General features: G+C 34.4%; 7 protein-coding genes, 2 long non-coding RNA genes and 1 other non-coding gene across 15 annotated transcripts; 4 read left to right on the top strand and 6 right to left on the bottom strand.

Moving 5' to 3' along the window:
• Positions 1 to 6,598: 6,598 nt before the first annotated feature.
• LOC133868041 (transcription factor TCP2) lies at positions 6,599 to 22,833 on the bottom strand. 4 transcript variants are annotated; one of them, XM_062304841.1, is made up of 6 exons: positions 22,626 to 22,833; positions 22,340 to 22,537; positions 22,081 to 22,225; positions 21,863 to 21,926; positions 19,728 to 21,547; positions 6,599 to 6,826 (listed from the first exon to the last, which is right to left on the bottom strand). In XM_062304841.1, the coding sequence occupies exon 5, from the start codon at positions 21,154 to 21,156 to the stop codon at positions 19,771 to 19,773; it is 1,386 nt and encodes a 461-aa protein (XP_062160825.1). In that variant the 5' UTR covers positions 21,157 to 21,547; positions 21,863 to 21,926; positions 22,081 to 22,225; positions 22,340 to 22,537; positions 22,626 to 22,833; the 3' UTR covers positions 6,599 to 6,826; positions 19,728 to 19,770. The 4 variants fall into 4 exon arrangements, with proteins under 4 accessions (XP_062160825.1, XP_062160827.1, XP_062160823.1 ...); XM_062304843.1 differs by having other exon boundaries at positions 22,350 to 22,537; XM_062304839.1 differs by having other exon boundaries at positions 22,081 to 22,278; positions 22,420 to 22,537.
• On the bottom strand, positions 10,554 to 15,046 carry LOC133867994 (uncharacterized). The gene is made up of 2 exons (XR_009900263.1): positions 11,590 to 15,046; positions 10,554 to 11,518 (listed from the first exon to the last, which is right to left on the bottom strand). It is a non-coding gene; the product is annotated as an uncharacterized LOC133867994 (long non-coding RNA).
• A 16,092-nt stretch (positions 22,834 to 38,925) lies between the features above and the next one.
• On the top strand, positions 38,926 to 43,713 carry LOC133867708 (large ribosomal subunit protein uL14mz). Of its 2 annotated transcripts, none has more exons than XM_062304472.1 (4): positions 38,926 to 39,048; positions 39,472 to 39,527; positions 40,781 to 40,872; positions 42,900 to 43,713. In XM_062304472.1, exons 2-4 carry the CDS (start codon positions 39,494 to 39,496, stop codon positions 43,269 to 43,271), a joined length of 498 nt encoding a protein of 165 aa, XP_062160456.1. In that variant the 5' UTR covers positions 38,926 to 39,048; positions 39,472 to 39,493; the 3' UTR covers positions 43,272 to 43,713. The 2 variants fall into 2 exon arrangements, with proteins under 2 accessions (XP_062160456.1, XP_062160455.1); XM_062304471.1 differs by having other exon boundaries at positions 42,897 to 43,713.
• Positions 43,714 to 48,202: 4,489 nt separating this feature from the next.
• On the bottom strand, positions 48,203 to 49,477 carry LOC133867865 (uncharacterized). Its single transcript, XR_009900221.1, has 4 exons — positions 49,350 to 49,477; positions 48,932 to 49,219; positions 48,608 to 48,705; positions 48,203 to 48,460 (listed from the first exon to the last, which is right to left on the bottom strand). It is a non-coding gene; the product is annotated as an uncharacterized LOC133867865 (long non-coding RNA).
• A 2,038-nt stretch (positions 49,478 to 51,515) lies between these two features.
• Positions 51,516 to 54,990, bottom strand: LOC133867852 (pentatricopeptide repeat-containing protein At3g16610). Of its 2 annotated transcripts, XM_062304615.1 has the most exons (3): positions 54,755 to 54,990; positions 53,018 to 54,218; positions 51,516 to 52,891 (listed from the first exon to the last, which is right to left on the bottom strand). In XM_062304615.1, the coding sequence occupies exons 2-3, from the start codon at positions 54,170 to 54,172 to the stop codon at positions 51,704 to 51,706; spliced, it is 2,343 nt and encodes a 780-aa protein (XP_062160599.1). In that variant the 5' UTR covers positions 54,173 to 54,218; positions 54,755 to 54,990; the 3' UTR covers positions 51,516 to 51,703. The 2 variants fall into 2 exon arrangements, with proteins under 2 accessions (XP_062160599.1, XP_062160598.1); XM_062304614.1 differs by having other exon boundaries at positions 51,516 to 54,218.
• Positions 54,991 to 56,229: 1,239 nt separating this feature from the next.
• Positions 56,230 to 61,912, bottom strand: LOC133868537 (probable inositol transporter 2). Its single transcript, XM_062305456.1, has 6 exons — positions 61,629 to 61,912; positions 61,451 to 61,521; positions 58,613 to 58,948; positions 57,955 to 58,062; positions 57,265 to 57,867; positions 56,230 to 56,926 (listed from the first exon to the last, which is right to left on the bottom strand). The coding sequence occupies exons 1-6, from the start codon at positions 61,759 to 61,761 to the stop codon at positions 56,453 to 56,455; spliced, it is 1,725 nt and encodes a 574-aa protein (XP_062161440.1). The 5' UTR covers positions 61,762 to 61,912; the 3' UTR covers positions 56,230 to 56,452.
• A 15,991-nt stretch (positions 61,913 to 77,903) lies between these two features.
• TRNAL-UAG (transfer RNA leucine (anticodon UAG)) lies at positions 77,904 to 77,983 on the bottom strand. The gene has a single exon. It is a non-coding gene; the product is annotated as a tRNA-Leu (tRNA).
• Positions 77,984 to 84,565: 6,582 nt separating this feature from the next.
• On the top strand, positions 84,566 to 85,393 carry LOC133869877 (uncharacterized). The gene has a single exon (XM_062306972.1). It carries the CDS (start codon positions 84,651 to 84,653, stop codon positions 85,071 to 85,073), a length of 423 nt encoding a protein of 140 aa, XP_062162956.1. The 5' UTR covers positions 84,566 to 84,650; the 3' UTR covers positions 85,074 to 85,393.
• A 2,517-nt stretch (positions 85,394 to 87,910) lies between these two features.
• Positions 87,911 to 88,741, top strand: LOC133869387 (uncharacterized). The gene is made up of 2 exons (XM_062306363.1): positions 87,911 to 88,366; positions 88,503 to 88,741. The coding sequence occupies exons 1-2, from the start codon at positions 87,973 to 87,975 to the stop codon at positions 88,556 to 88,558; spliced, it is 450 nt and encodes a 149-aa protein (XP_062162347.1). The 5' UTR covers positions 87,911 to 87,972; the 3' UTR covers positions 88,559 to 88,741.
• Positions 88,742 to 122,820: 34,079 nt separating this feature from the next.
• LOC133868733 (uncharacterized) lies at positions 122,821 to 125,074 on the top strand. Its single transcript, XM_062305719.1, has 2 exons — positions 122,821 to 123,261; positions 124,794 to 125,074. The coding sequence occupies exons 1-2, from the start codon at positions 122,868 to 122,870 to the stop codon at positions 124,847 to 124,849; spliced, it is 450 nt and encodes a 149-aa protein (XP_062161703.1). The 5' UTR covers positions 122,821 to 122,867; the 3' UTR covers positions 124,850 to 125,074.
• Positions 125,075 to 144,179: the final 19,105 nt, after the last annotated feature.

Here is a 144,179-nt window from a genome sequence, read left to right as displayed (position 1 = left end):
CTGGTTCTGCCTCTGCCTTTGCCCCTTGCTCTTGTTCACATGAGGTATCCACGTGAAATAAAGTCTTTTGACTCAAAATGGAGCTCACACACTCCATCAATCAGATAGTGCTGCAAATACCCATCTCTTTTTCTTTTATTTTTATTCCGATTGGTTCCAAAAAATAATTGAAAATCAAGTCTTTTTTGTCATTGAATATGCAGATAAATCCAAGTGGGGGGAATCACATGAGAAATAGAAAGTTTCAACAAGCCCCACAGGTTTGCCTATTTTCCGGCAATGGTTGTGATTGTGTGAGCAGAGATAAAGTGGTGGAAATATAATTCCAATAAATAAATAAGAAGTAATCAAGGCATTTGTCCTTCTCTTTAGCAAGCAGCAGAGTAATTGGTAAGTTTAGGGAATATGAACATAATGGTCAGAGCCTTGATGATTACATTCTCATGCTTCTCCTGCATGTTTTTTCAAACATTTCAAGTGGGTGTTTCTGACTTTTTGAGCCCTCTTACAAATCTCAAGGTGGGGGGTGGGGACTTTAGATTAAAATGGCCAAAATTCTTGGTCCTGATTTTAGCATATATATATATATATATATATATATGCTGGTTTTGTATGAATTGGGATCAATGCACTTGTCCTCTTTTGTTCATTAGAATTCTTGGTCTTGATTAAAGGTTGGGAAAGGTATCAAATAGAAAGGCAACTGGCCTATATTCACTCTTACCACTTTCAAGAGCTTTCCTAAATCCTCTCTAAAGCATTCTTAGTGAGCTTTTTATGGTTTAGCCAAATTTTAGTTAAAAAATTTACTTTTACCATTTTAACTAGCCACTTTTTAAGAGCACCACTAACCAAACTCTCTAAATATTTCTTTACTTCACTAAATTTAGAAGAAAAAAAAAACCCAAAAACCTTCCGACTTCGCTACATCTTCCATAAACTACCGTTCAGCCAGAGGCGGAGCTAGCACTGCTGTTGGGGGTCCTCAGCAACCCCAAACGTTTTTAAAATGCTTACAAAAATATTATTTTTATACTTTGGCCCCGATCCCATCTGATATAAATTGTTTTAGATTATAATATTGAAAGCAATGTTTAGTGGCTCCGTGGTTGAACCTCATTTTTACTGAAATTGGGGGAGACCCCTTATCCACATAATTTTTTACTCTTAAGGTCTTTGCATTTAGTAATATTTTAATTACAAAATTGCGGTTACCATAGGGTCAACCACACAAATTAGATGAGAATATAACATAGAAAATTAGCTATCTTTTTGCTTCTAATCCTTCTTGTTTCTCACATACATAACTATTTCTACTCTTACATTCTACATCAAATTAATCGATTTATAACTTATGATATGTAATTTTTGTGTACATCTAGGACTTATAAGTTAGTATGAAATTAAATTTAAGACTTTTCTGTTTTTGTGTACATTTCATTATTTATCAAAAAAAAAAAAAAAAACACTTGTGCGCGCGCGCACGCGCACACACACATATATAGTGAGACTATATTTATTTATGTAAGCTCGGACCTCTCACACAAGAAATCCTAGTTTTGCCCCTGCATTCAGCTACAGTGCCACCCGATATATACATCTTCCCTAAACTACCATTCAGCTACAGTGTCGCCTAATATATCAGGTGACACTGTAGCTCACCCTATCATTATTTTAATCATGAAAAAACGCTTCTATCTCTTCTGCCTTTCTGATTCACGCCTTTCCCTCTTTGCTGCAGTTGCTGCTAAAAAAAACCAAACCAACAAATATAGTTTGATTATGCTTCAGTTTCCTGCATGGTTTTAATTACTTGATTGGGTGCCGAGCCATCTTTGCTTTGAACTGCCACTGAAACACCAGTCCTTGGTTATTACTATTCACACATGCACGATGCTAATCTCTCGCCCGTGGTACTTGAGATGATGATGGAACTGCATCTCTGCTGGTTGTTTGAATTTAATGCATATGCTTGTAAGAGTTCAGACATGCAACTAAATGATGTTGTTGAGTTCTTTCAATTTGTAGTCCATTTACTTTCTTTAATATCGTCTCTCTGTATGTGAATATTAATGTAGGTACAAATATGTTATGCTTCTGTTATACTTATATAGAGCACTGTACTCGTTCTGCTTTATGCTTCAAATGATTTTAGGGATAAATCACTGACGTAGCGGAAGACTTGGTAACTACAATCAGAAACGTCTACGTCTTCTGACCAAAAGATAAAACGAGTCCGCAGAGTTAAAAGAATAATAAACTCCGCAGAGGTATAAACTCAATGGTCGTTGTTAATTACATGCTACTACCTTCTATATTAACACTAAAACAACGCTTGAAGATCAAATAAACCTACTCCTGGTAAAAGAAGTAAACTTAATTCTAGTAAAAGACATAAACCAAATCCTAGTAAAGAAAGGACATAAAATCCTAATTAAAGTCAAATAAAAGATTTTCAGCTTGGTGGTCACGGATTCTCCTTCTAGAATATTTGCCATTAATGCATGCGTCAGTTGTTCACGATCTATCCGCACTTTCCTTCTTGATCACGATCGCCTTTCGGGATCGCTACTTGGAAGCGTCCTACATCAATCACTCATAACAGTGGTAAAATGGCATATTTATTTCTGTGTTCTTCATCCCTCTTATGTGCCTATAGATGACTTAATTGGAATACATGGAGTTTGGGCGGGGTTGGGAGAGTAAAGCAGGTCTAGTGCAGTAGCATGTGTTGTGATATGAGGTTCCTAACTATGGTGTGTACGGTTTTCTGCTCTTCTTTAAAAATTTCTTTGGATTATTGAAGGCATAGTGAAGTCTGGAAGCTTCCAAACTATGGTGTGTTTGGAACCCAAGAAAGCTCTTACCAAATCATAACCTCCATCTGCTTCTAGGTAAAAAAAATGAGTTGTTTCTGTGAGATGATTGGTCATTGTGTTTCTGGTTTTCTGCTGTATTCTTTGAATAAAATTGCCATTAATTGTCTCATCTTTTGCTCCAGCGCTCTTTAGCTGCCCACGTTACACCTGACATCTCATCCAACGCATTGATGGTGGGTTTTCATAGAATTCACTGAAGCATAAGGAATCCAGCATTCAATTAATGCACCCCAAACAGGCATATCTGCCATATTCTGAAGCCTTTGCTCCAGCTACACTTGAGAAACACCCATCACATGATTCACATCCACATGCCAAAGTCAACCCTGCTTTCAAAATGGGTGGTTGCATGCTATAACTTCTGAAGCTATTTGGGCCACCAATGGTCAAGGCCGGCCGGTGAAATCATACTACTTTTTCTGCCATCTAAACCGGAGTTTTTTGAACCACGTACTCCCAGTGGATCATGCATTTCTTCTTTTTAGCTAAAATGACTAAGCAAATCCTTAATTAGTGTCATGTGGCGTGATGCTGCATGTACACCAACGCATAGTTTATTTATTCATTTCTCTCTCCCTCTCTCTTTCTTTGAACACTATTCATTTCTGTCTTTCCCTCCAAGGCTTCCAAACTCATTGACCAACTTACTGAATAATAAAGATATATAGACATAAACCTATTACAGATCCTCGTAGGAATGAATTCTTGGTTCAGTTCAAACAATATTGTCTCAAGTCAATGCAATCCTGATGATGGCTTTCATCATAACCTTGAAGTTATCTCTAGTTCTTGTTTGGTTGTGAAAGATAAGGAAACCGGCCAAGACAATATGAATTAAGATTAATATATGCTGGGAAACTTTTCCTATGTCTAAATTACTACATTGTTTATAATAGTGGGTGGGGTTCATGATGTTTGTTTGTCTTCTTCGTGGCATGCAAAACTAGTCCTTTGCCTAATATTCCTTGATGTTGAGATTTTAAAAAATATTTTTACAAATTCGGAGCCATTTTAGTGTATTCCTCTTTTTTTAATGCTGTCTTCAAATCTAATAAGTTGGAAGCGTGAAATAAGAGCATCTTGAGTAATAATAGCCAAAGTAAATATTGAAAAAGTACAATTATCTAATTTAGCTAGTACTGCTTTTTCTTTATCCTCGATCTCCAACAGATTTTATATTCTACTCTTTACTTGCATTTAAATATTATTTTTCATTCTTTTTTTATTATATTTTTGCCAACACTCAATGAAAGATAAAATATTAAATTTCTACACATTTTTTTAGCTACACCGTATGAATGTTGCACCAGTTCAATATTCTAGCAAAATTACACAATTAAAGCAAAGTAACCAAAAACAAAGCAATTGATTATTATTTAAAAACAAAAAAAACAAAAAACAACAATGCAAAAGAAAAACAAAGCAACTAGAAGCATACAATAAAACTAATAATTCTTAAGATTGACCATGCAACTACCACATGTGCTTGATAAGTTCGGATTGCAGCTAAAAATGAGTTTGATCGTATCTAATGTTCACATTCCTTTTAATGAACTCCAGAAATCTAAGGGTATGCTCGTGAGAAATTTGTACATAAGGAATTTCATCGATTTGTTCATATTCAATGTCACTAGTATCGTCAATATTTCGTTCGTCTTCAATAATTATATTATGCATTATTATGCACGCTTTTATAATAAAAAGTGGGTGGGAAAGAGAGTGGGATACATGAAGATCATATTGTTTTACTTTTACGTTTTCTCAATATTTAATTAGTAATTGAATGAAGCCTATTCACTATTCATTCTATAAGGAAAATAGCCGCTTGGCCTCTGAATTGGAAAAAAAAACTTGATAATAGTCAAATTTAACTATTTTGAGGCATTTGACTAGCCCTAGAGATGCTCAAGGATTAATTTATTTTCTTCATTTTTTTTTTAAAAAAAAGGTTCTATTTTTCTCATTGTTTCAGGAAATATATTAATACAAAACTCGATCTAAGGAAGGAACTCACAATAAGGTTAAAAAAAAAAGATGCATTTAATCATAGATGTTTCCGTCATATAAAAATAATCGGACAAGAACTCACATCTATAAATAAATGAGAATAACTTCTATTCGGTGGTGGCAAAAGCCAATGCCTTTCTGCCCACTAATAAGAGGTTGACATATCAGCATGGAACAAAAAAAAACACAAAAAAGGTAAATGTTGGCAAAACACCGGATCATCCCTCCTTTCACCTTAAACAAAAACCAAAATTCCTCACAGCCACAGAGCCACTGCCCCACGCGGCCACGCCGGACACCGAGATCGGCAACTCCACGGCCACGCCGGACACCCGAGATCGGCAACTGCACGGACGAAGTGACGGAACCGAACCAGGTGGGTAGTCCCGTCCGCTCTTCTTGGACCCAAAGTTGGCTGGGGGTGGCCGCGCGGCTACCCCCGATCCATGGGGCGGCCGCGCGGCCATCCTCGGGGTCTAGGGGTGGCCCGATGGCCATCCCAGGCCCTGCGCGGCCACCCCCGGCCACTGGGAGGTGGCCATGCGGCCACCCCCGGTCCATGGGGCAGCCGCACGGCCATCCCCGGGGTCTAGGGGTGGCCTTCGAGCCAACCCTAGATGGATCTAGGGCTAGCCTGATGGCCACCCTAGGCTCTGCGCGGCCACCCCCGGCCACTGGGGGGTGTCCGCGCGGCTACCCCTGGTCCATGGGGCAACCGTGCGGCCACCTCCGGGGTCTGGGGTTGGCCCGAACCTAGGGTGGCCTTCAGGCTAACCCTTCAGTCCGGGTCGACTCCGACTCCGCCGGCAAGCCCATTGGTGGCGACTCCGGTTGTGGTGGCAGTGGTGGCGGGTTGGGTTGGGTAGGCGGTGATGCAGAACGAGGATGGGTTTCAGCGGGTGTGATTGGGTGTTTTCAAACTATGGTGCTTTGGTGTGCTAAGCTGACATGTCGACTGATTATTGGTGGATAAAAAACCCATGTTTTTTGCCAAGATCGGACAGAAGGGGCTCTCTAAATAAATATATCCAGGTATATAAGATATTGGAGGAAAACCCAATTTATTTGCATTACAATATTCATGTACCAGTTCACAACAAATGAGTATTATAAAAGATAAATGTTTTTTTTTGTATTTTCTCATCCTTCTTCTATTCTCTTATTTTGCTGTTTGCAATCTACGGATCGAATTGTTGATTTTCAAAATGGTCGGATGTGATCTATTAATATACAACTCATCAAATTTATTTAAATATTAAGCTTTTTAGGAGAATGGATGATTGATTTAATATGACATCAAAACAGAATTTTTGAGTTTGAACATAACGATAACAGTTTATCTTCCATTTCAGTCAAATATTTCACATGCCAAGAGGTACATAAGCACAGCGGTTGTCATTACTTCAAAAGCTGAAGCACAGTAGCACCAATACATGCAACAGCCCATTTTCAGGCACAAAGGCTAAAGATGATACTCCAGAGCACTAATGGATGCAAATAACAAGTAAAAATCCAAAGCCATATACCAGTTTTCTAGCAAGAAATGCACCACTGAAAAGTGGAACAACCAAAAGTGTAGGACAATTGGATTTGATGTCAGAGAAAATGTCATGGAAATGAGTACAGTTACAGAAACTGGAGATTCATCACAAGACCTTCTTGCTGATCAACTAATAGTATAGTACAGACATATCCAGAGTAGATATTGAAGAAGAAGATAAAGAATTACTTCAATTGAATTGTAAGTAATATTTCTTCAAAACACACAAATGCAGCGCAGGAGTAGATAAATATATGTATCCAAATATGTGAATGCAAGCCGAATGACTTGAAATTTGCTTAAACAGACAAAACAACATCAGAAGCACAACAATAAGGTATCAACCGATGAAGGGAAGGCCATGCATTTGCTCACGTCTTGCCGCTGCTTCTTCACTTTCCTGCATTAGAAGTTGCCAAACCATAAGCAATCGGAAAAGATGAAATGTATTAGGTATTTGTTAGCCTGTTTAAATTGAGTAATAACAGGGTTTTTGTTATTGAAATTAGCCCACAACAACTTCAGAGAGGTGAAAACATGTGGATTTAAACAAACTAAGCAATCAAGCTTACTCACACAAACAGACCCCCAGCATGCAAACATTTTATCCCATGCATAGCTGAATTAATGATAAGCTTGAAGAATATACATGCAACCAAGTAAGCATACAAATCCAAGATAACAAGATAATCCACACCATTGGTATTTCTTAAGTAATCGTCATTGAAAAGCAAAGGCGCAACTCAAGTACATAGGAAATATATAAGAGAAAGCATTGTTAGAATATAATTAAAAGACTAAATTCATTACTTCCTATCAGTTTAAACTTTTAAGATTAGTGGTGATTTAACATAGTATCAGAGCTAAAGATCTTAAATTCACACTTTGTCTCCTTCATTCACTCCCATTTCAATTAAATATTTCATGTGTTGGGCATCACTTATTAAAGAAAAATTTGAGTCAACAAGTGAGGAAATGTTGGAATATAATTAAATGGTTAAATTCATCATTTCCTATCAGTTTAAGCTTTGAGATAAGTAATGATTTAACAAACATCTAACTAGAAGGAAAACAAAACAAAACAAAAAAATCATGAAAACATTGGTATTTCTTAATGAATGAAGAAAAGATTCTGAATAAATCTTAATTTGCTCTTAATTCAAACTGGAATGGAAATTTTTCTAATTATTTCTATAATTTTACTTTTGCAAGAAAGAAAGAATCATATAATTTATTTTGATGAATAAGAACGAATCATAAAATAAAAGTAAATGAGATAAGTAAATTCATTGATAACTAAATTATAAATGTGAATCATCTGTCAAGAAATTGTTACATGATAGTAATAATCTTCTGATATTCATATCTACACGATAGTTACATATGTCAGTACTAATTGCGTATTAAATTTATAAGAAAGATTGTGATGAAAAATAACTAAATTAAATAGCTAAGAAGACAATCCTCTGAGTTCTTTGTTTGGGTCGGTAACAGTACCTCAGAGTTGCATACACAACAAGAATATGCAGTGTCATGTCACTCAATTAATTTCACTTGCTGAGTATTAGGTTAGGCCAAGTAGGTAGGGAGAAGGTTCTTTATGAAGGGGAAGAAAGCAAGGGTGAAGGGGGAGGAACAAGCAAGACTCACCAATTAAGAAGATTGAGAGTTTTTGTTACTTTTGATATTCATTCAAAGGAAGATAGAGGCTTTCTTTCTGGCCAATTACTAGGAGATAGGCTGGTTCTTTATGAACTTTTCATGCCATCAAATAGAAGTCTGATTATATATCCATTAAAATCTACCAAAAGTTTTGAGAACCTATTCGAACAACTCACCAAGATGAAGAAAACCCCCCCTTTTTTCACAATTTACCCAAAAGTTCAAGGAAAAATAGTGAATTTAATAATTTAATTAATATTTTAATACTTCTTCATGTGAAATATTTAATTAAAATAAGAGATAGAATTACAAAGACAAGGTTCGAACTCGAGACCTCTACTCTGATACTATATATGTTAAATCACTACTTATCCCAAAAACTTAAGCTAATAGAAAATGACGAGTTTAATCAATATTGATCATCTTGAAAACATCTGTTACACTTTTTGATAGTGTTAATTACTCCCATCTAATGAGTAATTCTAGAGAAGGAACTTAAACCTTCCGTTAGAAACCCTAATAGCAAGATAAACAAAAAATGATGCTATATATAGATCAAATAAACCAAATCATAAAGTAAAAGTTACTACTTATTGTATCTCGGATTTTTTGGTGTTATTGCACAGACATGTAAAACTTGGCACTTGTGCGCATAACACCCTCATACCGCAGTATTATAACCACTAAGCAGTCATTTTTTTGAACAATATCCAATGACATCTAAAAGGTAAGGCCAGGATACTCATATTCTTCAAGTGTTCTAATAAAAAAGATTTACTGCTTACTCATTATTTGAGTGCCAAAAACGGCTCACCTCTATGGGTTTTGGAGTTGAGGCTTCCGCCCTGAGACCTAGCTTAAACTTCTAGAAACTAAGAAAAAAACTTACGTTGAAAATATCAAGAACAAGATTATGAAGGATGCTGGGTCATGATGACTTCTTCAGATTCAAAAGAAAAATAGGTATAAGTAATACATAAATTTCATGGACATTGCAATAGCTAGTATAATAGTTTTAACTGTTCAATTTGAATACAATCAAATATCATCACCTCTATGGGTTTTGATGCTGTGTTTTCCACTCAAGTTTGACATATTTAGGCTAATCAACCTTTTCTTGCAAAAGACAAAAGTGTATTTGAGTTTTGATGCTATGCATGAAACATATATATGCAACGATATCCTATATATATATATATCCCCCAACCCTTCCCCCAAAAAAAAAAGAAAAAACCAAAAAGACCCAAACACCTTGCACATTTGTTGTGCGCCAACATGCAAAAGTTGAGGGAAAGCCGAGTTCAGGTATATATATTCCATGGAAATCCATCTTTCTAAATCCAGAAACAATGAGGCATGTTTTAGAATAAAACCTACCTTCTTTTTCATGATTCTGTAAAGGATTTTCTTTTTTCTTTTTTTAATCTCCATGGAAATTCTCCGTCAATGCAGGACTTTATATGAAAAATCCAACCAGCAGCCTCTTTTTGCCTCCCAGTTCAGCCAAAATCTAAAGCTACTTGACATCAGGAATTGGCGTATGAGGAATCTATGTGGTTGGGACTGCTCTACATACTATAAATCAAAGGTGTTTCCGTTTCAGAACTTAGCATGAAGAGTGTTACTCGACCTGAGAAATTAAAACATGCCAACACTTTGGGAAACTTTCTTCCCAAGATTGTTAGGGTACTACCACAACACATACTTCTCATTTTTCAGATAGGCAGCAAACTGAAGAAGGGTATTATGAATTGGGGTTGTGGTACAACCAGAACAAACTATGATCAAAAAGGAAACCTGTTTCAGGCAAAGATTTAAAATCACATGCAGTGATTAACTCCTTAACGGAGGTACTCTAGGTCATTCTAGTTTGACTGCTATAGGTCAGCCTCACAAAGATCAGTCGTTTCATCTAAAGACAATCACAGAATTCAGATTGTTTTATTTCTTCATGTTCATGATTTATGAAAATTCCCCGATCATATAGTGTTTTGATGCTGGTCAAATCCTTAATTATCTCAAAAGTTTGAACTGATAAAAAATGATAAATTTAATTATTTAATAAATATTTTCCTCAATCCCCTCACGGGTGGGCTCAAACCTCTTAATAAGTGACATCTAACACATAAAATATTTAATTGAAATGTGAGAATTAAAGTGTGGGGCTCAAATTCCTCAACAAGTGAGGCTTACCGCATGAAATATTTAATTAAAATGAACTTAAAGTATGGAGTCAAGGTTCAAACTTGGATCTCTGTTCCGATACTATATTAAATCATTATTATCCTAAAAGCTTAAATTGATAAGAAACGATAAATTTAATTATTTAATCCTTAGGGTTTCTAGCCAATTCTCTTTGTCCTTGTCATCATTTCATTTTTGAAGCCTAATTAATTAAGCTCCTTATCAAATTGATTTATAAAAAACAATCCATAATCTCAAAGGAGTCAGTCCTGTGATAAATGTTTAACGTAGTTTATTTGCAATTCTTGCAAACCAAGCTTGAAATGATATATTCCCTCCGTCCTAAATTGAAGAGTTTACATATGGAATGTGTTCTAATAAAATGAAATAAGCATGTATATAAGAATTTTCCAAAAAAAAAATGTCCTTCGATGCACTTCAAAGAAAAGGTAGGTTCAAATTTAAAATTAATAAATTAACAAATATTTTCATTTTTCAAGTGTCCATAGATTCCCATGTATTATGAGACAACCCAAAAAGGAAGCCATCTCATCTATAAGTATCATCATTCTTCAAACCCAACTTATTCTCTGTGTATAGGTTATATATCTTGGCATCTTGATACCACCCCATCGAATTGTTGTGCCCCATTACTATATATATGCATATACACATAAACAAATACATTCATACATACGTATATAAATGGGCTCAAGTCACATGGAAAACCTCTAGTAATGGTATATCACTTAATAACTAATATTCTCTCAAGCCTACTAGCTATTATATCAAAAATGTTCTTTACACACTTATCAAGCATATCGAATTTTCATGTCAAGCAAATGTCATTTATTATTTAATCGAAAAGTCAAGTGTTTAACAGATGTTGAAAATACAAGAGAATTTTACTTTTGAATGTTTTATGGATAAGATAGTTTTTAATTTCTAATCATGTTGGTGTTTCGAGAGCATGACAAACATATATATGAAGATCATGTAATCTAAAAGTAGATGTGAAAAAACATTGATTAGTGAAAAGCTATCGGGTGTTGAATGTAATATTATGTTATACAAGAAAAAAAAGTAGTCTAACAATTTTAATAGTAAATGGTAAGAAACAGAAAAGGATATTAGTCGAATGAGAGAATAGAATTCAATGAGTGGAGACAAGTATTAGGAGCAAAGCTTCACCTTCAGAACACCAACACGGTGAGAAATGTAAGAGCCTGTTCCATGAGTACATAAACTAAGTGGGTATTAATGATGATGACTCTTAAAAGTTGGATTTAAAAATCCAAGGAAATTCAAGAAGCGTACAATGGGGTATCCATGCTGGATGTCACCACGCCAAACGAGGAAACGTTGAGAAACCAAATTCTCTAGCTAACCAATAATGCAATGACAGACCATCCACATTCTCCATTACTTTGGCACATTCGAACACCAGTTCACTAAGATTTTCAGCTCTTTGTCAAATCATGAATGGTTAACAATGGAGTATCTGGACCAAGCAAGAAAGGCGACCTCAAATGGAACTTTGTTCCCCTTACAAAGGATGAATTGACTAAAAATTCTTACCAAAAGCTAGTGATCTGTATCTCGGTTTGAAAAATTCGTTTTAGACCTTAAGTTATAATAATTTAGAAAAATCTCAATTTAATGACACAGTTCATGTTAACAAAGTTATCAACTTTAAACTCAAAGTTACCAAAATCAAAGCAAGCATAAAAGAAAATTCAAACAGAAATTTTGGTAACAAAGTACAAATCTTTTGAAGAACTCTTCGAAAGTAAAACCATTCCAAGGGTGAGCAAACCCCAAAGGTATTCACTATAAGAGACTTGTATTACAGATTGATCTTACTTACAAAACTTTTGTAAGACTCAACTTTAAAGTTACTCACAAGACTCGATTTGCAACCCCGGCAAACGACCTATTCACCCCCCACCATAGTAGTTCCATAATTTTCTAACATTGTTCTACACGAACCACTTTTACAAACAAACCTTGTTTGCTACAACCTACAACTCTGGTGGTTGAAGGTTTTTCTGTGATTTTGTTGATGAAAAACAAGGAGGGGAATCTGTTTAGGCTCAAAATGTGTTTAGGAACTTCTCCCAAAACAATGAAAATAACCTCTAAGACTTATGAAAGTTGTAGACCGTTAGGCTTGTATAGATGGGGGAGAAAGAAGAGTTTTTAAAAGCAAAGTTGGCTAACAATCAAACTTTCAACGGCCGCCTCGTTCGAACGCGAGCTAGGATTTTATTAATTCATCTTTGACTCCATCTCTTTGGTCAACCAAAGTTCGATTGAGCCTTCGACCAAACGTCTCAGTTTTTACTTTTTAGTACCAAGACTTGACACACTAGTTCGATCGAATGAGCCTCGACTGAGATATTGACAACCCATTTTGACCGAATAAACATTCAAATTGGAAAATGTTAGTAAAATACAAAGTGGTATCCCTTTTAATCAACTTTTTTTTATTTAATAAGTAATAATCAGTTTTATTAAAAGTGTAAGACACCCCTAAGTACCCAGAAGTATACAAAAGGAAGCACCTAACTAGAAAGAGAAAAAAGAACAAGAAAATCAACAAAACTAAGCGACGGTGGGGACACAAAAGCCACTGTCCAAAGATACAAAGCATGAAAAAACGAAGCTAAAATATCCTACAAGGACCTCTTCAAATCTTCGAAACACCTATTATTTTTTTCCTTCCATAAATACCAAAAAAGGCAAATCGGCACCATCTTCCAAATCGCAACACTCCTCAACCTTCCAGACTGAGGGCAACTTTTCAACACCACCAAACTTGCTTTCATCAGATGTTGGAATTAGAAGATATAGTTGTTTTACTCTAACTAGGTCTTTGTTGGACAACATTCTTAAACTTGAATTTTTGGACCAACTTTTACGCCAACTTAATCCTTAAGTCAAACCTAAATATTACAACCCAGAAACCATGTTTTAACACATGAATTTGTCAACATAAAAATCAAACGTAACACGATTCACCATCACCTACTTTTCAGACTTCCAAAATTTCAACCACTCAATTCCCTCTCTTCAAGCAACCCATATAACTAGCTATTTCTGCATTACAAACCTCAACTGATTATCCCCCTAATGTGATTGGCTACTACTGAATTATCCTTTCTATAATGTCCTTATCCCCATGCCAGTGCCCCCCTTTCCCTATAGGAGTATTTGTAGAAGGTTCCTTTGAAAGTGGTTTTCTTCGCCTGGTCAGCCGCTTTAGTGAAGAGCCTCATTGTGTATAACTTAAAAAAGTGGAATCTCATAGTGATAGATTGGTGTTACATGTGTAAGAAGAGTGAAAAAATTGCAGAATTCATCTTCGATCTTTGTGCCTTGACGGGTGGTGGATCTCTATGCAAGTTGGAGAGGGAAATTCTGTACATAGTGTGGAAGATAATTTTGTCATGCTTAATGTGGTGCATCTAGAGAGAAAAATTATCTAAGTTTTTATGATTGCGAGAAGATGATGGTGGAGCTAAAGGCCTTCTTCTCCTTCAAAACTTTTTACCAATGGACAACTTCCTATGGTTGTTTGCCTATTTCTAATTTTCTTGATTTTCTAGATCTTTTGTCTTTTTCTAGTAAGATGTTTCTCTTGTATACATCTTGTGTTCTTGGGTAGACGCCTTTTTGTTTTTAATAAATTTTGTTTACTTAATGAAAAAAGAAAAAAACCCTAATAATATTTGCAATTTTCTTTTTCACAATTGTTAGGACATCTTTATGGAACAAATAGCTGTTAAGTAACATCATTATGACCAAACTAGTTTATTTTGTTCATACCTTCGACTTCATCAAATATTGACCGTAAAATCTATTATCTTCTTAACCCAGGAATTTGTATACTTACCAACTAAGCACAAAATTGTCTATTTTTATTTCCAAGACTATATCGTTAGTCTAATTCAAGACTCTATAAAGTTCCAAACTGGGTACGAAAGCAGCTAGCTTAGTTCCTAGCTAGGTACCAAAATGAAAATTGAAGTATAAAAAATTCTTCTCAAATGGTTGCAATGCTATACTGAAACTGTGACAGGATGATCAGATGTACGTTTAACTTTAACAAATTTATGTATTATAAGTCATTTTTAAAGAGTTTAGTAAGCCCTTATCTCACGTGATATTACAAACAAAAATGCTGGAACTCATAAAGCAGTTAAGTTGTCGGAGATGATGGTGGAGAAAAGTGGAAGCCCAATGTAGCTTGTAGGGGGTCTTTTTATGCTTGATGTGGTGCATTTGGAATGTGAGATATGCCAGAGCATTTTGCGGAGTGGAGATTTCTAGGGGGGCCTTCTGTTCATCCGAAATTTGAATTTTTTTTCTTTGTGGTTCTTGGTTTTTTTAGATTTCCTTATCTTCAAGTTTCAATTTGTAACTGCATATATATTATCCATCGTCTAAATGGGAATTTCCCTCTCTAGTATGTTTTAATACAACCTTAACTTGAAGATCAGAAAAGATTTGCTAAACATGAAAACGTTTGAATTTTTCTGTCAATCAATTATTTGATATCCATTATAGTTACAAGCTGCCACATGCAGCCTCAGATCGATTCCAATAGAAAAACAAATCTCCTAAATGCATGGCATATGTATTTGCATGACCAAAGCTATTGGTCACTGCCAAGCTGCAATACCTGAGTAAGAGTGTGGAAATACTATAAATGTGACACTTTAGAAAGTTAGTCTTATATTGGTTCCTTATTAGGTGGAGTTTTAATAGTGATTCTAAGAAATTTCAATTGCAACTTGACTAGTCATTTTGGAGTGATAACACAGAAATATGGCTAGCGCACCCTCAATCGTTACAGATGATATCAAAGCAATCTAGTAACATAATGTAGCGCGGAAACACTGCATGACGGGGGCTCTAACAACCTCAAAAATTTGAATGGGGGAGATTGTGACCCCAAAATATTAGTCCCACATTGGGCAAATAAATTGCCGACAAGAAGTAAGTGGATTATAAAAGAGCTCATAGGTGATAAGTCTCATGTTGATTGCTTACTAGGAGAGTCAAGATTTTTTTTTTATTTTTTTTATTTTTTTTTTATTTTTTTTGAGCTTGTCCCAACTCCGACTTTTTAATCAAATCTTACTCTAACATATCGGAATTAAAGTCCAGTCAGTTTTTCACCTTTGTCGGAAGTGGGGTAGAAGGTTTTCTGATGCTTCCGACTCTGGCAAAGGTGGAGGCCAAAAGAGGCATTTCCAACTCTATTGGAATCAATGCACTACATGCATGAAAGATGGACATAACTACAAAATTTATTTTGTCTAACCTACTTTTTCGTCAAAGGGCGAATAATAACTCATTATAGTGAGCACATTCTTTGGTGAAGTGTTGACTCGTAAGAGCTTGAACTTAGTCAATACCTACTCAATGACTAATAGCTAACAACTTAGTACCTAGCATCGTGCACATGGGAGACAGTTTTTCTTCAGACTAGATAGAAAATTCATCCAATCAAGTCTATAAAATTATCATGTATCTCTTGAGCATTGAAAGAATCACATGATTTTTTAATAACATTAAAAGAGTTCTATTAAAAAAAACGTATTTCTCACATATGCAAGTGACACATAACAATTTTATAGATTGGGTTGGAGAAAGAGAAATTTTTCTCCATCCCATTTTGGAGGAAAACTCTATCGACACGCAGGCACAACCCTATATTTATAGCTTTACCACTAGCTTATGAAATTGAATGTCCCATTTATCTTTGACTCATGCGGGTTAAAGAATATGATTTTGTAAGAGCAGTTTGAACTTTGCATAAAGTCAAGATCGTTATTTGAATACAATTGCATTCACGTTAAGAGCAAAGCTACATAATATTGTGTGCAGAGCTTTTCTGGAGGGCTGGCATGGGAGATTTGAATATAAGACAGATGTCTGGTGTGGAAACAGTTTTTTGTGCGTAATGTGTAGTGTTTAGAACAAAGGGATAGACATGCATTTGATGGCAGTGAGGCACCAATATGATTGAGTTCAAATCTTTCTTAATTATGAATTTTTTTTATTGGGCTGATGACATTTTCTGTAATATTTTCCTTTCTTTTTGTAATCTTTCAGATTCTTTATCTTATACATTTTCTATGTACAGAGCTATTGCCCTTTCTAGCCTTTTGTTTTTCAGTGATTGTTTTATTTACCAAAAGATTGCTGCAACAAACTATTCTGCCTTTATCAGTGAACAAACTAAACTGACAGTACTAATCAAGCATGAATCCACCATAATAATGATGGTTGACAAAAATTAAGCACTCCAAAAATCAAAATTACTATAAAAATCAAAAAATAAAGGAAAAAATGGATGGTAAAGAAAGATTAAGCTACCATAAAAGAGAAAAATACTTCTTGGGAGCTTGTATTGTTCTCATAGTAGATTGTTTTCCTTTAGAAAATTGATATTTTGAAAATTTTCGTAGCATATATTACTAGGGACATAAATGACTGATTTACTCGATCGATATATAAGTAATCCTTTACAATCAAGGTCTGGTGAAATCTCAAAGTATTAACCCTTTTCTCTTTAATTAGAAACTAACCTTTCTTAAATTAAAAAACATTATATACTGTACTAGTCACCTTTAAGGCACTAACGCCATTAAACGAATTAATAGATCTTTTGCTGACCTAAAAATACTAATTATAAATTCATAAAAAGTGTAAGGACCATTGATTTATACTAAGTAACTGTTATACTAATCATTGGTGGAATAAATTATTTAAGGGAGCCTGCTCCCAACCAATTGGCCTATTCTAATGTATTTCTTCACAAATTTATTGTTCCCTATTCAATTTTGAAGTTAGGGTAATTTTTTATATTTTTTGTTAAAGTGAAATTCATATTTTTCAAAGCATTTTGCTTCTTGTGAGGGAACAAAAATTTCAAAATTATGATAGAAAAGCTGAAAAACTAGAAATTAACAGTCCATAACAATTTTTTATTTTTTTTTTTTATAGAAAGGGCTTTTCAACTTGGTTTTTTTATGTTTAAATTAAGAGTAGTGCTATACATGCGTCAAGAGTCCGGCAAGTGTCCAGTTCTTGACCCACGTGGCACATCTTTTTTCTTTTTTTATTAAAAAAAAAAAATCAAAAAGAAACGTTGAAAACGCGGGTGGAAGGAAATCTCTCTCTCTCTCTCTCTCTCTCTCTCTCTCTCCCAGCAGACCAGTACCCACCGATCGACCGGCGGCCAATGACCGACCGACCGGCCCTCACCCAGCTCTCTCTCTCTCTCTCTCTCGCGGACCCAGCAAATCCAGCCGACCCCCACCGATCGACCGGCGGCCAACGACCGACCGACCTTGCTCTCTCTCTCTCTCTCTCTCGGACCCAGCAAATCCAGTCGACCCCCACCGATCGACCGGAGGCCAACGACCGACCGACCCTCGCCCAGCTCTCTCTCTCTCTCTCGGACCCAGCAAATCCAGGAGCTCGTCGTTCTATCTCTGCAAATCACGCGCAAGCAGGGAAAAAAAAAATTTCAACGGGAAAAAAGACATGCCACGTGGGTCAAGAGCCGGACACCAGCCGGACTCTTGACGCACGTATAGCATTACTCTTAAATTAATACAATAATTTTGAAAACATTAGGTTTTAGTATAGGATGACTAGTGTATAGTATTTTCTTTTTTTAAAAAAAAAAAAGAGTTCATATATAATTGAAAACGACGGAAAATGCAATCCAATTAAACTAAATGTTAAGAGCCCTAGCAACAGACTCTTTAAATCTCATTTTTATTTTCTTAAATGTAGGGAAAAAAAAAAAAAAAAAAAACTCTTAAAAAGCCACATGTAACAGACTTCCTTGGTTTAGGGAAACCTAAGTGAACAAAAGTGCTACCCTGGATCTAGGGTAGCACTTTTGCTTCCCTTAATTACCATTATTTTACTAAAAAAAAAAAAACTCTCTTTTTCGTATCATTTATTTAAAAGAATATTTAAATGACTTTCTTTTTTCTCTCTTTTCCCTAACAATTATTTGAAAAATATTTGGGGTAATTACCTTTTTCCCCCATGAACTACCAAAAAATGCGCAATGCCCCCATGAACTACCAACTCAACCAAAATAGAGCATTCAACTACCAAAGACAACCATTTTCCCCCCTTCCGTCAGTCAAAGAGGTTAAAATAAACGGTCAACGGGTCATGTGCCGTTTTATATGGGGGCATGTTGGAAGATGATGGTAGTTCATAGGGGGAAAAGAGGAAGATGGTGGTAGTTCATAGGGGGAAAAGAGGAAGAAAATGAGGGTAAAACGGCGTGTGACTGACGGAAGGGGGGAAAATGGTTATCTTTGGTAGTTGAATGCTCTATTTTGGTCGAGTTGGTAGTTCATGGGGGCATCGCGCATTTTTGGTAGTTCATGGGGGAAAAAGATAATTACCCCAAAATATTTAAATGGTATAAGGAAAGGATAATGGAAGCTATTGTACAGTTTATTCGAATAAGGAATCACCAACTTAGTTCTTTAAATTTTTAAAAAATCTAAAAAAAAAAAAAAAACTGCTGCTATTACGGTAAGAATGCTAAATCAAATTTTCCCTCTGTCCAGAAAGTTGATTCATTCACCCCATATAACCTTCCTCATGTAATTTAAAGAAAGTATTTAGATTATATATAACCTCGTATTTCTTCTTCTTCTTCTTCTTCGCAGTTCTCTGACACAACAGGCTCATACATTTCCTTCATTTTTTGTCTGAAATGAAACTACTTCACTGTATCAGCACTTTTCTTTCAAGTTTGAAAAGGGGCACTGCCTACGTGCATGGCTTTACCAAAGGGAATAGCTTTGCCTCCTCGTGTGATTCAACGGACCCGACAGAGCGCCGGGCCACTGCCATGTGGAACTGCTTGGGACGCAGAAAAAAAAAAAGGGTACGGATCGGATTCTAAAGCTTTCACAGTGCCTCATTTTTGTAAAAGTGGAGCTTGCTCCGCTCCACTCATGAATCCAAACACATGGCCAAGCCAACGCAGAAGCTAACACCTGGCGTGGACTTGCAGATGCTAGAGATAAGGAAACCAAGAGGAGAACAGAAGAGGAGACAAGGAGCCGATCCTTATTCACGGCAATTCATGCAGGAATCAAATAAAGACAATTTAATAGGTGACACCCATATAAATATATGCCCAATGGCTGAGTTATTTATGATTACCAAGAAAGCAAAACAGTTCGTGGTGTTGCACACAACACGTAAATCCAAAACACAAACAGGAGAAAAAAATAATAATAAATACGTACAAGCATAAGAGAGGGAAAAGTAAATAAAACATTTCAATAATGAGGCAAAGAACCAAACAAGCACAGGAACAGAGAAGCAATATTGTACTAAGACGCTAATAAAAAAATATATCAATAAAAATGAGGATTAGAATGATCACTGTAACTCACCAGGAAGAAGATGGGCAAAGAGGAATGCTGCTCTTACAGGAACTCAGTTCTTGCCTTTTCCCTTCTGGTCTGAGTGTCGGCTATTGTCGCCGTAGCAGAGCTGCAAGCGGCCGTCGAATTCAGGTGAGAACTGGTGGTGGTGTTGGTGGTGGTGATTCTCCATGGGCGGAGGCCCTGAAGCTGCCGCCGAAGCCATGAAGAAGGGCAAGTGTGGTCCGTCTATAGCAGAAAACCTCTGGAGGTGAGGCAGAAGAGACGGTGAATTGGACTGAAGGGTCCCCCTGTTGTAGCCAGCAAGGCCGGAAGAGATGGTGAAGTTGAGATTGTAGTCAACGGTGGGCTGGGATGACGCCGCGGCCACCGGGATGAGATGGTCCGGGATTAAGGAGAAATGTTGCAGCTCCAAATGGTTGTTATCCCCCGAGACATTGAACGACGAAGGATTAACAGACATTGTCATTGTCTGTGGAAGGGAATTTCCCATATGGATTTGTCCGGAGAATCCCGATGAGTGATGGGCGGCTCGGGACGACGGCCCCAGGAGCCCCGAGTCGAAGTACTCCATCGGGGCGCCCGTCGAACAACTCCACTGTCTCGCCGCCTTGTGGAACAAATTAGGCTGATCACCGCTTTGGTTTTGAGCGGGACTAGTAGCAGCGTTGTTGTTAACGCTGCTGATTCCACCGGTGAGAAGCTCAGTAAAAGAAGAGTTTTGCTGAATGTGGTTCACATTTTGATCGTTTTCCTTCTCTTTCTCCTTGGCTCTCTCCCTGGCCCGCTCTCGCGCCTTGACGCGGATTTCGGACCGGGAGAGGGACAAGCCGGAGCCTTTGCTGGTCTCCGAGGTGCTGCTACAAGCAGACTTGGAGAGAGAAAGGTGCTGGCTTTGATTTTGCTGAAAATTGGGGTCACCATCACGCTCCACCTCAGCTGAATCGAACCCACCTTCAGTACCCGCACTCGCTCGCTTCTCATCGCTCAGTTGCTTCGGGGTGTCGGGGAAAGAGCTGCTCAGCGAGGGAAGCTCGTTGATAGAGTCGGCGGCGGCCTTGATCAGCCACTCCACAGCTTTGCTCGGCTGGTCGTAACCGAGCCGATCCTGAAGATCGTAGAACTGAATAGCCGTGGTGACAGACAGCCTAACCCTCCGGTCCCTCAACCCCTTGGACGTCCAGACCTTGCTGTGGCGATCCTTTCCACCGGAGGCCCGTGAAACCCTAATGATACGCGACGAGTGGTGCCAGCCGCGAAGCCTGTTGGCAGTGCAAACGGCGTCGCTACTTGGCCCACCGCTGTTAACCCTTTTGAGCTCTCCATCTTCATCCTCATCTGCGTATCTCGAGCCTATCTTGCTAGACTCAATATTTCTGTCATTTACAACCCTTGGGAACTTACAAGCTTGTCCCTGCTGAATCTCCTCCACCTCCATACCGCTTTCATGCCTTTCTCAAACAGAAACTCTTCACAAATTACACAAACCCTTTTGCTTGTGAGGTTTTGTACGGCTTCTAGAGAGAGAAAGAGAGGTAGAGAGAGAGAGATTGGGTTTTTTTCTTTTCCTTTCTTTTTAGATCGAGAAAGAGATGTGATTAGAGTAGTGTAGGTGGGGTTGCAGTGTCCTGTTCATATTGATGACGATAATTCAGAGACTACTTTGGCTGTGTAGTGATAAAAAGGCCTTCTTTTACGCTGCGCCGATATATCACGGTCCAAGTCAGTGAAGGCTCGCTCTCTCGTTTAAGCTTTTTGCAGTCGCAGACATCCACCAGAACCGCCTTTCAAAAGCAAAGGCCTCTGAAATTGTTCTCAGACCCTCAGCCCTGCAAGCAAACCCCAAAAGCAAAATTTTCCCATTCAACCAAAAAAGAAATAGTTAAAAAAAAAAAAAAAAAAAAAAAGAGCATCAGATGCTCAATGAGAGAGAGAGAGAGAGAGAGAGAGAGAGAGATCTGACTTTGTTTTCTTTCGTACACACAGCTACAAGGTTTAGCCCACCCTTGAGGCTTAAAGGCTAAATATATACGATAAGCTTTAACAAAAGTAGAAACAAAAAAGGAAGAGAGAGCCTAAAAACCTTGATCTGAGCCTTTTTCCGGCTCAGATTCAAGCTAAAGCAGGCGCAGTAAATTGCGTACCATTCGCCGATCTGAGCACAACCAATTTTTTGCTTCCTCTCCGCATTTAAAGCTTTCGCTGAGCCTAAAAATGCCAGACATTATTACATTACTAGCTACCAAGCTTAAGCCAACAACATTAATAATTAAATAAAATAAAACCCATTAATAAAAACACTGTCCCGAAATCACCAACCGAAAGAAAACAGAGAGAGAGAAAGATAATCAATTTAGCTTACTTTGAACATTGGTTGGAGTCCTGACAGGTGTTATCCGCTTTGTTTTGTTATAATTACTTGTTTCTTTTTTCTTTCTTTTTTTGTCTTAATCAGACAATTTGGATAAGCACCCAAAGCTCACAGATCTGCGCTCTTAAATCACAACCTGCAAATTTAGCTCATTTTGCGAAACACACCCAGTTCTCAGATCATCAGCTTCTGAACAACCCAACACCCAGAAAATCAAACCCATGAGAGAAAAATTCCAAACAGTTCATACCAAAACTTACTCTTTCCACTTGGGAAACTGAGAGAAGAAAAACAACCAAAAAACAAATCAAAGAGATCGAAGCGCGAGACCTTCTGGGGTGCTCGGTGTCGCCGGAATTCCCGTCAAGAGCGCGGATTTCGTGCACTTGGAGTTTCCCAACTCTTCTTTCTCTCTTTCCTTCCCTTACTTTCTCTCCGTCACGCTTTGCTATCCTCAGCCAAACGAAAACCAACAAAATTCAGTTAAACTAGGAAACTCAAAAACTTTTAGAGTGAGAAAAAAAGAAAGCACTCACATATAGCATACAAGTAGTGGGAGTGGATTAGGGTTGGTTGTTGGTTGGGTGGTCTGTTTGGTCGGTGAGAAAGTGGGAAGGAAAATCCGGGATGTACGGGAATTGGAGGTTCAAAAGTGCCCTAACGAGAGAGAAGTGAGAAAGGGTTGTTCCCCATTGGAGCTAATCACCGGGCTTATCGTGAAGACTGAAGGGACAGAGACACTGCGCCGTTCCACACTTTAAATCTCCTTCCTCTCCTATTTGCCCCTCCTTCTTTCCCTTTCTACTCATTTTGTCCTTCTCTTAATTATTACTATAAACAAATTTGTTTTTGGATTTGGCTTGCTATTTCCTACCGCAATAAAACAAAAGGAAACAACAATAAAAAGATACTTTGCTAATTTTTATGGTCAAAGATTGAGAAGCTACCATTTTCAGAAAAATAAAAATGGGCTCTTTTTATTAATTCATGTGTTTGTAGGGAGTGTTTTTTTGTTTTTGTTTTCAATTTTTTTTTTTTTTAATATATGCCGTAAAGGTTAAAATACAATTAACCCCCCAAAGTTTCACACGTGCTTCAAACGATAAAGATCAAATTTTTGTAACACAATCGCTATGCGATGCGTTGGACTTGTCGAAGAAATCGAACATGTTGATTCGTTCAAAAAGTTGCTATCTTTGGGCTGGTCGAAGAACACGAAGATGGGTAGTTATCTGAAGCCCTATTAAACATCAGTCTAAAATTTGTCTAAAACACACGTGAAATATTTGAAGGTCAATTCAGTAATTGACCACGTCTAACTGACGGTAAAATGGAGAAGCTCGCAGGGAAAAAATCACATGCAGAGCACGTGAAGCACTTTCCGTCAGAGCAAACGAAAATCACTAATGGATTAATTGGCTGCATTGACCAGTTTAGAAACTTCGTTGAGGCTCATTACAAAGTTTTAAACATTTGAGGCAAAACTAAAAAAGTGGTCAAACTTTGAGGGGGTTAATTGTATTTTCTCCACAAAAAAAAATTAACATTTACGTCATATCAAAAAAAAAAAAAAAAAAAAAAGACTCCCTACAAAACACATTAATTAACAAAAAGAGCCCGTATTACTTCTAGTTGTTTGTCATTATTTTTTTATTTGAGAAGAGAAAACAATAAATCACATAAACTTGGTTAGTTTGTTAATGAATTTTAGATTGTGCTTTTGTTTTTTTGTTAATTTTTTTTTTAATGTAATATAAAAGTATAAGTAATATCGAGTGTCTTGTGTTTTAGATTGTTTGTTAATATTTTTTTTTTTGAAAATATTACGCAAAAGAAATAATGAAAAAATGTTATCAAACAAAATTAATTTTAACAAACGTAATCAATTTTATTTTTTTTTATTTTTTATTTTTTTGTCAAGAAACGAGGTTAGTAAAAAAAACACTAAAGGGGAAAGTAAACTTAAGCAAATCATGAATGAAAATGCTTTGCCCCCTCTTACAATTTCTCTTGCACGAGTATGTAATAAATGGAACCCCTCAACAGCAATTTAAAAGCTCATGTTTAGTAGGGTTAGAACATTTAATATTCTTTTTTTTTTTCTTTTTTTTAGGGTTATTACATATCTTAATTGTTTTACGGTTTCTTATTCTCTATCCATAATAAAGAGGTATGTAATATTGTTTAATATAATTCAATATAGTAAAGATATAGCCCACATGCCTCTCTTCGCTTTCTCTTTTATCTCTTCTCTTTTTCTCCCTACTAAAAGTTCTTTCTTGAGCTTATTCATTGTCCATATTATAAGGAAAAATTACATTTTGGCTATTTTATTAGAGAGGAAAAAAAAACTAATAATCGTTAAATTTGACTATTACAAGGGATTTGTCTACTCTACTGTAGGGCTGTACAAATCGTTATTGGCTAAAATCGTTAACTACAACCGCCTAAGGCAGTTATTGCATTTTAACAGCCGCAACCGCTAATCACTATAACCGGTGGTTAGTAGTTATTAAAACCTATAACCAGTAGTTTGAAAACCCTTTTTTATATGTGAGCTTTTAGACTTTTTGGCCGGTTTTGAGCATTTTTTTATTTTTTATTTTTTAAAATAATAATAATAATAATAATAATGGCTTATCATATAAGGGCTTTTCGACTTTTTGAGCCGATTTTTAGACGTTTTAGGCCCCTTTTTCCCGATTCTAATGGCAAGAAGCCAAATCCAAATAAACACCAACAAATCTAAATACAAATAAAAAATAATTCAAATCCAAAACACCAAATTTCAAATCACAAATCCAACTAATCCAAATAAACACCGACATTAAGAAATCCAAAACATTAGAAATCTAAAATTAATCCAAAAAACACTAACATTTCAAATCTAAAACATACAAAAACATAAAAATCAGTCTGACACATTCATAAGTGAAAGTTGATAACTTGATGACAACGGATTTACAGCACAACACGAAGCCAAATCAGCACCCTTACAAATACAAATCATGAAGTCAAATAATATGTAAAATATAATGATAATTGTATTGTAAATTTATTAGTAAAATATGACGATAATTCAAAAAATAATAACTCAAGAAGAATTTAAGGAAATACAAAAAATCATGCATGAAGAGTAAACAAGGTCATTGTTAATTTGTGAGTACATATAGGACCAAAATCTATACAATTTTGGCAAAACCCAAAATCAATTCGGTTTCTCAGCAACCAAGCAGCAAAGTTATGGTAAAACCCCGATCTCAACCCCGGCCTACCAACACTAAAATCAACCCAACATTTCTATAGAAAAGTAACACCCACTCGGTTGGAGTTCAAATACACAGAAAAATGAAACACTAAAACTGAACCCCCAATCAATACTCCACAACCGACACCCTAAAAAGAAAAACCCTAAAACAAACAATTCAAAATCACATAAACCAAAATTGCGCAAACCCTAAAGCTATTTGCGAAATCAAAAGCAAATATAAACATAGATGAACTCCATGTGTTAACATGGTGAAATGATTCAAAGAGATTGAGAAATTCCAAATGGGTCTATACCTCCTAGCTGCTAAAGGCTAAAGCTACTCAATCAACGACAAAGACACCACCAGAAGGGAGAGATTGAAGGAGGGACAAGAGAGACGAGAACTAAAAGACGAGATTTGAGAGCGGGAGACGAAGCCTGAGAGAGGGAAAGTGTTGGTGTGAATTTGATGTGAGATTTTGAGTAACAAAGTGACTTTGAGAGAGTGAATCATCAAGTCGTGTAAAATGTAAACCTAGATGATTTTGGTGATAAAACTGTCATTTTGATGTTTTGTTTTTATATTAAATATATAATATAAATATTTATATTATTTATATATAAAGGTAAGCGGTTATTAACCACCTACCCCTACCCTACCCTTAAAACGGTTAACTGCATCGCCTTAGATGATTAGCGATTACGGGGCGATTATAACAACCCCGTTTGTACAGGCCTATTCTACTAGTGAGAGCGAATCGCCCTGTTTGTACGAGCCTACTCTGTTGGAGACACTCTCACCATATTCGGCATACAAAATGCTCCAAAATGCTCCAATTCCTACCTGATTCAACCATCTCACATAACAGGATTGGAAGAATCTTTAGAGGCTGAAAATCCACCAACTCCTCCTTGGTCCCCCCTCACCATTAGGAATCATCGAATTGAACTTCGATGTTGGGATTAGGGATAATTTCTCTATTATTGTTGTTGTAGGCTTAGATTTCGATGGTTCTCTTATTTTTCCGAAAACAAATGTCTACCCCTTTGTGATCAGGATATGGGAGAAGCTTCAATAGCCATGCTTGCAAGGTCCTCAGCCATTGATCTCAAGGTTAACACTTACTAATGTGGCATTTAAGTATAGTTATTGTTTTCTGTTATTTCATTTTGGAACATCCCAAAGTATTGTTTTCTTTGAAAATTCAAATTGTCAAAGGTGACTCATTGGCCGTCACAGGCTCTAACTAGATTTTGTTAGAATATATGATCGAATTTGGTTGAATTCAAATCAAATTCAATTGTAATTGATTTCAATATTTGATTGTAATTATCTCCCACCTTTTGTCGAATCTTCCTTTAGATATTGGAGATAAAATTAGAATATACAATCAGATTTGATTGTATAATCAAATCTGATTGTAATTGATTTCAATATTTGATTGTAATTATCTCATACCTTTTGTCGAATCCCCCCACCCCTCTTAAATTAATGCTACATCCTATATATTCATTCTGAAGAATAGCAAATTCCTTTAGAATGTATGGAGTGAGGACCACTGCATCCCCCAATTTTTCCTAAAGAAAACTTTCATTCATCCCAATGAAATCCAAATGAATAGATGGGATCTCATATATAAAAGAAAAAGACACCAAAAACTAGTAACAAAGCATAACATGCAAATCACCTAAAGTACAATCCTGCACATAATAAGATCATTTTTAAATATCCAAGCTAGCTTAGTTTTTGTCAAATTTATGCAAGACTTTAACTCGTGTGTGCTCTCATAATTAGGAAGCTCAGAATTTCTCGAATTATCCTACAAAAATTCATCATTCTTGTTGATTTTCTATCCCTTGTTACGGAGACCCGTAACATGCACCCATTTGGTTGATATTATTAACTACACCAAGAATTCATTATATTATCATTTACAATGGTTTCTGCATTCTGAATTTTTATGTAAAATGGTTAGCTAAACTTCTAAAACACATTTCAATCCGATTCTTTAAAACCAAATGTATTTTGCATTTCATCTACAAGCACCCAAATGTAAGGAAGGATGGGAAGCAATGTAGATGAATGCATAATTTTATTTATTTTTTTAATGATTTTTTATTTCCATCTTTCTCTTTATTTATTTATTTTGTTATCCCTCTTCTTCTTCTTCTTCTTTTTTTTCTCCTTTCTCTTTCTCATTGGAAAATGAAATAAAAGAAATAATATTTAAGATAGAAAGAAAGAATAGTATTTAAAAAGTCATTTGCTATAAAGTAGGAAAAGTAACTTTTAATTAACTATTTAAGATAGAAATATAGAAAGTTCATTTATAAATGATCTTAGTACCTTTTTTATAATTGAATGCATGCCGCCACATATTGACATATCACAAAGTACACACCTTAATTAATTGTACTTAATTATAAATCAACCTTCCTTTGTACAAGTACACGTTTTCAAGTTAATGTACTTTAGTGTTAGTAATTGCACTTAGGAAATTAAGAAACTTATTTTGTTCGTTTAATAAACATTAATTGCAAATGTAGGCAATTACATCAAATATTTTTGTACATCTGAAAAAAAAAAAAAAAAAAGGTATTTTATTTGAGGTGGAGAAAAAAATATATATATATATATATATAATCCCGATGCACAAGCAAAAAAACTAGGAACTGCTTTTTAGATGAACGTTTTGAAGCCAAGAAAATTCAAATTTTAATATAATTGATATTTAAAGCATTTAATTATGTTCATCAAATTTCATGATTTATATTAGAAGCACTTGGCTCAAGAAAGCATATAAATGTAGGATAGGCAGACTACTTTATTCATTGATAAACGGAAGGCAAAACCAAGACTTTTTGGGAGTTCTATACAAGCATGACTCATTGGACGACAAACCTTGAGAAGAAGAAGGTTTTATGTTTACTTTTATATATATATATATATATATTCTCCCTTTAATGTTTCAAATTTATTTAAGATATTATTTGCAATGATTTCATTACTTTTCAATTTCATTTTTGGCCATATATATATAAAGTCGTGTGATAAAAGTAAATATTTATTAAGCACAAATTTTGTGATCAATATTAAACAAGCTAGAAGTTATGAAACTTACAAAGAAGTGCTACAAAAGACATAAAATCAAGTCATTAACAAACTTTTTTATTTTTTCTTTTATTTTTTCAATGTGGTTTAGGGATTTTTTTTTTTTTTTTTTTTTTTTTTTTTTTGGAACTTTGCTTACCCCCTAATGTATAAGGGGTTCGGCAATGTTGATGTCGAATCATCAAAAGTTGCAAAATATGGATATTCAATTTTTCAGTCCCTTTTAATTTTACTCATTTGATAGGATGTTTTGAGTGTCAAAATACCATTTTCTTTTTCTTTTTTCGTTTAAAAAATAAATAAATAAATAAAGTGTACATGTGCTGGATCAGGTTTATTTTATTATTTTTCTGTTGTTTTACTTTTTTGAGGTTTTTTTTTAATTAAAGGTAAATTTGTATTTTTATAAATTTTACGGGGATATAAAAGACATTTCACCCGTTAGCCGTTTGGGTTAACACAAAACCCTAACGGTAAGAATGAAATTAAAATGAGCTGAAAAGTGAAATACTCACATTACAACTTATGATAATTCGAGGTCGACATTACAAAAACCGTGCTAAATCGAACCGTAAATGCCTTTAATTGACTTGAGAACACATTATTCTTCGTAAAACTACAACATTAACAAACCAAAACACAAAAACAATTACCGCCTTTATCTCACGTCACAACACTTTTATAATACCAATAACCAAAAAAAAAAAAAAAATACTCTTCAAAACACGTTAACAAATATAGGTTATGCTAAACAACCTGGCCTACTTTCAAGTGCCCTTCAAAACTGTACTTAATAACCCTAGTCTCTAGTGAAGGCATGCAGCATGGAAATTAAATGTTTTTAGAGGCCAGGGGTCAGGCCAGGCAATTGGTTGGAGCTGTAACTATCCAAGCAATTAAGTATATACCAAGGCATATTTATGCCTTGCATGAGAAGAAGGGCTCTTTCGATGGGTCGAAGTCAGAGCTATCACACAAGTCTTGGTTTAAATGGTTCGTAGCTGACAAATAAACCAACATTGGATTTGGACCTACATCATTTCCTGCATCAATTACATGTACTTTATTAGGTACGTAACATGCACACATATAATATCATTTATTATTACAGACCAATAATATTCCAGGCCCCCTGCCCTCCCCCACCCTCGAGAGATTTAAGAATAAGATCCACACACACACACATATATATATATATAAACAATGTTTAACATTAATAATATTCTCTCTCTATGTATATATAATTAAATAATTTCAGTAAATTATTGATTCTCTATAGCAATTTCAAATTTGGCGAGCTCTAATTAGGTCATTTTCTTTTATTTTAAGGATTTGGTTTAGGTACTGTAAAAAAATATTACAGGAGATCCTTGGTAGTTTTTTTTTTTGACGGTATAGATTTAATTTCAAATTTTTTTATGAGAAAGAGTGATAAATTAAATCTGGACCGTTGCAAACACCGCAAGAGATCTCTTGTAGATCTATTCCGGCCTTTTTCATTTTTTGTTTTTGTTTTTCGCCATCAATCTTTTGGGGTTTGATTCTTCATCTGCTCACACCTCCTTTCTCTTAAGAATATCATACCTAACTTAATGTTGTATGCACAATAGAATATGTCTAAGATTCTAAACTTTCCTCATATTTAGCTTTATTAAATCTAAATGCCTTATTAGGTTAGGATCATGATGATTCATACAAGTGGACTAATAACTAATAACTACTATATTTCACTTTAAGAGCTTGTGAATTCCTTTTGCAAATGCCCATAAACTTGAACAATTTGGGATGTCAAAATTTAAAGATGAATTAAAAAAACATAAATTTACTTCAAACATCACATATTATCTAATAATTTTGAATTATGAAAATTATGAACTTCAAATTTCACATTCTACAAAAGGGTTATCAAACTTAAGCATAAAAGTCCATAAAATATGACGTCTACCATAACTCTAAATTCGTCATATTTTCCATAAATTTGAAATGCCTCGTTGGGCCTAGCGACCTGAATACCTAACCTGCTCATCCGAGCATTGAAGCCTCATTATATATATATATATATATATATATATATGACATTTTCTCTAAAAGACAAGGCAAAAACCCTCAATTACGTTTTCTTTCTCTCTCACACACAAACAGTTAGATCGACTTAACTATCAAAGTGTTTTCAGTCCCTTAAAAGATCGACAGACTCTTTTTCTATTTTGCAGGAGTTTCATTGCCGGTGCGACCGATTGAAAACTATAAATATATTCTAACATAGGTCATGGTATTTTTTTGGAGAAAGTCCCATATATATATATATATATATATATATAGGAAACAAAAACTAAACCCTTATAACAATTATAATTAGTTGGCAGGATTTGTAATTGTTATTGATATGAAGGTTAGTTTCAAGGGCAGTGAAAAGGAACGAAGTAAACCCCTCCAATTAATAAGGTTTTGGGTGATGGCCGCCACCCAAATGTCGAGTTTAGAACTCTCATCAGCCTCTCCCAACTAATCACAAACTTTTAACAAATGAATTAAAGGTGCTTTTCGGTTGTTATTTTAATTTGATTGATTTGTTTAAAGCAAAGATTTGAAGATTTGAGGGCATTTAGTATTTAAATAATTTGACATGACTTATTGGTCCGTACGATCAATGATGTGTCTCTTTGCTTCCCATCCTTAGTTTATTAGTATATCTTTAATTAGTTAATGTGGAAAGTAGGATGCATCTCTGATGGGGCCATGGAGCCACCATCAACCCAACTGTGATCCCTCTTGCTGCCAAACAGGGGAGATCACTTCTTAACTGAGCACTCCCTCCTTTTCCTACATGGAGCACCACTTTCAATTTTTTTTTTTATTTTTTTTTTGAATTTTGTGTACAATTAGTGGGTTACGATCATACAGGAGAAAATACACGTAGAGGGTTTTCTCTTTTAGTTATCAACTTTCATTATTTTATTTAAATATTATTTTTTAATAATTTTTTTATTCTTTATTGAGAGAATCGAGAGTGCATGTTAGAGATTAAAAAAATGTTTTGTTATTATATTTTGGTGGGTGATCAACAGTGCTAGATACGGCTCATTTTGCTCTCATTTTCAGCATTCCGGCCGAACGAGAATGTTGTCCCTTAAAATTACACATTTATGATGAAAATGTACGTCTCATTTAAAAGGCGGTCGAACGACTCCTCACTCACGAGCGAGTGATCGATATTCAATTCAAAAATAGCTTTCAAGAACTTTGTAATATAATTATTATAAAAATAAAAAATTTGTGTTTAGGTTGTTTGTTAATGTTTTTGGTTTGAAAATGAAAAATAAAAGGTTAAAAAACAAAAACCTTATCAATTGGAGCCTTATATCTCATTTTTTGTAGTTTAGAAGTTCCATTCAAGCAGATAAAATACATAAATTAATGATCTTATTATATGAAAATAAGTGAAATTTGTTGATGTTGATGAAACGTTCCTTATCCTAAATTATCCTATTTTTTCTTCACTTGATTCAAATATTATATTCTATGATTTTGATATTATATATATAACAAGCCGAGTTGCCTAACTCATTCTGAGATGGTCCAAATTTAATTCCTCATAAGAGCATAAGAAAACAAATATTTGACTTTGACTTCTGGGTCTCATCCAAATTAAAGATCTAGGTTGTTTTGAGGAGATTTGTGGACTAGCTACTCAAGTCAAAAGTGTCAATTCATCTAAATTAGTGACTTACTTTTAGTATCATACAACTTTTGACTAAATTTAACAAGATTGTAGGATGTATGTATAGAGCTTTTTTTAAGTCAAAAGGAGTTTTACCAAAATTTTATTTTGAAGATTCTTTTAAAGGTGTGTTTTGACAATTTTTAGGGTAAAAATAAAGAAAAAAAATGTACTTTTAGATTTTATTTTTTATCAAACATATTAGTTTTTTGTATGGCATAACTGGTTAAGTATTAAAAATACATTTTAAGCTCTCTGACGAAATCTCAAACATGCTCTAAATAAATGATACTACAAACTACAGTGGCTCTTGTGTGCCACACGAATCAGTGAAAAAAAATTTAAGTAACAAAATTTGATAGGTAAAATTAATCGTTTAGTGGCTGACGTAATAAGTTTTATGTACACTGTTACGTTAGTTTGTAAGAAACTTATAGTAAAAATTATAGTAAATCTAATAACACTCACTAATATATTATATAAGGGAAGAAAATCTGTGCATAGAGTAAAAGCAAGAGTGTCATTCACTCATCTACTGCAATCAATTGAGAAATGAAACTCCAGCCAGGAACTACTGAGCTTGCGAAGAATAAACACAATTTAGAATAAACACAGTTAATACGCACTATGTCTCCCAATTTTCTTGTATAAATACCCTATCATGGAGTCAATCAATCATTAAGAAAATATACGGTTTGTATAAAGTTTTGAGTAATGCTATCTATTACAATCTCATCCTACTTTTATCCCACTGCTGATATGGTTATGCCTATTAACCCATATTAAAAAATAAATAAATAATTAAAAGTTAATAGACACGGCCACATCAACTCAATGAGATAGAATATAATAGAAATATAGAATATAACATTTATTTACAAAATTTCTTTCTTTATTTACCTTTCTGGTTTTCTATCTTTGATTTATAGCTAATATGTTATCTTTGTTTGTTTTATAGAGTGTACGCTAATATATATGAAATATATAGGGTTGAACCCTAAATAATATTGAAATTAATCTTCTACTTGCATGGTACATGCATAAAGGTAGAACACTAGAACATATAAATAGGCTAAAATTGGGTACCTTATTATGGGTCTTTCATGACTTTTAGCATCTAGGCTTTACCAAAAGGATATATAATGGGGCTCCTCGAGAGGCACAGAAATCAAACCACTAAAGTTTCAATTAATTTCACTATATTATCCTATAAACATATGAATTGCTCAAATTTCTTCTAAAATTGACACTTGTAAAGTTTTGAACCAGCATTAATTGATCTGCAGTGTAAGCAATTGGAGTGGTCATTCTATGGTTAGTAAATGGGATAAGGATCATCTACAATTATTTGTTTGAATTTGAGAAAATTCAGACTGGTAATTGTGAGAGATTACTTGTGGAACCCACCTGATTGGATAAGTGGTTAGGCAGCTTAATTTTTATTTGGTCAGGTGGGTTCCATAAGTGGTCTTTCACAATCACCTGCTCGAATTCTCTCAAATTCAGACAAATAATTGTAGAGAATCCTAATCCTAATAAATGTTAACCCATGTCATCAAAAAAGCTTTCAGAACTGGGTATGTACATATGCTAATGTATTTTTTATATGAAAAAAAAAAAAAAATTATTTAGTAGATTGTTATATATTATATAAGTGTCATACAACTTATTGATATGATAATAAAAATCAGTCATTAGATCAACTTTTGTAAAAAAAGGGAGGGGGGAGAAACTTCACTTAACCCCCCAAAACTTTTATGATCACTTTTGAAATTATTTTCAAAATTCAAAAACTCTCAATTTGGTGTATCGAATTGTAACGCTACACTTTTTATAAAAAAATGTAAGTGAAAATTTCGATTTTCACGTGACATTACGACATCGCTAGAGGACTTTGAGACGAGCGTTCTGGCTTTTGAATTGACAAAAACGGAGTTTGTTTAACCTTATTTTCGTTATTTCAAAGTTTAAGGTCCGTTTGAACTTTTATTAAATTGAAACTATAAACGCTTTTTAATCAATTTATTTTCATAAATATTCACATCTATTATTTTGCCTTATTATTAGGTTTTAAATTATATTTTAAGATACTTTATTAAATATCTTAAAATACGGGGTATTACACGAATTTTCATTTTCATTTTTTTTTACAATCTTGTTAGGGTTTGGGGTTAAATCGGACAGTTGAAGGGTAAAATGACACTTGTACCCCTATAATATTTATAAAATTACAAAATTACCTTTAAATTACAACTACTTTTTTAAAGAAAGGTATTTTAGGCATTTCAATAACCTCCGTTAGGATTTTCTTTTAAATCATAACAAAGGGGTGAAATTGGTTTTTTTTTTTTAAATTCGATACACTAAATTGAGAACTTTGAGAGTAATTGCAAAAGTGACGGAAGTTCAACTATTCAAGTGGGTTAAGTGATTTTTTTTTAAAAAAAAAAACATATAATGCTGATTTTCACTGTCACGCAATCCTAGTTGTATAACAGTCGTATATCAGTCTACTAAATAGTATTACTCTTTAAAAAAATGTTTAGGTATAACATAAGCGTGAAAATTGTTTTTGTATTATTAAAATAAGTAATGTTAGCAACCGTACTTTTATCTCATAATGTAAACGTGACGGTCTCAACTAAGTTCGGTAGCAAGTTCTTGTACTAGAATGGAGTAGAGCCGAATCATAGGATAATGGTCCCCCAATATGAGCCAGATTGAGGGACATGGAAGGGGCACAGAAGATGTGGATTATAAAATAGTAAAATAAAAAGAATAGAAAGAAAATGTGAAGAACAAGGAAAATGGTGGTTGTACTATGATTCTCATCCAAATCATAGTAATGTCTCCCACCACCCCAATTACCAACATAGGTTATGAGTCACCAAGAGCCATGAGGCGTGTGCTCGCAATCCCATGCTCCATCACTTGCCGGTTAAAAAGAAGCCATCATTAAATTAATCCCCCCCATAAAAACCACTTTCTTTAATCTCTTTAATCATCCATCATAACATTAAATAAATTAATAATTAATTAAAGGAAAATTTCTCTAAACCCCTTCACTTCCATTACATTTGCATTTACTCCTCTAAACTTAAAAGATTCTCAGTTTGGTGTATTTATTTCTCAATTTTTTTTTTTTTTTTTTTTTTAATTTCACACGTCCATTAAGACTTATTTTTTTTTTTTAGGAAAATGATTTAGACGTTGGCTAAGATTTAACGGAATTTATAAAAATACTTACGCCTGAATCTTTGAAACTTTTGTGAGTATTTTTACAAATTCTGTTAAATCCTGACTAACACCTAAATCCTTACAATTTTTTATTTATTTATTTTTTATTTATTTTTATTTTTTCTCCCTAAAAAAAGTATTTTAGAAATTTTGATACATCTCTCTTAGAATTTAATAGAAAATTCTAATGGAGTGGTAAAGTTGAAAAAAATTTGAAAGATTGATACACGATGAGTGGTAAGTGAAGTTTTATCAAAAATAAAAATTAAGGGTTAAATATAATTTAGCCCCTTCAACTAATAACTATTTTTTATAAAGCAACATAAACTGATCGATAAGTGTCATATTTAAGCCTTTCAAACTGCCAATTTGTTGTAACTTAGCCCATTCCGTCTCTTGGCCGTTATCTTGGATGGAGAATCAAATTTGACAAAAATATTCCGAAAATACACATCCAACATAACAGTTAAGACTGACTGAGGGGGTTAAATAATAACAGATTGGTAGTTTAAAGTGTCAAATCATGACACTTGTCAATTTGTGGTGCTTCATAAAAAATAAGTTGTTAGCTTAGGAGGCTAAAGATGCGTTTGAGATTGTGATTTCGTAGACAAGAAGTGCGATTTTAAACTAAATCTTAGAAAATAAATCGTTTGAGAGTTGCGTTTTTAAAAAAACTGCGATTTAAAAATGTAAAAATCTATTTTTTCAAATCGTAGGCAATATGGTGCTTTTTAGAAAACAACGATTTTGCCAAACGCTTAACTGTGTTTTGAATAATCACTTTTCAAAATCGTTATTTTGAAATCGCACTTTTTGAAATCGTAAACTCAAACGAACCCTAAATAATATTTAAAAAAAGAAGTAAAATACCCCCAAAGCCCCTATAAACGTAGCTAATAATTCTATATAATACATACAATCAACCATGATGTGGTGTGGGGGCATATGAGAAAAGAGAAAAGAAAAGGTAAAGATGGGGGGAGGGAAAGTGGGGGGTTGTGTTGAGTTGAGTTGTTCGATGCAATGGAGAAAGAGAGATGGAGAAGGCTTTTTGACAGTTTTGTGACACGCTCGAGAGAAAGGTGTTGGGGAGGCAGAGGCACGTGTCGTGGTCTCTGAAGGGGAAGGGTGGGGGAGGCAGAGGCACGTGTCCTGGTCTATCATGAGAAATGCTCGAGTGCACAGGAGTGTACAGTACCCCATCACCCAATACATTCTTTGATGGATGGAATATGGATTACTAATTTATCTTCTCAACGACCTTGTCGTACAGTGATGCTTCATTTTATTACAAATTACACATAATATATATAATTAAATTCTTCATTTGTTAATTAAGGCCGATGAGGAGGTACTAACAGGGGTTGGCCGTTGCTAAACAACGTTATAGATTAGGACTATTACAACTTATGGGTGACAATTCATGTTCGGATCGTAATTTTAACTCGATTCATTTAATTAAACAAGTAAAACTCTTCAATCGATCATAACCTGTTAATTTTCTGTTGAGTTCGTGGGTCGTGTTGAAAATTATTAGCTCTTTTGTATTGTTATGTGTCGAGTTAATATCATGTCGTGGCATGGATATAACCTTAACTCGACCAATTTAATTAATTAAACGGGTCAAATCCATCAACTCTATTCAACTAATTTCGTATTGGGTTCACATTAGATTTGCACAGTTCTAATTGTACCTACGGAGAGGTAAATACAAAGTAGTAAGGAGCCATTGGACTTAAGTTTGAATGGTGGGTTGGGAGTTTACTAAATCAATGACAACATGATGAGAGAGAGAGAGTGTTTGAAATATCTTGATCAAGAAGGTGGTACCACTGTACATCCTTTGACGTTACCAGATTAAGCAGCAGTACCAACTTCTTGTTAGAAAATGGATGGAGTTCAACTGTTCAAGAGTTGTCTTAATTCTCTGCCGGGGTGTACGTGCTTGAACCTCAAACCAGCGGTTTGCTAGTGATGGATCCAATAACAGAGCACTATTTTTCACATCTCTTTCTGAAAAGACCTTTGCCATGCCAGTTGCCATATACAAACCAACTTTCTCAGGTTGCCATGTTCACTGCTAGCTAGCAATGCATATGTTAAAAAAAGTTAGAACTAAATATCTAATAATAATTCTCAGGTTTTTGCTTTTGTTGTCGAAAGTGCGATACGCTGATGTTTCAAAAAACATCACAACATGATATTGTTGGTTGGCGTAAACCCATTACAAAGTGCATGCCACTGATGGCGTGAAGGCTTAAAATATTGGTTGAGGGTCTAGATTGAGTTAACTAGTCAAGCAGGGGTTTGATTAGCTTGCTTGACCAACGCTGATTGGAGGAGAACATTTAGCTAGCATGGAATATATATATATATTTATACATACTTCCACGTTGTGCTGTGTATGTTATGGAGGAGATCATTGTGCTGGTAAGATTTCTCTCTAGCTAGTTGGTACCATCAATTTTTCTGGCCTAATTGAGTTGGTAGGTCTAGCTCCTACAATTCTTCTTTGGTTTTCTTTGAATAGAGGGAAATAAACTATTTTTTTAATGATAGCCAGAAACTCTTTCAAAGTATGATTATTTTATGTACCCACTTTTGTCGGATACACTTGGGATGCATGCCTCGCACCCCGCTCAGCATGGACTGGTTGAGTCGGGGGCTTCGCTTGAGATGCTGGCCCCAAGAGGCAGTTTGTACTAATACTCCGTCTGTTTCGGGGTAAAATGTTTTCGGCATTTTTTGGTGTTTGGTGGGGACGAAAATAATGGTTAACGGAAATCATTTTCAATATGACTGTAAAATCTTATTTAATTTTTGGAAAACGATTTACGATTTTGAAAACCGTAAACCATTTTATGGACTTAAATTCTTTATTCTTGCACACATGTTTGTGGGAATTCGCTACCGCCGGGCATTGGAGTTTGTTGGTAGCTCGACTCTTTTGCCGAAAATCCTTGATTTTGGGATCCGATTGTCAGAATCCAGCGGCACTGGCCGAATTATTCCAAGGAACGAAGCCAATTGCATGATTTTTTATGAGTTTTTCCATAAATTTAGGGAAATAAATGAGATTTAAGGAAGCTATTGCTAATGCTTTAATGTTAAAAACTATACCCCTCATACTACCTCTATCTTATTGGGCTGACGTAACAGTGCCCATTAATCAATCATTGTTAAAAAAACACAAGTCCAAAAACTTATGTATATCACTACATCAATACAAAGAAATGGGGCGAGATAGAGGTGTGGTTTTTAACATTTCCCTTTATCAAATAAATGTATCCAAAACATATAAAATAAATGCATATTACCCCTCATGTCCTAGCGGATAAGTGCTATTATGGTCGTCGGCGTGTTGCTCCCTCCTACCCTTTTTTTGAATTAAAAATAAAAAGTAAAATACGTATCCAAATCTCCAAAGTGTGGGCTCTTGGACTGGATCAAGAATATTCCAAGCCCAGTTCATGAGAATTGGGCCAAAGTGGATTCAGACCATTTTCTTTTCGGCCTTTACCAGCTTGAGACTAAAACCTCCCAAAATAGCGCTGACTGCTCCGCCACCGTCAAGGGTTTCTCTCCCATTTCGAGCTCACTCTGCTGCCACCACCCTCCGCAGAGTCATACTCTCAGGTCAGCTCTCTCTCTCTCTCTCTCTCTCAAGAAGCTTGTAATAGACTTGATATTTTTGGGATTTCTGTAGGTAATTCTGTATGCTTGTAAATTGTAATCCATGCGACCTTATCACCTGACGCCCACATTTCCCAAAACTGCCAACTTACCGTTAGTTCTAAGGCCTACATCTCCACCGTTCAATAATGTTTTACCCTAGCAAACGATATACTTTGCCCATCCTCGAATCTTCTTCAGCCGCCCAGCCCTTTGCAGCTCTAATGGCCACCAACTCTCACTAGCTCGCCGCTTTTTTATTTTTTGAAAAGCGAAGGCTCAGTTGTGTATTGGGTCGTTCTTTACCTCTCTGTTTGGGAAATCCTTAATGGGCAAGCGTCATAATCGGATACTTGAGTTTTGATAAAAATCTAATTGTGTTGGCAGGGGAAAGAAGATCAATTCAGAGATGGCTGCTGGTCTGGCTTCCAAATGGTCTCGTGGTATGTGATTTCTGGGGTTTTCTTCAAGTGCTCTAATGGGTTTTTCTTTCTCAAATTGGTTTGATCCGCGTAGTTATTATTATTAATATTATTTTATTCATGTCCACTTTTGCTGGTTTGCTAAATTTTGCTTGCCCATAACTTGCTCATTGGGAAACCTTTTGATGATTCTGTTTGTTGTAATTCGATACTTCATATCAGTTTTTCTTTGAGTTGATATGATGTGATATGATGCTTGTAATTAAGTAAATGCTCATTCACTAGACGTTAGCCCCTTTTGTATGTCATACTAGTCCTTAGTCCTTAGTCCTTAATCCTTAATTTAATTATTGGGAGTTAATAACTAGTTGTGGTTGGAACTTATGCAAAAAGTGATTTTGGGTGCCAGAGAGTGATTCTAGTTGTAGTGTCAAATTTTCACCGTTGCAGAAAGTGATTTTCCTCCAATAAATGGTTCAAAAAAATCACTCTTACTCATTTTCAATTTCAGTTGGTAGGCCTTCACCCATAAATCACTTTTTGGATGTCATGTGTAGTTCCCATCAGACTGATTGGATTGTAATGACATTAGTATTACAGTTTATTTAAGGTTTTTGTTTGTTGGTTTAGTATGATGCTTGTAATTAAGTCGATGTTTATTTAAGGGTGTGAACCGAATTTTTCCTTTTCTCAGTTCTAGTGCTGGATTTGATTTTTGGGAAGAAGTAATAAGAACTGGTTATCGAGGTATTATTTTGTGTGGACTGAAACTTGAGCTGAGGTTTTTTTTTTTTTTTTTTTTAAATGAGCTTGGGTTGGGTAATGGAATTCTGATTCTTGACGTTGTTAAATTGACTCTATCAAGTTGTTCTACTCGAGCTGGTTTGCCTCATTCAAGCTCGGTTTGAATGGATTGGAAAAACTTGAGTTTATTCTTGGGACTAAAATGACTGCTTCTGAACCTAATCGTGCTAAATTGAACTTGCTTCCCTTATTCTACCTAAATTGCTAATTGTAAGCTAATTGTTTTTGTTTTTTTGATAAGTAATTGTAAGCTAATTGTAACAAGCTTCAAGGACTCAACAGTTCTTAATCTTCCTTGTTGACTTTACTTATCAAAAATAAAAACAAACCTCATTGACTACATATAAAGTAGAAATGCCCCTTTGTGAGGACCTTGGTTAAACTTTTCTTGATGACTACATTGTATATTCTTAGCTCACTGACTCACTGCATCTTATTCATTTTGTTGGGGAAAATAAACAAACTGCTAGTTGGCCGTTCATTGTTGGGGGGACTTGGAAACAACTTGTCTAATTTACTGAACACGTCACTTGAGATGGCATGCAACAATTCCTTATCTCAGGTCAGTATTTTTCTGTCCTTATTTTTATTGTTGTTATTTTTGAAGATTGTAAATGTCACTTGGTGTCTATAAATTTAAAGCAATGTTCTCGTAATCTTGCAAAAGTATTGTGCATAGAATAGATCTAAATATGCTGCCATAAACAGCTTCTTCTTATGGGCTACAATGTGTAGCCTTTCAGCTGTTGCTAACCTTAATGGTTTGGAAGAGGCAATGTTATTTGCTTGGTTTCAATTTATGCTTAATTTTGACCAGTATCTTCTGAAAATATCTGTCAGATATATGAAGAATCAAACTTTTTGACAATTAAAAAACTTCTCTTAGAGGTAGTAATCGGCCATACAAGTTACTCCTTTGCAGATATATTCACCTTTAAAACTAGAATGGGAAACTTGCCTGGATTCCCTAAATTGAAGGCAAGATTCCAAGGGGGTGACCACATGTGTCTAACTAAACCTGTGGCAGTTAACACCCCCCCGGTAAGGCTGCTCATAGTGTAGCCAAAGACCTGCCTGGATGTCTTCTCTCTCTCTCTCTCTCTCTCTCTCTCTCTCTCTCATTATCCCTGTTAAGTCTACCATATGGAATTTTATTTTCAAGAGAATAAAGGTCGGTTGGTTGGCAAATATTCTTTTCCAGAGACCAATTAGCATAAACGTATGCCTTGAAAGGAAGAATCATTTTAATTATTTCTCTTAAAAGGCTGAAAAGAAAGTATAGTATATTGGGGTAGTTACATAGCAAACCCTAGAGTTTTATCTCGTATTCAAATGAAAACCCTGAAATTTCAATGCATCAATCACCTTATAGTGTTAAAATCATTGCAATCTGGACCCTCAAAGAGTCTCTCTCAACTAAAAAGTAAAGGAAGTCTATGTAAGTTTGCGTTGAGAATTGTGTGGGCACTAAAAAGCCTTTCACATAAATTCCAAATGATATTTTAGTATAACAAAACCTACAAAATGACATCTTCATCTTCATTTTCATACTATATTTATTTATTAGTGTTTCTTTATGCATGGGTAACCCATTTATAATTTTTTTCAAAGTCAAAATATCACCTATGATTCACATGAATGATTTTTAGTAGACTTATGAAGCGTTCAAGTTGTAACATGAAACTATAAGATGAACACTGAAGCAATTGAAATTAAAGGTAAACTTATAATTAAGGTCAAGCTCTAATGTTTTTTTTTTTATTGGTAATTGATACAAGCACCCAGTGGGGCTTGAACCCACGGCCTCACTCTAAGGTTTATTATGATTACCCTTCATACATTTTGGTTGGAAAAAAAAGCTCATGATATACCTTAATTTAGAGTAGTCATGGTTTTAGAAATTGAATCATTGAAAGAATAAAAAAAGTAGAAGTTCAAGTTTAAGTCCGATTCGGGGGTCAACTGGGGTTAGATTGTGACATCATAAACATTTAAAAAACATATGTTCTTATATAAAATTAATTATTTTGTTAAAGTGATGAAATTAATATTAGGAGACAGTTTGGTTAATGGTTAAGCATGTTAGTAAGACGCTTAGCTTAAGTTCAGGTTGTAGCATTTATAAAGTTTTATATTTTTGTGTCAATTTGCAAAGAAACTTGAATATGTATAATATTAGTATAATGTTATTACCTTTCACAAATTTTTAGGTGGCCTAGTAGTAAAGCCTCTATGTATCCATTTTTTGTTTGAGGTTGGAATAGTGACATATTAAACAATTTTTTAATCATTTAAGCTGATAACAATAAACTGGCAGGTTCAATGGTCATTTCAACTAATGTTTGATTGGTTCGACCTGGCTGTTCAACAGTCCAATTCTTTCTTCTTTTTTTCCCAAGTGGTTAAGAGGATCATTGACCATAGTTGAACTGGTCTGAGTGGCTGGTCTGCTTTTAATAGAGTGGGAGTAGTGCATGTTATCTTAACTGAGGGCGATAAGTCCATTTTGCCAAATCAATCTTTTAAGGTCCATTGTTGTCATCTCTTCTAAACATTGACTTAATTTTTTCCTATGCAACTTTGCAGCAGCAAAGGACTTTCATTCAGATGAGGACGGTTCTCAAAGTTGTGGACAACTCTGGGGCAAAAAAGGTGATGTGCATACAGGCCTTGAAGGGGAAGAAAGGTGCAAGGTTGGGAGACACAATAGTTGCATCTGTCAAGGAAGCCCATCCAAATGGAAAAGTCAAGAAAGGAAAGGTTGTGTATGGTGTGGTTGTCCGTGCAGCCATGCAACGCGGCCGTTGTGATGGCAGTGAAGTCAAGTTTGATGACAATGCTGTGGTACTTGTTGACAAGCAAGGGCAGCCAATTGGGACGAGAGTTTTTGGGCCCGTCCCTCACGAGCTAAGGAAGAAAAAGCATGTCAAGATTCTTACTTTGGCGGGGCATATTGCGTAGAGTGTGGGAGTCTTTGGAGTCCAGATGCAGGAGTGATAGCATAGGCATTGTTTGGATAAATCTAGCATATGCTTGGTTAGACTCTTGAATTTTGCCTGAATTTGTCTGCATTGAAAAAAGAAAGAAAAAGAATGTTTTTTAGTCCCATCAATTTTCAAGCAGTGAGATGATAGCCAAGTGACCTGTAACTTTTAACTAATTGAATGCCTATATTGCTTGTCATTAGTTTAACACTAATCTTGTGTAAGGTGTCATAAACAAATGACAGAGAATGTGGTTTTCAACTAATTACCATTAGCAGGTCCCTAGCTTTGAGATAATTAAGGGACTGTTTGGTATATCATAGAATCTGGTGTGCTATGACTTGTATAACTGGTTTTAATCCTCTGCAGTTTGGTAAATTTTTTTTGGTACAGAAAACTGGACTTTTCAACCTCGTAAATGCTCACTCTCCCTCTGTTCCTCCCATCCCCCTCCCCCGTGACAAAGTCACACAATCTCTATATCCCTTTACTCAAGTGAAATTAGTTATAACATTTTGCAGGCACATTTGGAATCTCTTCACCAAGGTGGGATCCTTGTGGGTAGCATGGGCGAAAGATAATCTTTTAAGGATTATAGTTTGGAAAATCTCTTTGAAGGTTCTGTAGTGCTATTTTGTTTGTAAGAGGGTAGTTTTTCTGCATTGTTTTGTTTGTAAAGATGGGTTTGGTGTAGTTGGGCTGGCCGTAGCCTGATTGCTAGAGGTTTAGAGAGTGAGTTGGGCTGCTGCTTGCAGCAGAGTTCCAGTTTTTCTGGAGTTTGTTTGTATTCCGATTTGCTGTGTAATACATTACAAAAAAAAAAAAAAAAAAAAGAAAAGAAAAGAAAAGAAAAGAAAAGAAAAGAAAGATTGCTTCGAATATTAGATTTAATTTTAGATGTGACAGAAATAGATAATATATTTTGTTATATACAGTGTGGGTGTGATTGTGTGTGTGAGTGTTTTTTTTTTTTAGGTCTTTTGTTTTTCTTCCGTTTTGGTATGGAGCCTACCAACTTATGTCTTTAATAAATAAATAAATAAAAAGTTAATTATGACATATAGCTTATTAATTCAAATTAGTTAAAATTCATAAGATTCTATTTTAGGCTTAGTTAGATTATAACCGAGCCAGTATTGTGATTTGTATACATCTCCTGAGGGATTGAAGTTATGGCCCAAAGTGAAAGAAAGAGGAAGGAAGATCCCCATAACTGGCTTGAAGACTTGAAGCAATCATATATATATATATATATATAAAAGCGGAGTTCTTTCTTATAATGGCATAAAATAGTGACACGTGGCATGAACTCATACTTTTTAGTGACTAAACCGGTCATTTAAGTACTGAACCCATCTTTTAAATAAAATTGAACCGGTCTATTTAATCTCTCTCTCTCTCTTTATTAATGATACAAGTAACTTCTCTCTCTCAATTAATGATATAAGTATGACTCTTTGGTATTTTTATATTTTTGGTTGAAATCTAAATATGTTTCCATTTTGTTTGTAAAATTTGTGGTTGACAATTCTTCATTTGAATGTTTATGTGATTTTTTTTTTTTTTTTTTTTTGTTCATTTGCTTTTTCGAATGTTCAGAATTATATATGATTGAAATATAATAGGTATCACATCGACATTAAAAAAAAATTCCTACTAATTTTATATTTTGATAATCAAAATCGTGGTTTTCTTTTTGCTATTTTTCTTCTTCGTACTTATTTTCATTTTAAACTATACTTATGAGAACAAAGATTTTAACATGTTTTAATTTATATGAATTAAACTAAAAATAAGGGTGATAATCAAAATCGTGGTTTTCTTCTTGCTATTTTTCTTCTTCATACTTATTTTCATTTTAAACTATACTTATGAGAACAAAGATTTTAACATGTTTTAATTTATATGAATTAAACTAAAAATAAGGGTCTTATGTTTTAATTCATTTGAATATTTTATGAGATATTTGTTTTTCTTTTATGTGATTTTCACGATTTTCACTTATTTTTTGTAAGTGTTATTATGCTTTTGAAGGCCAAAAGAGGCAAAATTTTATTTGATTATTGTGCACAAAAGGAATATAAATGCATTTAAAACACTAAATAGTTAATTAAGCATTAAATTTGAAATGCTTTTTTTTTTTTTTTTTTTTTTTTTTTTTTTTTTTTAAATGTTCAAAATTATATGGATTTTATTTTTATTGAAACATATCATATATATATATAAAAGCTGAGTTCCAACTTAGAGTTGGCCTAGAATTAAGACACGTGGCATGAATCCATACTTTTTAAATATTGAACCGGTCATTTGAGTAAAAAATCGGTAATTTAAGTAAAACTAAACAGGTGTATTTTAATAAATAATGACTAATTAACTCTCTTATATTGAATAAATAATGAATAGAAATGTCAATTTTTTATTTGTCATTAAATTCTCACTAATTTCTACATCTTTCTCTTCCTTTAAGTAAAAAAATAAAAATAAAAAAAGAAAAAAAAGAAAAGAAAGAAGAAGTAAAATTGAACTGCTTCATGTATTTCATGTGAAATAAACGGTGTTTTTAATATTCCTAATCAAATCTCTTCCATTGAATAGAAAATGAATAGAAATATCTAATTCTGTTGTCATTAAATTCTCACTAATTTCTACCTCTCTCTCTCTCTCTCTTCCTTTAAGTAAAATCTTTTACTCAAGAAACATATAATTTTATTATCATTAAATTCTCACTAATTTCTACATTTCTCCCTTCCTTTAAGTAAAATCTTTTACTCAAATACCGCTTCCCTTCCCACTAAATGTCTGTTATAAACTAAACTTCAAAGAGTCACACGTCGGTTTTTTTTCTTTGAAAAATGTCAAAAGTCACTCAAATATCTCTCGTTTTCTCAAATAAATATATGGAGAAGTAATGGTTTGTAGCTATGCAAAACTTCAATGTTGTTTACATTACCAGAGAGTGGTGCTCAAAGCAAAGAGAGCAAAGTTTTTGCCATTGTTGGAACCTTTTTGTTTGTAATACTAATATAGCCTTTGTTTTCTTAGTTTTCCTTTTAAGTTTGTCGGGGTTGTGTTCAATAGAATTGTAAATAAAATGTTTGTATTATTTTATGTGCTTCTGTTTTTCTGATTTGATTTTCTATCCTTATTTTTGCATTGATAATTTATATTATTTTTTTATTTCTGTTGAAAAAGTAGCGCTATATATAAGAATGATGGTCGGATTAAAAAATATCTATTTGACCGCAGTTTCTTTCTATACCTATAAATTTCATTGGATTTGGAAAAAGTATATAAAAAATAGTTATTTTTCTATTATGTTAGTGGTTATCATTTTACATTTTTTTTTTTTACTTCATTTTCTATGATTTTGTTCTTTCTTTACATTTTTTTGTCCCTATTTCCTAATTTATATATTTTTTTGTTCAAATTGCTTTTTTTTTTTTTTTTTTTTTCCTTTCCTTTTCTAAATTTTACATTGAATTTAAGGAAACCATGGAGAGAGAGAGAGTTTACATTAATTGTTGTTTTGGGTACGAGGTATGACGATTTTTTAATTTGCATTGGTCACTGAATTTTTTTCACTGTATAATGCACATTGTTAACGTGCTTAATTGATAGACAATATTGATTTTCAATGTTTCATATGAACTGGAAAAGTATACTGAAAAGAAAACTCTATTCTATTCTATTAGTGTTTTTTATTTTTCATTTTTTGTCTATATTTTCTTTGGTTCTCTTATTTCGTTTCCTCTTTTTTTTTCTTTCTTTCTTTTTTTTTTTTTTTTTTTTTTTTTTTTTTTTTTCCTTATTTTTGATGTAATTAATATATTATTTTTCATTCAAATTGCTTATTTTATATTTTGTAAATTTTACACTAAATTCAAGAAAATGATGGTGAGAGAGTAGTAGGTTGTTAGTTTTTGAAATTAGTAAAAAGTGATGATGTGATATAAAATAAAAAGAATTTGTATAAAAAAGTGAAAAGTTTTGTATTGTAGTGAATTTTTTTATTTGAATAGTAATAAAAAATTATTGATGTGATATAAAAAAGTGAAAAAGTGGAAATTTTTTATGTTGATTAGTAGTAAAAAATAAAAAAAAATGAGGAAAAAAGTACATGAACTGTACTGTAATGCATTGTTCCTTGACAAACAAGCCCGATATTCTTTAGTTTATTATGTTTATTGACTAGTTTTTTATTACTTTGTGTAATACAGAAAAGATAACACTATTATATTATATTAGTATTTTTCAATTTTCATTTTTTATCTATATTTTCTATTCTTCTCTTCTTCCTTTTTTTATTTTTTTTTTTAATTTCCTGAAACTAAATTATAAGAAAAAATCCCGCGCATAGCACGGGTTACGAGCTAGTTAGGATAATGCATGTGTTCATTTCGATTCAACATCCTTGTACAATGTTTTGATGGTGAATCAAAAGAATATTCACTTATCCCTCGAACTTCCACGCGATTTTCAATCTCTTCCTAAACTTTAAAATTTAGTTTGGAAAAACGTACGGTTTGCCCGAGCGAATTTGTGACCGCCAAGTAGTTATTTCTTAGTTTCATCAATAAGAAACTCTTGAGAGTTTTTCCCATCTTCCCTTTTGTTCGTAGAGGTTTTTTAGGATTTATAGAAGAGTAATATAGTCTTGTATTTACATTGTTATCTTTTATATGGAGCCATTGAATAGTTTAAATGGTCATAAAAAGTTGTTATTATATGTAAAAATAGTTGATGCTGCATCATTATTGATACAAAAGATTGTTATATCTAAAGAAGTTGTTTTAAAATGTAATATGTAATTCTTGGCCTACTCTACAAGCAAAGAACATCTTCCTAAATGTTTATTGGCATAAAGATAAAACAAACTATATTTGTATTTTTATACTTTTAGGTATAATTTGATGCAATAACTTGATATTTTGGTCCAAATGGCATACATGTGCAATAGCTAATATGTTTATAAAAACATTACTAATGTCATATTTTTATGACCAAAAAGCTCTGATCTCCAAGAGAGAAGAATATGATGTAAAATGCCAGGGCAACAAGTGCAAGCCATCCAATTTTGCTTGGACAGCCCCTGGTGTACCATTGCCTGCCTTCTCCATGGCACAATCCTTCAGTTTCATCTGAGATCAAACACTCCCCTGGCCATACCTGCAACACAATAAAAATCATGACAGTGAGAACAACATTGTCAAATGATGTTTCCCAAGAAGAAAACCTCAACCACATGGAGCTAGCTAGGTAGAATTCTAATGCACTATAATTACTGGAAATTTAAGTAAGAAAATCTTCATTTACCATGTTAGTACCCAAAGCACAGAACCCACATGGGGGAGATGAAGCCTTCAAACAGTTCTTACAGTTCCAGCCATTGGCATTTACAGCCCAAGTATAATCTGGGCAGGTATAATTTTTAAACTGAGATGTTACAGTTGGGGTAACCCATGGTGAATGATTCCAAGTATAAAAAACAAATATCTCTGACAAAAGCCCAAGTGAAAGTATAACCCCAAGTAAACTGATAATTAGAAGTTTCCTCCTCCCAATCCTATCAATAAAAAAGATGCTGACTATGGAGCCAAAAGCATTGAGGCCAGAAGTAATGAGTGAGAGAAGCAGTACTCTGTACTCCACTTTCATCAGATGCAATCCCAGCCAATTGAACTATGGTGGGGCTGTAGAATAACTGTGTTAATGCCCCCAAACTGCTGGAAAACCTGAAGGCCAACTCCAGCAATTAGCCCTCTTCTTACAGCTTTGGTTTTCCATAGTTCAGCATAGGAAATCTTGCCAGAAGACCCTTTTGCCTCGATCTCAGCTTCGACCGATTCCTTTAGATCACGGATCTCTTCTTCTACCTCTGTCTGAGTATATTTTCCTTAGTATGGTTTTCTCTTCTTCTTTCCTTACCTGTCATTTCAAAAAATGGTCTTAAGGAACATATACAAATATATTAATGTAATGACTTACCCCTAACGACACAATATTATCCGCTTCTGAATCCCCTAAACTAGACTAGAAAAAAAAATGAGGGAAGAACCTTGCGGTAGAGCCAACGGGGCGACTTTGGAAGAAGCAACATTAACACAAACTGAATCAGAGCAGGAAGTCCTGCAACTCCAAGCATCCACCGCCATGTCCCAGGTGCCTAAACAGGAAATTGCACAACTTAACACCCTTTATTCATTTACGGCACAAAAGTTACAAGTCAATAAAAATTGAAAAAACTTTAGTTACCACCCCCTGATCTTTTATCATTTTTGCAATTATACCCTTGAATTTTAAAATGTGTTAATTTAATGTATTAATCTTTCAATTTTTTTCAATTTCATCTCTCCATTAGAATTTTCCATTAAATGATACTATAAATAAATTAAATAATTGAAATTAATATTATGACTTTAGGAGACATTTTGGTTAATGGTTAAAGAGCGTTAGAAAGATGCTTAGCTTAAGTTCAGGTTGTAGCATTTATAAAGTTTTATATTTTTGTGTTAATTTGCAAAAAATATGTATAATTTTAGTATGATGTTATTACCTACACAAATCTTTTAGTTGCCTGGTAGTAAAGCCTCTGCGTATCCATTTTTTGTTTGAGTTGGAATAGTGACATAATAAACAATTTTTTAATCATTTAAGAGGATAATAATGAACTGGCAGGTTCAATAGCCATTTCAACTCATGTTCGATCGCTTCAATGCAAAAACAGACCAGAAATATGAAATTAGGACGAAAAAGTAGGAAACACCTGATCAACTCTGGCAATGGTCAAAGTCAACTATGATATAAGGTCAACGATCAACGGTGACCAATCAAATTGTGAGTGGACGCTGACGTGGCATTATGATGGCGTGGCAATAGGGATGGCATGGAAGTAGAACGTTCCAGAGGTGCGTCCGAGCTCCAATGGCGGCGTTCTTGGCAGTTTTTGACTTTGCGGCATTGGATCTGTCGATTGGCGCTACTATCGAGGTGATTAGACCTTTGTGTCGGCGCATGGCATAACGAGCTGATTCTTTGGGCGACTCGTGAGGGAGCATGGTAACTCCAATGACGGCATTCTTGGCGGCTCTGAATAGATCGGCTTCCAAGGATTCGATTGATGCAGTCACTAGCTCGAAATGATGATTGGAACAGGCTCCTAGCTGTTAATACCTATCTTCTCATTCTCGTTGTGTTCGCACATGAGAAGAGAAGTGTTAGAATATATTAGGAAATTTTATTTGAGTACAAAGCTCTATTTATAAAGCTTTACATGTGATTTGAATAATTTAAAATACAAACATATCTTTTAAATTAGGGTTAACAAATCCCTAAATCTATGGTAATCAAATCCCAAAATTTAAATTCAGCTAACTTGAAATGCACAAGCTTTCCTATACACTCCTCTTTATTTTGCAGTAGAAACTTGAGCAAATATAAGTAATGAAAGGAACCTGAAGAAGTGGAACAAGCTTGGGTTTCAATTCTTACTTATGATTAAAAACCACAAATTGCCTTTCACTCTGGGAATCTGAATACTAAGATCAACCAGAGGGAAATAAATTATAAACTTAAAGATGAAGTATGAAGATTTTCAAGAAAGCGTCAGCCTTCAAAAGCCGGCGCTGCAAGCTTCATCGGTACCCTAAATCTTCTGAGTAACTTCTCACTCCTCAAAGCAGCTCTTAAAAACAAACGGAACAAATGGCTTCTGTTTTTCTTTTTGGTCCCTGACGACGTCGTTAGGTTACAAGTGGTATGGTTAAATCTTGACCGTCCAAGTCTTTTACAAACAGATGTGCTGTTAGTTTTATAACGGCATGGAAGCTCGATCCTAAATAATGTAATATCACTAATATGACTATGAGGTGATACATGACACAAACATTGATGTGCTCATCAAGTGTGCCAAGAAAAACAAACTAAGGCATACAATTATCCGAGAGTTCCATATTGGGTAACATGTTCAATAAAAATGCCATATAAATCTATATGGCCATGGAGGGCGACTTCCTTGGGTCTTCACCAACATAGAGGTTATGGAGAGAATGAGCCACGTCCATAGCCATGTGGCATCCATGAAAATCCCTTTCCGGGGCCACAGGAGCCGCCATGGAGGGAACGTGATGGCTGTGGTGTTTCCATGGAAGTCCCTTCATGGTCATGGAGGCATGGGCAACCTCCATGGCCATGGATGGAGGTATGTGGGTGTTGAGAGTTTCGTTTCCTTTTTTTTTTTTTTTTCAGAGAGAGAGAGACCTTGCCGGAGCAGCAGGTGACGGCATCGACCCAGAACCACCAGCCGTAGAAACTGAGGAATGTTGAATAGGTTCGCTATTGATAAAACTAAGACTTATGATTCCACATTTATATCATCTTCCTTTACTTATCAAAACATGTATATCCTCTACCTCACCAGTAATCCTCACAGTTGCACACTCCATCTCTAAAATGATGAAATCGACTTGCATCTCTAACAGTTATCTCTCTCTTTGTTATGAGAGTCATGTATTTTATGGCAGTATGGCAGTCTACACAAACCCGCAAATTCTTAGTAATTAGAATGGGTTTGCCGGGGCTCAGACAAATAATTCCAAAAGCAATGGCCAGTTTCTCACTGTGATAAAGGAGAATCTTTTCCTTCTCCTCCTCTTCAACATCTTGGAGAACGAAACTAGATTCAGCACGATATCCCAATCTTTTCATTTCCACTAGCAATTCCCCTAACTTCTTGTTTATCCATGCTGATTGTGGGTGAGATCGATCTCCACCAACAAATGCATGAATAACCCCATTTATCTCAATCCAACTACATCCTGGGCTTTTTTTAAAGCCTTTGTCCCTCTGCATGATTCTTACATCTGCTGCGTCATCCCATCTTCCAGCGGCACTGTATATATTAGATAAAAGGACAAAATTTCCAGTACCTTCAGGTCCTATGCCTTGGATCTTCTTTGATACTTCTTCCCCAAGTTCAACATTTTTGTGGATTCTACATCCAGCAAGCAGGGTACCCCATACATGAACATTAGGCTTCAATGGCATTGTTTGAATGAAATTGTGTGCCTCATCCAACAGTCCAGCGCGACAGAGAAGATCAGTCATGCATACGTAATGGTCAATCCTTGGTATAATGTTGAAATCTGAACTCATAGCATTAAACCAGTGTTTCCCTTCTGTGACATGTCCTGAATGGCTGCAAGCAGATAAGAGACCAATGAAAGTCACATCGTCTGGCTTTAAACCCGTTTCTAGAAAGTTCTTGAACAATCCAAGTGCTTCTGCACCTAGCCCATGGATACCATAACCAACTATCATTGCATTCCATGAAATAATATCCCGCGAATCCATCCTATCAAAAACTCGCCTAGCAATACTGATCTTCCCACATTTTGAGTACATATCTATAAGCGCATTGCAAACAGAGGTCTCAGTCACAAAGCCATGAACCAGCGAGTAACTATGGCCGCAGGCCCCGTGTTGGAGAGCAGCCAAATGTGAACAAGCTGGCAGGACGCATAACATGGTCGCCACATCTGGCTGGACCGCAGACAATTGCATCCGGTGAAAAACAAGCAAAACCTCTTCTGCATAACCATTCTGCATGCAACCGGACATTATTGCACTATAAGAAACTGTATCTTTGAAAACCATTTGATCAAAGAACCTAAGTGCATCATCTATAACCCCACACTTTGCATACATTGAAAGTAAGGTATTACCTACAATTGTGTCTAACTCTAACCTTGATTTGATTGCATAACAATGTAAACGTCTCCCTCTGCTGAAATCAATTAGCCTAGCGCAAGCTCGAAGTATGACTGCAAGAGTTACTGGGGTTGTATTTATTGTAGTTTTGAGCACCATCTCATCATATAATGCCAACGCCTCTATCATATAATCACATACATCATACGCTCCAATCATAGCACTCCAACAAACCTCATTCCTGACACCCATCATGTCAAATACTCTTCTTGCATAAGATATGCAGAGACATTTACCATACATATCCAAAAGCCCAGTTCCAAGCACCACATCGTTACAAAAACTTCTCCTTACAGAGTAGGCATGCATAGCTTTCCCTTGGCTCAAAGCATTTGCTTGCCCAACCGTGGGAAGAACAGCTACTATTGTTGAAGAGTTTGGAGTTGTTCCTGCTTTCTGCATTTCAACTACCAACCGTATTGTGTCATCATAAAGTCCATGAAGTGAGAACCCAGCAATCATTGCATTCCATGCTACAACATCTCTATGCGGCATACTATAGAACACTTTTTGTGCCTCACCTAAATCTCCAGACTTTGCATACACGTCAATCAATGCGGTACAAACAAAAACGTCAGAGTCAAGCCCAAGTCCTTTGGCAAGATCATGTACCTCTCTACCAACTTCTATAGCTTGCAAACCAGAACACGCTTTAAGAACAAACGGGAATGTGAATTTGGTTGGTCTAACACCTACTTCAAGCATCCGATAGTATAAACAGATAGCTTCTTCAAACGGTCCATGCCACGCATAAGCTCTTATCATAAGGTTCCATAGTATAACAGTTGGAGTAGGAATTTTATCGAACACGCGGCGTGCAGCTTTGACTTCATCACATGCAATATACAGAAGGGCAAGTTTTTCGAGCACAACAAAACCTGTGATATGGGTGTTGTTCTTGAGAAGATGTTGATGGATTTTCTTGCCCTGGGAGAGTGATTTCGATCGAATACAAGCTTCGAGAAGGCCTCTATAGTACTCAGTTGTGGTTTGAAAGATTTCTTGAGTAATGTTGTTAGGGACATATTTGAGAGTATTGTGTTGGGCATGGCAATTGGTCGATAATCCTCGACTATTGCTAAATCTGCAGAGACGTCTTGCTCCCCATATCATCTCTTTTTGGGTGCACCAAGGCTCCTAGGAATCGAAATTCTGAGAACTGCATGAGGATCAAATATGAAGTGATTTTGATCAAACATCGTAAGAGAGAAGAACTGAAAGCATGGGAAAGTCCCTTTCAAATAGTGTATTTGATATTAAAAGCAAGATAATACATTCACACAATTTTTATTTCCACAATGCTCACTCATAATGATACATAGAAGTTGAACCGAGCAAATTCAGGTTCGAATTTTCCCAGTTTGGAATCCTATTAGCAACAACAAATCTCTCTTTCTGGTGGATAATTATATCGCAGAAAATGCACAGATGTTTGTCAAATATGCATCAACAACAAACCCAAAAAAAAAAAAAAAACACATACTTATCTTGCTGGGTAGCAAGAAATCATAATGGCAATTCTCATATCCCAATCTCGGCTTTTCCAACAAGCAAAAATTAAATCACTACAAGCAAGAACATCGAAACACTATCAAACTCGAATACTACAAACAAATAGACCGACAATCAAACTCCCATCAAATAGAACCCGATCTCTTGTGGATTTCTGTGTCGGAGAGAGAGAGTGAGGCATACTATAATGGAATCCGCAGTGAAAGGCTGAATTTTCCAGGCTTGAAGCGCACAATACCCTGTCAAGCTCAAGTGACAGGATCTCCAAACTATCTCCAGATATTCCCGATTTTCTTTTGCTTGGGTCACGCTCATTTCCTTTTACAGACCTGCATGTTACACTTATTTCCATATTAAGCTTTATTTTGCTTTAAATAAGGTTGAATACTATATTGGAACTTGAGTTTTAAGTTTTTTATTTTTGCTGTCAGGCATGCATTTGAATTATTTTCGGTTCAAATGAATAGGAGAGGAGCCGGTTAGTTTAAGTAAAAAGGTGAGGGAGGGGGGGGGGGGGGGGGGGCTTTCATTCACCAATGCACGTCCGGCTCCGCGCACCTGCTAACGCCTTTCGAATTATAAGGGCAAAATTGTCCCAAAAAATATGAAAGGACAATTTTGCCCTTATTTTTATACAAATTGGATGAACCGAGGAGGATTCTTGTCTGCCACGCACCGAATAAGAATCTCTTAGAATTTTTTTTAAAAAATTGTAGATTTTAAAATTACGAAATACAGATCATTCTTTACATTAAACAACTTAGAAGGTGTTTTCATAATGAGTAAGTGCATCATAACTCCATGAGTCGGAGCGCGATTTGAAAATGGTCCCACTTTTTAAAAATGAGTTTTAACTCCTTCAGTTTTTTGCGAATTTGAAACAAGTCCTTTTGTCACTTTTCCGTCCATTTTCGCAACTTCTGTTAGTGCCACGTTAGCATTTTCGCCACATTACCTTAAAATATTATTTTTTAAATAATTTTATTTAAAAAGAAAAAAAAAATGAGGAAAGGTTGGGACTGCCGGTGGCAGCCACCCCCCTTGGGGAGAAGGTGGCTCGTGGCCACCCCCGGCTAGGGCTTGGGGGGTGGCACGCGACCACCCCCGGCCAGGGCCTGGGGGGTGGCGCGTGACCACCCGCATGGGCCACCCCTAGATCCCTTTTAGGTTTTTTTCTTTTTTTAAAGGTGTAATATGTAATTCTTGGCCCACTCTACAAGCAAAGAACATCCTCCTAAATGTTTTATTGACAAGAAGATATACTAAACTCTATTTGTATTTTTCTGCTTTAGGTATTTGATGCAATAACTTGTTATTTTGGTCCAATTGGCATATATGTGCAATATGTTACAAGGACTTTAAACAGGACTCTCTCAACACCAAGACCTAAAATTGGACCAAGGGCCATTGGTTCTCATGGAACTACATAAAAATATTACTTATGTCATTAAGTACATGAATATTATTTATGAGCATAAAGATTGTTGAACTCCAACTTAAGCTCGTATGCCCACTATCTATAATTATTGTTGGTCATGCATATCACATGAAGATTAGGATCATAATGATCATTACATAAGATTTTAAAATGTTTCATCTCACTTCAAGATATCAACTAGTCCTAATCATTTTTACATTTTAAAAACAAAAGAAGTAAATAGTAAAAAGAGATTTCAACCATTCTAACTCTTTTAAGTCAATACACATGTAAATTTATAGATTTCCTTCTTCCCTCAAACCCCAGTTTTTCAAGGTCTGTTTGGACAAGGTAATGCAATCATACACGCTGATCTCAATATATATAGACCTTGAATGTATTATTAGAAACTCAGTTATGCAATATCCAGGACTCCCTATTCAAATCTCAACATATAGAACTTCCTACTTATTTTCAACTGTCTGAGGGCTTTTCTCCCAGAACCTGAAGTGCAAAGCTCTCAGTTCCAGCATCTTCTCCACCTCCTCGATCGGGAGCCCCTTCGTTTCAGGGACGCATATCAAGACGAAGAACAGGGCCACAACAGAAACGACCCCGAATAGTAGGAATGTCCAGGAAGTCCCAATTGCAGTCGTTAAAGTCAGGAAGGACTGTGCAACAATGAGGTTTGAGACCCAGTTTGCAGTGGCAGCAATTCCTCCACAGATGCCTCGATACCTTAAAGGATAGATCTCAGAGTTGACAATCCATGGGACGGTTCCCATTCCAGGAGAGAAGAATATGATGTAAAGTCCCAAGCCAACAAGTGCAAGCCATCCAGTTTTGCTTGGACAGCCTCTGGTGTACCATAGCCTGTCTTGTCCATGGCACATATCCTTCACAGTGTCAATTGAGATCAAACACTCCCCTGGCCATAGCTGCATTACCATAAAAATGATGACAGTGAGAACGACAGTGATGAAATGAATAACGATAAGAACTTATGCAACTAATCCACAACTACTCCAAGTTGTATGGCGGTTGTATAACATGCTACTAAATAGCCTGTCTTCTTATTAGTTGGTGGAATCTAAGAGGTATAAATTTAGGGAAAGGACCAAAGCAGTGATGGTTTTGTGAAGGTTTGCATACCGTCATTTGAACACATTCCAAGAAGAAAAACTCAACCACATGAGCTAGAATTCTAATACACTATTACTGGAAATTTAAGTAAGATATGCATTTTAGAGAGATACATAAGAAAATCTACATGTACCTTATTAGTACTCGAGGCACAGAACCCACATGATGGAGATGAAGCCTTCAAACACTTCATACAGCTCCAACGATTGGCATTTACAGCCGAACTGTAATCCGGGCAGGTGTAGTTTTTGAACTGAGATGTTACTGTTGGCGCAACCAATGGTGAATGAGTCGAAGTATCATGAAATATCCCTGATAAAAGCCCAAGTGAAAGTATAACGCCACATAAACTGATAATTAGAAGTTTCTTCCTCCCAGTCCTATCAATAAAATAGATGCTGATGATGGAGCCGAAAGCGTTGAGGCCAGAAGTAATGAGTGAGAGAAGGAGTGCAGTTTCATTAGATGCAATTCCAGCCAATTGAACTATGGTGGGGCTGTAGTACATAACTGTGTTAATGCCCACAAACTGCTGGAACACCTGAAGGCCAACTCCAGCAATTAGTCCTCTTCTTACTGTTTTGGTTTTCCAGAGTTCAGCATAGGAAATCTTGCCAGAAGACCCTGTTGCCTCGATCTCAGCATCGACCGATTCCTTTAGAGCATGGATCTCTTCTTCTACCTCATTTTCTGAGTATATTTTCCTTAGTATGGTTTTTGCTTCTTCTTCCCGTCCCTGTCATTTCAAGAAATGGTCTTAAAGAACATATACAAATATATTAGACTAGAAAAGCACTAGCTTACAAGAGAATGAGTGAAGAACCTTGCGGTATAGCCAACGGGGCGACTCTGGAAGAAGCAGCATTAACACAAATTGAATCAGAGCAGGAAGTCCTGCAACTCCAAGCATCCACCGCCACGTCCCAGGTGCCTAAACAGAAAACTACACAAGTTAACATCTTTTATTCATTTACAGTACAAAAGTTACAAGTCAATAAAAATTCCAATTAAACTTCGGCATAGACATTGAATAAGCCTAGAGACTATCACATGCATAGCATCTAATAGAAATTGAATGACTCTACTGCTTGTTCGTGTTTTGCATCATTGAGCTTTCCATATTTGCAATACGATTTCAATCATTTGCACAATTGATTATCATATATGAAACAGAGGTTGACCCTCTATGACTAGAATCCCTGACGTGATGCCTAGCTCTGATACCAAATGATACAAACTTTAGGTAGAACTCACCTTTAGAAATCGGTTTGCAAGGGAAGGGTGCTTAAGAGTTTATATATACAGGGTTAAGATTGAACTTAAACTATGTGGGACACTTATGATCGTAATATTGTGTGTGTCTCCAATATAACTCCTACTAGTGTTTTGATATACTACACAAAACTCAATGGATTGGTAAAATCTTCAAGAATATATATGCACTCCTGACTTTAAAGTCACAACTACAGTAGCTTAATTACCTTGGTGAAGGCCAAGTTGATAAGGTAGGAAAGGAACTGGCCTCCAGTTATAAGAAATCCATTGGTACTAACAAGGGCACCGCGGATTTTTGCAGGGGAAGCTTCAGAAATGTACAGAGGGGAAGTCATTGATGCCATTCCAACCCCAAATCCCACAAAAATACGTCCAACAATGAGAACAGGTGAGCTGTTGGCAGCAGCCATGATCACAGCTCCTACAAAGAAGAGGAAGTCTGCTATTAAGATTGTGCTTCTCCTTCCAAAGCGGTCGTTCAACCATCCACCAATAGCAGCTCCAACTATTGCTCCTGCAACTGCCATGCTCACTATCATCTCCTATATATGTATTGTCACCAAGCACAGTTAATATACATTCTAGTTTTACGATACAATAATTCATTAACAAATAACAACTAGATATTACTACACAATTGGAAAATGATGCCTACTTTTTGAAATTTTTCTGAAAATGAAGTTGAAAGGCTATGTTTGGAAAGTGTTTTGAAAAGTTTTTTATTTTTTGTTTTGAAAAGAGTTTTTTATGTGATGTAAGTTGAGAAGTGTTTTTGGTGGATCACATTTAAAAAGTGTTGTCAATAGGTCCACATAACAAAATTGTTTTGTTAGCTTTTTAGTGTCCATTGTTTTCACATAAACAAGCAATGAACATGCTTGTTTTGAGAAAAGACATGTTTTATTTTTTCCGGTGTGGAGGCTGACTTTTTATTTATAAATATTAAAAACAAAAACACAAAAATAAAAATAGAGGTGGTCGCATGGCAGCTCCTAAGGTAATGTGCAGCTCATATATATATATATATATATATATATATATATATATTTTTTTTAAGAAGTGTTTTGTTTGGTAATTATTTTCTGAAAAGAATGTTTTTTTATTTGAAAAGAGAATAATAAAAAAAAGTGATGTTACAATTGATATTTAACAATATGATTTTAGATTAATATTTTTGGTCCAAACAAATAAAGATCAATAACTTTGGAGTTGTTAAAATCATTTTAATAAACACTCATCACTCAAGTACTTGAATGACTTTTAATCATTTTATCTAAAAAAAAAAAATGGGTACTTGAATGACTTCATGACATCAACCTACAACCCTTTTTTAAAGCAAAACGAAGATGCCATTTAGACCAAACTCATCGAGTGAAAATTTAAATTTACAAAATGAATATAAATCTTTTACAAATTTTTAAAAGTGTCGTGTGTTCATTGAGTATGCAAAAAGCACAAAGCACAAGTTATTAAAAAACACATGATTTTCATATGTTAAGAAAGATATGACACTTTTAGATGAATTTTTTTACGACTCAATTGGTAGGAAATTTATGTCCACAAGTAAAATTAAGGGATAACTTTATTTAATGGTACTGAACTTTTACACTTTTTAACAAAAGGTACTTGAACTTCAAAACGTCTTAATTTAGGATATTCATTTTTTGGAAAGGCTCAATTAGGGATCCTCCGTTAGGATTTTTCGTTAAATCCTATCAAAATTTCAAAAATACCCATGTGTTTTTTTTTTTTTTTTTAAAAAAAAAAATTATAAAAATTTGCAAAGATTCATGCATGGGTATTTTTGCAAATTTCGTTAAATTCTAACCAATACTTAAATTTTAACAATTTTTTTTTTAAAATAAAATGAGGGGTATTTTGAAAATTTTGATAAGATTTAACGAAAAATCTTAACGGAGGACTCTTAATTGAAATTTTTCGAAAAAATTGATACCTTAAATTGAAACGTTTTAAAGTTTAGGTACCTTTTATAAAAAATTAAAAAAAAAAAAAAAATACAAGTTGAAAGTTCGGTACCCTTAAATAAAGTTATTCCTAAAATTAATTAGTGTGCTTGGTTAAAAAGATTAGATTTATGTTAAAAAAAAAAAAAAAAAAAAAAAAACTTAATTTTATATTTGGAATTTGACCCGAAATCTTGTGTAAAGCAAGCTGAGCTCCATCCATGGAATCTGGCATTGTTTTATTCGAAAGCGTAATAAGAGGTGAGTTGCCTTATTGGAAAAAGTGAAAGGCCAAAGACCACATGTGAGATTCTGAACCACGTTTTCGACACGTGTCCACGTAGTGACCCAAAAACTAAAGGACACTTTCCAAATTATGTGGGATTAGTTGACTCTTATCCATAATCAAGTCATGCTTTGAACCTTTTGCTTTTGTCTTGTCCCGAGACTTTATTTATTAATATATGATGGCATATATTATTATTTTTTTTATTTTTTTATTTTAAAAAAAAGGTCATGCTTTGAAAAACAAAATCCTAGTCAAGACCAAAACTCTAAATAAAAAATAAATAAATAAATAAACCAGAAGGCCATCCAATTTAATTTAAAGGAAAATTAGAGATCTCCTGGGTCATGCTGATTTCTGTTAAATATATAATTTATTAATTTTTACGAAATTATTTAATTTTTATCAAAGGGTGTTTTGGACAATTACATAAGTGAACAATTATAGGTCCAAACTAGACTGCAGCCAATATGCAGCAGATATTACCGAGGATAAGGATCACAAAAATTATCCGTTCAGCAATTTGAACAACGGATAACGTGAAAGACTTTATTCCAATAATTACTAGCAATTTAGATAAATAATTTAAGAAAAATATGAAGATAAAAACGAGGAGAGAGATCGGGATGATCTCAAATTATTAGCCGTGTTTGAAGATTCACCTGACCGAATAAATTGTTGTAATTTGAGAGATTCTAATAGGAGAGAGATGGATTTGAGACAGTAAATTGGAGTGGATGGAGGGGGCATTATAGTAAGAAGATGAAAAATTGGCAGCCATAGATTAATGTTACCTGTAAGTAAGTCTCTCTATCAACATCCTTGAAGTCATCTCTGATATAAAGAAGAGCCCCTGATATCACTCCTGCACATGATCACCACCGTCCACCCAACAAAAAAAGGCTTAGAAATCCATAAACACAGACAGAGAGAGAGAGAGAGAGAGAGAGAGAGGAAAAGAAAGGAACGTACCTGTGTCGTAGCCAAAGAGAAGGCCACCAATCCCAGCGGAGAAAGCGAGGCGAAGAACATAAGGATTTTTCCATGCCAGAGAGAAGCAGTCTCTGAAAGCTGATGTATCAGTCACGGGGATGCCTCCCTCCATTACTGCTCCTTTTCACTCTCCAAACAGAGAGAGCTCTCCTGTTTGGCTGTTTGGGATGTTTTCCGAGAAAATAGAAGAGAAACAGAGCGGGGGAGTTTACTGTTTAGAACGTGGGTAGAGCCGTAGAGGGAGTGTTTCCGGGGGACTGCGTCATATATATATAGACATAATGATGGTGATTATATAATGATGTTTTAATTAAGGTAGGATAAACCAAATAAGAGATTATGATGGTGATGATGACGACAAAATTAAAAAAATAGGAAAGTTTTATTTAAGGGAGTTTATTATTATACTGATTTACTAAATAGTATTGGTTTAGACTATATAGTACTAGTACACTAGTTTTATTTTTATTTTTTATTTTTAAATTTAAAGAATAAAATTAATTTTTGTTTCTCTATTTAAATACACTTCACAATAATTTTCATTATCTTTTCATATATTATTAAAATAATATTTTTTTACGAAATATAAGTTCTCTACCTGCCTTTACATTTTTTATAAAATTAGAAAAATATACATAATCCTTTAAACTATCATCATATTGTTAATGTCTCCCAAAACTACCAATTGTGTCAATGCCCTCTCTTAAATTACAAAAAAATAAAAAATAAAAAAAAATTGTCAATGTCCCCACAAAAATACATTTCATAAAATTATTTAGAAACTATAAAAAACTAAAATAACAAAAAGTTATTAAAAAAAAAAATTAATTTAAAATTTAAAATTTAAAATTAAAAAAAAACTGGTTTTCCTTTTCTTTCATTTTTTTTTTAAAAAAAAACAGAAATTATGATTTTCAGTTGTTTTTTTGTTTTTTTAATTTTTTTTTCGTTTTCCTTTAGTTATTTTTTTTTTTTAATTTTGTTTTTAAAAAGATTGTTTTTTTAGGTTTTTTTTTAGGTTTTTTTTTTTTTTTTTTTTTTTTTTTTTTTTTTTTAAATTTATAAGGATATTTTTGTTTTATTTTAGGGTATTTTTTTTTGTCTTAAGATGAATATTGATATTTTTTTGGTAGTTTGAAGAGAGACGACATTAACAATTGAGTAGTAGTTTGAGAAAGATATGTGTACTTTTCCCAAGTAAAAAGGATAACAAAAAAAAGTGCAACATATTTCTTGTCTTCAATGACAAAACATTTCTTACAAACTTAGCGGTAACAAATTTCTTACAGACCAGCATTTAAAAGTAAGTCTTATTTAAGTATCTGAGAAACACGTATTTTCATATTAATGCTATTAAAAAGGTGCGTGAGAAGCACTTGCTAATAAAAAAAACATGTGTTTCTTACATACTGAATACTAAATAATACATGTCACTTTTAAAAACTAGTTTGTAAAAAATTACTCAGTTTATAAGAAATTTTTGTCATTCCCTGAATATGTGAGAAATACATCGTTAAGAGACACATAACATTAAAAACTAAGTTGGAAGAATTTTTGTACAACCCAACTTCTAAGAAATTTATTGCCTTATTGAATAAGGGTAAAATAAATGAGAGATTAGTCTATTAAGTAATAAAAACATGGTGGACTATCCGGCAAAGTTCAAGAGTCCTTAATGCTTAATCAAACATAATCAATTAGTGTAATTCAAATCCAATTATCCAGCACGTGAAAAAGACTTTCCAATTCCAAATTCCAATTCATAAGCTTGCATATAATCCAATTATAACTTTGACGGTAAAGTGATAAAGAGACTAATTTAAAACTTGAGTAAAACTTAAGGACTTTATTTTTAAAATTGAAAACCTAAAAACTAAATTCAAATAAGATGAAAACTTAGGGGTTAAATATGATTTTTCCCTCAAATTTATTTTATACCGGTTGACTAGCCACTTAAAATCTGTTACGTCATCCTATTTGAAATGATTATGATAAATAAGTGTGAAAAGTAACATTTAGTATAAATTAAGACATTGAATGATAAAAAAAAATAAAAAAAAAAGGGAAAAAATTCACTTAAACCTTTGAACTTTTATCGCTTTTGAAATTATCACCATAAAGTTCAAAAACTTTCAAAGTATGTATCAAATATTAAAAAAATTTCATTGTCACCCATATGTATCTATCTGTTAAGATATACTGTTAAATCATAACATAAGTATTGAAAATTCTCAAAATACCTTTTTTTTTTTTAAAAAAATTATTCTCAAAACACCTTTTTCTTTTTTTAAAAAAATTTTAAAACCTTTACAGAGGTATAAATGTTATTTTATCCATTTTACATTTGATTTAACCTGAAATCCTAATAGAAGGTATGACATTGCAAACTTTTAAAGTTTGAGAGTCTTTAACTTTAGAGTGGTAATTGCAAAAACGATGAAAAAATGAAGTTTAAAAAAAGAAAAGAAAAAAAAAAAGAAGATTAATTTTCATATGCCTAGTGAACCAATTATCTGACAAATTAGGATACTAAATAGTAACAAGTTAACATACCATATATCTTTGTGCAATTTGATGAGTTATGTTAGGTAGATGGACTAGACTTAACAATTAAGTTTGGTTCAAACTTTTAATAATTTGATATGAAAAAGTTTTGAGATTCCCTGAATAGTCTCGGTGTGAGCTAAAATTTCATTAAAATAATACGGATCAGGATTCTCTCAAATTATTTGTCTGAATTTGAAAAAATTTAGACAAATAATTATGAAAGACAATTTATGAGATTTATGTGACTAAATAAAAATTGAGTTGTCCAATTACTTATCCGTGAATTTCATAAGTTGTTTTTCACAATCATTTGCTCGAATTCTCTCAAATTCAAACAAATAATTTGAGGCTGTTGATTAATCATGATGTTCTTCTTGAGAAATGATAGAGGGGGGACCTTTAACCGCCCCCTTCTCCCTTTACAATAAAAAAAATACAATTGTATTGAAAAAGGAAAAACAAAACAATTAAAAAGTACAATTTTTTGAATAATTTTATATTTTTTATTGTAAAGGGAGGAGAGGCCGGTTAAAGATCCCCCTCTATCATTTCTCGTTCTTCTTAACCCTATAATCATAGAAAAACTGATGTATTTATAGCCCGTTTGTACTTCAAAAGATTCCTCCATTAATTAGTTCAAACAACTCTTACCAATGGTGGCCAAGGGGGTGGCTCAGCCACCCCTCTTCTTTTTTCTTTTTTTAATTTTTTTTTAAAATTTTATTATTTTTAATCATTTTCTAAATATTTTAATTTTTAATTTTTAATTTTTTTTTATGTAGTGCCACGTGTCAACCTCAGCGGTTGACACGTGGCGAGGCGTTAAAATTTGGACGGAAAATCTAACAGAGGTACCAAATGGGTTTTTACCCTTAATTCAGGTACCACCTATGATACTAAACAAAACTGAGGTACTAAATTTAAAAACACGTAAAACTCAGGTACCAATGAGGTATTTATCCCTAAAAGAAAAGAAATACAATTGTCACAACCAGAATGTGACAATTGCTGAGTCCTGCAATACATTTCTAGGCAAAATTGCCGAAGAAATTGACCATTTTGGGGCACAATAGTGAAAAGAAGTACGACAACCCCCAAAGTGGATAAGCTTTGTCTGGGAGGACTTAATTGAGTTTTACTTACTTATTTATTTATTTTATTTTTTTAAGTCACATAATAAATAGAGACACAAAGAGCATTGATGAAATTCCTGTCAAGGCTTGCTTGAAAGCTTGTAAGGATTTGTGTCCTTTGAAGGATTAACCGTTCTTGATGCAATATGTTTTAAAGTTATGCTTAATTGCTATGAACCTATCAAAATTATGCAATTAAGCATGCTTTTGCAATAGTAGTATCAGGATTAGTGACCTCTTGAGAAGTCTGGTTCAAAAAAGTTAAAAGTAGACAATATTGTAAGTGGGTCGTTTTGCCCTCTATCCAGTTTGAAGGTGACTTCTTTTAACCATTATAACAATCAACAAAAGTTACATTTTCATATATTGTTCGTGTGCCTCTATCATCTCCGACATTTACTAGTATATACTTTTATTTTAAAAGTGGATTAATTTGAAGATTTCAAGCTGTGCCAACTCTCGTGCACACCTAGTTGCGAAATTGGTCGCTTTCCATCGTGCATGTGTTTTGATGCATCATCACACATTCTCATTTTCTTTCTAATATTAGGATTAAGAGTGAAAATGACCTCCCCGGCCTTTTAAATCCTTGCTCCCTTTTTCTAATTTAGATTTTTTTTTTTTAAAAAATAAAAATAAAAACATCGATGGAATTCATGCAAACAGTATCTTTTTCTATAAGAAATTTATGAACTCTTCAAATATTTTAAAATGGCATAATTTAAAAAGGTAGATTTTTAGATTAGATAATCAAAAAAATTTAGGTTCAAGTTCTATGAAAAAGAAAGGAAATATTGTATAAAACTTTAATCTCATGGCTTATTTGTCCCATTAATCATCAAAAGAATCATGACATGAAAATATTGATCCGTATAGTAGGAAAGACACGTTGAGACACTTTGCTAATTGCTATGTGATAATGCAAATTTAAAAAAATAAAAATAAAATATGGTGCAATGAAGAAGATAATGATGATTGTAGCCTCTGTAATCATGCTTAATGGTATATAACTATAAATGAGCGACGTGTAATCATGCTACCATCAAGGAATAAAGCTTAATTCCAACTAAAAATTTATTAACTGTGTCCTTATTAGAATAAATTACTAAACACCTTTTGTTGGGAAAATTATCATCCCTTAGGCAAATGGGGATATACCCGAACCAGGGTCCAGTTGATTTTGCTGGTCCAACTTGACCCGCTCAGTCACTAGGGTTTAACAGAGTCCTATAACACCTTGAAGACTATATTTGGAACACATGGGATAAGATTCAAATATTTCCCACTCTCCCACTCAACTTCTACCTCATCCCACTAAGAGTCTCACTCAACCATGACATGAAGGTGGAACAATGCGATTGAGAACTATGTGCTTATAAATAGGTGGCTACCCCATGTACAAAATATACTTTGGGTATATACTCAAAAATTCCAACTCTCAATACTCTTCAAAATTGTTCATTGACTTAGGCATCGGAGATGGGTTGTCGGGAGACCCCCCTCTGACGTATTGTTTGTTCTTCCTTGCAGATTATGAAGAACATGGCGAATCAAAGATCTACACGTCACCAGATTGAAAACTGTTCTAACACCTTTAATTTGTTTTTAATTAAACCACACTAATTAAACTAAATCACACGTGGCATATGGACATCATTTAAAATGTTAGAGAATATCTTATTAGAATATGAGATATGATACGTTTATAATGTTTATATAACTCTTGTCAACATTTTTTTAACTTGTGACCTAGCCACCTACAGTTCAAGTTTATCACATAGTCAGAGTTGAAGATTATCACCTAGTTATAGTTAAAGCTTATTTATATTATCTAATTCTCTTATAAATAGAAGCATGTTATATTGTAAATATTACTCAAAGAAACAACAGCAAAATGTAGTTCATTAAGCTTTATCCTCTAAATATGCATAGATTATAAACCGAATCACGTAATTCGTTGTGTCTATTTTTATATTCTGCATTATATTAAGGATCATTACTAATTGTTGCTGTCAAAGGCAACTTGAAAGTCGTCTAATTAATTGATTCTTGATTTTTTTTTTTTATAAATAACCTAGAGGAGATTAAAAAAATTTAAATAGAAACTACAAATAGCAAGACTAAGTACTGATTTAGATAGTGGATCAATTGTTAGAATCTCTACTCAACTATATTGGACAACAACTGCAATTAAATTAATTGTGACTAATTAATAATTAATATCTTAATATGGAATTAACTTTGTTTCTTTTATCCTAAATTGAATAAAGCTGAGTTGTTTTTAATTGTTCGAACCTATCCTCAAAAGTCAATTGTATCCTTATAGTCACATCACAACTTAAATCAGCACTTCATTTTGAAAATTAAGATTAGGGATAAAGATGATTTGTTATTTTCATCAAGAAAGAAAGAAATAAAGAAGTCTTGTAACTTGCATATAAAAAGATTTCTTTTCCGATTTACTTTGCAAAAGTGCAAGTAGGATGGACCCTCTTATATTGCTTTGATAATCCTAATGGCAGGTCCAGACAGAACCATGCATGTGAGCTTGATGGGTAGATAAAGACCACTCTCATTTTGCTAGTTAAAATATTTTGAATGTCATGCTCTCCGTTTGTTTCGATGTAAAATATTTTTAACGAAATCATTTTTTAATTTTTGAAAATATTTTTTAGCGTTCGACTCTTACGAAAAAATCACCAACTGCGAAAAACCACCGATGATGAGATTTCGTCACTAGCCGGCATAATTTCGGCTACTGTTATCGAATTTTGGTGACAGTGACCGGACGTTGTCGGATTCTAGCAGAAATAATTTCTGTTGACTATCATTTTCGGTTGCATAAAACACTGAAAAATACATATTAAAATAGGATTAAAACGAACTATGTCCGGTTTAGCAAAATGCTAAAATATTTGGTGAGCTGCTATAGTCGCTCATCAAATTTGCAAAAAAAAAAAAAAAAAAAAATTCAACATCATCTTAAACAATTTTTTCAACAATTTTCAGTTAAACTGAAAAATAAATATGATGAGGTGAATGTGAATGTGAATGCTCAAAAGGTTGGTTCTCCATGTTACGATTCACATGCTTCAAGGTCGGCTCAGTGTAATTAAGCGGATAGATTAAACTCTTTTAAATGGCATTAGAGACATGTCCTAATTAGATAAAACCAGATTAAATCTTAATTGAGTTGGACTGAATCAGTTCAGTTTGTCAAGATGCAATTTCCTTATGTAATACTCAACTCTTTTCTTGGGTAATGCCGTAATGGTCAACTTTGTCGGTGCTGAACAGTCTTTAATAGTAATCAAGTAGGAAACTACCGTTTACTATAACCTTGAAAAATTGTTCTTGTCTTGTTCTTAAAGCTAGGGAAGATGAGGTCACGGGCAAAGTGGTCGGAATCCGGTCAATATTGTTGAAATTAGCCTCAATGCTAGATTTCAATGATACCGACCGAAATTCGGCCGGTGTAGCCAGATTTAGGTAATTGGATCTCGAAATTTGAGGACCTTCAACAACAATTTTGAACTATTAACAAATTCTAATGACTGACAGTGATAAATTCTTATAAATATACGTGTCAGAATGAAAAGTTTAAATCCGAACTAAAAAGTAAAGATGCTCTTGTTTGGTAACCAAAAGATGGTCAAAATGGGAGTCTATATTATTTGAGGGTCCGACCATTTCTTGACAACATGTTGGAAAGTGAATATTATTTGAGCAAAGCTCTCACCCTCTCACATAGATTCCCTGGAAAGTTGTAGCTTCAAGGAGTGACCCTTTATACTGTCCAATTATAACTCTGACTTTTTATAAGATAAGAGACAACAACATAACGATGGATCCTTTTTCTCGTCAAAGAATGGATCTAGTAATTCTGTGAATTTTGGAGGCCGACGAATGTTAAGAGTTTTACATTGTCAACGTATATTTGGGTTGTAAGCTTTATATATATCGAATAAACGTCTTTTTTTAAGGTGTATTTTGTGAAAAAGTAAGGCTCAATAAACTTTATCGTGGTATCAGAACTTTAGGGCTTTAGATAATGTTGGGCGTTCATTCTCATTGTATAGTGTACATGTATTTGGACAATAGTGCCATATGTAAGGGGGAGTGTTAAGAATCCCACATTGTCAAGATATATCTGGGTTGTGAGCTTTGAAGTCTTGAGCAAATTTCTTTTCTTAAAGTGCCTTTTATGGATGAGTAAAACTCAATGAATTTTATCAATCAACTCTAAAAAGAGGCAAGTGCTTTGAAGATACCTGAAACTAATGGTGCAGTTATCCGATCGGATGTTGGCGAACTAAGCTTTATGTGCCTTTGCATATGACAAAACGGTCATATTTATAGTAATTTTAAACAAATCTAACCGTCCAAAATCATTTTATTTAACGGTTTCAAATTGTAACCACCAAATTCAAACTTAATGAACACCTTAAATAACAAATTAATCATTCCCAACGGCTAGAAAACATTTGATAAACGACGAGGGCACCAAAGAGGGTAAAGGTTTGAGTTCCAAGCCTCTAGTGCCTCCAAAACGGGTTGACTGGCTGAGTAGTCAATATTATGTAATTGGTTAATTAAGAAATAATTTTCTCATCCACTTTTTTTTTTTTTTTTTTTTATCAATTTTATTTAACACTTTAGAACCTTTTCCCAAAGCAATATATGGCAATTATTAGGGGTTCTTAATTCTTATTAAACTTGCTCGTATAGCAGTGAGTATGGTACCCGTTGATTAATTAGTGTTTGGAGTTTATCCGTGCATTAATACCATAAGGTTTTAAGGTTTTTTTTTTTTTTTTTTTTTTTTTTTTTTTTTTTTTTTTTTTTTTTTTATCTAAATTGCTATCAAATTTATTTATGTAAAGGTTTCATATGAACTCTCTTACAAATTGCTAGAGATCTCAACATTCGTAATATAATAACGTGGCTAGGTATACATAATTTCTCTTCATTAATCCCAAGAAAAAAAATAATAATGTCAAACAAAAGAGTTGATAATAGTCCTAAGGCTTGTTTGGTTTGCAGACTAGACCCCAGAATAGGAATGGAATGACTGGAATAATCATTCTTTTATTTAGTAGGAGTCTATTTCTTGGAATAGTTATTCCCGTTAGAATAACTATTCCCTTATAAAGAGGAATACCTATTCCAATGGATGGTTCTTTTCTGAAAAATTTATAGGGAAAACTTCACTTACCATCCTTAATATTTCATCTCTTTTGCAATCATACCCTTAAACTTTAAAAAGTATCAATTTAATTTATTTATCTTTTATTATTTATTTATTTATTTTTTTAATTTCACCTATCCATTAGGATTTTCCGTCAAATCCTAATAAACACCTAAATTATTGCATTTTATTTTCTTTTCCTTTAAGAATTTTGACACCCATTCTTTAGGATTTAACGAAAAATTCTAACAGATGTTGAAATTGAAAAAAGATTAAAAAAATAAATATTTGATACACGTAATTGACACTTTTTAAAGTTTAAGGATATGATTGCAAAAATGATAAAAAAAAGATCGGGAGTGATAAGTGACGTTTTTCTCAAATTTCTAACATTCTCTCTCATCTCAAAGAAAAAAATAAAGAGATTTTTGAGAAAAAAAAATATTTAAATAAAATAGTGAAAGTTGATAGCTAAACTAGAGTGTGGGATGAAAAAAAAAAATAAAAAAATTGAAATAGTTAAAATAGAAAAAAAAAAATGTAATTTTCTAACTAAAATTTAAAGTAGACAATATTGTGAGTGAGTCGTTTAGCCTTCTATCCAGTTTGAAGGGGACTTCTTTTAACCATTATAACAATCAACAAAAGTTACATTTTCATAGATTGTTCGTGTGCCTCTATCATCTCCGACATTTACTAGCATATACTTTTATTTTCAAAGTGGATTAATTTGAAGATTTCAAGCTGTGCCAACTCTCGTGCACACCTAGTTGCAAAATTGGTCGCTTTCCATCATGCATGTGTTTTGATGCATCATAACACATTCTCATTTTCTTTCTAATATTAGGATTAAGAGTGAAAATGACCTCCCCGGCATTTTAAATCCTTGCTCCCTTTTTCTAATTTAGATTATTATTTTTTTAAAAAAAATAAAAATAAAAACATCGATGGAATTCATGCAAACAGTATCTTTTTCTATAAGAAATTTATGAACTCTTCAAATATTTTAAAATGGCATAATTTAAAAAGGTAGATTTTTAGATTAGATAATCAAAAAAATTTAGGTTCAAGTTCTATGAAAAAGAAAGGAAATATTGTATAAAACTTTAATCTCATGGCTTATTTGTCCCATTAATCATCAAAAGAATCATGACATGAAAATATTGATCCGTATGGTAGGAAAGACACGTTGAGACACTTTGCTAATTGCTATGTGATAATGCAAATTTAAAAAAATAAAAATAAAATATGGTGCAATGAAGAAGATAATGATGATTGTAGCCTCTCTAATCATGCTTAATGGTATATAACTATAAATGAGCCGACGTGTAATCATGCTACCATCAAGGAATAAAGCTTAATTCCAACTAAAAATTTATTAACTGTGTCCTTATTAGAATAAATTACTAAACACCTTTTGTTGGGAAAATTATCATCCCTTAGGCAAATGGGGATATACCCGAACCAGGGTCCAGTTGATTTTGCTGGCCCAACTTGACCCGCTCAGTCACTAGGGTTTAACAGAGTCCTATAACACCTTGAAGACTATATTTGGAACACATGGGATAAGATTCAAATATTTCCCACTCTCCCACTCAACTTCTACCTCATCCCACTAAGAGTCTCACTCAACCATGACATGAAGGTGGAACAATGCGATTGAGAACTATGTGCTTATAAATAGGTGGTTACCCCATGTACAAAATATACTTTGGGTATATACTAAAAAATCCCAACTCTCAATACTCTTCAAAATTGTTCACTGACTTAGGCATCGGAGATGGGTTGTTGGGAGACCCCCTCTCTGACGAATTGTTTGTTCTTCCTTGCAGATTATGAAGAACACGGCGAATCAAAGATCTACACGTCACCAGATTGAAAACTGTTCTAACACCTTTAATTTGTTTTTAATTAAACCACACTAATTAAACTAAATCACACGTGGCATATGGACATCATTTAAAATGTTAGAGAATATCTTATTAGAATATGAGATATAATACGTTTATAATATTTATATAACTCTTGTCAACATTTTTTTAACTTGTGACCTAGCCACCTACAATTCAAGTTTATCACATAGTCAGAGTTGAAGATTATCACATAGTTATAGTTAAAGCCTATTTATATTATCTAATTCTCTTATAAATAGAAGCATGTTATATTGTAAATATTACTCAAAGAAACAAGAGCAAAATGTAGTTCATTAAGCTTTATCCTCTAAATATGCATAGATTATAAACCGAATCACGTAATTCGTTGTGTCTATTTTTATATTCCGCATTATATTAAGGATCATTACTAATCTTTGCTGTCAAAGGCAACTTGAAAGTCGTCTAATTAATTGATTCTTGATTTTTTTTTTATAAATAACGTAGAGGAGAATAAAAAAATTTAAATGGAAACTACAAATAGCAAGACTAAGTACTGATTTAGATGGTGGATCAATTGTTAGAATCTCTACTCAGCTTATATTGGACAACAACTGCAATTAAATTAATTGCGACTAATTAATAATTAATTAGTAATTAATATCTTAATATGGAATTAACTTTGTTTCTTTTATCCTAAATTGAATAAAGCTGAGTTGTTTAATTGTTCGAACCTGTCCTCAAAAGTCAATTGTATCCTTATAGTCACATCACAACTTAAATCAGCACTTCATTTTGAAAATTAAGATTAGGGATAAAGATGATTTGTTATTTTCATCAAGAAAGAAAGAAATAAAGAAGTCTTGTAACTTGCATATAAAAAGATTTCTTTTCCGATTTACTTTGCAAAAGTGCAAGTAGGATGGACCCTCTTTTGCTTTGATAATCCTAATGGCAGGTCCAAACAGAACCATGCATGTGAGCTTGATGGGTAGATAAAGACCACTCTCATTTTGCTAGTTAAAATATTTTGAATGTCATGCTCACCGAATGCTCACCGTTTGTTTCGATGTAAAATATTTTTTAATATAAATTATTTTTAACGAAATTATTTTTTAATTTTTGAAAATATTTTTTAGCGTTCGACTCTTACGAAAAAATCACCAACTGCGAAAAACCATCGATGATGAGATTTCGTCACTAGCCGGCAGAATTTCGGCTACTGTTATCGAATTTTGGTGACAGTGACCGGATGTTGTCGAATTCCAGCAGAAATAATTTCTGTTGACTATCATTTTCGGTTGCATAAAACACTGAAAAATACATAAAATATTTTTCAGAAAATATTTGACTCCCCAACAAATAGAGCATTATTTTGGCTTAGTTAAGATATTAAAATAGGATTAAAACGAACTATGTCCGGTTTAGCAAAATGCTAAAATATTTGGTGAGCTGCTATAGTCGCTCATCAAATTTGCAAAAAAAAAAAAATAAAATAAAAAAAATAAAAATAAAAATTCAACATCATCTTAAACAATTTTTTCAACAATTTTCAGTTAAACTGAAAAATAAATATGATGAGGTGAATGTGAATGTGAATGTGAATGTGAATGTGAATGCTCAAAAGGTTGGTTCTCCATGTTACGATTCACATGCTTCAAGGTCGGCTCAGTGTAATTAAGCGGATGCATTAAACTCTTTTAAATGGCATTAGAGACATGTCCTAATTAGATAAAACCAGATTAAATCTTAATTGAGTTGGACTGAATCAGTTCAGTTTGTCAAGATGCAATTTCCTTATGTAATACTCAACTCTTTTCTTGGGTAATGCCGTAATGGTCAACTTTGTCGGTGCTGAACAGTCTTTAATAGTAATCAAGTAGGAAACTACCGTTTACTATAACCTTGAAAAATTGTTCTTGTCTTGTTCTTAAACCCAGGGAAGATGAGGTCACCGGCAAAGTGGTCGGAATCCGGTCAATATTGTTGAAATTGGCCTCAATGCTAGATTTCAATGATACCGGCCGAAATTCGGCCGGTGTAGCCAGATTTAGGTGATTGGATCTCGAAATTTGAGGACCTTCGACAACAATTTTGAACTATTAACAAATTCTAATGACTGACAATGATAAATTCTTATAAATATGCGTGTCAGAATGAAAAGTTTAAATCCGAACTAAAAGTAAAGATGCTCTTGTTTGGTAACCAAAAGATGGTCAAAATGGGAGTCTATATTATTTGAGGGTCCGACCATTTCTTGACAACATGTTGGAAAGTGAATATTATTTGAGCAAAGCTCTCACCCTCTCACATAGATTCCCTGGAAAGTTGTAGCTTCAAGGAGTGACCCTTTATACTGTCCAATTATAACACTGACTTTTTATAAGATAAGAGACAACAACATAACGATGGATCCTTTTTCCCGTCAAAGAATGGATCTAGTAATTCTGTGAATTTTGGAGGCCGACGAATGTTAAGAGTTTTACATTGTCATCGTATATTTGGGTTGTAAGCTTTATATATATCGAATAAACGTCTTCTTTTAAGGTGTATTTTGTGAAAAAGTAAGGCTCAATAAACTTTATCGTGGTATCAGAACTTCAGGGCTTTGGACAATGTTGGACCTTCATTCTCATTGTATAGTGTATATGTATTTGAACAATAGTGCCATACGTAAGGGGGAGTGTTAAGAATCCCACATTGTTAAGATATATCTGGGTTGTGAGCTTTGAAGTCTTGAGCAAATTTCTTTTCTTAAGGTGCCTTTTATGGATGAGTAAAACTCAATGAATTTTATCAATCAACTCTGAAAAGAGGCAAGTGCTTTGAAGATACCTGAAACTAATGGTGCAGTTATCCAATCGGATGTTGGCGAACTAAGCTTTATGTGCCTTTGCATATGACAAAACAGTCATATTTATAGTAATTTTAAACAAATCTAACCGTCCAAAATCATTTTATTTAACGGTTACAAATTGTAACCACCAAATTCAAACTTAATGAACACCTTAAATAACAAATTAATCATTCCCAACGGCTAGAAAACATTTGATAAACGACGAGGGCACCAAAGAGGGTAAAGGTTTGAGTTCCAAGCCTCTAGTGCCTCCAAAACGGGTTGACCAGCTGAGTAGTCAATATTATGTAATTGGTTAAGAAATAATTTTCTCATCTACTTTTTTTTTTTTTTCTTCAATTTTATTTAACACTTTAGAACCTTTTCCCAAAGCAATATATGGCAATTATTAGGGGTTCTTAATTCTTATTAACCTCGGTCGTATAGCAGTGAGTATGGTACCCATTGATTAATTAGTGTTTGGCTGAGGAACGGTTCAAAGTGTTTGGAGTTTATCCGTGCATTAATACCATAAGGATTTTTAGTATTTTTATTTTTTATTTTATCTAAATTGCTATCAAATTTATTTATGTAAGTGAATTCTATATGAACTCTCTTACAAATTGCTAGAGATCTCAATCATAATATAATTATGTGGCTAGGTACACATAATTTCTCTTCATTAATCCCAAGGAAAAAAAAAATAATGTCATTCAAAAGAGTCAATAATAGTCCTAAGGCCTGTTTGTAGGGGCGGACCTACATGGGACCAACGGGGCGTGGCCCCCCAAACCCAAAATTTTTCTCCAATTTTTTTTTTTTTTTTTTTAGTTTTGCCCCCTCCAATTTTTTCAATTTGGTCCTCCAATATTCACAAGGCTAGGTCCGCCACTGCCTGTTTGGTTCGCAGAATAGACTCCGGAATAGGAATGGAATGACTGGAATAATCATTCTTTTATTTGGTATGTGTCTATTTCTTAGAATAGTTATTCTCATTGTAATAACTATTCTCTTACGAAGAGGAATACCTATTCTAATGGATGGTTCTTTTCTGAAAAATTTACAGGGAAAACTTCACTTACCATCCTTGATATTTCATCACTTTTGTAATCATACCCTTAAACTTTAAAAAGTATCAATTTAATGTATCTATCTTTAATTTATTTATTTTAATTTCACTCATCCACTATGATTTTCCGTTAAATCTTGAACATTGCTTAAATTATTGCATTTTTGTTCTTTTCCTAAAATAAAATTAAGGGGTATGTTAGGAATTTCGCCACCCCTCAATTAGAATTTAACGAAAAAATCTAACGGATTGTTAAAATTGAAAAAATATTAAAAAATTGATATTTTATACACTAAATTGACACTTGTTAAAGTTTAAGGATATGATTTCAAAAATGATGAAAGATTGGAGGTGGTAAATGACGTTTTCTCAAATTTCTAACATTCTCTCTCATCTCAAAGAAAGAATAAATAAATTTTTTTTAAAAAAATATTTAAATAAAATAGTGAAAGTTGATAGCTAAACTAGAGTGTGGGATGAAAAAAATAAAAAATAAAATTGAAATAGTTAAAATAGAAAAAAAAAATGTAATTTTCTAACTAAAATAAAAAGTAAATTCGCTCCTAAAATTGGATATACCAGCTCAGCTGGGGTCAGCTATTTGGGTACGTAATTATATGATTTTTTCAGCACGTGGAGGCGGCTAAAAAAAGGAAATAAAGCATATGCAAGCTTTCTAAAAGAGAAAAAGATGAGGACCACTCTGCCCTTTTGTTTTTGTGGCAGTAAATATTGTCAATTTAAAAACTCGTTAAATTATTATTTTTTTCCTGCGTTTTGAAAAATAACATTAAAAATTACCAAATTACAACTTTAAATAAAAATCACACTTCAAAAAACCATCCATCTAAACATAGCATGAAATTCCACTTCTAAATGATAAGGCAATTGCATGTTATGTGACCGAAGTGCCGTAATACATTTCTTACGTCTTCAAAATTATTATTAGATTTTTTTTTATTTTTTTTGACATGCCCACACAAGAGAAGGAGGAGAGATTCGAACTAGTGATCTCCGCTTAATTGGAGACAAAATTATTATTAAATTTGTGAACTCATGTGTGAGACCTTCAAAATATAAAGATATACATAAAGAATTATATAAGCAAATAATATAAATAGACATTAACTATAATTAAGTAATAGATTTCAACCGTAAATTAGATAATAGTCTTCAATTGTGACTTGGATTCTTAAATTCTTGAATATACTATAACATTGGACCATAGACTTTAACTATAATTAGTACAATTAGGTAATAATCTTTAACTGTTACCAGGTGATAAGTGATAAACTATAGTTCGGTCACAATTTTGATTGGACCATAGAATGATGTCTCAATTTTTTTAATTTTTTATTTTAGAGTTGTGATAAATATCACAAGTACTTCCTCGGGTTAAAGGAAAGCCCATAATATTTGTTTTTTTTAATTATAAAAGGACATATTTTTCTTGTTTTTCTGTTTCATTGTTAAATGTTATTTTTTCTGATGCTTAAAAGGAATTTTGGTTTGGATGCATAGAGTACTTATTTATTTGTTCATTTAAAAAAAAAAAAAAAACTTATTTGTTAGGGATAAATAAAAAAGCTAATATATATATAACAAGGTGATGACAGCTGTGGGATTTGAACCCACGCCCTTTCGGACCAGAGCCTAAATCTGGCGCCTTAGACCACTCGGCCAAACTGTCAGGATAACGTACATCTCATATTTAAATAGATAATTATTACAAATGCTATTTGTTGAAAGTTTATTGAATAACACTATTTTTTTTTTTTTTTTTTATTGGTAAAAAAAAAATTATTTTACGTACTGCAGATGTCGAAGTTGCATGTTGTATGCATGCTGGACATCATGCCATGTCAATTAATTATGTATTTGACTGCATGCAAACATGAATGAACATATATATATATATATATTATTCTCTCCGTTGGTTACAATCATAGAACCAACCATAGAACAACACTATACTAAATTTTATCTTCAGTGACCAAAGTATTAGGGACGACCGAAAAGTTGTCGCTAATAATTATTTACGTGGTCGTTGCAATTTCTAAAAAAAATAATAGCAGTATTAGCGATGACATAATGTCTCACATGCTTAACTTTCAACAACGACATGCATAGACTAGAATATTATGATCGAGCGACGATTTTTGTTGTTGCTAATGATCATAATTATCAGCAACGACTATTGTCATCGTCATTTATGAGCATACTCGACGCGATAACCTCAACGACAAAAGGCAATGTTGATACTCATTAACAACGACGGCTTTTGTTGTAGCATCGCTAAATGCCAACTTTTTTGCAGCGAAATCACACAATCTAACATTTTGATTATTTCCAATGCCAAACATTTGGCTTTGAGAGTGACAATCTCAGGATGTGAGTCAATTTTTTTTTTTTTTTTTCTTAAAAAAATAAAACCGAAACATGTTGTGAATATTACATGGAAGATTTAGTGGAATATTATACCCCACATTGCCTGAATAATTGAAGTTTCTTGTACCACCACACTTTCTGTAAAGCCAACCCATTCATCTTGTGCAAATTGACTTGTTTGTGTGGTTTGACAACCATACATTTTCTAGAAAACTGTCATTTCATTTCATTTCATATATGTCGATGTGAACACTACACCTAATTCGTATCTAAATTATGACTAACTTAAGTTGAGATGAGGATTCTCTCAATTTCATTTGAAATTGACAGTATTTATTTTTATGGTTAAAATTTAAAGTTGATGTATTTAACGTTGTACATGTACACATGATGACACATTACTTAGATTTTTTTAAAAACGTGCTAACAATGACTTCATATACACCGTTAGATATACCAATTTTAAATCTTGACTGTTTTAAATAAACATTACTGAATGGATGGAAAAGATCCGATCCTATTGCCTCTAGCCGCCCCAATTTGGAGACCATAGTACCATTGATCTAATATTGGATTTCAATACATATATAATTGGACAATAAGTGGGTTGGAGGCACGATAGGATTAGCATTGTCCTAATTGCAACTCTAGTCCCAACTCGAACCTTCTATTCTCTTTGCACCAACTATTAATTAAACTAACATGATATCAAAATAAAGCACATCTATTAAAATAATTTTCATTTAAAAAAAAACACTCCCAATGGTTCGTATAGTTAAAATATTTCGACAATTCGTTTATGTATCACATCACTATCAATCATAGAGTAATATGTGCTACTTATAAAAATATTAAATATATATGTATAAAGAAGAAAAAATGAAGGTGTGGCTGAAACCATCTCAGTGAGCATATGGAGGCGGCCAAACCACTCCCAGTGTCCACAGCCCATAAGGTGGTTCGGCCACCCTCTTTAAAGGATGGTTCTACCATTAGGGATGGTCACATTTGAAGACACGGTGGAGAAGAGCTTTGTGAGGTTCGTTGAGGACCTGTACTCATCGCCGTTGATCTTCCATTTGTCGTCGTTAAGAGCGAGGGTTAAGTGGATGGCAGTGATGACTTTGATTGGGATGAATGGAACGATGAAGTGCTTGCAAGGTTTCTAGGTGAAGATTTTGAGCAGTTGAATAGTGGATTTTTTTCTTTATATATATATATATATATACATAATTTTTAAATTTTTTTTTTTATTTATTTTTATTGTAAATTACATGTGTCACGGTATGATATGTGTTAATGTAGTACACTAAGGGATTCTGTAAACTTTTCTAGTGGTAGGGACCAATTTATTTCTATTTTGTGTACCCTAGGGAGTCGTTAATAACTTTTTAAAACTCGATTAATTATTTGTCAAGACCTCAAACCACATAAATTAAAAATGCATTTATCATTAATCTGTAAGCATGAGATCACAATGGCGAGACCACAGTGGCCATGTGCGGGCTTTCATGTGCACCATCGAACCTTATGTATTAGATTCATCAGTGGCAGAGGCTCTTGCAGCACGGCAAGGAGTGAAATTCTATCACGATTTTGGGATCTAATCTATCTTGCTGGAAGGTGACACAAGGAAAATAGTTTTTGCCCTGGAAACTGGAGGTGACTGTTTAGGAAGATATGAAAGTATAATTGTATGGAAGCGGTGCCGTGCACAAGCTTACGAGAATGACTGTCTCTCGGCGCTTGCACCATGCCTGACTTGAATCATACCCAAGCTTTATTATGGCAAATGTACGTATTTGCAAAACAAGAGTCTATTTCTACTTATATATAAATAGATGAGATTAAAAAATAATAATAATAATAATAATAATAAAAAAAACAAATTCAAACATGATATAAATATCTCCATAATAAAATATCAAACATACAAACCAAAGGCTTCTTGTAGCTCGCGGCCGGGGAGTGTTTCACCGAAATTGTTGAAGTGTTCTCCAAAAATTGCAAAAAATAATAGGCTAGAAAATCAATTAGGCCCCAAAAATTGTTTCATGGAAATTAACCTTCATCCTGGTTGAAGCTTCTTATAAGCAATGCCGATCGACCTTATGAGCCTGCAACTCTGCAAGCTCTGCTCCGTTTATCCTAAACATTTATTACATATGAATAAAAGAAAGAATAATACTACACTTCACACCTATTTATTATACCGGTTAAAGTGGCGTGATTTAAATAGTTTTTTATAAAAGCCACTTTAACATATATATATATATTTTAAATAATACGCTAGCTGCATGAGCGGATATGAAATAGATGTAAAAGAGTAATATTATTCATTGAGCGGGATCATAAGGGGCAAGTGATGGACGCCAAGAGTCTGACAAAAATGTGAAATCTAGAATCAGCTGCAGCGGGGTTTAGTAAAGACTTGGGCTTTCAACAAGTACATCATTTTGGAAGGAGACACACTTCAAGCAGTAAATGCTCTGAATTCTACATGACGCAGTTTTCTGCAGATATGGACAACTAGTGAGAGATGAACAGACGACTATTGTTTCAATGTCTAGTTGCTAGATTGTACACACTCATCGGGAGTAAAATTCTGTGGTATATGGCTTAGATAAGGCAACAGTTAAACAAGTCATAGATGATATTTGGTTCAAAGAAATTATAAGCTGCATTTGTTATGTAATGTTGTTTTGTTGGAGCAATTTGCTTTATTTTCTTGACCAATGAATGAAAGTTTGATTAAATTAAAAGGTTAAATAGGGAATTGCCCCCTATGGTTTAACTTTCTTATTTTTTGCTTCTTGTGGTTCACTTTATATCGCAGATGGTATATTGGCTTTGGGAAAAGACGGAGAAGATACCTCCGTCCAAAAACTAATGGTAGTCTATATGTCTATTATCAGGTGTTGATACGTGTCCTATACATTTAAAAAATTAAAAAATTAAAAAATAAAAATCTTTAAAAATTAAAAAACTTAAAATCATAAATCATAAATAATAAAAGTATTAAAAACTTTTTAAAAAATTGAATAAAAAAAAGGAGGAGGAGCTACTCTTTTGGCTAAAATGAGGGTGGCATGGAGGTGGTTCGGCCACCCCAAAGGGCCAAACCCTCTTAATTATTTTTTTTTTTGGCCCTTGGGGTGGCCACTCCTATGCCGGCCAAGGAGGTGGCTCAGACACCCCTCCTTTTGTTGGAACAGGATCCTCTCAATTTCAAATGGAGAGAATTCTCTCCATTTACTCATAAAGGAGGGGTATAGTTATCTTTTTACATTTTCATGGAAAGTAAAAAGATAACTATGTCCCTACTTTATAACTAAATGGAGAGGATCCAAGTGAAGATGATCCAAATTCCCTTTTGTTTTGTTTTGCTCTTCTTCTTTTTTTTTTTTTCTTTTTTTTTTTTGTTGTTTTTTTTAAAGCTTGTAATTTTTTTTAAAAGTTTTTTAATGTCTAGGACACGTGTCAATACATGAGAGTAGACACGTGGACTACCATTAGTTCTTAAACAAAAATTTGGATGGAGGTACCATCTCCGTTTTTTCTCAAAGCCAAAGTACCATTTATGATACAAAATAAAACACAAAGGGCAAAAATAAAAAAGTAAAACCACATCATGTAAAAATGTGTTTAACCCTAAATATTTTTTTTTTTAAAAAAAAAAAGAAAAGAAAAAGAAGTCAAACGTCCCTTGTTCCTTAAGATGAGATGTTGTAGAAAGAGTGAAAAGATGCAAAAATTGCATCAAATTATTCATTAAAAAAAAAAAAAAAAAAAAAAAAAAACAGCATCAAATTAACTAGTTTGATTGGATTGCACATGCAGGTTGTCCAATACAATGATCTTTGTTGGGCTAGAATCCGTTTGGTATTCACTATTCACTTTACCCACAGCCCAAAAGTGTGGCCTTTTTTTTTTTTTTTTTTTTTTTTTTTTTTTTTTCTCTCACTTTTTTATTAGGAAATGTCTAATTTATACTATCACCCCTCCTCCCCGATATATTTATTTTTCTTTTTTCTTCACTTCTATTATTATTTTTTTCAATGGCTTCCATATCTAATCTTAAAAGATTTTTTATTTACTTAGACATCAAAAATATCTCCCCGACTCACCCCGACAAGCTTGCCTTTCTTCTTTGAACCTTTGTAGGAAACATAACCCATTGGAGTGTCAGAAGAACATATCAAACCCAAAGGGGTGGCCGGCCCTTCAGCTTTTTTTTTTTTGTTTTTTGAATTTTTTTTTTAAAAGAATAAGTATTTTTATTTATTTTTTAATAAATTTATATATTTTTATTACGGTGGACACGTGTCGCTGACATGGCATTTGACGTAATCTGTTAAAAAATTTAACAGAATTTGACGCCAGGGATCGATTTATAATTATTGCATATCACGAGGACCTTTCATGAACTTTTTAAATTATAGGGAGTGAAAAATAATTATGGTATACCACAGGGACCAACGGTGCAATTATCCCTAAAAAAATAAGAGCCTTTTTTTTTTTTTAACATTACTTATAAATATATATATATATATGAAAAGAAATATTTTATGTGCATATAAAATGTACAACTTTCAGTCTATTATAATTGCATTTAATTTATAAAATACGGAATAATAATTTACAAATTAACATACAAACTACAGTAATTAATTAAGATAAAGAATATTATTATGATATTCTAAGAATATCATCCTAATATTCTGCAAATCATGTACATGATAATCAAACATTAAATAGTATTTAGGCCATTATTGAAGTTAGATTTATAATGTTAAAAAGTAAAATAGGATGATGCAAAAGTGAATATTTTCTAATAAGGAAAATTGCACCATTAGTTCTTAACTTTATGTGGTTAGCTTAAATTACAAATTGATCTCTATGGACTCAAAATTAATTTAAAAATCATTATAGTTGGCTTAATTTACAAATCGATCACTGGAGTCAAATTTTGTTAAAAATTTAATAGATTTCGTTAAGAGTCACGCCAACATCAATAAGGTGACGACACGTGTCGATCATAATAAAAAAAATATAAATAAATAAAATTTAAAAAATTATTATTATTTTTTTTTTAAAAAAAGAAATTTGAAAATAGAAAATTGGTGGTTACGGGTTGGATAGCCATACCTTTAGGGGTGGCCTCCTAGCCTAGATGCCTTTGGGGGTGGCCGCGTGCCACCCCTGGCCACCCCCAAAGGGGTAGCTGCCCAACCTACAACCACCCTTTTTTTATTTTTAATTTTTTTTAAATATAATTTTTTAAGATTTATTTATTTATATTTTTAATAGATTTGTATTTTTTTTTTTATTAAGATCGACACGTGTTGCTTAACAGAATTTGTCAAAATTTTTAACGGAATTTGACTCAAGTGAGTTATTTGTTAATTAAGCCAACCACAAGGATCTCTGGATTAATTTTGATACCAGAGGGACTGATTTATAATTTAGACCGACCACAGGGCCAATGAATCAATTTTTCCTTTCTAATATTCTGAAAAATGGAAGGGGCTACCGATCCGCAAAAGTCTCAACAAAGGGATAACTTTCACTCAAATTTGCACTATTAGCAACAAAAGCTCTATTCGAAAACAACCAACTCCAGACTTGCCCGGTCTAATTTCTTTATAAGGGTACGTAACCCCGCACATCCCGAGAACCCATCAATCTCTCTTGAGATGTGATATACATCATTTTTTGGTCTTTTTTTATTATTATTATTCTTTGTTGACGTGGCATTGTTAATCTACTTTTAAATCAATCTTAATTTATAAAACAAAATAATAATAATTGTGAATTGATAATGCCACGTTAAAAAAGAATATATAATGAAAAAATAACAAGAGAATACAAAGTACCCCCTCTCTCTATCTCTCTCAAACGTTTTCTTACTATTTTCCAATGGGCATAGAGATAGCTAGCTAGCTAGCTAGCTCTCATGGCTTTTAACAATGGGTACAGAGATCCAAAGGCTACAAAACTTTGCTTCATTAAGATTAACTAGAAATAATTCCTCAATCGCCAGGGACTCAGACATCGACGATCAGGATCATCGATACACAAGCTTGAAGGACATCATATTGAGTTCACCGCCAAACAGTTCCTCGAACAATAATCAAGAGGGAATTAATCATGACTTCGACTCTTTCAACATCACCATTAGCAACCACCTGGTCAAGCGCGCAGCTTCAGCGTATCTCCAGTCTGCTGCGATTTTGGCGACCCGGAACCAAAACCAAATTATGAGATTTTCGGAGAAGTTAAGGGATCGGACTACATTAGGTAGTTCAAGTTGGAATGTTTACCTTGCAAACCTCGTAACTGCATGTTTTAGCCCTATATGCCGCCTTATTGCTTACCTGCGTAGCAGGTAGACTGGCCTATATAAATAATAATAATAATAATAATCGGCCGCCTAGTATACAGGCAGGTACTTAGTTTATATGGCTGGGCATGGTCATCTCGAGTTACTAGCTAGCTAGGCCAAAAAGCCACCAATAACCTTTGCCGGTGGGAGGTTCACGTACGTACACCGATGAACAGTTCTGCATGGGGTATATCCTTATCTTGTTTATCTTATACGTGTTATATTGTATTTTCTATAGACAACATGTTTCCCAAGATCCAGTAATATTTTGTATGTAAAAATTTTGTGAACTTCATAATTTAATATTATCCGATCCGGTGCAAGCAAGCTAGTTATGCATGGGTTTTGGAATGATGATCAGATTTCACCAATCTAATATTAGTATTAATGTTAACTTAATTTAGTATTTTTAGTTAATTCTTTTGATGTGGTGGAGGATGAAGAACATGATAATGATTATTTGTTAACATTAGTATTATTAGTTAATATAATTACATTACTGCTTTGGAGCTGGAATGTCTTAATTAACTAGTTCATTTATATATACTGAAATTGAGGATACAATTTGTTTTTTTTTTTTTTTTGAAATAATTGAGCTTTTATTAAAGGATTCATGCATGAACAAGATCGGGCTCAGTTTTGATTAACTTGAATCGGGATCGGTACATTTATTAAACGAACAAAGTTTAAACAAAAATTTATGCTCGTTTATTAGACAAGTTAAACTTGTATAAATTTGGCTTGGCTTGTATATATAACTTCATTATTACTATTTTTATAATTTTATTTTTAACTTTGTAATGAGAACAAGTTAAGTCTTTAATTAAATAGGTAAAAATGATTTCTGTTGTAATATAATAGGTGTAGCTTAAATTATTGTAATTGTAAGTATTGATATAGATATATGTGTATGTGTGTATATATGTGTATGTGTGTAATGAATGTGTAAGATAAATATATAAAATCGAGATTATATTGTTTAAGAATCGAGTTAATTTTATCTAGTTACTCAAATAATAAATCTTAATAATAATTTGTATGAATTTACAAAATAAAATAAAATTGACATTTACTTTATATATGAAATAAATAAGATAATTGTGTAGCTCGTGAATAAACTTGAACATATTATTTACCTCGATGATAAGGTCAACTAACTCGGCTCGTCTTGTCTTCAAAAAATATTCAATGAACCAAACTTAAAAATTCAATACTCAATTTGACTCGCAACAACCTCCTATGAACATTTTTATGATTTATTCGGTCTAGAGTTGTAGAGAATTTTTTTTTTTTTTTTTTTTTTTTGAGAAAATTGCACTATTGATACCTGTGATTGACTTAAATTTTACAAATCATTCCCTGTAGTATAAAAAAAAAAAAATAAGATCTTTGTGATAGACGAAAATTATAAATTACTCTCTAAAATCGTTTTCGATCCATAAACTTAATAAGAACGATTAGATTGTCACGTCAATCCAATAAATAATCCCATGTCGGAAAGAGACTTGGGATGTTTCACAAGTCAAGGTGTCAGTACCATGTCGGAGAAAAAACAATTGGCTTGTTACTTTATAGCCTAGAATGTCTCTTCACAATTTTGAAAAGCAATTATCCATTTGAAGAAATTACCTTTTGAATTATTTTATTCATAGCCTTGAGTATCTTATTTGCTCATATACTAATATATTTTCTTTATATTATTTTGTTCATTTTAATTCCAACACTCAAGATTAATAATTATTAGAAATCGTGGACATGATATTGACTATTTTATTCTTTTTTGAATTTAGCCTCGGATATTATTGCTGTTCCATAAATAATTAAATGATGTCGTAATTACATGACTATTTTGTCAAGCATTTTTTTTTTTTTTTTTTTTTCTGAGTAATATTTCTTATACAATAAATATGCACACTTTGTAAAACAACGTTGATGTAGAAATGATTTTCAATTTTTTTTTTTGTGCATGAAACTTTTTATTTTTTATTTTTTTATTTTGAAAATCATTTCCACTTCAGTATTAATGTACAAAGTGTGTACATTTGTTGTACAATAAACATTACTCTTTTTTTCCTGAGCTATTAATATGTAGCAATGACTCATGAGTCTTCTTTAAAAGTCACTTACAAAAAAAAAAAAAAAAAAAGACTTCACTTACGAGCTCTTATTTTTCATCACTTTTGATTACCTTTCATCTTTCATCACTTTTATAGTCATAACCTCAAACTTTAAAAAATGTCATTTATGGTATCTATCTTTTAATTTTTTCAATTTCAACTCTTCGTTAGCATTTTCTATTAAATCCTGTCAAAATTTTCAAAATATCCATAATTTTTGTTTAAGGAAAAAAAAAAAAAAATCGCAAGGATTTAGATGTTGGTAAGAATTTAACGAAATTTACAAAAATACCCATGCTGGAATCTTTGAAAAGTTTTATAATTTTTTTTTTTTTTTTAAAAAAAAACTGGGGTATTTTGAAAATTTTGACAAGATTTAATGGAATTCTAACAGGTGGTTAAAATTGAAAAAATAAAAAAGAAAAAGAAAAAGAAAAAGAGAGATAGATACCCTCAATGTCACTTTTTAAAGTTTGAGATTATGATTGAAAAAATGATGAAAGATCAAGAGTTGTAAGTGAAATTTTCAAAAAAAAAAAAAAAAAAAACTTCTTTAAAAGTCATCATTCTTAAACAACTCATTCATCACATCATAGCTTTATTTAGGGATAAAGCTCTTTGTCCATTTTTAAGCTAAGAAAAAAAAAAATCTCTATTTTGAAACTAACCCATAGATATATAACAAGTGTTTGGACTTCATATATATATATATATATATATATATATATATATATGTTAAACATTTAGCTTCCACATAATATATATAGTTTGAAAAGAAAGTGAGAAGTTATGGATGGAATTGGTAGAATGAAATTTGTGTGGATGATGATGGGAATATTGAGTACAGTAGTGCAAGCTGCCCATAACCCTCCTGCTGTGTCTCCAACTTCCAGTCTGCCTTTTTCACAGCTTCCCGATCATCCTCCCCAACTACAATCCGATTTTAAACTCCCAAAATTCCTAAAATTCCCTCATATTCCACTTCCACCAAAAGTGCTAATTACAGGGCTGTGTATTTATGAGTGCCATGGAGTATGCGAGGAAGCACCACCGCCTAGTATTACATACAGGGCTTGCATGGTAACATGTTTGTCAATAAAATGTCGTCCCTCTCGTTTAGACGTCGTTGATGATTGTGCTCTTGCTTGTATGGCCGCCGCAACCACCGCCGCCTCTGGAGATCGTATAAACTTTCTCTCGCTCTCTCTAGCTCTCTCGTATTTTTAATTACAAGAACATGCATTAATTTTAATTTAGTCTTGATGAAAATTTTAATGCAAAAAACTAATTATGTTTACTTTTAATGTCAACTTGTGCAGATAAAGTAGATGGCTATATTGAAAGCTGCTACAAAAATTGCGGCAAGAATTACTAGTTTAATTTGTTCTCTATCGATCGATTCTACCTATTGAAAAGAAATAAACGAAATGGTGTATATGTGCCAAGTATATATATAGAAGAAATCAAGTGAGATATTATTGGCCATGGTTATTTCGGCCACTATATATTCTACTTAATGAAAAAATAAAATAAAATTATGCATATGTTCTAATTTTAAGTATAGAAGAAGTACTATATATAGTGAGATGTGTTGAATACTTTGTCTTCATGATTGCTTTGTATAATACACGAAATTATTGGTTCTAATTGGTTTCATCTCATTTGGGACGATAGCTTCATTGTCAAAACTTTTTCCTTATAATATTTCATGGGTAGCAACAGACATGCATGTCTAAGAAAGATAACAATGAAATGAGCTTTACAAAGTTGCAGAGATTTTGTTTAAAGTAAATTAAAGGGGTTTAGTAAAACAGTGCATTGGAAGAAGTACTAATTTTAAGTATAGAAGAAGTACTATATATAGTGAGATGTGTTGAATACTTTGTCTTCATGATTGCTTTGTATAATACACGAAATTATTGGTTCTAATTGGTTTCATCTCATCTGGGACGATAGCTTCATTGTCAAAACTTTTTCCTTATAATATTTCATGGGTAGCAACAGACATGCATGTCTAAGAAGGATAACAATGAAATGAGCTTTACAAAGTTGCAGAGATTTTGTTTAAAGTAAATTAAAGGGGTTTGGTAAAGCAGTGCATTGGAAGAAGACATGTGTAGACTCGAAAAGTCACACGCCTGGCAAAGCTCAGTTTCATAAGGATGCGTGACAAAGATAGCATAAAATAGAGATTCATTGCAATACAACTAGATGACATTAGAAAAGTCAAAATATGCGTTTCATTTGTTTTGTGTTGCGTTTAACTGAATGCGTTTTGTGTATAATATATTGTGTTTTACATAATAGTTAGTTGGCTACCGTGTTAGTTAGAGAGATTTTATGTAATAAAACAACACATGCAACATATGTTCTCCTTTCAAAATATATAAGATTTTAGATTGATTATTACCCATATAGAGAATATATTCTTTTTTGCTATTATTAATTACATACTAAATTTCGACAAAAGTAGCATTTTTGGCACACTTTAGTAGTTTGATAGGTCACATTATTATACTTGAAAATTGATGGGGCTATTCTAAAATCGGTTGTTAGTTTAGTGAGCTTTTTTATATTTTCCCCTTTAATTTACTTAAAATTTGGTTTTTTTTTTTTTTTTTTGTATGAAGTAATAGAATGAAATAGACAAGAATTTAAGAAGAAGAAGACACAGAAATAGGAGAAAGAAGTAGAAATTAAGAAAGAGAAGAAGAAGAAAGTCGAGAGAGAGAGAGAAAGGAATAGAGAGGAACAAAAGGGCGGCAAATGACCAAATTAATCAAATTCTTCAAAACAATCTTAGTCTCTAGTTAACAATGTTTAAATAATAGATAGCAACCCTAATTAACCCTAGAAGGGTTATGACTTATGAGTGAGCTAAATAACTAAAACAAATAAATGCTATAATTAAGCCCATTATTACAACCCAAATAAATAAATAACTAAATAAATTAATAAGATGTCCGCATCAACTCTCCCGGGGTGGGAGAAAAACTCGACTCCGTCGAGTTGTCAATTCTCAACAAACTGCAGTCAATCACCTAACCATAAGATAAGTGGTTGAGCGAGCCTCTTTCTACGTCCATAAACACGTGTGATTGGAGGGCGAAATCGAATGTCCCCACCAACTCCTCTGGAACGGGTGTGCGGTGATCCAGGCAGAGGAAGATCCTGCTGACTCCGATAAAGCTCTAATAAATCTGGATCAAGCTGTTGGAGCATCTCTCTGGGAATCCAAGCACAGTCTGAATCAGGTCGATCTACCCAACGAACAAGGAAACGCTGCACCTCTCCATCATTGGTCAACATAGTCTGTTCATCTAAAATATCATCAATTTTATCTTTGTGTGCTGGAATAGATGGTACTGGAGTAGGGGTGGCGACAGGTTCAGGGTCAAGGTCAACAGAGGGAGGTAAAAAAGGATCATTGGAGGGGTAAAAATGGCCTTTGTAAGCAACTAGATCCTTAACATTGAAAGTAGAGTGGTAACCAAAATGTGATGGAAGATCAATGACATATGCATTTGGACCAACTCGCTTTAAAATTTTAAAAGGACCAGCACTACAAGCCTGCAATTTGGATGTAGATCCAAGTGGATGCCGCTCCGGTCGAATTCCAATCATAACATAATCCCTAATATTAAATTCAACCTGTCGTTTATGCAAATCAGCTTTAAGTTTATATGATGCATTACTTGCTTCAAGTTGTTTATTGATCTCAATATTCAAGTCATGAAGATGTTGTGCAAATGCTTCAGCTGACATAGACACACTAGCATGGGGGGACATGGGAATAAGGTCTAAAGGCTTCCTAGGCTTATAACCATGAACAACCTCAAAGGGACTCATACCTAAAGACCGATTCACAGAACTGTTATAAGCAATCTGAGCTGTAGGGAGGATCAAATCCCAATTTCGAAGATTTTCCTGGACTAGACACCTTAAAAATTTGCCGAGACTGCGATTAACAACCTCAGTCTGACCATCCATCTGAGGGTGGTAAGCAGTGGAGAATTTCAATTTAGTACCAACCATAATTTCAATTTAGTACCAACCATATGCCACAGAGTTCTCCAAAAATGACTAGTGAAACAAACATCCCTATCAAAAACAATAGTTTTAGGAAGGCCATACAATTTGACAATCTCGCTAAAATACAACCTAGTGATCCTAGACGCATCTCAAGTCTTGCTACAAGGGAGAAAGTGAGCCATTTTCGAGAAACGGTCGACTACCACGAAAATAGAGTCATGCGTCTTAGGGGTACGTGGGAGTCCTAACACAAAATCCATATTGACGTCTTGCCAGGGACAACTGGGAACGGGTAGGGGTGTGTAGAGGCCAGTCTTTTGTCTCTTTTGTTTGGCCAGCTAACAAGTGTTACAGGTGTTAACTATCTTAGACACATCTTTCTTTAGGCTAGGCCAATAAAATTGACGTTCTACCTCCTTTATGGTCTTGTCATGTCCAAAATGTCCAGCCAAACTTCCAGCATGAATTTCCTAGACAATAAAGTCTCGCGCTGAAGTCTGAGGGATGCACAACTTATTGGTTTTAAAAAGATAACCAGCCCCAAGGCGGAAACCGTATTCAACCCAATGACCATGCCTAGAATTCAATATACTACATAGATAACCATTTGGACAAGAGGACATGGACTTATATTTTTTAATTATATATATATATATATATATATATATATATATATATATATATATATATATTCATACTTTAACCCATACTTCAAAAAAAATTATTTGGTCCCCTCCCATTAAAATGTCTAACTCCGTCCCTGCCCATAACCATGGGATCTTTTTCATGGCCGAGGAGACCCACAATCACGGGTCTTTGGCCATGGCTCCTTGGCCGACCCACTGCCATTCAACCAAAGATAAATGCTAATCCCATCCCCAACCATGAATATTCTTAAAAACCTTTTAACAGTATCCCTCAATTTCAAAATCTTCCTCCAACACCAAAAACAATTTTGAGGGAAAGGGGCATAGCAGCATTTTCAAAGTCATCTCTATTATTTATTTGATTAAACGCTCCCCAATTGACAAATGCCTAAAGCATAGGTCTAAAATTCATCAAATTGGAAATTGAGGCCTCAATCTCAAAAAACATAAAAGCACTAAAGCACATGGGGTTTGTAATATTTTTCCTTTGCTCAATAATGAAATAAAGTTAAAAGATATCACATATTAGTTTTTTACATATCTTATAAATGTACAAGATTAGACAAGAAATTAAACAGTTTGATGAACAAATTGAATACTTAAGAACTGATAATTGCAGACATAAACATTTGTAGTAATTCACAATTTTACAAAATAAAATGATACACTACAAAAATATGAAGAAATTTCAATTGGCAAGCTGACTTTGGATTGCGAACAAAATAGTGAATAATTTGCATGCTCACCTATATTACATACATAAGCAAAGATCATCTTCATTTTAGCTACACAAAAGTTAGGATTATAACTAAAAATTGAATGATTTTGATTTAAACACAAATGATAAGAAATGAAGTCCATAGTTCTGAAAACCTTAGGGTGTAACGAAAAGTTCACCCCGAGGCATTCATGCCAAAAACCTCAGGCATTTTACATTGAAGCTTTCATACAGGAAAATATTATAGAAAGCCACGACATGTGTGATCAGGAGGTGGACGAATAGTTAGAATTCCAGGAAGAGAAGAGACCACTGATATCACAACACGACATTGCTGGTCGCATTAGACCAAGAACAATGCGTGTAAAAGAAACTGTCGGAAAACAAGTCCTGATAATCCTCATTGACAGCGGATCAACTTACTTTCCCAAGCTCTTCACTTGGAAGTGACGCCCATTAATGAATTTGTGGTTATGGCTAACGGGGAACAATTGATTTACTAACTCCATCCCCTTCCCCTTCCCTTCCCTCCCCTTATTTTTACCTTTCCCAAAAAACATCAAATTCAAAACATTCTTTTTTTTTTTTTTACTTTTTATATCACATCAATAATTTTTTATTATTATTTAATCAAAAAAATTCACTACAATACAAATTTTTTTCCACTTTTCCATATAAATTCTTTCTACTTTATATCACATCAATCACTTTCTATTTTCACACAACAAAAAAATTCTCACAAAGAGAAGGGGAGGGGAAGGGGAGGGGATTACTAAACGGGGCCAATGTGACTATTTCCATATTGTCAATGATGTCGTCACTTACCCCAAGGTAGCTAACTCTCAACAACTTTACCTCCTGAAAAACCTCCAAGAGACAAGAACCATCAAGTCTTTGAAAGTTCATGAGACTCACTGATCACTTCACAATGTCAGCAGGAAACATGGGACTCAACCTTGCTCCAGATATTAAATGGTTGTGTTGTAGAATGTTTGTTTGAATAGTAGTAAGAAGTGATTGATGTGATATAAAGTATAAAAAAATTTGGAATTGTTTTATAAAAAAGTGAAAAAGTTTTGTTTTGTAATAGATTTTTTTTTTATTTAAATAATAATAAAAAATGATTGATGTGATATAAAAAGTGAAAAAAATGTTAAAATGTTTTGAATTTGATTTTTTTGAAAGAAGTGAAACAAAAAATATAAGAGAGCTAACGTGGCTGTTATTTGTAAGCCACTAATAGCACTAGACTTCATTAGACTTTCATGTTGCTCTTCATATCGTACAAAATTTATAAATAGTGAACTGATCAGTTGAATACTCAGCAAGACAAGAATTCCAACCAACTCTATATATTGTCTTCAACTTTTACATGGTATGAGAGCTAGCTACACTGACCACTGTCCTTTTTCAAGATCCTTTTCAATGGCCACTTCAACTCCACCAACTTCCCCTATTTCTTCCACATCTGCTCTCAACCCACCCCCCTCCAACCCCACCATTGCCACTAGTCTCACTTCTCTCCACACTTCCTTTACCCACAAACTCACATGTGATAACTATAGCTTATGGAAGACTACCGTTGTTCCTATCTTAAAGAGACACTCTCTATTTGACTTTGTTGATGGCACGTCAATCTGCCCATCTCCAACAGTTACCACCCAGTCTGAAACTGGGACTGTCATTGCTCCTAATCCTGCCTTCACAGCATGGACTATATAGGATCAACTCATTCTTGGTGCAATCACCTCCTGCTTAACTGAATCTATCATATCTCACGTTGTTAGATCGATGCACAATGTCCAGAGATGTTTGGTTCACTCTTGAACGTTTGTTCAAATCTCATTCTCGAGCACACACCATGCAAGTCCATTATCTGCTTGCCACTTTGAAAAAGGGAAACTCCTCCATTGCAGACTATTTCCAGACGTTCACTAGTCTTATGGATACCCTAGCAGCTGTGAATTAACCCCTGAATGGCTTTGAAGATGTCTCCTTCCTTCTTGCAGGCCTTGACATCGACTATGACTCCTTTGTGACCTCTGTCACCACCCGTGTGGAGCCTCTGCTCCTGGATGAAATCTATGGCAACCTTTTGGCTCATGAACAACGCATCCGGCCAACATCAACTTTCTTCTTTGGATGTCTCTCTTGGAGGTGCTCATTTTGCTGCTAAAGGGAAACCACCTAGAAGTGGACGTCGACCACGCTTCTCCACCTATGATCGTGGAAATAGCTCTTCTCACTCCAATAGAGGCAGGGGGTGTGGACGTGGGTTCTTCTACTTTTCTCCATGCCCTGTATGTCAAGTTTGCAACAAATCTAGACACATTGCGTTGGACTGCTACCTACGTTTCAACAACAACCTTCAAAGGGATTCCTATCCCAGCATACAAGCACTGTGGCTTCTCCATATCCCACTGCTGACCAGCATTAATTGGTATCCTGACTCTGGGCCTCTTATCATATCACCTCTGATTTAGCCAACCTCAAGCTGAAGGCTGAAGAATATGGTGGTTCGGATCAACACCGTGTCGGTAATGGCACCGGCCTCTCTATACAGCTCAACAAGCCTTTGAAACCATCAAACAAAGGCTGACAGAAGCTCTGATTCTCAAGTTACCGAATTTTGAACAACCTTTTGATGTTGCTTGCAACGCTTCACATGTGGCCATTGGTGGATTTCTCGGCCTAAAAAGCCACCCCATCGCATGTTCTTGCGAAAAACTCAAAGATACAAGTCGTCGATATTCCACATATGACTTGGAATTCTATGCCATCATTTAGTCACTAAAAACATTGGTGTCACTGCCTTATACACTTGGAATTTGTGCTCTACACCAACCATGGTTCACTCAAGCACATCAACTCTAGAAAAATGACTAAATGGCTGACATGCACGTTCAGTGGACTTCCTACAGCAGTTTTCATTTGTGCTCAAGCACAAAGCTGCAACAGAAAATAAAGTCGCCAATGAACTCAATAGAAGAGCATATTTGTTGTAGTTGATGGCAGTAAAAATAACCATTTTTGAAGAAATCAAGAGCTGCTACAAGGATGTTCGCACAAATGACTATTTATTTTTTCACAACTAGTAGTGGCTTCCCGGGACTTCAATTCGGGAATATTTCATTAATGAATCACATGCAGAAGGTTTGGCAGGACATTTTGGAAGAGGTAAGACCATCCATTTGGTGGAGGATTTGGGTAGGAAATTCCAAGAGATTCAAATCCATTTGAAGTGGAATTCAAACATGGACATTTCCTTATCAAAATAAGAAACAAAATTAGGCTCTGCTAGCTATTTAATATGATTTTAGTTTTTTTTTTTTTTGGTCAAAAAAAAGTATTATAGTATATGACATAAAGATGAAATTTGTTTTTGTATTTTAGGGGAGTTTATTATTTTTTTTGTTTTTCTAATTAAACAAGAAAAATGGTTATAAAGAAAGATAATTCCCACAGCTGATCCGAAAGGAAGAGAGAGTGAACAATCATATAAACAAAAAAGAGGTGGACTCCCCAACAATAACCCAAAACGAAAAACAACAGTTCAAAAATACAAACAAAGTTTACGAAATGAATCAAATAAGTGATCCAGTCCTCTCATCGAGCCGCACAATGCGGTTACAACGTAAACTAAGGGGTTAATTCCGATGGTGGTTAATTGTTGTTTCCAATATTTTTGTTTTGAAAAAAAAAAATGCTTAAACTAAGGGGTGAATTATGCAGTCTGTTTTTAAGCTTATGATTTATACTCCGATACTATAAAATCATCACTTATCCTAAACACTTTAACTAATAAAAAAAAAAAAAATTAATCATTTAATTTATATTCTAACACAATTAACCATTAACGACCTTTTTTGATTCGTTGAGATTCTTGTAATCTCCCACAACTATCTGTATGGTCATGGTTGTTAGTAGCAGGTTAGCAAATGACAGAGGCTCTGTAATAGTGTCCCTTAGATTTTATTCACCTCGTACCTACGAAAGAACCTTGCTTATCTTGTACTTTAAAATACAACCTCCTGTGGAGGTGCAGAGCCAGATTTGGGAGTAAAATTTTTTTTTTAAAAAAATAGGAAACAAATTTTATTTTATTTTTTTTATTTTTATTTTTTTTTTAAAAAAATAGGAATAAAATTTTAATTTTGAACATTTTTTTTTTAGAAAAAATATGGGTTTGAGGGCCTAAGTCCTCCGAGGCATAAGGTGGTTCCGCCCCTGCTCTTGTGAACAATTTTATGATTTATAAGGTCTAGAGTATGTAGAAAATAAAAAGAAATTTAAAAATAAATAAAATAAAATAGGGAAAAGTACACATATCCTCCTCAAACTACCACTCAATTGTCAATGTACTCCACAAACTACCAATTGTGTCAATTGCCCCTTTCAAACTACCAAAAAATGTCAATGTCTCCCTTAATACTAACAAAAAGATAAAAATAACCCTAAATTTTTTTGAATAAGACAAAAATGTCCTTATAAATTTGAAAAAAAAACTAAAACTAAAAAATTATTTTTTAAAAAACAAATTAAATAAATTAAATAAAAAACGAAAAAAAAAAAGAAACGAAAAAAGTTTTTAAAACAATTTTTTTTTTTTTTTTTAAAAAAAAACAAACGAAAAAGAAAAAGGAAAAAACAGTTTTTTATTAAATTAAAAAAACGCAAAAGAATGATTTTTTTTTTTTTTTAAAAAAAAAAACCAAACGAAAAAATAACTGAAACTTACAAAAATAATTTGTTTTAACAAAAAAAAAAAAAAAACCAGTTTTTAATTTTTAATTTTTTTTTGTATAAATTTTTGTTATTTTATATTTTTTAAAATATTTTTTTAGTTTTTATTTTATTTTAATAGTTTTATGAAGGGTATTTTAGTCATTAGGAGGACGTTGACAGTTTTTGGTAGTTTAGAGGGGGGGGACATTGACACAATTAGTAGTTTGGGGGGGACATTGACAATGATATGGTAGTTTGAGAAGATTATGTGTATTTTTCTCAATAAAATAAGTTGTGAAGCACCACAAGAGAAACATGCGTAGGATGTTTCACAAGTCGAGGTGTGAGTACAATACTACCATATGTCGGAGAAATTTGAAACTCTTTTGACCTCTTTGTAGCATTGAATGTCTCTTCACAATTTTGAAATCCTATTATCAATTATTTTTATACATGACCTTTTGAATTATTTTATTCATAGCCTTGAATATCTTATTTGCCCATATACTAATGTTCTCTTTATATTATTTAATTTGTTCATTTAATTCCAACACTCAAGATTATTAATTATTACAAATCATAGATCACATGATATTGACTATTTCACTGTGTTTCTGACTATTTGGATTGTATCTTAATTAGCCTTGGTCCTTGGATATTAATGCTGTTCCATAAATAATTAAATGATGTCCTAATTACATGACTATTTTGTCAAGCATTTTCTTTTAGGAAAATTTTATTTAATCCTCACGAATTATCACTCATTTTGTAATTACTCCCATAAATTTAAAAAATTATCAATTTAATATATATATATATATATATATATATATATATATATATATATATATATATATATATATATATCAAAATACCCATTTTTTTTAAAAAAAAAAAAAAAAAAATTCAAAGATTCAGGGGTAAGTATTTTTGCAAATATTGTTAAATCCAGACCAACGCATAAATCCTTAGAATTTATTTATCTTTTATTTTCCTAAAAAAAGAAAAAGGTATTTTAGGAATTTTGACACTTCTCCGTTAGGATTTTGATGAGTGAAATTGAAAAAATAAAAATAAAAAATGGATACACGAAATTAAAAGTGTTTTAAGTTTAGAGAATAATTGCAAATGTGATCAAAGTTTAGAGAGATTTAAAGGGAAGTCTCCCTTTCTTTTTATTTATTTATTTATTTTTTCTAAACTATTGTGTAAAAGTTTAGAGAGACGAAGTCGCCGATTCTGATTTTCTTGTTCTTTCATAAAGCAATTCGCAATGAGCTTGATGAGCTTCTCCGATCCGCCATGGCCTTTGCCACAGGAAAACGTAGCGATATCCGGCCGCTGCTCGACAGCTACCATTTTCTGCATTTGATTTACAAGCACCACTCCAATGCCGAAGACAAGGTACATTTTCTTTTATTTGTTTTGTATCTCTTATGTTTGTTTGCTCAGAAAATGGAGGAGAGAAATGGAAACTTAGTTTGGGTATTGAGGGGGTGAGTGGCGCAGGACTTAGGAGTGGGTAGTTTAGGGTTTTTTTTTTTTTTAGGTTTTTTAGGGTTAGATGTGTGGGTCGGGGTGGGCACCTGGGAATTTAAAAATTTTATATTCGTGACCCGCCCAGCCCTGAACGGGTAGTTCGATTTTGTACCCAAATTCGTGATTTCAAACCTAAAATCCGTACTTCACGGGGCGGGTCGGGTATTGCGGATTTGTACAGGTTTTACCCACTCCTAGTGTCAATACCATGTCGGAGAAAAAACAATTGGCTTATTAGAAACTTGAAACTTCAAGTAACAAGACTTTTGACCTCTTTATAGCCTTGAATGTCTCTTCGCAATTTTGAAAACCAATTATCCATTTTTATAAATTACCTTTTGAATTATTTTTTTCATAGCCTTGAATATCTTATTTGCTCATATACTAATATATTCTTTATGTTATTTTGTTCATGAATTCCAACACTCAATGTAATTTGGAAATCATAGACATGATATTGACTATTTTACCGTTTTTCTGCCTATTAGATTGCATCTTAGCCTTAAATATTAATGTTGTTCGATAAATAATTAAATGATGTAGTAATTACATGACTATTTTGTCAAGCATTTTTTTTCCCTGAGCTATCAATGTACAGCAACGAGTCTAACTAATGGACATGATATTGAATGTCCAATTTCTTTAAAAGTCATCATTCTTAAACAACTTAGTCATCACATCATAGCTTTTCTTAGGGATAAAGCTCTCTGTCCATTTTTAAACCGAAAAAACATCTCTATTTTGAAAGTAACCCATATTAGAGGTATACATGCATATGGATATTAGCCGTTCGCATTTGCTATTTGCTATTCATACATGCAGGTGCCGATACGACTAACAAAAATCACTATCAGCATATGCAGATGCGAATACCAGTTTTAAGGGTATACGAATGCAGTTATTAATCGCATCCGCATACTTTTTATATTTAGTATATATTTTATTTAATAATTTCACCAAAACGATGTCGTTTTGGTGTTTAATACCAAAATGATGTCATTTTGGATTAAGTATAGGTTATATTTACATTGGTTTTGTTAGTTGTGTTACTTTCTTGTGTAATACTTAGGAAAAAAAAATGCAAAAGTAATGTGAAATCAATATATTTTCAAAAGATTAGAGTTTGAAAAAAAAAAAAAAAAAAACCCAAAACACTAAAAGCCAGCTTAAATTATTTTTAAAATCGTTTAAAGTAGGCCTTAATAGAGACCCAAAGTAGATCCAAAAGACTAAAACAAACCCAAATGGCCCATTACCTAATATGCGGATAGAGGATAATAATCTCATTTAATAATCGCACGAATGCGGTTAGTTAAAACATGATTGGTTAAACATAATATATAGTTTCAACACACACACACACACACACACACACACACACACACATATATATATATGTTAAACACACACACACACACACACACACACACACACATATATATATATATGTTAAACATTTAGCTTCCACATAATATATAGTTTCATAAGAAAGTGAGAAGTTATGGATGGAATTGGTAGAATGAAATTTCTGTGGATGATGATGATGGGAATATTGAGTATAGTAGTGCAAGCTGGCCATAACCCTCCTGCTGTGTCTCCAACTTCCAGTCTACCTTTTTCACCGCTTCCCGATGATCATCCTTGTTGGGGATAAAATTAACCCCAAGGACATGTGGATCTTAATCTTGAAACATCTCGGTGTTACATCTCGGACATTTGTTATGAACAGTAGAAAGAGGTTGTTTAGGTATAATGACGCCTCGGTCTTATCGAACCCAGTAACGGTAAGGAATATCCCAAGATCTCCTAGTCTGATCGGAGCGAATATATCTCGGATATTTATGCTTCAGAGATTTGATAGAAGCTACGAGACCATCCAGGAAGTCTGAATCACAACCCGGTATAAAAGATTGATTCGGTGTGATAACACCTCGGATAATATTGTCTCGGTATGATAACACCTCGGATCTTCCATAACCCTGTTATGGTGCGGCAATATTCCGAGATCTCCTAGTCCTGTCGGAGCGAACATGTCTCGGATATTATCACCTCGGGAGTTGGTCGAAGTGTGCTACAATTGTCTTAGAGTGAGATAAGACCAGTATCCCAGAAGATCAGGGATAAGCCTCTATCCCATAATTAACGGGATAAGATAGCTAGTAATATGGAATTAAGATTAAAGAGGTATGGATGCAATTCAATTTGGACTCTCCAGCCTTATTCAAATTTCCTGAAGATAAGGTTAAGGTTCAACCAGACTAGGACTCAAACTCCTAATTCAACTGGGCTTCAAGAATTCCAGTAGGACTGCAACTACCAGCCTATAAATAAGACCATCGCACCAGGTATTAAACACGCATTCTCTGAGCTTTTGAGATTACATATATTCTTCAGAAAATTGATTTGAACTGACTTAGGCATTGGAGTGGGCGTAGTCGGCACCCTCGACTAGTCGTTTGTTATTTTGTAGGGATCGAGGTAGTTCTATTGAGGGAGGAGGCAAATCACCAGGTGACACGTCACCATACCGAAAACTGTACCAACAGTTTGGCGCCATCTGTGCGAACGAAGAGTTGTTCTAACGAAAAATAAATCCGTGATGGTGACTACGAGACGTTCTAATCCGGTTCAAAACGAAACCCAAGAAGAAGCACAACGTCCAAATCTAGGTCAAGATGATGTCCGCGAAGAAGCAGAGTCTGCTGGTCCAGAGGCCAGAATAACCCAGCTGAGCCAACAGTTGGCTCAGGTGCAGAAGAATGTGGAGGACTTGCTGGCTCAGAATGCTTTGCTGATAGCTGCTCAGACTCCACCACCATTGATTCACGATGATATTGAAGGAACAAATCCTAATGGAAACTCGGAAGGGTCAGGAGAGAAAGGCGAGCCGCGGGCCGAGGACCGTGTGGAGCCCCTTAACTCGGTTCCACCCCCACCAACGGATGCTGAAAAAAGGCTGCAGCAAATGGTACTGGACCTGGACGCGAAGTATGATGCACTATCGAGAACTATGGATCAGAGGCGTGACGAGAAAGACTTTCTTGTGGATAACCTCTTCCAGCATAAGGAGTTTATTTTTACCGAGGAAGTATCCAACTTCGACCTGCCCGGAAGGTTTAAGGTACCCGAAATCTCTCTATTTTCAGGTAGTGAAGATCCAGTGGAGCACTTGGATAATTTCCGGTCTCATGTGTCCTTGCACAAGACACCTGACGCTGTGGCGTGTCGAGCTTTTCCCCTTACCTTGTAAGGAAAGGCCCGAGACTGGCTTAGGAACCTTCCCCCAAGGTCAATTGATAATTTCGACACCCTTGGAAGGAAGTTCCTGGCCCAGTTTGTGTCCGGGAGGACCAGAAGGAAACCCAAAGGGTATCTACTATCTGTACAACAGGGACCAAACGAATCTTTGAAAGATTATCTATAGAGATTCAATCAGGAAAAGTTGGAGACAGAAAGTGCGCCAGACGACTTCATTTATGGCGCAATTTTCCAAGGATTGAAGAAAGACGGACCGTTGATGGCTGACTTGGCGTTGAAACCACCGAAGGATCTCCATACTTTTATGGTGAAGATGGACAGGTACATTAATCAAGAGGAAACACTCCGAGCCCTTCTCGGTAATTCTCAGCAGCAATAACAGCCTTACACCGAGATACCCAAGAAAAAGAAGAATCTCGAGGCCATACGGGATGCCGGTCCCGGGGAGTACAAGAAGACAAAGAAGAATTTCGGAGATTACAAGTGGACTCCATTAAATGCCTCCCTCACCGAGGTGCTTATGGAACTTAAAAAAGATCCGAATTACTAGAGGCTGAGGCCCATTCAAGGAGATCCGCCTCCACGTTTGGCTCACAAGTATTGTGCCTTCCATAATTCATATGGTCACCTGACCGAGCAGTGTGTATCATTGAGACAATTGATTGAGAAGTTCATTGAAAATGGGGAGCTAGTCCGATTTCTCGTTAACGAGAGAAACCAACAAGAGCGGGACCAATACCCGCGGCCTAGAAGAAAAGAAGATCGGAATGAAAGGAGAAACTATCAACCGAGGCAGGAAGAGAGAAGAGGAAGAAGCAGAGAACCAGCACCTCGGCCTCGGAGGGAAGAAAGAAGAGAAAGAAGCAAGATTAGAGCTCGGGTGGAGCAGCAAGGCAACCTTCCCATCATTCACACCATCTCGGGAGGGTTTGGAGGAGGAGGAGAGTCCAATTCGGCTCGGAAGGCATATGCCAGGCAGCTGGATGATTTTCGAAGTGTATTCGGTCCAAAAGCCCCCCAAGTCTCGAAAATACAACCCTCTAATTGTAGGGTTCTCGGATGATGATTATGCTGGAGTCTCACTTTCGCACACAGACGCCCTTGTAGTCACCCTAACAATAGCAAATTATCAGACTCGGCGGATCCTTGTTGATACGGGGAGCTTGCCCGATATTCTATTTAAGTCAGCCTTTGACTACATGGGAGTCCCACGGGAGAAGGTGGATCTCATGCCATTTACAGGGTTTCACTGGAGAAAAGGTGCTGCCTCTCGGTTCTATCGATCTCCTTGTGACGGCGGGGACTTATCAGAGGCAAAAGGTCATCATGGTGAAGTTCTTGATAGTTGACAGAGTTTCAGCCTATAACGCCATTATTGGAAGGACAGCTCTCAATGACTTAAAAGCTGTGACCTCAACACCCCATCTCAGTATGAAGTTCTCGACGGAAGAAGGAGTTGGAGTGGTTAAAGGAGACCAGAAGGAGGCTAGACGTTGTTACAGCTTATCCTTGAAAGACACCCCGAGGCAGCACAATTTGGGTGAGAAAGCTAAGGAGGACGGAAAATAACAATCATCGTTGGGGGAGCCTATGGAAGGCTTGGAGGAATTCGAAATAGGTGATCCAGGAAAGAAAGTTCGTATAGGCTCACAACTCCCCCAACTCGTGAAGGAAGATCTGGTGGTGTTCTTGAGGCGCAATAGTGATGTATTCGCCTGGAGCCATGAAGATATGCCAGGTATTGATCCCTCCGTCATCGTCCATATGCTGAATGTGGACCCAAATCATCGGCCAGTGAAACAGAGAAGAAGGACTTTTGCTGCCGAACGAAATCAAGCTGTTGCAGAAGAGGTAGAGAAGTTATTGAAAGTCGGATTTATCTGGGAGGTGGATTACCCCGAGTGGCTGGCCAATGTGGTACTGGTGAAGAAGTCTAATGACAAGTGGAGGATGTGCGTAGATTTCACCGACTTGAACAAGGCATGCCCGAAGGATAGTTTTTCGTTGCCTCGGATTGATTTGTTGGTCGACTCAACGTTTGGACATGAGCTCCTTAGCTTTATGGATGCTTTCTTGGGATACAACCAGATCTACATGGAAGAAGCAGATCAAGAGAAAACTGCTTTCATCACAGACCGATGACTCTACTGTTATAAGATGATGCCCTTCGGTTTGAAGAATGCGGGAGCCACTTATCAGCTATTGTTGAACATGATGTTTCATAATCAAATTGGCAGAATTGTTGAGGTATACGTAGATGATATGCTGGTTAAAAGTATTCATGCAACTAAACACATAAAAGACCTTCGAGAAACTTTTCGGACTCTGAGAAAATACAAGTTGAAGCTTAACCCTATGAAGTGTGCCTTTGGAGTTTCTTCAGGAAAATTTTTGGGGTTCATGGTATCACAGAAGGGCATCGAAGAAAACCCAGAGAAGGTCAAGGCTGTCCTTGAGATGGAAGCACCAAGAGCGACAAAACAACTCCAACTGTTGACAGGAAGGATTGTGGCCCTAAACCTTTTCATTTCATGGTCAACAGATAAGTGCCTTCCCTTCTTTAAAATTTTGAGAAAATCATTTACGTGGAGTGAGGAATGTGAGGAAGCTTTCGAAAAGTTGAAGGAATACTTAACGAACCCTCCATTGTTAAGCCGCCCTACCGAATGGGATATACTCTATCTCTATTTGGCAGTATCCCCCTCAGCGGTAAGCTCGGCACTAGTCAGAGAAGATTCAGGAATTCAGAAACCCGTCTACTTTACGAGTAAAGCACTTCATGGAGCAGAGGAAAGATATCCCCGGATCAAAAAATTGGCGTTCGTTTTGGTTATCTTAGCCAGGAGATTGAGGCCATACTTTCAGGCTCATGCTATTAGAGTTTTAACCGAGTATCCAATGAAGAAGGTTCTGCAAAAGCCTGACCTCTCGGGAAGGTTAGTTAACTGGGCAATGGAACTCAGACAATTTGATATCGAGTTTTATCCTCAAACGGCTATCAAAGGACAGGTTTTGGCAGATTTCTTGGTGGAATTTTGCAACATTCCCAAAGGGTAAGAACTTCCAAAAAAATTAACCTGGGTCGTGTTTGTGGATGGCTCCTCGGCATAGGGCAAAAGCGGGGTAGGTGTCCTCATCAGGAATCCTGAAGGTCAAGAGTTCAGATTTGCTGTAAAATTGGACTTTGTCACAACAAACAATGAAGCCAAATATGAAGCCGTAATAGCAGTTTTGGCATTTTCCCGAGAGATGGGAGCAACTAATGTTGAAATCCGAAGTGATTCTCAAGTAGTGGTGGGCCAAGTTCAAGGACAATTTGAAGTACAAGAAGATCGAATGGCTAGATATCTGGACTAGGTGCACCATTTCCAATCTTTTTTTGAAAGGGTCGTCATCATGAAGATACCTCGGAATGAAAATATTCGAGCAGATGAATTTTCGAAGATTGCATCAGGAACAGATGAAGAGATTGAAGCTTCAAGACGACAGATTATAGTTTTGACCAAGCCATCGATAACCCCGAAGGTTGACGTCATGGAAGCATATCCAACACCGAATGAACCAAAATGGGCTATGGAGATTATTCAGTTTTTGAGAAATGGATTGTTACCCGAAGACAAGGTTGCAGCTCGGAAGGTAAAGATACAAGCAACACGGTTTTGCCTCCTTGGAGAAGTACTGTATAAAGGAGGATACTCCGAACCCCTGCTCAAATGCCTCTCTAAGACCGAGGCAGATTATGTTCTCAGGGAAATCCATGAAGGTGTTTGCGGAGGCCATTCGGGAGGAAGGATGCTGGCACAAAAAACCATCCGAGCAGGTTATTATTGGCCTACGATAAAAAAGGATTCGGCGTTTCTTGTCAAGACTTGTGACAAATGCCAGAGGTTCTCAAGAATTATGAAACAAGTCCCGAGAAGCTTACTCCCCTCACTTCTCCATGGCCATTTGCGAAATGGGAAGTAGATATTGTCGGCCCAATGCCTGTAGGGAAAGGGGGTTGGAAGTTCTTAGTTATAACTGTAGACTATTTTACTAAATGGGCAGAAGCGAAAGCATTAGCAGCTATAACTACAACAAATATCACAAGTTTCCTTTGGAAGTCGGTGGTGTGCCGGTTCGGGATCCCTCATGCTTTTGTCACAGACAATGGGAAGCAGTTTGATTGTGAACCATTCCAGAGGTGGTGTTCAGAACTCCGTATCCGAAACTACTATGCCTCTGTACTTTATCCAAAGGTGAATGGTCAGGTAGAGGCGACGAATAAGACCCTAGTGAGGACATTGAAGAAAAAGCTCGATAAGAAAAAAGGAGCATGGGTTGAATATGTTCCAGAGGTGCTCTGGTCGTACCAAACCATAAGAAGAACTCCAACAGTCGAGATGCCATTCTCACTTACATACGGGGTCGAGGCTATGATACCAGTTGAAGTGGGATCCCCGAGCTTTCGTGTAGCTTACAACAATCCTGGGCTTAATGACGAAAAGGCCAAGGTATATCTAGATCTTTTGCAGGAGAAAAGAGACGACGCTCAAGTTACATGGGCAGCATATCAGAATCGAACAGCTCGGTATTTCAATAAACAGGTAGTCCTTAAAAAGTTCCAGCTCGGAGATTGGGTACTCAGGAAAGTGAGCTTAATGACGAAAGGTTCAACGGAAGGCAAAATGGGACCCAAATGGGAAGGCCCGTATAAGGTAGTAGGATGCCATCAGAAAGGGGCTTATCGCCTGATGACCGAGACAGGGAAGATACTCTCGAGATCATGGAATGCCGAGCACTTGAAGAAATATTATATGTAATTCTTTGTTTTTTCTCCATAATTTTATATTCAATAAAGAAGAATCTCTTTCCAATTCATATCAACAATTGTAGAAGTCTAAGAAATAGCCCGACTTCCCCCCTCGAACGATTCAAAAGAGTTATGGGAGGATACCCAGAAAAGAATCCACCTACATCCTTTCCTCGGACAATCCGAAAGGGTCATGGAAAGGATGCAATGGGGAGAAACCCCTCGGTTAGGGGTTACTAAAGGAATAACGCTAAGAATGCCCGATTCCTTTCCTCGAACGACCCGAAAGGGTTATGGGAAGGTTATCAAGGCAAGAAACTTCTCAGTTAGTCCAACACCAAGAGCAAGGAAAAACAAAAAGTCCCCAGGTATTGATTGATCTCTACTAAGAATAAAGCAGTAGTCCGAGACAGAATAAAAGTACTTCTTCATCAAACCTCTCCAAAGATGATCAAGCTACATCAACATCCACCTGACTCCTCCCCTCGAACGACTCGAAAGAGTTATGGTGGGGATGCTCAGGGAAGAATCCGCCCGAATCCTTTCCTCGGACAACCCGAAAGAATCATGGCAAGGATTCAATGGGAAGAAACCCCCTGGTTGGGGGTTTCCGAAGGGATAAGGATTAGAATCTGCCAGATTCCTTTCCTCAGACAACCCGAAAGGGTCATGGAAAGGATACAAAGGGTTGAAACCTCCCGGTTAGGGGTTTTTGAAGGATAAGACTAAGGATATCCAGAAAAGAATCCGCCCGAATCCTTTCCTCGGACAACCCGAAAGGGTCATGGAAAGGATATAAAGGGTTGAAACCTCACGGTTGGGGGTTTCCGAAGGATAAGGTTAATGATATCCCGATAAGAATCCGCCCAAATCCTTTCCTCGGACAACCCGAAAGGGTCATGAAAAGGATTCAATGGGAAGAAACCCCTCGATTGGGGGTTTCCGAAGGGATAAGGTTAAGAATTGGCCCGAATCCTTTCCTCGGACGACCTGAAAGGGTTATGGAAAGGATACCACGGCGAAATTAGGGTTTCCGAAAAGATAAGAACATTCAAGATAGACTCGGCCTAAGTCCTTTCCTCAGACGACCCGAAAGGTTTATGGAAAAGATACCAAGACAAGAAACCCCTCGGTCGGGGGTCTCCAGATGCTATGAGTATGGATCTTCTAAATTTAGAGATGAGGAAATTGAAAGGTTAAGATTTCAATTCAGTGATTTCATTTCAGTGATATATAAAATCTTTTACAGGTTACAAAGATGTCAGAAAGAAAGAAGGAAAAATTCAGGCCCAAGAACAACCCTTAGACTGCAGCTTCTTCAAGAGGATCCTCTCGGGGATCCGGTGTGTCGGCACCCCAACTCGGAACGTCTGGCATGAATTCTTTACCGAATTCTTCCATTTCTTAGACTGCTTCGTCAGGAAATCCTACCAGTTGCGGCCCAACAGTTTCAGGGTCGGACTTATATTTAGGGTTCGTCACCAAAGTTCGAAAGTTTTTGAACCCCCAGTTGAATCGACGAGCCCAGCTCTGGTCTCAAAGGAATGACACATAGCTTAGCTGCTTCAGATAGCACTTCAGTTTTGCCTGGCCCGCGTCATATTTAGCTCTAAGCCTGATCAAAAGACTTTCTGAGCGGTCCTGCGCATTAACAGCTTTGTCCCTTTCAGCCTCGAGTCTTTCAACTTCAGCCTTCAGCTTCTCCTTTTCTGCTTCGGCATTTTCGGCATTCTTGCACGCTTCGGAGCATTTGTTCTACATGGCCGAAAGGTGAGAGGCTAGTTGATCTGCAGGATCAAGTTCAGCAGAAAGACTCGTAACAGAGCGAGTATACCGCTCATTTGCCTTAAACGAGCATTGGCAAAGTGCTCCTCGGATATAATCAAGTCCCGGGAAGCAAGCTCTTCATCTCTAGATTGAAGGAGAGCTTTCAAAGTTGCCACTTCCTTTTCTAGGCTCGAGAGTCGAGCTTGCACTTCGGGAGCTAGAGCAGTAGGTTGCACTTGACGATTTTCATATCTTTGCCAGAGGGCTGTCATCTTCACCAGAAGCTATAAAGAGGAAGGTAGGCAAATTCAGAATGAAGTGCTAAAAATTGGTTAAAAAAAAGGTTTGTTTTTGGAAACTCACTTGATAATGGGAAATAAGAATTCCTTGAGCAATTTTCTCAGGGGAAGAAACGCCTGCATTTCCCAGGAACCCTTCGGGGATTAGATTTTTTATGGCCTCCATTGGATGACCAAGAAGGCCTCTGCCCAAGACTTCAAAGCCCGTTGAAACTCTAGAAGAAGAGCTAGGGCCCACAGAAGGAGCGGCTTCAGTATTCGGGGCTGCCTCAGACTCATTAGGCCTTAATTCAGAAGTGCTGGCCTCGGTATGGGATCTGTTCCTATCAGAAGCATCGGGATGTAGATCTGCCTTGGGAGTGGTGGCCTCGATATTGACCTTAGATCCTTCAGGCTCTCCGAGATGTTCGCTCGCTTCGAATTGATTCACCCTCCTTACGTCAAGACCAGCGCCCGGTGTATCCTGAACACCCGCTTGCTGAGAAGTTCCTGGCTCTTCGGTATTTTCCCTCTCGGGTGTTCCCATTTGAGCTTTGGTTTGGTCAGGAGCTATACATGGTTCTTGGGGGGTTGCATGCCCCATTTCGTAGTCACAACTAGGGGGTGGTGGAGTTCCTGGACGTTCTGATGAAGGAGTCCGAGGAGTGCCTTCTTCCACAAAGTCTTTGATGAAAGCTTCATCTTGGGGGGTGCTAACATCCTCATCCCTCTCTTCAACAGATTCTTCACCCAAAGGGGCAGACTCTTGCTGTACCTCCTCGATATCAGAAGGCCTTATGACCGGCTTACCCCATATCTGCTCAGCCTCTGAAATTATTTCGACCAGACGATCTCGGGCACCGAATTTCTTTTTCCTCGCCGGGAGCTTCACTCGACGCGTGACTTGCACGTTATGGGCCTCAGGTATCGGTTCGCCCTCCTCTTCAGATCTCTCTGGCACCAGACTTGTTACTTTGGAGGCTCCAGTATTGGTTTCTTCAAGAGGAGTATCTGGGCCCTGGTACGATGCCACAGAGCCATACTCATTTCTTAAAACAAAAGGGGGACGTACAGCCAGCTTCTTGTGTAGGGGAGACTTCCGGAACGAAACCCCGAAAGCTCGCTAATCCTTCTTCGGTGTTGGTTCCAGCCATGGGCACCCTCGGAGGAGTTCTCTTCACACCTGAGGCAGCCAAAGGAATGTTCCGCTTCTTTCTCAAAGGAACATCCTTAGGAACCTCTTTAGCTTTACTAAAAGGTCTCTTTTTAATGACAGGCCTCGGAGATGGAGGTGCATCACTTCTTTTCTTGATAGCTCCTCTTTTGGTGATCGTCTTCTTGTCCCTCGGAATATTGTATCCAAGAAATTGCCTCAAATTCTCCTCGGTCACAAGATTGTCAAAATCAACTTCTTCAAATTTCTCGGCCTTGACCCTAATTGCAGACCAGTTGCTTCTCTTCTTGACATCTTCCCTGTCGGATATGCTAATTGAAGGGGTTTCACTTCGGTTAGGCCGCAACAATTGCCAGGTCCGAGACATCCTACGGTTCTCGGGCAAAAGAGTACCATCAGGGCATTCCCATCCCCCATAGACTCAAAAAAACTGTTGCTCCCAGAACTTGTTGTTTGTCAACCCACTCTTAAGTTTGATGAATATAGGGGGTGACGGACACACAATTCGATCATTCCTTCTGAAGTCTGCCTCGGTCTATAAATGTTAAAGAATTGAAGAATCTTCATCTCCTTCTTCAATACAAGCCTCCAAAGGATGTATGAAGCGAACAGATATCTCCAGGCGTTGGGCATGATCTGACTAGGAGCAACCATCAGAAAGAGGACAAAGTCCCGAGCAATCTTCGGAAAGGGTAACCGGAGTCCGGCCAAAAACATCCTTTCAAACAGAGTGATGTCCCCGCTATCAATAAGTCGAGCCGCAGGGGTTTGATAGAACATCCTCACCGTCGGAGGAATGTCGTAATTCAGCCGTAGAACACCCTTTCAAAGAGGGCGGTTTCCACCCTGCTCTCAGGGGAGAAAGGTTTATGTAGCTGTCGGACCTTTTGGTTCGAACCCGAGAGGTAGGGGGAATATTCGAGGAAACTTTCTTGGGAGCCATTTTAGAGAGAGAAAGGAGGAGTAGAAGTTTCAGAGAAAGAAAAGAAACTCAGGAAGATGGCGACAATGGAGGATAAAGAAAGAGTATGAAAATATGTCAAAGGATGAATAGTGAAAGTAGTCCAAACATTAAATACTCCCCCACGTGTCCGAAATATCAAAGGGCGCCATCATTTCAGTATCTTCGAAAACTGAAAGGGCGCACGTTCTAGATCCAGAAATTAAATGACTCAACCTTGAGAATATCGCGTCATGATTATAAAGGACGGCGGTTCAGGGCTAACATCTTTATGGGAAAAAGAAGCGGTAAGGTTCAAACATTCAAACTTTTGAAAAGACGCGCCATTTATGACAAAAGCAATAGCAGGTACAGGTTGGCGGGCGATAAATAATTCCCTTAATTTCAATTTATTTTTGAAATTAGAGAATTAGTTGGGTAACTGTTGGGGATAAAATTAACCCCGAGGACACGTGGATCCTAATCTTGAAACATCTCGGTGTTACATCTCGGACATTTGTTATGAACAGTACAAAGATGTTGTTTAGGTATAATGACGCCTCGGTCTTATCGAACCCAGTAACGGTAAAGAATATCCCGAGATCTCCTAGTCTGATCGGAGAGAACATATCTCGGATATTTATGCCTTGGAGATTTGACAGAAGCTACGAGACCGTCCAGGAAGTCTGAATCACAACTCGGTATAAAAGATTGCCTCGGTGTGATAACACCTCGGATAATATTGTCTCGGTATGATAACACCTCGGATCTTCCACAAGCCTGTTATGGTGCGGCAATATTCCGAGATCTCCTAGTCCTGTCAGAGCAAACATGTCTCGGATATTATCACATCGGGAGTTGGTCAAAGTGTGCTACAATTGTCTTAGAGTGAGATAAGGCCAGTATCCCAGAAGATCAGGGATAAGACTCTATCCCATAATTAACGGGATAAGATAGCTAGTAACGTGGAATTAAGATTAAAGAGGTATGGATGCAATTCAATTTGGACTCTGCAGCCTTATTCAAAGTTCCTAAAGATAAGGTTAAGGTTCAACCAGACTAGGACTCAAACTCCTAATTCAACTGGGCTTCCAGAATTCCAATAGGACTGCAACTACCAGCCTATAAATAAGACCATCGCACCAGGTATTAAACACACATTCTCTGAGCTTTTGAGATTACAGATATTCTTCAGAAAATTGATTTGATCTGACTTAGGCATTGGAGTGGGCGTAGTCGGCACCCCCGACTAGTCATTTATTATTTTGCAAGGATCGAGGTAGTTCTATTGAGGGAGGAGGCAAATCATCAGGCAACACGTCACCATACCGAAAACTGTACCAACAATCCTCAACAAGCCGATTTGAAAGTCCCAAAATTCCCTAAAATTTCTCATATTCCACTTCCACCAAAACTGCTAATTGTAGGGATGTGTTTTGCAGAGTGCCAGAAAATATGCCAGGCAGGAAGACCTGCCTTTACATACAGGGTCTGCATGGCAATATGTTTGCCAATCAAATGTCGTCCCTTTCGTTTAGACGTCGTCTATGATTGCGCTCTTGGTTGTTTGGCAGCCGCAACTACCGCCGCCTCTGGAAATGGTATAAACTTTCTAACCCCCCCCCCCCCCCCCTTTCTCTCTCTCTCTCATTATGAAAATTTTAAGCAATTTTTTTTTTTTTTTTGGTATGAATTTCTATCGTATTGAATAAATGGAGAAATGCTAGGGGTATTTAAACTTTTACCAAGAGAGTTTTACTAACTGACGTGACATGCTATATAAATACAAAAATTCCCTTCATCATATGTCCAGAGAAAAATGGGCCAAATCTTCTTGCCATCGCCGGATCCGGTCTCACTGGCGACCCCGTTCTCCGGCCAAAACAGCAAGATCCCGGCCGTTCCCGGACAGAATGGCTGGATCCCAGCAGGCTGGACGGGATCCGGTCGTTCCCGAACAGAACGGCCGGGATGGACAGGATTCGGCCGTTCTCCGAACAGAACGGCCGGATCCCGCCCGGCTGGACGGGATCTGGCCGGGATCCGGCCCTTCCCCGACTAGAAACGTGGTCGGGGTCGTGGTCCAGTCCGAGACTGTCTAGATTTCCGGTGGGTCGGGTTCGGAGTTGTGTGGCCGGGGTTCTGAGTTTCCGGTGATGTGATGGTTTCCATGGAAGTGGGTTGAACAGGAAAAGAAAGGGTATTTTTGTCTATGCATAAAAAAATGTTTTAACTTTTTTTAATGTTAAGCTGACGTGGAGCCTCTCATGAGGCTCCATGTCAGTTTGTAAAGTTCTCTTTGTAAGAGTTTTTATACCCCTAGCATTTCTCGAATAAATGATGCGTTTACTAGTACAATTTTTGTATAACTTCCGTACAATTCCAACAACTTTTTTTTTTTTTTTTTTTTTTTTTTTCAAAACTAACCATTAGATCTGTTTTCCTACATGTGGATCCTATATAACCAATGGTTAATTTTTTTTAAAAAAAAATAAAAAATAAAAAAATTGTTGAAACTGTACAAGAGTTGTTAGAAATTGTAAACTTCTGATAATATCTCACATTATTGGTCCACGTAGGCAAAGGTGGGATAGAAATGAGATGTGAGTGTACAACCAAGCATTTCTCTATCTTTAAATAAGCTTTAATGTTAGAAATCACACCGCGCACTATCCCACGCGGTGGACTTTAGTAATTAAGGTCTTGAATCTCTTGGATATGCCATGTGTTCAACTAACTAAACACTATCCAAAGTGTATATTATCAATAGTTGAGATTGTTGAAAAAAAATGAGGAACTTCACTTAATCTTTTTTAAACTTTAATCGCATTTGCAATTATTTCTGTAAACTTAAAAAACTTTCAATTTAGCGTATCCATATTTTATTTTATTTTTTTAATTTTCGTTAAAATCCTGTCAAAACTCCTAACGTACCCCTTATATATATATTCCAAAGTTCAGCCCTGTGTATTTTTGAAAAATTTGTAAAAATCTTGACCAATGCCTAAATCTTTGTAATTTTTTTTTTTTTTCCTAAAAGAGTTATTTTGAAAATTTTAACTCCTGTTCGTTAAGATTTAACGGAGCAATGAAATTGAAAATAATATAAAAGATAATTAAATACACCAAATTGAGAGTTTTTAAAGTTTATGAAGATAATTGCAAGTTCAGTAAATTAAGTGAAGTTTCTCCTAAAAAAAAGTTAATAATCGAGATTTATGTATGTTGTCGTTTTTTCCCCCTCGTAATAAAATAGTAAAGGCTTACCACCTTCAATCTCATGCCTAGACATGGAATGGATACTTGGTGTTAGCAACTTAGCATAATTTATACCCATGGGATGGCCGGGTTAGACCATGCATATATATATGATCTTATATATGTGGATAAGATTGATTATGTCATTAATTATATGAAAGAAAAACATTCCGTTCTAATTAAGTATTATTATTAGATCATACTTAGAATATTAATATTAATTGTTTTAAATATAAAATTCATATATTTAATAATTTTTTGAACTAGCTTCTACGCATGTACGTACAATTTCTATAGTGTGAGCCACCTTATTAGGTTTAGGTCTAAGCTTAATTACTTTGATATAAGTACTGTATTTTAAGATGAATAGTATATATATATATATATATATCTCGATCCTTCTGGCTCCAACATTGAGTATTTTTATTTTGATTATATGATGAAATTTGAAAAATACTGATCATCCCATTTCAAATATGAGCTAGGAATTAATTAAAGCTTCTTTTTGTGATATATATGTAAATCTATACACACATTTAATACAAAAAACTTATGTTTTGTTTTAATGTCACTTGTGCAGATAAAGTAGAGGGCTATATTGAAACCTGCTACAAAAATTGCGGCAAGGATTACTAGTTATTTGTTCTCTATCATATCGATTCTGCCTATTGAAAAGAAATAAACAAAATGGTGTATTTGTGCCAAGTATATATAGAAGAAATCAAGTGAGATGTGTACGTGGAGTACTACTTTGTCTGCTATAATTTGTGTACTAAAATATACATTATTGGCCATGGCTATTTCGGCCACTATTATACTTAATTGTTGAAAAAATAAAATAAAATGATGCATATTTCTTAAGTATATATAGAAGAAGTACTATAGTGAGATGCATGTGCTGAATACTTTTCCTCTATATATGATTGTTTTGTATACTACATGAAATTATTGGTTATGGTTGTTTTGGCCAACTTCGATCTATTGATATATTAATAAAATAGAAAATATGTCATGATCCCAGGGGCCATATGTTCTACTGATCACAGTTTCTAATTTGATGAATTTTAGACATGTATTTTAAGCATTTATAAATCAAGATCTTTGTTATATAAGCTTAATTTTTGACAAATAGATAACAGAATAATTGTGAAAATACAATTACGCTTCTCAAACAATAAATAAATAAAACAACCGAAGAGCAAAAATAAATAATAAATAAGTACAACCCTAGCTACCTCCATTGCTGAAAACACTTAATAAAGGTTTCTATTCACAAATGAAGTAATACTATTTAGTAGACAAGTATAACTTCTATCAGGTCATGGCAGAAATTAGGTCTTTTGTGCCCACTAATAAAAAAAGGGACACATCAGTATATCACACTAATTCACAGCAAATGAGAATAAAGCCGAAACACAGGATTTTGATCTCATGAACTCAACGTATCAATCGACCCCTTTCCCCATTCAAGAGAAAAGCCACCCCAAGCCATTGCCCATCGCACCGAGGCGCTGCCCACACCACCGCATTCACCTTCTACTCCGTCGAGCGCTGCTGGGTGCTGTAGATCTCCGACTCACATTCACAGTTCCGAAGAACATACATTGATTTGGTTATCCAAAAAACATCAAAATCCAGCAACACTTACTAACCTAGGGAAGAAAAAAAACCCATCCATCAACGATCCAAATAAGAAAAATTGTCAAATAGAGCAGATTTAAAGCAATATCCACCAAAACCAAATTTTACTAAAGCAAAACAAAATACTCAAAACTCAACTCTCTGTTGGTTTTTCTTGTTTAATGACGTCCACTATGCATCTGTGTACTAGAAATGAGGTGTTTAAAGATGAGAAGATTTGATGCAAAAAGAAGCAGGGACAAGTGGAATGTGGTGGGTCAAGACGACTCCTCTTACGAGGCGGCAGATGGAGCAAGAGCTTTCAAGTTGAGAAAGAAGAAGCAAGCCTCATTCACTTATTTTAAAAGTTGGATGATACAGTTCATCTTTTTCCAAAAGATGGAGCATAAAAGACAGTAGCATCTACTCTGGAAACAGTTTTGAAAATGACAACCTTGTCTGCTGGTTTCGTTCGCTTCTTCTTCCAACGAATATCAAATTAGCATTTGTTAAGATGGGTTTTATTTCTTTACTATAGGAGATTATGTTTTACTCGGAGATAAGCATATGTGAAAGGGCTTTGGATGTCTTTGACGGGCTACCGGAGGAGGAACCATCAGTGGGGTTCGGTGGCGTTCGGCGGCGCTCAGCGGAAGAGAGGTCAGCAGTGGTGGCATGGGCAATGGCTCACGGATGGCCTTTCTCTTGAATGGGGAAAGGGTCAATTGATATGTTGAGGAGATCAAAATCCTATGTCTTGGTCTTATTTTCATTTGTTTGATATACTGATGTGTCAACTGTTTATTGATAGATATAAAGCCCTTGTTTTCTACCGTGATCGGACAAAAGTTGCTTAGTAGAATGTTATACATCTGGGATGACGTAATAGTAAAAAATCAGCCCTTGATTTTTTTTTTTTTTTTTTTTTTAACAAATACTGATCTAATAGCTGATTTTTATTGACAGATCATCAAGTTGTTTGACAGTTTTATTGTTCTACTAAATAGTATTACTCATTTGTCAATAGGGACCTTTGTTGAGTAATACTACATGTCACCCCCGATGTTCCCTTTGTGTCTGTAACGACTCAGGAAAAAGCGCTAGCCACATTTGCGCTATCACCCCAAAAGAACTAGTCGATTTGAAGCTTTCCCTAAAATTACTTATAAAACCCAGTTTTACCTAATAACTAAACAATATGAGACTTAGCACTCATCTATCTCTTATAAACGATTCACTCTATGTGATTTATTTATCTTTTCCCAATATAAGACCGGAGTGTTATAGTGTCCCTCTCAAAACTGATGTGACTTTTAAAATAACTGTTGAATTTTTAATAGATCATTATTGGATTTTAAAAGTCACAACTGTTTTGGAAGACATAAGAGAGACATGGGTGTGACATTTAGAATTACTCAACCTTTGTTAGGCGTTCCATCAAATAAATAACGGAGATGACTATGAAAATGTAGCTATGCCCTTAGATTAAAAAAATAATAATTAAAAAAAAAAAGAGAGCAAAACCCTATTTCTAACCATGATCAACCTCTACAGCTATGGAAAGAGGCATGGACAAACCCATGTATAGACAATAAATTTTCTTTTAAATTATTTTTATTAAGTTAAATATATATGTATTTTTAAGTTTAAAAAGTAGGTTTGACCCATACTAAAAATAAATTTGATCCCTTATTCATACTTTGGCCCATCTGAATATGTGTGCGCATGCGTGTTTGTGTATGTGCATAATAAATTTATATACGTACATATTAAACTAGACATACTCGTATAAACTCGGCTCGGCTCAGACAAGCTTGTATAACTCGTATAACTTTATTTTTATAATTTTTTTAATTTTGTAATAAGAATGTCTTAATAAAAGGGAATTTTTCTCCTAATATTATATATATATATATATATATATATATATATATATATATATATATATATATAACTTGAATTATTATTGTTGTGAGTTTGGTTTTAGAGATTTGTATGTACATGAGTGTGTTTGTGAGTATGTATGGATATGTGTGTGTGCGCGCGCGCACGTGTGTTTGTGTGTATGCATAATAAATTTATATACATATATATAAACTTGAGATTAAATTATTTAAGATTCAAGTTAATTTATTCAATTAACTCAAATGAAATTTTTTTAACAATAATTAATTAACTATGATTAATATGGATTTACAAAAAGATAAACATTTGTGATAAGCTCAAGCTTAAATTGTGTTCAAAATGAGGCAAGCTTGAACAGAACATCTAGCTCGGTAATAAACTCGACCTCGACTCATATTCGAAATAAAATTAAATGAGTCAAACCTAAACATTCAATATTCATCTCAACTCGGCTTGAATTCAGCCATAATTGGAATGTTCATTATAGATTGTCCCTTATTTTTCCCACATAAGATCTCGGATTAATAGCCCCTCTGAAACTCCTTATATTGTCCAGGACATGTTCTTCCTGAATTTTGGCTAGCCCATATGCTAAAAGTAGATTAGTGGGGTTATACATTCTAATTGCCAATATTCTGATCTCATCTTTAGGCCCATAAGGAAACAAATTAGCTTTCGCTTCATTCAAAGTCTGTCTCACTCCATTGTGACTACCATTATACTCCCCATTATTTGGATTGTGAGTATCACTTAAAGCCTATTTAGGATTGCATTAGAAAATAGAGTTTTTAAAGTCAAAAAGAGCTTTTTAGAAAAAGTTTTATTTTTAAGCATTTTTCAAAAACGTGTTTTCGCCTTTTTTAGTTAACATCCCCATGTACGTCAAGCCATGGGATGAAATCGAAGCCATTCTCGATGATTAGATTATTTCTACCCAAATAGGTGGCTATCAAAATTTTGTAGTCAAGTGGAAAAATAAACCCTAATCAGATTGTTGTTGGTTGCAAAAGAGGAAATGCAGTGTCTTAACCTGGACATTTATGAGTTTTATCAGTCCTAGCATTCTTTGGAGTCGAATTCTTTTGAAGTGGGAGGGAATTGAGAGAGTCCAGTGGAGTTCCACATTTGATAGTTGGTTATACGATATGCTCTATCATTTTTGGCATTTATCAACTGCATGCAGTTGAAGGAATGAATTGAGGAACTGAGTCACGTAGCTACGAAGTAGTTGTAGAAGTCTGTTGGTACAGTTTCCGGTATGGTATAAATTTTCACGGATCCCACTCCGATGCTTAAATTAGCTTTTGTAAGAAAATAATGCTATACTCATAAAAATTTAGTCTTAGTTTATACTTGGAGTATGGGCCTATTTATAGGCTAATAGGTAAAGATCAACCTGAATTAGGTTTCCTGGTCCTTGTTGATCTAGAAGTGCTGCCAGAGTTCTATTTAAATTTTGATCCTTTATTAGATATATGATATGATCAAGAGTCCTATCCCAAACCTACTGGAAATAGGACTGTTGATCAAATTATATTTAGACTAAGAGTCTTATCTTGATTTCTCAAGAATAATAGCCAAGTGTATATCTCTCGGAATAGGAATTCCCAGGAGTCCTGCTGGCTCCTCCTTGGGCCGGGCTGAGTGAAATTTATTCCCAACAAAGTCTTATCATTTGTCTATCGTTTATCTAAATAACTTAAGTGTGTTGTATTCAACCACCTATCATTTTATTTATTCAAGTTTAGCTAGTATGTTGCTTTATGTTGTTTAAGTTTACCAAATAAGCAGCTAATGCCAATAAGTCATTGTATTAATGGAACCATTCAATTACTATGCAAGTATTTGAAAAGTTTCAGATTGGTAAGAGATGAGACTTCTCTTCTAAACAATGGTGAGATTCCATTGTATGGGTTTGTGTGTATCCTCGGTGCCTGTGCTGTGTCAAGAGTCCTTAAGGTTATAGAGAGTTTCGTTCGAATAATGGTCATCGAGGATGGGAAATGCATTCGAAGCGGATTGGGACCCCGCAATATCTTGCCTGATTTCAATGGATTCGAGTAGAAAATAAGAGAGGGGACCTGGGTCCCAAGTTGCCTAGGCAAGTCTCCAAGTAGCCTAGGGTGCGGGCCTTACTTGTCAGTGTCAGGGCACCTCGAGACCCGAGGCTCTCTCTCTCTCATTCCCTGCCTGGATTCCTTGAAATTCGGGTAAGAAATTCTCCGGTGCGTTTGGGTGTTGAATTTTTGAAATCAGAATTACATTTTTATTCTGTTTACGAATTTCAAGGTTTGACTTTTTAGAAAAAGTTAAATAAAATATGATTTGTTTAGAAAAAAAATTGAATAATATATGATTTATTTTTGAAAAAATTGAATAAAAAAAAATTAGAATCAGAATCATATTATGTTTTCAAAATACACCAAGGGATTCAAATCCATTTGAAGTGGAATTCAAACATGGACATTTCCTTATCAAAATAAGAAACAAAATTAGGCTCCGCTAGCTATTTAATATGGTTTTAGTTTTTATTTTTTTTTTTATTTTTTTGTCAAAAAAAAGTATTATAGTATATGACATAAAGATGGAATTTATTTTTGTATTTTAGGGGAGTTTATTATTATTATTATTCTAATTAAACAAGGAAAATGGTTACAAAGAAAGATTATTCCCACTGCTGATTCAAAAGGAAAAGAGAGTGAACAATCATATAAACGAAAAATGGGTTGGCTCCCCTACAATAAACCCAAAACAAAATACAACAGTGCAAAAATATAAACAAAGTTTACGAAATGAATCAAATAAGTGATCTAGTCCTCTCATCGAGCTGCACAATGCGGTTACAACTTAAACTAAGGGGTTAATTTCGGTGGTGGTTAATTGTTGTTTCCAATATTTTTGTTTTGAAAAAAAAAATGCTTAAACTAAGGGGTGAATTATGGAGTCTGTTTTTAAGCTCATGATTTCTACTTTGATACTATAAAATCATCACTTATCCCAAACACTTAAACTAATAAAAAAAAATAAAAAATTAATCATTTAATTTATATTCTAACACAATCAACTATTAATAACTTTTTTAATTCATTGAGATTCTTGTAATCTCCCACAACTATCTGTATAGTCGTGGTTGTTAGTAGCAGGTTAGCAAATAACAGTGGTTATGGAAACTTTTTAACAAAGGAACTATAAAATCGCTGCAATAGAGCCTCTGTAAAGGATCTATAACAGCAGTTTAATTTTACGGCGACAGCCTAAAAAACAATCAATGAAAACCCATTTTTCCTACAGTGTCTCTTAGATTTTATTCACCTGGTACCTATGAAAGAACCTTAATTATCTTGTACTTGAAAGACAACCTCCTGTGCAGGTGTGAAGTCAGATTTGGGGGTAAATTTGAAAAAACAAAAAAATAAGAACCAAATTTTTTTTAAAAAAATTAGGAATAAAATTTTAATTTTAATTTTAATTTTTTAAAGAAAAATATGAGTTTGGGGGCCAAGTCCCCCAAGCCCTAAGGGGGCGGAGGCCAAGCCCTCCCAGGCATAAGGTGGTTTCACCTCCGTTCCTATAACAATTTTATGATTTATAAGGTCAAGAGTATGTAGAGAATAAAAATTAAAAAAAAAAAAAATTGAAAAAAAAAATAAAAATAAAATAAAATAAGTTGTGAAACACCACAAGAGAGACATACGTAGGATGTTTCACAAGTCAAGGTGTGAGTACAATACTACCATATGTCGGAGAAATTTGAAATTCTTTTGACCTCTTTATAGCATTGAATGTCTCTTTACAATTTTGAAAACCAATTATGAATTATATATACATCACCATTTGAGTTATTTTATTCATAGCCTTGAATATCTTATTTGCCCATATACTAATGTTCTCTTTATATTATTTAATTTGTTCATTTAATTCCAACACTCAATGTTATTAATTAATATTAGAAATTACAGACATGATATTGACTATTTTACCGTTTCCAGACTATTGGATTGCATCTTAGCCTTAAATATTAATGTTGTTCCATAAATAATTAAATGATGTCGTAATTACATGACTATTTTGTCAAGCATTTTTTTTTCCCTGAGCTATCAATGTACAGCAGTGAGTCTAACTAATAGACATGATATTGAATGTCCAATTTCTTTAAAAGTCATCATTCTTAAACAAATTAGTCATCACATCATAGCTTTTCTTAGGGATAAAGTTCTGTCCATTTTTAAACCGAAAAACGTCTCTATTTTGAAAGTAACCCATACTAGAGGTATACATACAGGTGGATATTAGCCATTCGCATTTGTTATCTGCTATTCACACATGTAAGTGTCGATATGACTAGCAAAAATTACTATCTGCATATGCGGTTGCGAATACCAATTTTAGGGATATACGGATGCGGTTAATAACCGCATCCACATATCTTTTATATTTAGTATATATTTTATTTAATAAATTCACCAAAACGATGTCGTTTTGGTGTTTAATACCAAAATGACGTTTTGAATTAAGTATAGGTTATGTTTACATTGGTTTGGTTGGTCGTATTATTTTCTCGTATCACATTTAGGCAAAAATGTAAAAGTTATGTGAAATCAATATATTTTCAAAAGATTAGAGCTTAAAAAAAAAAATTAAACAAATCTAAAACACTAAAAATTGGCTTAAATTATTTTCAAAATCGTTTAAAGTAGGCCGTAATAGAGTCCCAAAGAAGACCTAAAGACTAAAATATGCTCAAATGACCCATTACCTAATTTGTGGATAGATGATAATAATCGCATTTAATAACGATAATAACCATACGAATGCGATTAGTTAAAATATGATATGTTAAACATAATATATAGTTTCAACACACACACACACACACACACACACACACACACACACACACACACACACACACACACACACACACACACACACACACACACACACACACACACACACACACACATATATATATATATATATTAAACATTTAGCTTCCACATAACATATAGTTTCAAAAGAAAGTGAGAAGTTATGGATGGAATTGGTAGAATGAAATTTGTGTGGATGATGATGATGATGGGAATATTGAGTATAGTAGTGCAAGCTGGCCAGAACCCTCCTGCTGTGTCTCCAACTTCCAGTCTGCCTTTTTCACCGCTTCCCGATGATCATCCTCAACAAGCCGATTTTAAACTCCCTAAATTCCCTAAAATTCCTCATATTCCACTTCCACCAAAACTGCTAATTGTAGGGATGTGTATTGCAGAGTGCCAGAAAATATGCCAGGCAGGAAGACCTGCCTTTACATACAGGGTCTGCATGGTAACATATTTGCCAATCAAATGTCGTCCCTCTCGTTTAGACGTCGTCTATGATTGCGCTCTTGGTTGTATGGCCGCCGCAACTACCACCGCCTCTGGAAATGGTATAAACTTTCTAACCTCCCCCCTCTCATTATGAAAATTTTAAGCATTTTTTTTTTTTTTTTTTTTTTTTGTGAATTTCTATCATATTGAATAAATGATACGTTTACAAGTACAATTTTTGTATAACTTTTGTACAATTGCAACAACCTTCTTTTTTTTTTTTTTTGAAATTGTACAAGAAATTTTAAGAAATTGTAAACTTATGATTATATCTCATCGTATTATAAATGTTTTTCTTTTCAAAACTTTGGAATATGGGTTTCATCAAAATTTATGAATTTAATATTCCACAAGATATCTTTAAACAAGCTTTAATGCTAGAAATCACACCGTGCACTATCCCACCCAGCGAGCGTAGTAATTAAGGTTTGGAATGTCTTGGATATACCATATGATTAACTAACAAAACACTATCCAAAGTGTATATTAATTATAAATAGTTGAGATTAATGTTGAAAAAAACGAGAAACTTCCCTTAACCTTTTTAAACTTTAATCGCATTTGCAATTATCTCCTTAAACTTCAAAAACTCTTAATTTAGCGTATCCATATTTTATTTTATTTTATTTTTTAATTTATGTTAAATCTTGTCAAAAATCTCAAGGTACACCTGTTTTTTTTTTAAAATATATATATATATATATATATATTCAAAAGTTCAGCCCTGGGATTTTAGAAAAATTTGTAAAAATCTTGACCAATGCCTAAATCTTTGTAATTTTTTTTTTTTTTTTTTTTTCCTTAAAGAGAGTTATTTTGAAAATTTTAACATCCGTTCCTTAAGATTTAACGGAGCAGTGAAATTGAAAATAATATAAAAGATAATTAAATACACAAAATTGAGATTTTTTTAAGTTTATGAAGATAATTGCAAGTTCAGTAAATTAAGTAAAGTTTCTCCTAAAAAAAAGTTAATAACCGAGATTTATGCATGTTGTCGTTTTTTCCCCCTCGTAATAAAATAGTAAAGGCTTACCACCTTCAATCTCATGCCTAGACATGGAATGGATACTTGGTGTTAGCAACTTAGCATAATTTATTCCCATGCGATGGCCGGGTTAGACCATGCATATATGATCTTATATATGTACGTGGATAAGATTGATATGTCATTAATTATATGAAAGAAAAACATTCCGTTCTAATTAAGTATTATTAGATCATACTTATAATATTAATATTAATTGTTTTAAATATAAAATTCATATATTTAATAATTTTTTGAACTAGCTTCTACGCATGTACGTACAATTTCTGTAGTGTGAGCCCCCTTATTAGGTTTAGGTCTAAGCTTAATTACTTTGATATAAGTACTGTATTTTAAGATGAATAGTATATATCTCTCGATCCTTCTGGCTCCAACATTGAGTATTTTTATTTTGATTATATGATGAAATTTTAAAAATACTGATCATCCCATTTCAAATATGAGCTAGGAATTAATTAAAGCTTCTTTTTGTGATATATATGTAAATCTATACACACATTAAATACAAAAAACTTATGTTTTGTTTTAATGTCACTTGTGCAGATAAAGTAGAGGGCTATATTGAAACCTGCTACAAAAATTGCGGCAAGGATTACTAGTTTGTTCTCTATCATATCGATTCTGCCTATTGAAAAGAAATAAACAAAATGGTGTATTTGTGCCAAGTATATATAGAAGAAATCAAGTGAGATGTGTACGTGGAGTACTACTTTGTCTGCTATAATTTGTGTACTACAATATACATTATTGGCCATGGCTATTTCGGCCACTATTATACTTAATTGTTGAAAAAATAAAATAAAATGATGCATATTTCTTAAGTATATATAGAAGAAGTACTATAGTGAGATGCATGTGCTGAATACTTTTCCTCTATATATGATTGTTTTGTATACTACATGAAATTATTGGTCATGGTTGTTTTGGCCAACTTCGATCTTGATATATTAATAAAATAGAAAATATGTCATGATCCCAGGGGCTATATGTTCTACTGATCACAGTTTCTAATTTGATGAATTTTAGACATAAGCATTTATAAATCAAGATCTTTGTTATATAAGCTTAATTTTTGACAAATAGATAACAGAATAATTGTGAAAAGACTATTACGCCTCTCAAACAATAAATAAATAAAACAAAGAAAGAGCAAAAATAAATAATAAATAAGTACAACCCTAGCTACCTCCATTGCTGAAAACACTTAATAAAGGTTTCTATTGACAAATGAAGTAATACTATTTAGTAGACAAGTATAACTTCTATCAGGTCATAGCAGAAATCAAGTCTTTTGTGCCCACTAATAAAAAAAGGGACACATCAGTATATCACACTAAATCACAGCAAATGAGAATAAAGCCGAAACACAGGATTTTGATCTCATGAACTCAACTTATCAATCGACCCCTTTTCCCATTCAAGAGAAAAGCCACCCCCAGCCACTGCCCATCGCACCGAGGCGCTGCCCACACCACCGCTATCGCCTTCTACTCCGTTGAGCGCCGCTGGGTGCTGTAGATCTCCGACTCACACTCACAGTTCTGAAGAACATACATCGATTTGGTCATCCAAAAAACACCAAAATCCAGCAACACTTACTAAACTAGGGAAGAAAAAAAACCCATCCATCAACGATCCAAATAAGAAAAATTGTCAAATAGAGCAGATTTAAAGCAATATCCACCAAAACCAAATTTTACTAAAGCAAAACAAAATACTCAAAACTCAACTCTCTGTTGGTTCTTCTTGTTTAATGACGTCCACTATGCATCTGTGTACTAGAAATGGGGTGTTTAAAGATGAGAAGATTTGATGCAAAAAGAAGCAGGGACGAGTGGAATGTGGTGGTTCGAGACGACTCCTCTTACGAGGCGGCAGATGGAGCAAGAGCTTTCAAGTTGAGAAAGAAGAAGCAAGCCTCATTCACTTATTTTAAAAGTTGGATGATACAGTTCATCTTTTTCCAAAAGATGGAGCATAAAAGACAGGAGCATCTACTCTGGAAACAGTTTTGAAAATGACAACCTTGTCCGCTGGTTTCGTTCGCTTCTTCTTCCAACGAATATCAAATTAGCATTTGTTAAGATGGGTTTTATTTCATTACTATAGGAGATTATGTTTTACTCTGAGAAAAGCATATGTGAAAGGGCTTTGGATGTCTTTGACGGGCTACCGGAGGAGGAACCATCAGTGGGGTTCGGTGGCATTCAGCGGCGCTCGGCGGAAGAGAGGTCAGTAGTGGTGGCATGGGCAATGGCTCAAGGATGGCCTTTCTCTTGAATGGGGAAGGGGTCAATTGATATGTTGAGGAGATCAAAATCCTATGTCTTGGTCTTATTTTCATTTGTTTGATATACTGATGTGTCAACTGTTTATTGGTAGATATAAAGCCCTTGTTTTCTACCGTGATCGGACAAAAGTTGCTTAGTAGAATATTATACATCTGGGATGACGTAATAGTAAAAAATCAGCTCTTTTTTTTTTTTTTTAACAAATACTGATCTAATAGCTGATTTTTATTGACACATCATCAAGTTGTTTGACAGTTTTATTGTTTTACTAAATAGTATTACTCATTTGTCAATAGGGACCTTTGTTGAGTAATACTACATGTCACCCCCGATATTCCCTTTGTGTCTGTAACGACTCTGGGAAAAGTGCTAGCCACATTTGCCCTATCACCCCAAAAGAACTAGTCGATTTGAAGCTTTCCCTAAAATTACTTATAAATCCCAGTTTTACCTAATAACTAAGCAATGTAAGACTTAGCACTCATCTATCTCTTATAAACCATTCACTCTATGTGAGTTATTTATCTTTTCCCAATATGGGACCAGAGTGTTATAGTGTCCCTCTCAAAATTGATGTGCCTTTTAAAATAACTGTTGAATTTTTAATAGATCATTATTGGATTTTAAAAGTCACAACAGTTTTGGAAGACATAAGAGAGACATGGGTGTGACATTTAGAATTACTCAACCTTTGTTAGGCGTTCCGTCAAATAAATAACAGAGATGACTATGAAAATGTAGCTATGCCCTTAGATTAAAAAAATAATAATTAAAAAAAAAAAAGAAAAAAAAGAGAGCAAAACCCTATTTCTAACCATGATCAACCCCTACAGCTATGGAAAGAGGCATGGACAAACCCATGTATAGACAATAAATTTTCTTTTAAATTATTTTTATTAAGTTAAATACATATGTATTTTTAAGTTTAAAAAGTAGGTTTAACCCATACTAAAAACAAATTTGATCCCTTATTCATACTTTGGCCCCTCTGAATATGTGTGCGCACGCGTGTTTGTGTATGTGCATAATAAATTTATATACATACATATTAAACTAGACATACTCGTATAAACTCGGCTCGGCTCGGCTCGGACAAGCTTGTATAACTCGTATAGCTTCATTTTTACAATTTTTTTTTAGTATTATTTTAATTTTGTAATAAGAATGTATTAATAAAAGGGAATTTTTCTCCTAATATTAAATATATATATATATATATATATATATATATATATATATATATATATATATATATATATATATATATATATATATATAGCTTGAATTATTATTGTTGTGAGTTTGGTTTTAGAGATTTGTGTGTACATGAGTGTGTTTGTGAGTATGTATGGATATGTGTGTGTGTGCGCGCGCGCACGTGTGTTTGTGTATATGCATAATAAATTTATATACATATATATAAACTCGAGATTAAATTATTTAAGATTCAAGTTAACTGATTCAATCAACTCAAATGATAAAATTTTAACAATAATTAATTAACTATGATTAATATGGATTTACGAAAAGATAAACAATTGTGATAAGCTCAAACTTAATTTGTATTCAAAATAAATTAAATGAGACAAGCTTGAACAGAACATCTTGCTCGGTAATAAACTCGACCTCGACTAATGTTCGAAATAAAATTAAATGAGTCAAACCTAAACATTCAATATTCATCTCAACTCGGCTTGAATTCAGCCATAATTGGAATGTTCATTATAGATTGTCCCTTATTTTTCCCACTTAAGATCTCGGATTAATAGCCCCTCTGAAACTCCATATATTGTCTAGGACATGTTCTTCCTGAATTTTGGCTAGCCCATATGCTAAAAGTAGATTAGTGGGGTTATACATTCTAATTGCCAATATTCTGATCTCATCTTTAAGCCCATAAGGAAACAAATTAGCTTTCGCTTCATTCAAAGTCTGTCTCACTCCATTGTGACTACCATTATACTCCCCATTATTCGAATTGTGAGTATCACTTAAAGCTTATTTTGGATTGCATTAGAAAATAGAGTTTTTAAAGTCAAAAAGAGCTTTTTAAAAAAAAGCTTTATTTTTAAGCATTTTTCAAAAGCGTGTTTTCGCCTTTTTTAGTTAACATCCCCATGTACGTCAAGCCATGGGATGAAATCGAAGCCATTCTCGATGATTAGATTATTTCTACCCAAATAGGTGGCTATCAAAAATTTGTAGTCAAGTGGAAAAATAAACCCTAATCAGATTGTTGTTGGTTGCAAAAGAGGAAGCACAGTGTCTTAACCTTGACATTTATGAGTTTTATCAGTCCTAGCATTCTCTGGAGTCGAATTCTTTTCAAGTGGGAGGGAATTGACAGAGTCCAGTGGAGTTCCACATTTGATAGTTGGTTATACGATATGCTCTATCATTTTTGGCATTTATCAACTGCATACAGTTGAAGGAACGAATTGAGGAACTGAGTCACGTAGCTAGGAAGCAGTTGTAGAAGTCTGTTGGTACAGTTTCCTGTATGGTATAAATTTCACGGATCCCACTCCAATGCTTAAATTAGCTTTTGTAAAAAAATAATGCTCTGCTCATAAAAATTTAGTCTTAGTTTATACCTGGGGTATGTGCCTATTTATAGGCTAATAGGTAAAGATCAAGCTGAATTAGGTTTCCTGGTCCTTGTTGATCTAGAAGTGCTGCCAGAGTTCTATTTGAATTTTGATCCTTTATTAGATATATGATATGATCAAGAGTCCTATCCCAAACCTACTGGAAATATGACTGTTGATCAAACTCTATTTAGACTAAGAGTTTTATCTTGATTTCTCAAGAATAATTGCCAAGTGTATATCTCTCGGAATAGGAATTCCCGGGAGTCCTGCTGGCTCCCCCTTGGGCCGGGCTTAGTGGAATTTATTTCCAACAATGTCTTATCATTTGTCTATCGTTTATCTAAATAACTTAGGTGTGTTGTATTCAACCACCTATCATTTCATTTATTCAAGTTTAGCTAGTATGTTGCTTTTTGTTGTTTAAGTTTATCAAATAAGCAGCTAATGTCAATAAGTCGTTGTATTAATGGAACCATTCAATTACTATGCAAGTATTTGAAAAATTTTCGACTGGTAAGAGATGAGACTTCTCTTCTAAACAATGGTGAGATTCCATTGTATGGGTTTGTGTGTATCCTCTGTAGTTCCTCTGTTTGACAACAAATCGGTGCCTGTGCTGTGTCAAGATTCCTTAAGGTTATAGAGAGTTTCGTTCGAATGATGGTCATCGAGGATGAGAAATGAATAAGTGGATTGGGACCTTGCAATTTCTTGCCTGATTTCAAAGGATATAACTTGAATTAGTTGTGAGTTTGGTTTTAGAGATTTGTGTGTACATGAGTTTGTCTGTGAGTATGTATGGATATGTGCGTGTGTGTGTGTGTGTGTGTGCGTGCGTGCACATGCGTGTTTGTGTATGTGCATAATAAATTTATATACATACATATAAACTCGAGATTAAATTATTTAAGATTGAAGTCAATTTATTTAATGAACTCAAATGATAAAATTTTAACAATAATTAATTAACTAATGATTAATATGGATTTACGAAAAGATAAACAATCGTAATAAGCTCAAGCTTGATTCGTGTTCAAAATAAATTAAAGGAAGCAAGCTTGAACAAAACATCTAGCTCAGTAATAAACTTGACTTCGACTCATGTTCGAAATAAAATTAAATGAGCCAAATCTAAACATTCAATATTCATCTCGACTCGGCTCGAATTCAGCCATAATTGGAATGTTCATTATAGATTGGTCCCATATTTTTCCCACATAATATCTTTGATTAATAGCCCCTCTGAAACTCCTTATATTGTTCAGGACATGTTCTTCTCGAATTTTGGCTAGCCCATATGCTAAAAGTAGATTAGTGGGGTTATACATTCTAATTGCCATTCTGATCTCATCTTTAAGCCCACAAGGAAACAAATTAGCTTTTGCTTCATTCAAAGTCTGTCTCACTCCATTGTGACTACCATTACACTCCCCATTATTCGGATTGTGAGTATGGCCTAGAGCCTATTTAGGATTGCATTAGAAAATAGAAATTTTAAAGTTAAAAAGATGTCATAGATTAGTGAAGAAACCCAATCTATTACAGATTCTTCATCTTGATCATATGACAAAGAACATCACACAAGATCTCCATCATTGATATTGGTATCGTAGGTTTGTGGAGAATCCCAATCTATGAATCCTAGTGAAGGCAGGATCTTTAACATCCTCATAAACATCTCTATGTTTAAACTTCTCATCAACAAACTCGTCTTCTTGGAACTCTTCATCAACAAATTCATCTTCCTCATCCACATAAGATGGATTTGGTAGATGAATTTGAGCCTCGTGAATAACGGTCAAGGTGGCCCACCGCGGACTCCACGTGTCAAACCGTACCTTCCTCCGTTGAGATCGTGTCTCACTAAAAGTAATCACATCATCCTCATCCACAAAACGTGGAGTTGGTTGATGGCGACAACCGTTAGCAACATCCATGGCATCAAGTTTGTCGTATAAGGCTTTGATTTGCTCCATCAGTCGCCTAGATTGCGCAACAAATTGTTCCTCCACGTGCTAGAACGAACCGCCAGTCATTCAACACTTGTTGTTTCTTTGTTCTCATGCACAACACCAAAACTTGCATATCTATTTCTTTCGTCGCATTTTCTTCACGTCACGACAGGAAAGTTGTTAGGCTTTGATACCAACTGACGCTGATCAGAACTAAGATTGTTCTGACAGCGTATGATACTAGCAAAAACTATGAATTGAAGATAGAAAAGAGAATTCAGAAAGAGAGAAAATAACAAATAGGGAAGAAAAAACTCCTAATTGCCTCAAATAAGCAAACATAGAAATAATTCTAAAAGACTTAAAATTTAATTGATACTTCAAAACTTGATTCCAAAATAATACATACATGCCTTTATATAGGCAAAGTTTGAATATTTTCCAAGCAAAATACTTGGAGAAAAAGAAAGAAATAAATACAAAACTTAACCGTAAACTTGGAGACAAAGTAAAATTCTTGTACATAAAATAAAATATATTATTCTAAAAATAATATTCAAATATTTTGTATGATTTTTTCCATTCTTGGGCCGATCTTATTTAAGAAATAATCTTCAGATCTTATGCCTGGTTTTCTCCTGCATCAATCTCACCGGGTTGAAAAGAATTCGTCATCGAATTCGAATAATCTTTGCCTCGATTTTTTAGATGTCTAATCTATTCATTCCATTCTATACTTCTCAACACCAATGCAACTTGATGCTAGAAGAAAGACAACTTGCAATCCATCACAATATGATTTTGAATATTAGATCTGAAGTTACTCGCACAAACTTGAGATGAAATAATCTTCACAAGCTCTTAATTGATTATCATAAATTTACTTTCCCCAAATTTTTTCAAAAATATTTCAATTCTTTCTTGACCACCAAAAAATCAAAATTTCTTCCAACATGCTAAAACAAATGTCAAGATTTTCTTTAGGAAAATTTGGCAGAAAATTTTCAATCCCAAGGAAAGCAATATAATTAATTTTCTGAAGACCCCATTGAAATATTTCACTCTTTGGACTTTCATTAAACACATGATTATCCACTTTTTGTTCAACCTCTTGACCATATGACAAAAAACTTACCTCTATAAGATCTTCATCATTGATATATGTATCATAAGTTGCTGGAGAATTTCAATCTACAAAACATTGAGAAGGATCTTTAACGTTTTCTTTGTGTTGAAACTTTCCACCAATAAACTCTTTATCCCGTCCATGTTCTTCTTGAACTAGAACAAGATTATGATACGAGTACTCAAAATTGGTTTCTGAATCGCGATCATCAATATCGCGATACATCTCAATGTTTAGTGCCACTAGACGCTGGGTTAACTCCACAACCTGCCTCTATAATTCTTCAATTATCACATCTTGTACACTGCGTTCATGGTAGGAGACTTCCTCATTCGGAACCTGTATACACCAACCACGACCAAGATCACCAGTCGTGAAAATTGATGAAAAAAATCACCCCAAGAGGATGCTTATGCTTTAATACCAATTGATGCAGGGTGGCGTAATGGGTTCAAAATATCAAACAACAATAGAATTACAACTCTTCTCAAACCAAAATTTTATCAAGGAATCGAGGCAAAAGGAATAGAAAATCACTCATTTAGTGTTTCATATTGATAAACTGATAAAAATACGTAAGTTGGAAGCTAAAGCCATCTTAAGAATATAGAGTCTAAATTCAAAACCCTAAAAAACAATAATAAAAAAAAAAAACCGAAAAAAAAACCGAAATAAAAACACTTTGCAGTACAGATAATACAAAACTACAACATTAGCTTGGTGATGCCAAAAATCAAGTCATTCCACAACAATACTTTAGCATACACCTTCTTTACATGGGGGAACTTGCAATCGGGGAGCACCACAACGTCTACCATTTGCCTTAAATGACGCAGTGGGGAAGTGTACAAATGGTCTTCCTATAGGAATTTTTCCTTGTAGTATATTGAAAGACACATTTAGATATTTGAGCTATGAACGTACTTTTAAGGACTTGAGAATCTCTCATGATAAATTGTTACGGAAAAGATTTAAGAATTTCAAGCTTACTAGTTCACCAAATGATTCAGTTATTGAGCCATCTAATTGATTGTCCGCTAAGGAGAAATTAGTTATATCTTTGAGGCTACTAACTTTTGTTGGGATATGACCAAATAGTTGATTTCCTGATAAATCTAATACAACCAACATTAAAAAAAGAAAAAGAAAAAAACATTGTTTTTAAAATGCGCCGCACATTACATACAAGTGAACAGATGCCTAATAAACAAACCAAACCTTCACTTATTTCGACGAGTTAGGGTGCGTTTGGGATTGCGATTTCATTGACAAAAAGTGTGATTTTAAACCAAATCGCAGAAAATGAATCGGTTGATAATTGCGTTTTTAAAAAATTGCGATTTGAAAAAAAAATAAAAAATAATAATAATAAAAAAAAAAAATTGTTTTTTCAAATCTTAGGCAATGGAGTGTTTTTTTTTTTTTAAAAAAAAAAAAACGCAGAATTTTAAAGGGTAATATGCAATTTTAAAGGCCAAACTGCGATTTTGCCAAACGCTTAACTGTGTTTTTAAAAATCATTTTTTCAAATTGCACATTTTAGGGTGCGTTTGGGATTACGTTATTAAAAAATTGCAATTTAAAAATGTAGAAAACTGTTTTTTCAAATCATAGCCAAGGGGATGCTTTTTTGAAAACACATAATTTTAAAGATTAACCTACGATTTTAAAGGCCAAACTACGATTTTGTCAAACGCTTAACTGCGTTTTTATAAATCATTTTTCAAATCGCACATTTTAAAATTATTATTTTAGAAACGCGCTTATTGAAATCGTAAGCCCAAACAGACCATTAAAAATTGAACTACCCACAAAGCGCTTTAGAAGGGTAAAATTGTAAAATGATTAGTACATAATTAGGTAAAAGCGTTAAATATAATAAGGATAATTTTTTTTTTTAATTATTATTATTAATTAAGCGGTTTCCTTTAAAACTGTAGTACTCCTATTTCGCATCTGTTTAATTAGGATTAGGAATCCTTCACCAGCCTCTATAGGGATTCCTAAGAGAATTCCCTCACAAAACAATTCCTACTTCACTACAAAATATCAAGAGATTCACCACGTGGCTGCAGTAGGCGTTACTATAGCCACGTGGCCAGATAGCAATGTGTCTTCAAGACCATGTGGCGAGATATAGCAAAAATACGAAGTAACTATCTGGCCACGTGTAATTAGTAGACATGGCAACATGGCCGTGTGTAATGGAGCCACGTGACCAAATAGCCACGTTGATTAATTACATGTAGTCACATGGCCACGTACAAGCTTGTACGTTCTCACAAGTTCACAAATTTGTGTTGCCGTTGTGTCTCCTGTGGTCCAGCTAGCCCCTACAAGCTCCAGTTGAACCCCCTGACAAGCCCAACGTCGTACGCTAGCTGAAGGTTGGTCATCTTATGGCTATGAATTTTTCTAGTTCCGAAAAATAGCATCTGTTTTCTGCTACCAATTTTTTATTCTAGGCCTGTTTGTTGGTTCTTTTCCTTTTCTGGACATAAAAAAAAATAATAAAAAAAAATAAAAAAAACTAGTATTAATGATAGTTTTCGTTAAAAAAAGAATTGCTTTGCGCTAATTAAATTATGGTTCTTGGACGTTTCTGCTGGTTTGGAGGAATTTTTCAATCTAATGGAGCACAAAATCGACCGGATATCCGAATTGCCGGACCTTATTCTAGAGCACATTGTATCCTTCAATTCATTCCCACGAAACAAGTACTTCAACTTAGTATATTGTCCAAGAGATGGCAAAACCTGTGGACTTTATTCCCTATTCCAGAATTTGTACAACACCTCTTTATTAATAATTTGCCGAAGGTTCTACCCAATAAAAAAGAAGAAGAAATTTCGTGGAGAGATCTTTACTAGGCCGCAATAGGCAAGGACAAAGTATAAACAAGTTTAGGTTTCACATGATGTTGGATGAATCAGATTGTGCTCTTGTGAACTGTTGGATTGACTATGCAATTGAATGAGATGTAAAAGAGTTGAATCTTGACTTTTGGATCCATCAAAAGAGGGATGAGTTGCCTAAGAAGAACTATGCCTGACAGGGCTCTCGTAATATGGAAGAGATGACATTTGAATGTTGTTATGGGTTGAAAAGTATACAGGTGTCAGGTATTCCTAAACTCATGTCCAATATTGAATTGCTACGAAATCCTCAACTTTAGAGTGTTGAAATCGAAACATCAAATCTTGAATCTTTAGTTTTCAAGCTTGAGAGACCATGCCAAGTCAACCTAGGCCAATGCGAAAATCTAAACAAGTTAGTATTATATTCATGCAAAATCTTGAATCTTTAGTTTTCAAGCTCGAGAGACCATGCCAAGTCAACCTAGGCCAATGCGAAAATCTAAACAGGTTAGTATTATATTCATGCAAAATCTTGAATCTTTAGTTTTCAAGCTTGAGAGACCATGCCAAGTCAACCTAGGCCAATGCGAAAATCTAAACAAGTTAGTATTATATTCATGCAACATTACTAACGAATGGTTGCATGAATTTCTTTCTAAACGTCCATTCATTGATTGCTTGGACATAGCAACTTGCAGTATGTTGAAAAGGATTAAGATTTCAAGTAATTGCATGAAGAGTTTGACCTTTATTAGTTGTCACAGGCTAGTTGAAGTTGACATTGTTACTCCTAACTTACATAGACTCGAGTATCATGGTCAGGTTATATCTTTTTCTTTGAATTCTTCAAGTCGATCGGAAGTTAGTCTCATCTTTACGGGCGATACTGATTTGGATGCTAAAATGATTGAATTCCTTGCAAAGTTAAGTCAGCCAAAATTATTGACTTGGAGTTATTTCGATGCCGAGGTATTCTAGTTTATTTTATTTTATTCTTTTTTATTTGTTACTTTAATTTGTACACCAATTATTAGCATATATTATAAAAATCTAACACATGTTTTTGTTTACTTTGTACATAGTGTGATTACTTTAAAAAAGACTAGAGAAATCCTACCATCCCCATTATATAATGTTAAGCAATTGAAGCTGAAAGCATGTACTATACCTACAAGACAAATCCATAAACTTGTGGATGTCCTATTGTGAATTTGTCCTTTTCTATAGGTTCTCTTTATTGAATGGCGGTACCAAGAGTCAATTGACAATATATCTTTCAAGGTATTGCATATGTTCATATATATATATATATATATATTAAGTTAATAAGCTTCTAACATCTTTTTTTATTTCCGGCCTAAAATAGATTGATGCCTTCTTTTCTGGCATTTATGATAAAGTTCGTAACTTTGTGCTTATATTACAGTTCTCATACGGAAATCTTATTTACAAATTGAAAAATCCTAGTCGTTGCAAACTTCTTCTAATTCTCTGTTGGCGGCTTTGCCTAAAGACTATCAAGATTGAAAATTTTAAAGGATCAGCAGAAGAAATGACTCTAACAAAGTATTTTTCAAAGAATGTAGAAATATTAGAGAGCTTCCATTATGTAAAAGCATCTGCATTGCCTAAAGTTTGTTGATATCAAGAACTCTAGAGAATTCATGTGCATATGAAAAGATTCTTAAAAGAAGTAACTTTTAGATAATGCATATTTCTTTATATTTGTCTCACGGTATTATAACTTTTGAATCGTCTAATAAGATTGTTTGACTCGATTCTACTGATGTTTGTTTTTAATTTTAAATAAATATTGTAAATGTCTGGTAAGACTTATCGATTTATTCACCGACTTGTCTTACAGAATAAATTTGTCGTGTTTATTTTTCAATGTTAGTAACTAGCTATACTACTATGTTCTTATTTTCAACTTATTTCGGAATATTCTAAGTTAATTCGAAGGGATATATGATGTGAAGGGACATATAATGTAGTATGTCTGTAGCAGTGGAGTTATTGATGTTGTGTCTCGTTTAGTTGAATTAATGGATGTTCTCAACCTATTTTCATGTGATTTGACATAAAAAGATAGGAAGTATCCTATCTTTAGTCTGAATTGTTTGGGCCAAGCTTTAGGTCATGATTTATTTTTAAACCTACATTAAAAATAGTGAATCTTTCAGTCACATTCATTACGCATTGGTATGTTTTTGTAAGCGCAATGTCTTAAATCATAAATATAAACTAGGATTGAATACCTTTTTAATATTTGATTTTTGAAAACTTTATTTTTTAGTACCTGAGTTTCAATTCGTATCATAGATGGTACCTATGTTTTGGGAAAAGACGGACTTGGTACCTCCGTTTATTTTTTCGTCCAATATTTTAACGGATTGCCACGTGTCAACCCCTGAGAGTTGACATGTGGCATAATATAAAAAAATAGAAAATAAAAATCTTTAAAAATTAATGAAAAAAATTAAAAATAATAAAATTTTTAAAACATAAAAATATTTAAAAAAAAATTGAAAGAGAGAGAGAGAGAGAGAGAGAGAGAGAGAGAAGAGGGCTGGCTCAGCCATTCCTTTGACCAATCTTGGGTGCCCGAACCACCCCATGCCATAGCCAAAGAAAAAAAATAAAAAAACAACATTGTGAGGGTTTTGGCCTTTAGGGTTGGCCGAACCACCTCCGTAGCCCATTAGGTTGGTTTGACCACCCCATGGCCTAACCCTCTAAAAAGAAAATTAGAGGGATCTCTGGATACACAATGAATGTTTTTATTAGTCTAACATCGACAAAATGTCAGTCGGGATGTCTTCCTAAAGAGATTGATGAAAAATTTGAAATATGACTTAATTTATTTGTTGCAAGATGAAAACTAGGCAGATTTTCCTTTTTTAATTAAGAAAATATATTGCGTACAAAGATTTTAAATTCAATATACAAATGAGAAAGTCGAATTGGTTCATGCTACCTTTTCTAATTCGATTTCGCAAATAAAACTTCCATACAATTTTTCTGGATAGTAAGCCCCCACATTTGTTACAGAATTACTAAAATAAAATATCATCCGAGCAAAGATCTCACCTACATTAAAATAAAAAAATAAAAGAAATAAATCAACAACTAGTTAGTAGACTAATTATCAATTAAGCTTGCAGATAGGTTTTGAATTACTGCAGCGTAACAGTTAAAGTTGTGAAGCCATGCGGTAGACAGATTAGGATCCACAAAGACAGCTTCACTATCCTTAGAAATGAATGCAAAACAAAATTAATCATATGAATAAATTCTTTAAAATTTTGAAACTTAACGTGATATAATATAATCTTAATCAAAATATTTTTTGAAGAATGCATAATTATTAAAGAGCTTCCATTATGTAAAAGGATACGTGTTGCCTAAAGTATGTTGATATTAAGAACTCATGACTTCATGAGTTGATTGTATTTACATTTCAATGTCCTCATGACTGATCTTATGACTTTCATGAGTTGATTATATTTATATTTCCTTTTACATTTCATTATCCTCACAACTGATCTTATGACTTTCATGAGTTGATCATATTTACTCTTATTGTCCTTATGATATATTTTAAAACCTTCAAATTCATATTTGGTGGTATTGGTCATATAGCATCGTCATCAAATCATGAACCAAGGTTTTAAGATCATTATAAGTGATCGTCTCAAATATAATGAAGTGATAGATAATAATAAATATAAAGAGATGAGGGTCTATAAACAATGATTTGTTTTATTGTATGGATGGATTTTTTGTGCAGAAAAGAAGTTTAAGGAACTACACGAAGAGGAGAGTAAGTATGGATGTACTTACTGAGGACGATTTTACGTTTCATTAGGATTGTGTAGTGTGTGTTCATTGCATGGGTGTTTGTTCATGCATTTCATGTTGTGTCCAATTAATAAATTGGCTGAGAAGATAGCCACCAACAAGCTGGACCTAGGGGGTCTAAGGTCCAAAACTGATGTAGTAGCAAGTGGAAGGAAGGCTAATGAGTGGACCCAAGGATGTCCGAAGTCCTAATATACAACTAATGCTAGGACCGGTAGGGTTCCAGTAAAAACAGGTAAGACTTCAAAGTGTGAGGCAAATGACGTGAACGGGTTCGGATACCTAAGAACGAGAGGTCTGAAGAAAGATGATCATAAAACACAAACTAAATGGTTACTATGATGTATATTCATACAACCTTTGCATTTGTATTCTTTATGAACTGTTATTATTTTGATTGTAACTTAGTTATAAAAATGGATGACTCACTTATTTGTCTATGTAAATATGATGACGTCATATTTGCATAGTTACTGATGTAGATTTGGAGGTTGAAGGCATGGACCCATATACCAGTTTTGATGGTTTTTAAAACCATTATCGGATTATTATGTACTAGCCTTGAAATAGCTACCTCTATTTAAATATTTTTTTTTTTTTGTGGCATGTAAATACTTATAACGATGTTACGCTTGGCCTGTTTTATGTTGTACATGCTGTCTGTGGCACTAATTTTGATGCACCTAGTGTGCATATGGCATGTAAAGATAAACCTAAGTAACTTTTAATAAATGTATCGATGTATTTTAGTCAGCTCCAATGTGTTATGCTATCAATTCCTAAGTCTTTAGAAGAAAAAATATATTCCGTTGCGAGAGTTTATCTTTGATGTAGTAATGTCGCGTAGAAATCGGAGGTTTCTGCTTACGAATTTGCTGGCTACATAATGTGAGGGTACATATAATGTAGTATGTTTGTGGCAGTGGAGTTATTGACGTTGTGTCTCGTTGAGTTGAATTAATGGATTTTCTCAATCTATTTTTCATGTGATTTGTCGACATATGAAGATAGGAAGTATGTTATTAGTCTAAAATGTTTGGGCTAAGCTTTAGTTCATGATTTATTTTTAAACCTACATTAAAAATAGTGAATCTTTCAATCACATTCGCTACACATTGGTGTGTTCTTGTAAATGCAATGTCTTAAATCATAAATATAAATTAAATTGGTCACTTTTAATTACAAGTTATTAGAGGCACATAGATTATAAAATAACTATCATCCTAGCCTAGGGTTTACCCTCTGCTTTCCACATCGGCATTAAAGCAGAGATTCGATGAGGATAAAGGAAAGGTCAAAATAAGACGAAGTTAACAACTCAATAACCCAAACAAGATAGACTACAAGCACCTCATAGCTTTGAAGGAAAGTCAAGAAGGTGAAAGTCACTTGGAAGTAAAGCTTGTAAAAGCCGTGACCCACAAAGTGTCTTCTTTTTTTTCTTTTTTCTTTTTTGTGTGTGTGTGTGTGTAAGTTGGCCATTGCTTTAAGTATTGTTTAGTTGCCTAAAACTCTAAAAGCATATAAAACTTCCATACAATTTTTCTTAATAGAAAGCTCCCACATTTGTTATTGTATTGTACTTGTTTTTAGCAAGGGCTAGAACATATTTGGCGAGGTCCAATTAATTCGCTGAAAAAGTAATGGTAAAAATATATTTAAATTCCTTTTGAGTCGCGATTTAATGAAAAATTATAACAAAATAAATTTAAAATATAATAAAAGTATAAAACATAATCTCAATTGATACCCAACTTCTATTACATGCAAACAAAATAAAACGAGTAATGCTATAAAAAGGATTAGAGTCCTCGTGCTTTTAAAATTATTACCGGATCAAAATTTAATAAAGATTGTCTCAAATTTAATGTTTATTTTAAAAGCCATATGACTTAAGGAAGACCATTTTTAGAGTCATTTTTATAGAATTACTCAAATAAAATATCCTATGAACAAAGAGCTCACCAACATTAAAAAAAAAAAAAAAAAAAAAAAGGAAAAGTACACATAACCCCCTCAAATTACCACCATATTGCCAATGTCCCCACAAACTATCAATTGTGTTAATATCCCTCCCTAAACTATCAAAAAATGTCAATATCCCTCTAATGACAAAAATACCCTCCATAAAATTATTAAAATAAAATAAAAACTAAAAAAAAATATTAAAAAAATAACAAAAATTTATACAAAAAATAATAATAATAAAAATCAAAAAATGGTTTTTCTTTTTTCCTTTTTTTTTTTTTAAAAAAATTGTTTTTACAATTTTTAGTTATTTTTTTCGTTTGTTGTTTTTTTTAATTTAATAAAAAAACTGGTTTTACTTTTTTCTTTTTCGGTTGTTTTTTTTTTAAAAAAAAATATATTGTTTTTATAATTTTCAGTTATTTTTTTTCGTTTATTTTTTATTTTTTTATAAAAAAAAAATCGTTCTTTTTTTTAAAAAAAAATAAATAAATTTCTTCGTTTTTTATTTAATTAATTAATTTATTTTAAAAAAAAATTAGTTTTTTTTTTTAGTTTTAGTTTTTTTTTTTTTCAAATTTATAAGGACATTTTTTGTCTTATTCAAAAAAATTTATGGTCATTTTTGTCTTTTTGTTGGTCTTAGGGGAGATATTGACATTTTTTGGTAGTTTGAGGGGGATATGTATATTTTTCCCAAGAAAAAAAAGAAAAAAAAAATAAAATGTAATGTTTCTTACACAACTTTCATACAACTTTTGTACAACTCTAATAACTTTTTTTAAAATCAACAATTGGATAGGGGCTAATATAGAAAAACAAATTCAATGATTAATCATAAAATAACAAAAAAAAAAAAAAAAATAGTTAAGAGTTGTAGAAAAGTTATACAACAATCATTTCTCAAAAAATAAAAATGAAAATAAAACAACATCAATATCTTATGGTAGACTAATTCCCAATAAAGCTTTGTAGATAAGTTTTGAACTACTGCAAAGTGACCGTTAAAGTTGTAAAGCAGTGCGGTAGACAAATCAGGATCCACAAAGACACTGTCATTATCCTTATAAATGAATGCAAAACAAAATAAATAATATGAATAAATTCTTTAAAATTTTGAAACGTAGTGAAATTCAATACAGTCCTAATCGAATTTCTTAATTTAAGGTGCATGAAATATAGAGTTAAATGAAATATCTTCAAATTTCTTAATTTAAGGTGATTCAATATCATCATATCTCTAAATTTTAAATAATTAAATTTTTATTCCTATAATTGTTTTTACTATTTGTATTTGTGCGTTTATCACGATTATTAAGTACAGTTGTTATATGTTTTCTGTAAATAGGTAATGAACTTATTTTAAATGTTTTTAAAAATAATTTTGATTAATTTTTAGTCTTTTGAGTTTGTTTTAAAAATATAATGCAATATCAAAAATATGTAAAACTAAGAAAAAAAAAAAAAAAAAGATGATGGATATAACCTCAAAATATTCATAGTAATCAATGCACACAAAAAAATACCCTTATGTTTTTTTTCAATGATTCAATGAGCATAATAATCAAGCTAAAAAAAAAAAAAATTACAAATCCATCATAAAAAAATAATACTACAAATTTATAACATAAAAAACATAAATTGTTTAAATATTACACATTTATAAATAAAAAATATATATAAATATATATTTTAGATATAAAGGTATTTAGATGCAATAATTATCCGCATATGTATACACTAAAATCGCTATCCACAAAAAGGCAAAAATAACCATATTCTCAATGCCAAAAAAAAAATTCTCATCAAAAACATGTCAATGCCTTATTCTTTTTTTTATTTTTTATTTTTATATAAATGTTACTGATTTCATTTCATAAAAACATGCATACAACTAGAACCACGAAGGTCCTAAAACACCCAGAGACTAAATCTCTGTGTAAAATTACATCTACAAAACCTTCCAGAGAAACAATAAAACCATCCAGAGATTAAAAATCTGTGGATAACCATCTAGAACAAACTCCGGAACACTATTAAGCCAAACACGATCCATATGATGATGAACACCTGCTTTTGCCAGCCTGTGAGCTGCAATGTTGGCTTCTCTTCTGGTACGTATGACATATTCTCTAATGGCGAAAACTAGAAAGAACAACATGTATATCAACCAAAATTTGCCCGTACCGGCACCAATTCGAACCTTCTGTATTAAGAGCAGTCACAATAATTAAGGAATCACCCTCCAAAATAATGTCTTGGAAACCCCTGTTTCTACAGAACTCGACAATCCTTAAAGCCGCTAAAGATTCGGCCACGACAGGTTCAACCAAATAGGCCACTGAAAAACAAGCTGCAGCAACCACTCGTCCAGCAGAATCTCTCACAATAAAACCAAACCCCATATAACCGTTCTTTGCATCAAGGGCAACGTCCCAGTTGACTTTGAAGCACCTAACAAGGGGAGGAATCCAGTGAAGAAACCCTTGAGAAACTCGTACAGTACCACTTCCGCCCACCATCGAATCCTTGTTCAAAACAGCTCTGTAATCGGCTAAGAAAGCACACGCTTCTTTGGCCAGCAAGTTGGGATGTTTGAAAACTCTTCCATGGACAACTTCATTTCGTCGAAACCAAAGCCGACGAGCAACCTCAACAAAAAGTTCTACCTCCTCAATCGTTTAACGATCAAACATCATTTCTAAAACTTCTGAGAAGGAAGCACCAGCATTTGAGCACTTCTGTAACTTACCCCCACACACCCCCCCAAACGTCCATCGCAGAAGGACATTCCCACAATACATGGGTCACTGATTCCCTAACACTGTGACAGAAAATACACATAGGATCCAGATCCATCCCTCTTTTCTGCAAGTTGACTCTAGTAGGTAAAATATTCTGACATGCACGCCATAGAAACATCTTAATTGGATTAGTCACATTCAGACTCCAAATCTTTTTCCACAAATTATGAAAATCAGATTGATGTGAACACTCTCCCCCCAGAGAGTCTAGGCGATCTTTCTCCATATAATATGCGCTCCGAATGGTAAAAACCCCAGTGGAAGAGCCACGCCAAATCCTCAGATCATGCTGCTCGTACCTACTCAACGGGAGGCCCAAAATAATCTCAGCTTCCACCTTACTAAAAATACTCCGAATCAATTGCACATTCCACCACTTAGAATATGGATCAAAGAGCTCACTTACAGTGGCAGTTTCATCAAACACCGACCTCGGAGATTGGATAGCATACGTTGACGCGGTGGGTATCCATTTATC

Source organism: Alnus glutinosa, chromosome 5 (assembly GCF_958979055.1).
Source record: "Alnus glutinosa chromosome 5, dhAlnGlut1.1, whole genome shotgun sequence".
Lineage (NCBI taxonomy): Eukaryota > Viridiplantae > Streptophyta > Magnoliopsida > Fagales > Betulaceae > Alnus > Alnus glutinosa.
The sequence above is the reverse complement of the archived record's forward strand: the minus strand, read 5'-3'. Positions and strand labels throughout refer to the sequence as shown.

Bases quoted from the DNA above. Each gene is read 5' to 3' on its own strand.
- LOC133868041 (XM_062304841.1), bottom strand. From the start codon at position 21,156: ATGGAGGTGGAGGAGATTCAGCAGGGACAAGCTTGTAAGTTCCCAAGG.
- LOC133867708 (XM_062304471.1), top strand. From the start codon at position 39,494: ATGGCTGCTGGTCTGGCTTCCAAATGGTCTCGTG. The intron at 39,528-40,780 runs GTATGTGATTTC...ACAAACTGCTAG, and splicing joins GGCTTCCAAATGGTCTCGTG to TTGGCCGTTCATTGTTGGGG. The intron at 40,873-42,896 runs GTCAGTATTTTT...GCAACTTTGCAG, and splicing joins GCAACAATTCCTTATCTCAG to CAGCAAAGGACTTTCATTCA.
- LOC133867852 (XM_062304614.1), bottom strand. From the start codon at position 54,172: ATGATATGGGGAGCAAGACGTCTCTGCAGATTTAGCAATAGTCGAGGA.
- LOC133868537 (XM_062305456.1), bottom strand. From the start codon at position 61,761: ATGGAGGGAGGCATCCCCGTGACTGATACATCAGCTTTCAGAGACTGC. The intron at 57,868-57,954 runs GTTCTTCACTCA...TTGAAATGACAG, and splicing joins CCCGTTGGCTATACCGCAAG to GGACGGGAAGAAGAAGCAAA. The intron at 56,927-57,264 runs GTACATGTAGAT...ATGGTAATGCAG, and splicing joins GTGCCTCGAGTACTAATAAG to CTATGGCCAGGGGAGTGTTT.
- LOC133869877 (XM_062306972.1), top strand. From the start codon at position 84,651: ATGGGTACAGAGATCCAAAGGCTACAAAACTTTGCTTCATTAAGATTA.
- LOC133869387 (XM_062306363.1), top strand. From the start codon at position 87,973: ATGGATGGAATTGGTAGAATGAAATTTGTGTGGATGATGATGGGAATA. The intron at 88,367-88,502 runs GTATAAACTTTC...CAACTTGTGCAG, and splicing joins CACCGCCGCCTCTGGAGATC to ATAAAGTAGATGGCTATATT.
- LOC133868733 (XM_062305719.1), top strand. From the start codon at position 122,868: ATGGATGGAATTGGTAGAATGAAATTTGTGTGGATGATGATGATGATG. The intron at 123,262-124,793 runs GTATAAACTTTC...TCACTTGTGCAG, and splicing joins TACCACCGCCTCTGGAAATG to ATAAAGTAGAGGGCTATATT.